Source organism: Pezoporus occidentalis, unplaced genomic scaffold (assembly GCF_034315485.1).
Source record: "Pezoporus occidentalis ecotype Australia unplaced genomic scaffold, CSIRO_AGI_Poc_V1 ctg52, whole genome shotgun sequence".
In the NCBI taxonomy this organism is placed as follows: domain Eukaryota; kingdom Metazoa; phylum Chordata; class Aves; order Psittaciformes; family Psittacidae; genus Pezoporus; species Pezoporus occidentalis.
The window spans coordinates 1-144,179 of NW_026915858.1; the positions used below are offsets into that span (position 1 = coordinate 1).

General features: G+C 41.9%; 4 protein-coding genes across 4 annotated transcripts; 2 read left to right on the forward strand and 2 right to left on the reverse strand.

The window, feature by feature from the left end:
* Positions 1-449: 449 nt before the first annotated feature.
* On the forward strand, positions 450-12,064 carry HNRNPU (heterogeneous nuclear ribonucleoprotein U; the record flags this gene model as incomplete). The annotated part of the gene is made up of 13 exons (XM_062637316.1): positions 450-580; positions 698-771; positions 2,986-3,125; positions 4,684-4,783; positions 5,874-5,986; positions 6,398-6,661; positions 6,875-6,994; positions 7,483-7,611; positions 7,974-8,142; positions 8,676-8,915; positions 9,338-9,540; positions 10,476-10,547; positions 10,942-12,064. Coding segments are annotated over 13 exons (1,809 nt in total), but the record flags the coding sequence as incomplete, so codon positions are not given.
* Positions 12,065-22,168: 10,104 nt separating this feature from the next.
* On the reverse strand, positions 22,169-27,404 carry LOC134173388 (cytochrome c oxidase assembly protein COX20, mitochondrial). The gene is made up of 4 exons (XM_062637317.1): positions 27,173-27,404; positions 24,404-24,518; positions 24,196-24,259; positions 22,169-23,607 (listed from the first exon to the last, which is right to left on the reverse strand). The coding sequence occupies exons 1-4, from the start codon at positions 27,203-27,205 to the stop codon at positions 23,466-23,468; spliced, it is 354 nt and encodes a 117-aa protein (XP_062493301.1). The 5' UTR covers positions 27,206-27,404; the 3' UTR covers positions 22,169-23,465.
* Positions 27,405-45,370: 17,966 nt separating this feature from the next.
* On the reverse strand, positions 45,371-60,273 carry DESI2 (desumoylating isopeptidase 2). Its single transcript, XM_062637318.1, has 5 exons — positions 60,049-60,273; positions 53,129-53,201; positions 51,208-51,301; positions 50,404-50,545; positions 45,371-48,988 (listed from the first exon to the last, which is right to left on the reverse strand). The coding sequence occupies exons 1-5, from the start codon at positions 60,085-60,087 to the stop codon at positions 48,755-48,757; spliced, it is 582 nt and encodes a 193-aa protein (XP_062493302.1). The 5' UTR covers positions 60,088-60,273; the 3' UTR covers positions 45,371-48,754.
* Positions 60,274-85,322: 25,049 nt separating this feature from the next.
* ADSS2 (adenylosuccinate synthase 2) lies at positions 85,323-121,870 on the forward strand. Its single transcript, XM_062637319.1, has 13 exons — positions 85,323-85,701; positions 103,074-103,176; positions 105,575-105,643; positions 106,347-106,397; positions 108,529-108,595; positions 109,752-109,859; positions 110,156-110,237; positions 111,411-111,537; positions 114,205-114,359; positions 114,777-114,901; positions 115,977-116,074; positions 120,165-120,314; positions 121,089-121,870. Exons 1-13 carry the CDS (start codon positions 85,534-85,536, stop codon positions 121,139-121,141), a joined length of 1,356 nt encoding a protein of 451 aa, XP_062493303.1. The 5' UTR covers positions 85,323-85,533; the 3' UTR covers positions 121,142-121,870.
* Positions 121,871-144,179: the final 22,309 nt, after the last annotated feature.

Below are 144,179 nucleotides of genomic sequence, written 5' to 3' on the forward strand. Positions count from 1 at the left end.
CCGAGCGGCCCCGCGTCGGGCCTGCCGAGAGGAGGCGCAGTCGTGCGGGCCGCTCCGTGTCCTTGCGGGCGGCCCGGAATGTCCTGCTCCTGGGGAAGGGGAGGGGGGGCTGGGAGGTGCCGGCCTGGCGTCGCGGGAGGGATTTTTTTTTTGTCTGATTTTTGTTTTATTGTTTGAACTTGGCTGCTTGGGAGCGGTGTGTGTGGATCTTAACATCGAGCACTGCACCGGCGGCGCATGATGTGCTGGCCGCTTGAGATGATTTAGCAGACAAGTTTTTTGGGTCCTCTGAGAAAATTCGAGATGCGGGTTTTTATCTTGGTACAAAGCAGAATCCTCTTTAGGGTAGCATTGGTTTTTTTTTGTGCTATAGTTTCTTCAGTTTCCAAAGTTGGAACTGTCATGTAGCATTTTACTTTAGATTATGAAGAATGACTCTGTGTAATTAAATTGTTAATTTTGTTGCAGGTGATGCTAAAGCAGAACAAAAACCTGGTGAGAAAAAGAGAGGCGTGAAGAGACCACGTGAAGACCATGGCCGTGGATATTTTGAGTACATTGAGGAAAATAAGTACAGCAGGTAAATAAACATGATGCTGGGCAGCATTTTGTGACTGAAGAGAAGAACAGAAATGCTTGTTTTAATAGTGTGAAAATGGGTGTAGCTTAAATATATTTTGATTGGTTTTTTGTTCAGGGCTAAGTCACCTCAACCACCTGTTGAAGAAGAAGATGAACATTTTGATGACACAGTGGTTTGTCTTGATACTTGTGAGTAAACACAGTTTCCTTTATGCTGTAAAGATGCAGTGTTTTTAGTTTGAAAACAGCACTTTTTGAAATGTGAATACATCTGTTAACTTCCATTACCAAGTAACTAAAAAAAAAAAAGAAATGGTGTTTCCACCCATTTTCAATATAGAGGGATATATGGGTCTTTAGCAGGAATAAGATTTGTGTTCCTGTTAAGTCTGTGATACCATGCGTTTTTTTAAAGAACTGTTAACTAAAACGCTAGTATGGAAACCAAGGTGGCCAAATGCAGAGTGAGCATAGAACACCCTAAAAACAGCTTGGGAAACTAACTGTATAGTATATGAGCTTTTAACTTTGGAAAGCTTTGAGAGTCGGTGGTGTAGGTGACTACAACAGTATGGTTTGTGAAGTGAGCTTCCTACATAACTTGCTGAGGCTCTGTTCATGTCTCCTGATAAATTTAACAAAATCAGGTAAGGCCTCCTGAAAAATGACCCATTTGTGCAACCTGGGAATTTGGGGGTGAGAGGGGGTGTGATCTGTGCAAATTGAGTGGCAGAGAATTGGTCAGGAGGGCATCAAAGTGGACAAGCACTTAAAAGCTGTGGCTTTTGAGGCAGATTATAAATGTTATTGTTGGGATGCATCATGACTGGGGCAAAGTTGACATGTTCTCAAGGGTAAGTATAAGGACTTGGTGCAGTATTAGAAAAGTGATGCTTGAACTTGTTTGATTCTTCAAACACCGTGGAAGGATATCTTAAATTTTGGCATTTACTGACATATTTGTTAGTGGCTTCAGGTGGGTTTTTTCTCCTGAGAAATGTTCTGAAATGGAAGGAGGTATTCAGTTCAGCCACATGAATTGCTAGATATACCATCCTTGACATTTTGGTAACTAAATCTCAAGTTTCTAGCTGCTAACCTGGTGGGTAGTCACCTCTGTGAAAGCTTCTGATTTTCCCAGTAACTGAGTAGTTTCTACTTTTTTTTTAGTTTCAACTTTCAACAGGCTACTCAGATAACAGAATCAAACAGCTTTAAGACTGAATTATGTAACAATTTAGTGCTCTCTTTTATGGACCATAGTGATCCAGACATAAGAGGTTTAGTGCTCTTAAGGGCAGTGTCTTATAAGGAAGCTAAACTTCAAGTTCTGTTCTCACTTGTCCTAAAAGCAACCTACACAGGTGGGTTTATTCTGTATGATTTTATCTGGTTTTCCTGCAATAAATAAAGTCAGAATTACTAATGAAAGAACACTGGAATCGCTATTACTGTAGTTGCAACTGGGGACAGCTGTATGCAAACACAAGATTCTCATGCATGAGTTACCAGTAATACAGGGAAGGCTGTATTTCAAGGTGCTAGAGTGGCATGCAGGTTTTATACCAGGGTAGAACAACTCACTGCTTGCTCATTCTTGCTTTCGTGTAACTGTCAAATAGGTTTGAAGTTTCTTTTATGGATTCCTTACTCTGGGAAGTTCAAATGCTATATCCTGCACCTTGTTACCATTTTGCGTTGCCTTTTTGAAGGTAGCTAGAAGATAAATTTCAAAATTCAGTGTGCAGCCTGAAGATGTCTGTAAAAGTTTCCACTTAAGTTCTTAGGGCAATAGGTGAATTTCTAGTGCAAATAGTGTTTCTTAGGTGAAGTATGTTCTCTTGCTTACCCTACCTGCATGCTTACCCTACCTGCACTTGACTTAACTGACTTTGACTTAATCTAATTGGACTTGCTGATTGACTATGTAAACCAAGACAGTACTACTTCAGTACTTAAACGGAAATACTTGTGTTCCTATTTCTCTCTCAGCCACCCTTAGCTTTGGGCATGAGGGGTAAGCAGACTTACAAAAAAGGTATCTAGCAAATGCAGAGCAGGATGCAGGTTCATTTGCTCTGTATTGATGGAAATAGGTAACAGACAAAAAAGGCTCAAACAGATGAGGTGAAAGCCAGGTTTTCAAGCAGATGATAAAAATAGAGGAAATTTGGTGACAGAAGTGAAGATGGCAGCTTGAAAATTATTCTTGTTGGCTAGCTTTTCATAAGATTTTGGCTGACCTTCAGCCTGCAGCTCAGTCTAGGCATGTGTTCAGTTGGTTTCCTGAAAGAAGCTGAGCAGTTGCTGGCAGTTTGTCTTGAAAATCACCTTAAATGCATAAATTTGGACAACTGTACTTAATTCTGTAATGAGAGTAAACAATGATCTTTATGTTAACAGATAACTGTGACCTGCATTTTAAAATCTCAAGAGACCGTTTTAGTGCTTCCTCTCTGACCATGGAAAGCTTCGCTTTCCTTTGGGCTGGAGGGAGAGCCTCCTATGGAGTTTCTAAAGGCAAAGTCTGCTTTGAGATGAAGGTAAGTTAAACTGGTGTTTTATGGGAGATTGCTTCTTGCATGCTTAGGTATGATTTTGTTTATTCTTTCAAGTTTTTTGGACTTCGCTGAAACTAATTCAGGTGAACAGGATTTTTGGAAAGCCTTCTCTTAAGAGCCTATAAAATGGTTCCTGAGAAAAGATGGCTCAGTTTAGAAAACCTCTACTTCTAAGAACTTCATTTAAAAAAAAAAATGTCTCACAAGAATGTGTAACTCACTTTTGAAGCAAGAATTTCCTGCATCAACACTTGCAGAGTTTTGGTACTCACTAGTCAGAAGTTCACTTGTGCTTTCTGAAGATTACAGAACGCTTGGCTTGGCTCTTTCTTTTGTTTTTTCTTCAGGGATATAAATTATCCCAGCAGTCCTTTTATTCTGTTCCTACCAGCCTCTGAGTTTGACCTGCTTTAAGCAGATATGTGGGGCTAGGTGACCTCCAGAGGTCCCTTTCAACCTGAATAATTCTGACTTGTATACACAATGAATGTGAGTATTTGGCAGGTCCTTGTGTTTTCAGTGCAGGAGTTCACCTAAAGGGTAGGAATGGAAAAGAGCAATCAGCCTCGTGAAGAAAGATTTCTCCAAGTTGTTGACAAAAGTAACAGGAGGCACAAAGCTTGTTAAGTAAAAAAAAACCTCAAAAATGCTGTTAAAGGCTGCTTTGCATTTGATGTGCCTGTGTATATAAATACTTACTCTGTTCTCTTTAGTACTTTCAAATTTAACTACTACCAGGAGGAGTGGGTAGTGATCCCATTCTCCATGTCCTTGCATCAAGTGATTCCTGTGTCTCTTGTTACCTGTAACTCAGGACAATGAAATTAAATTGATGCTGGTATTTACTGCCCTGTTCATTTTCAAATCAGTTTCACTTTGGTGTCTCCTGGCTCACACAGTTCTGGAAACTGGTAGGATGCCTATTAGTTACTTTAGTTTGGTGAAGTTTGTAAAGGCAGTTGGAAAACAGCTGGTTGCCTACAGATTCCAGTGCTTTTAGATGGGGTTTTTTTGAATCTGGTTATGTTGTTTGGAAGCTGTCAAATTGCCCAGGAAGTCGCTTTACTGTGGCAAGGGACGCAAGAGTGTAATAGTTTCCCCAGTTTATATGCAGCAATATTTTTAATCCATTACCACATTTTATTGGCAAAGTAATTTATTGTTAATCCCAACTTCATGGTGATTATTTAAAACAAAACAAAAAAAAACCAACCAAAACCCACTATCTTGTTTGTGATTTTAATACTATATCAAAAGGATCAAGGCCTTTGGCCAGTGAGATGGACTGCAATGACTAAATGCTTAGAAGGTATATGGTATCTTGCATCTTCATTGATCAGTCAGGAGATGTAACTACTTAGTCACTGGCTTGTGGTTTCACATATTTCACTGAAGCATGTTTTATTTTTGCAGAAGGTGATTACTCGGACTTAGCAACGATTTAACCAAAGTGTAAAGGTTACAGATGTTACCTTTGTGTTTCCATCTCAGTAGTGTCTAATAAATATTACATACCTTTTAATGAATAATTTAAAAATAGGTTACAGAAAAGATTCCTGTTAAACACCTGTATACAAAAGACATTGACATACATGAAGTGAGAGTTGGCTGGTCACTGAATGCAAGTGGAATGTTGCTTGGTAAGGCTTAAATATTTGACTCTTTTTCTATTGTTTCTTGCCTATGTGGTTGAAGTTTTAAGTCATTTTTTCTTCAACAGATGGGGAAAGCTTAGTGATTATAGTCCGTGTGTTCTGAAAAATGGTCTTAACTTGGATCATTCACTGGACATGGTGTGGGAAAGCTTATTACTGGGACCAGATAAAGTCGTTAAGTATTCAGGTCTGAAAAGGCATTGAAGATCTGAGAGTTAATTCTTTCAGTGGTCAAATATGGGTTGTTGAAAATGTTCCTAAAGACCTGACAATATTAAGGATTTGTCTTTTCCATGTAGTGCCATAAATAGGAAGAGGGGTCTTTCCCACTTAATTTATTTTTCTTTTAAGGGTGGGGCATAGTATAAGATTGAACCAGTGAATTAAAATTCCCAGATAACCACAGTATCGTTCTTTTGACCTGGATGGGAAAATCATTATTTCTGAAAGTAGCTAGGAAGAAAGATCAGATCTGTGGGAACAGATCATAAATGATGTTTATAGATAATATCTGCTGCTGAGAAATGTCTTTTTAAGAAATGTATGTTAATTGGTATGTTCTGACAGCAGCAGCAGCTTTCTTGTTAAGTTCCATCTGAGTCCTTGTGTTTGACACTTCTGTTAGCTTGTTCCTTGCAGCTTCATCCTCAGCTGTCGCATAGGCTGAAGGTCTGCTAAACTCCCTTTAAAATGGGAGGGGTAAGTGCTGCTGGAGACTAAAGTCAGAAAGCCTTTCTGACTAACTACAGTACAGGTATACCGGTGCATAATCAGGTCTTCAGTTTAAAAATACTTGCTCATGAATTTATCTGGCAGTTCCGCTTTGTGTCAACATGAATCTGGAGCTAGCAGGATTCAGGCTTTTAAAACTGGGATGGGGAAACACTGCTGTTCTATCTCAAATGAGAATATTCTTGAATATAAGAACAAGCTGGTTTGGGGGTCATAGCTTGTTGTGGCATTAATCAAAACATTATGAACAGCAGCTTACTTTGAAGTAGCTGTAAAATTATTGTATTTCTAAATGGTTAGGTGAAAATGCCTTTTTTAATAAGTTTAAATTATATTTCTTCAGGTGAAGAAGAATTTTCTTATGGGTATTCTCTAAAAGGAATAAAGACATGTAACTGTGAGACTGAAGACTTTGGTGAGAAGTTTGATGAAAATGATGTGATTGGGTGTTTTGCTGTAAGTTTTCCCTTACATTTTCTTTTAATGAAAAACATCCTTGAATTTCTAGACTACTTTGTGAGAGGCAGTAAACCAAATACAGAAAAATTTTGAGCAAGACAAGTTTAACATAGGGAGGAGGTAGAAATAGCAGGTATTGCCAACAGTGACTGCTGTCAGTGTGTTACGATTGCATATTCACAGACAGATGTGAATGTGGGGTGGTGGTGGTGAACATAACAGCAGATTTTAAACGAGACTATTGTTGATAGCAGTTCATCCTAACAGAAACAAATTAAGTAGTTCCTTTATGATGTATTAGTGTTACAGACATTGAGTTAGAATAGCCAGTACAGTGAAATGAGAAATACGACTTTATAGAGCAAGGTGAGTAATTTTACCCAAACTAATGTTTTGTCTGAAAACCAGAATTTTGATGGTGATGAAGTGGAACTCTCATATTCCAAGAATGGACAAGAGCTTGGTGTTGCATTCAAAATAAGCAAGGAAGTTCTCGATGGGCGGCCACTCTTCCCACATGTTCTCTGCCATAACTGTGCAGTTGAGTTCAACTTTGGCCAGAAAGAGGAACCTTACTTTCCTGTACCAGAAGAGTACACCTTCATCCAGAAGGTCCCCTTGGAGGATAGGGTCCGAGGACCAAAGGGACCTGAGCAAAAGAAAGACTGTGAGGTAGGTTTCTTGTTGATAGTGTCAGAGTTGTGGAGATAGCACAATACTGACCTTTTTGTCTGGGAGCTTTAGTGCTTGGTATCCCCTGACTCTCCTCACCCCTCCAGTATCCCTGTTCCACCACCCCCAGTTTCCATTAGGCTTGTTAGTCTACATTGCATATTAAAGGAAACCTTTGAATTAGTATCTCAAGTATAGAACTTGTCATCATAGGTGGTGATGATGATTGGCTTGCCTGGAGCTGGCAAGACTACATGGGTTACCAAACATGCAGCAGCAAATCCTGGGAAATACAACATTCTTGGGACAAACACTATTATGGACAAAATGATGGTAAGTGATCACATTTTAGTTGTTGGTATGTTAAAAGCTTGCTGTAAATCCAGGGTCTTTGGGGTTCTTTTGTATCAAAAAGCTTTAGGAACTAGCTATTGGTTAGCTAGTGACTGTTAAAGATGTTCTTTTATCTCACTGAGCTGTGAGCTCATATGTGGCACAGCAGGATTCTGAAGCATTCCTGGTGCTATGCAGGTCAATTGTTGCTGACTGTTCAAGTGTTTCTTTTTAAAGCTAAATGTTCTGAGGACAGTGATATGATTTGGTAATGTTATGAGCATTCCTTGGATTTAGGTGTATTGATTGACCCAGAGTTATTTATAAAGCTCTGTGTTTTACAGACTTTGGGAATTCCGGTTACAAGTTTGTAGTTGTGGCTTTGAATTGAACAGTCATTGAATCCGTGCAGAAAGCATTTAGCAAAGAAAAATGTCATCCACGTGTCTCAGGGCTACATTAATTAACTCTGGGAAATCTCTCTGCAGGTGGCAGGTTTTAAGCGGCAGATGGCAGACACTGGAAAACTTAACACACTGCTGCAGAGAGCTCCACAGTGTCTTGGAAAGTTCATTGAGATTGCAGCTCGTAAGAAGCGGAATTTCATTTTGGATCAGGTAGAAGCTTCCGTGAAAAATGGTTAAGGAAATTTTGTTATAGGCTGTAGTGCAGTAATTAAATGGGATTAAAGTTACATTGTTAATAGCTGTTGTTTCACTTACTGACTTACTACTCATTCAGGGGACACAAAGTTGAGATGCTATTTACAAATGCTTGTCTGAATTATGGGATGTGGGAGGAATAGTGTTTTAACACGTGGATATGAGCTCGTAACTTTGCATTATGCAGCATCTTTATGTCCAGTTATTTGTAAACTTCATTGCAAGCTCTTGTAGAGGTGAAGTCTATACACCATAAGTTGACTTCCTTAACTCTTACAATGACAGCTACGTGTAGTAAGTTACTGCATTTTTTTCAGACAAATGTGTCTGCAGCTGCGCAGAGGAGAAAAATGTGCCTGTTTGCAGGCTTCCAGCGCAAAGCAGTTGTTGTTTGCCCAAAAGATGAAGACTACAAGCAAAGAACACAAAAGAAGGCAGAGGTGGAGGGAAAAGATCTTCCAGAGCATGCAGTTCTCAAAATGAAAGGCATGGAACATAATCCTATACTGTGTTTTAGGATGCTGAGTATCTGTTTAAAGGATTAAGTAAACGTGAAGTCTAAAAAAAATCACTTTATCTTAAACAGTTGTACTTAATCAAAACTGGAAGACTATTGTAACTTGTAGGACAACACTATATTGTGTTCCCTCTGCTGCAGTCCTTAACACTACTCAGTTATGCTGATATGCTTCATGCAGATGCACAAAGCTGTCTTGGCATAAAGTGCCCTATATAAGTGACATATTTGGCAGAAACTGGTACTCTGAGTGGAGGCTTATAAAAGAAAAAAAAAGATATAGGCAGAATGTTCTCAAGGTTTGGCACAGTACTGGCAACTCCATGAAGACCTGTTTATTTCTTTTGTCACTGTTACCTTTCTTAAATGCTCAAATTCTGTAATGTCCCTATGCTGAAGGAATGCAGGGGGAGGGAGGAAGAATGGGAGAAAGGTGATTAAATTACAGCTTTGACTGTACCTGAATGTAGATGCTGAATACTCAGTGTTTTTGCAATTATAGGGAACTTCACACTGCCAGAGGTAGCAGAATGTTTTGATGAAATAATCTATGTAGAGTTGCAAAAAGAAGAAGCTCAGAAGCTTTTGGAACAATATAAAGAAGAGAGTAAGAAGTCTCTTCCACCAGAAAAGAAACAGAACACTGGCTCAAAGAAGAACAAGAAAAGCAATAAAAATCAGTTTAATAGGGGTCAGAGAGGACGTGGAGGATTCAACATGCGGGGCAACTTCAGAGGAGGAGGTGAGCTTAGAAACAAGCCTGTAAAAAGCAAACAGGCCGCTCCTGGGGGGTGGTGGAGTACTTCCGTTACAGTTGTTACATGGTGGGAACCTTGGTTTTGACTTCAGTAAGTTCAGTGTCTTAGCGCGAAGTTAATTCTCCAGCTTCAAAAGTGAAGGTTGGCAGGATCATGGATTATGCTGTTCGTGTAGCTTGAAGCCCAGCTTTGAGTTTGTATGTTAGGTTTGGTGTTTGCATCCCAGGCTGTATGGGGGGCTAGTACATGGTTAAATTGCCATTTGTGACTTAAATCTTTGCACTGAAATTTTTGCACTGAATTTGGATGTCTTATTTCTATACCATTGTTATTTTGACCATAAGCTTAATGTTAGAAATATTTCAGACCTAACAGTCACTTGATTGAAGCAACTTTCTCCCTGCAGTCCCTGGCAATCGTGGTGGATACAATAGGAGGGGAGGCAACATGCCTCAGCGAGGTGGTGGAGGTGGTGGTGGTGGCGGTGGCAGCAGCGGTGCAATTGGCTACCCGTATCCTCGTGGCCCTGTCTTTCCAAGCAGAGGTGGCTACTCAAACAGAGGAAACTATAACAGAGGTGGAATGCCCAACAGGGGAAACTACAACCAGGTGATGCTTGGGGGGGATTTCTATGTGCCCAGAGCTCTCAATGTTGCTTAAGGAGCTCTGATGCTGAAATGGGGGGATCCATGTTGAAACTGTACCTCTCTCCTGTTAAAAGATAAAGGCTTTTAGGGCATGTGTGAAGGCTTGCGTTTGATTCTGTGCCCCACAGTCCAATAGTAACTGTTGTATGGCCTTCAGGCCGTGGTGTATCTTTACCAAGCACCTAGGGAACTTCCTGGAAATAGCTCTGGAGAGTGGTTTTCATGTCTATTATCAACCACAACTAGTAAGACATGCTAACTGAGGTCTTAACTGATGTGGTATCAGTGGAATTATTTGAAAACATAATTTGGGTTGCTGCAGAGCCAGCAGATGGAGCCCAAGGTAGTAAACAGGGCTCAGGTTTGTGTAATTGTGACGAACGGGGGAAATGCAGTATTACATCTACTAGTATCAGTGTCCCCTTCTTGTTCCGTGACTTGCATTTGAAGTTTTGTGGGGTAACTTTTCAGTTGTGTGAGCTGTATCCTTTTGTCTGCTCAGATAACACATCCTTGTAGCAACTACAGCATTTCCTAACTAAAAATAGGCAAGCTGTTGTATTTTTAGTTGTCCTGGTGCAGTTTAGCAACTGGAAATAGGGTGAGTCAGAACTGGATTAGCTATAGCTCTCCAGACTACTGGCAGTGAGTTTGAGCTGGCTTATTAATTCTGAGGTTCTTGCCCGATGTTTAAGGAGCAGCTGCTTGGTGGGTGAGGTAGTGTTTTTCAGGGACTTTTTACTTTGCCTTATTTAAACCTAGGCCTGAGACTTCATATTTTAAAGATTGATTCTATATGGTACATAATGTTCTGGTGGTAATAGAACAACTGGTATTTGTACCCTTACAAAATACGAGTTGTAGATGAAGTAGTTAAAAACTGTTGTCCTCTTACAGAACTTCAGAGGAAGGGGAAATAATCGTGGCTACAAAAACCAATCTCAGGGCTACAACCAGTGGCAGCAGGGTGTAAGTAGTTTTAACTTTCTCTTTCCACTGATCGTTAACTTGAATGTTTCAAAGCGCTGTCTGAAATAATTAGATGCAAAATCTTCTAAGGCTAGGTAATATTGCTATAAATAGGTTTCTCTGCAAAACTTGGTCTGGTTCGATGGTCGTGATATATCAAATATCAGCTGTGGCTTATCGGTCTTAATGGCATGTAGTATTTGGCTTCACATCACTACAGTGAAGTGAACTCTTAACTGCCTTCAGTTGTTCATGAACTTGCTGCTATTTGAGAGCACTTTAATCTGCTTGAGTTCCAGGAGAAGTAGATGCTAAACACCTTTTGTTTTTCTTTAAGAAATGTAGCGTTTATGTGATTCCAGGTTAAAATTAACTATTTATCCCTTTATTGCAGCAATTCTGGGGTCAGAAGCCATGGAGTCAGCATTATCACCAAGGATATTATTGAATACCCAAATAAATGAACTGATACATATTTCTCCAAAACCTTCACAAGAAGTCGACTGTTTTCTTTAGTAGGCTAACTTTTTAAACATTCCACAAGAGGAAGTGCCTGCGGGTTCCTTTTTTAGAAGCTTTGTGGGTTGATTTTTTTCTTTTCTTTTTTTTGTACATTTTTAATTGCAGTTTTAAAGTGATTCGTAAGAGAACCTCAGCATTGTGCACGATAAGAGAATGTGTCAGTATTTCAGGGTTCTACATTTTATCTGTAAAATGTGACTTTTTTTTTACCACAACAAAAGTAAAACGTTGCTTTGTACCTGGTGTCTTTTTATTAAAGAATTTTCTCCTTTTTCCCCATCCCCCAATTTCTAAGAAACAGTCGTGAGTCATGTCACAATACAATAGAAATGTTTGCAACCAGATTGGCACGGAGGCTCCTCACTAGCCCTCCGCAACACCGTGAGATAATGTAAAGCTCTGAATTACACTCCACCATCTCTACGAAGCTGCTGGGTAGGGAGGGGTTGGCGCGGGAGATCAAAGTTTCCGGCAATAACTAGGACTTTTTTGTAACACTTAGAGCTCTGAGATGTTGGGGGCAAAGAGGAAGCCCGGGGCAGAGTAGTGAAGGTGGAGTGTATGTAGAAGCTCTTAAAGTTGTAAAACTTGGTTGCATTATTTGTGGAGGCTCAAACTTGTGAAGGTACAACACCATAATTTCTTTTCCATTTGTTCTGCATTTTGATTCTGAAAAGAAGCTGGCTTTGCCCATTTCTTATTAAACAAAACTTGTTGTAAATCCAGTTGTCTAATGGGATCTATATGAAGTTAGCTGTGTGTCTGTATAACTCTTTCCCCACAAAATACTGTATACCTAGTGTGCTTGTAGTAGTTACTCCACCATTTTGTAAGCTAATGAAACTGTGAGTCACCCATTTTCTATCTAATTTTTAATCATGTCAATTCTCAAATGGGTGTATCTCCTTAGCCTGCTGATTCCTTTTCTCTTTAAAGAAAGTGGGTGGAGAAATTTAACTCTAGACGTTTGTTTGCAATAAAATAAATTCATTTTACTCTTGTTTTGGGATTGTCGCCATCAAGGTCTAAAATCCCTTTAAGGCTATAAAGAGGAAGAGAATGTACAAAAGCGATTATGTTGGACAGTTTTGAACTCATTACTGTGTACATGCTGAAATACTTGTGTTTCTTTAAAAGTCTAAATGGTGGTTGCTCTGTTAGAGATCTATCACATGTATAATCTCACAGTTTAACATGGTTATATGTATAGGGCAAAAGTCTTTGAGTTGCACTTGCATCATGTAAATCCATTTAACCTATTTATTGTAAAATAGACTGTAGGGAAGGAGCAGGGGGAGAAGTGGGACAGGGGGGGCAGGACAGGAGATGTGTCCTGGGGAAGGAGTCCTGGAATTGAACAGAGAGCTTCCATTTGGTTTGAACGCTATTTTGTTGAGATTTCCGCTTTTGTAAACTTGCAGTGGCAGTGCTGGCTGCAGCTTTCTTGCATTCTAATGCTGTAAGGTGGGGAGAGGCATATCCGTCCTGAGTTGGATTCTGGGTATATGTGTGAACACGTGTCGCTGCCAGCACCTGGGGTTTGCCTTGCAGAGGCTGACCCAGCAGCAGCCCGGGCCCAGAGCCGGTGTAGCCTGCTCGAAACCTCTCTCAAATGTTAGTCCGTTCCTAGTAGTCTTCAGAAGTAAAGATGCACTTGTGTTGCTCTTCTAGCTTTTATAGCAGATGGCATTTGCATATTGACATTAAACAGTAACAGCACCACCTCCTTGTTAATACTGCTTTAAATCATCCCTTTACTTTGAGTGAGAACAATGTAAAGTGTCTTTAAAGAAACGCTATTTAATGACCTAGAAATGTTGGGAATTGAAACCCAAACCTGTTTTGCTGAAATGGAATTTTCTTTAGCCTTGCAAAAGAAGTTTAGTGTAATTAAAAGTCCATCTCCCTTCTACCCTCACAAGAACTAACACTTTGTATGGAGTGCTGATCCTTTGCTTATTTTGGTACTCTATAAAATTATATAGTCTTTAACTGAAATATAAGAGCATACACTTGCTATGTGGTTGTAAAGCTTGTATTTTAATTCAAAAGTCTGGGATGTTTTGTTTTCAATTCTACATGGTGTGTAAAAGAAAAAAGCCACACATGAGAGGAAGTACGCTTGGGAGAGGAGTATCTGTTTGTACTAAGATACTCCTGAATGAAAGAGGTGGGTTTGATAAGCTCAGCACTATGTGCTAACTTTATGAGTCTAAAAGCCTCCCCATCCCTCATGTGGTGGAGCAGAAGCCAGCCCTTGCATGAGGCTGGATCTTTGCCTGGGAGGGATCTCCCCATCAGTGTGTCTTCGTATCATTCCTAGGGAAGGGATTTATGGTGATGTGTGTGGATGACTTGGACAGAAAAGCCATTACCTAGGAAAAACACTTCTATACATTTGCAGTTTGTGACTAAAGAGGTGATAGCAAGCTTAGTTAATGGCTACAACAAGGTGAGGAGTGCGCAGCTGTACATGACCAACAGGAGAGGGCTGAGCTGTGTGTCGGGTAACTTCCCACAGCTTATGAGGACTTGCTGACATGAGGAAAAGTGCCTGTATTGCCGGCAGGGGTGGGGTGGGCACTCGTGATGTACAACATGGGGTTTGGGTTTGTGTTTAGTGGGGCTTACTCCTCTTTTTTGTGCAGTACAAACGGCTTGCTTTTACTGAAGGTTTAGAGTGAGTCTGCATTACTTGTAGAGATCCTGCCCAATTTCTCTGATGGTGCAATGAATAAAACCCCAACCCCTGCTCTACCCATGCCATGTGCTGTCAGTGCACAGGAAAACTGCTTTGTGGTGCAAGCCACTAGTTTGAGTTTTTAAACCTTTACACTGCTCTTGAGCAATGTTTTTAATAGAAATAGGTGATGAAATCTTAGGATTTGGAGGTTTCCTTGTTCATGGTCATTTGGAAAACTAGGTCAGTGCTTTCTAAAAGTCCAACCACAAGCTAAGCCACAAGAAATCCAGCTGCGTTACAGAGAGATGGGAGGTACTTCAGTGCTTCTGCAGATGTCCAACTGCCGGGGGCTGGACTCTCCACAGTGAAGAAGTGTGCATGTACTGTAGTTACGAGCTAGTAAGGTGGGAGTAAGTACAGCTGGAGCCATCTAGCCAGAAGCGCTGTGGAGGATGGAGAGAGCACCAGGATGTCAGAAAAAGCTGCTGAGAGGAAAGCGGAAATTGAGAGCAGCAGCTTTGTGACTGATGTTAACAAACGGGCCGTGGTGCAGGTAGAGCAGTGCCTCAGCCCCAGCACAGCCGCCCTGCATAGGTTGAGGGGAGCAGAAGGCCTCACCTTGGTGTTACAGCAGGTTCACCATCAGTGTGTGCAGCCTTTCCCCTTGCTTGGAGGCACGAGCTGCCTCCTCCAGTGTTGCAGGGAAGGGGCTGAAATCAGGACTTGGCCACTAACTAACCTGGATGTGGCTCTTGCTTCAGTCTGTCTCTGCCAGAGCACTGAGAGCAGCAGGAGGATTCAGCAATGAGTCAGTTGCTGTGTAAACTTGGCTGTAACTTCAAATGATGCTAAATGCTTAACACATTTGTTGTCAACGTCAAAAGAGAAACAGGAAAATGTAAAAAAACTAGTAATTACACAGGTGACCTGATACACAAGGGTTACTTCAGAGCAAGGTTTTTGTTCACTTTTCTGGTTACTGCAGAGAAATATGGTCATAGAGGTTACTGAAATCAAAACTGGGTAAGACAGCTTGAACAGGTTTTCCCCCTAACCTTTTCATGCTCAAACACTGTTTATGACAGTGGTTGGAAGCAGATGCAGTTCACACTGATGATTCTGGGATCTGCTGCCTGGTTAGCATGCAAGCACTGTAAAGGGTACTCGTTCCTGTCAGCATTAATTCTCCCTTAGCCAGGGCCAAGCGGCTGCTAGGACACCTCTGACAACTGGTGTGGCATAAAAATGCAAGTGCGTGGTTTGCGGTCTGCATGTGGCCTCCGTTCATCTTCCATTCACCTTTGTTAAAGCTGCTGCCGCTCTGTGCTCTGGAGAAATCTGGTTCTATGAGAAACTTGTTTGCTGTAGAGGGGAGATGCGTGCTGGGGAGGAGCACTGGTGGAGCACGAGCTCTGGCACGGTGCTGATGCCTCCAACAGTTGCAAAATAAAAAGGCCCAGAATAGCACTGAAGATCTCTCTGGACGTAAATGCATGCTTAAAATACCAGTGGTTGTTTACACAGCGAGAGACACACAGAAGGCTGGATTCTCCTCTTGAGTCTCCACGTAACAGACTTAGATGCAGGCTGCAGCTGTGTTCAGCTCCTGCTGGACTTTCAGCTTTGTGGAGCTGTTGAGCAAGTTAGGTAAGAGAAGACCCTGTATTATGAAAGGGCCTTTGTTTTTTGTACTAAGCAGGTAGCAAGAGAGGGGGGAGAGGAAATGAGCAAGCCCCAGTGGAGGGATTTACTGCAATATTGCTTTTTTCTGAAAGAAACAACACTTGGGTTTGCTCCCACGGTGCTGAGAAACAGGATTTGGAAATAGGAGAGCTAGCAGAGGCGAGCCCCCATGCAGCACGGTGTGCAGGGAGCAGAGGTACGTCCCCAGAGCCTGGCACCTCCGCATTGTGCTCACTGTGTCTCCTCTGCTTCGTGCTCCCCGCCGCTGTCAGAGCGCCTGGGGTGCTGTGGGGGCTCAGCCCCGCATGGGAGCGCTGCAGCGGGGGTGTGAATTACTGACAGCAAGACGGGGTGTTCTGTGTGCCTGATCCCCACACCGCACTGTGCTGCCTCTGCTGCGGTTTTACAGATGCTCCGTCTCTCAGCAGGGCTCAGAATCACAGCAATGGTGTTTGTGAGGCCCTCTGGAGATGCAGCCCCTCCTGTTCACAGCAGGACTGGTGCTAGCACTCAGGGCATGTGGCTAGCTGAAGCCTGAAAGCCTCAGTGGCCCTCTGGGCACCTATTCCAGTGCTGCCCTGCCCTCGCTGTAACACAGTGTGTCCTGCTCTCTGGCCCCAAGCTCCCAAGATAGTTTGTGGCCGTTGCCCCTGCTGCATCAGCTGGAGCTATCGAGATGTGTTTGCTCCATCTTCATAACTGTCCTGAGGTAACATTAGGCCATTATTAGGTGACCCTGCAGCCTGCTCTCCTCAGATCCAGTCCAGTCCTTCCAGCTGTTTTCCAGTGGGTCGTGTGCTTGAGCTCCCTGAACACCTCAGGAGCCCTCCACTGGAGCCTCTATGGTTTTTCAACATCCCTGTTGACCGAGAGGCTCAAATCAGGACCACAACGTTGGACACGCTCCCTCAGCCGTGCCACATACCAGGGACAAGTGCATCCCTTGATTTGTTGCACCTGTACTTCCTGATGGAGCCCAGGCTGTGGTTTGCCTTGTTTGCAGCAAGAACGTCCCCTGCCCCATGTTCAACTTGGCGTCCACTGTACATCCCATCCTTCAGAGCAGGGTGACTATTCAGCTAGCTGCTTCCCAGCCTCTAGTGGACACTCTCGGATGAAGCAGCTATGCTGTAGTAATAATAATTGATAAGCAATTAACTTGTTAAATAGCATCTCAAAAAGAAACATGAGTTGTAAATTACTTGTGCAAACTAAGTATCTTGCGTATTCTCCCTGTTTGCTTTGAGAGACCTCGGAGAAAGCACTGTGATAGCGCAGTAAGAACTCTTTCAGCACTTACACAGCAGAGAACGTAGCAATTAAATCTCACAGCATGTTTGGTTTCCAGACCTAGGACATTCCTTCAGTCTCACCTTCATTGCTTGCCCCTTCTTTACAAAGAGAACTATCTCTCTATCATCTATCTATCTTATCTCCTGCATGGAGCTGGGGCCACCAAGCACCATAGTGGCTGCCAGTGCTCAAGCCCACTGGTGGGCTCCCGTTCTGGCTGTGGTAGGAGCTGCTGCTCTGAGAGAGGAGGCTGTGTAAGGAGCCGCAGTGCTGCGGTCTGCAGGGCAGCACGCTGCACCCAGCCCAGCACGGTGCTGAGGAGATGCCATGGTCTGCTCAGAGGTGGAGGGGATGGCGGAGGCCAGGAGATGCTTCCAAAAACCCAACATCTCCCTGGAGGTTCTCGGGAGGGGGCCGCTGCTCCCGCAGCAGTGCTGGCACAGCCCCGGGATACCCGTGTGCCTCTGGTGCTTGGCAGCCGGCCAGGCCTTTCTTGTTTCTTCCTTCAAGGAAACACCCGTGCAAGGCACATGAGAGACTCCAGCAGCTTCTTTCAGCAGGTCCGAGCACAGAGAACAAAGAGTTTTCAGGAATGATCTTGCTTTACAGATGCTGCCCTGAAAGGTGTATTATCCAGCAAGCACCAAGTACGAGCATCCTCTAGCTCCAGAGCAACCCAGTGACAATTACACTGCTGGAAGCAAAGGCTGCTGGGGGAAGGGAGGGAGTGCTTGGGCTCCTCCTTGAAGGGTGGCTGTATCTGAGGAGTTCCACTCAGCGTGGATCCCACTGGAGGTCACCAATAGTTGGACAGGGCTGCTGATGGTACCTGTAACTGAACTCTGAGCACTGTCAGGTTTGCCACCTGCCACCATGGGAGGACGTGGTTTGATGCAGGGCTGTGGTTTGGGGGATCTCATAATCTGGTGGTCCTCTGGGAATTCAAGTGTGGGGAGGGTGGCTGCACACGTGTCCATGTAATGTGTGTGTGCACGGGGGCATCCTTTGCTCTGCTTGAACCAAATGTGGTTAGGGTTAGGGTTAACGTTTGTCCCCCCTCAGGCAGGGACACCTTCCACTAGACCACTGTGCTCCAAGCTGCGTCCAACCTGGCCTTGAACATTGCAGGGATGGGGCAGCCGCAGATTCTCAGGGCAACCTGTGCCAGTGTCTCACCATCCTAATGTCTAATGTAACTTTACCCTCTTTCATCTCAAAGCAATTCCCCCTTTCTGTGTCCCTACCTGCCCTTGTCAAAAGTCCCTCTCCAGATTTCTTGTAGCCACTTTAGGCACTGGAAGCTGCTCTAAGGTCTCCCCAGAGCCTTCTCTTCTCCAGGCTGAACAAGCCCAGCTCTCAGCCTGTTTTCATAGGAGGGGTGGTCCAGCCCTCGGAGCATCTTCATGACCCTCCTCTGCACTCACTCCAACAGGTCCACATCCCTCTTGTGTTGAGGGCACGAGAGCTGAACACAAGTACTGCAGGTGGGGTCACATCAGAGCAGAGCAGAGGGGCGGTTATCACCTCCTTCCACCTGCTGGCCACGCTGCTTTTCATGCAGCCCAGGACACATTTGGCTTTCTGGGATGCAAGTACATTGGATGACCTTGAGAGTGTCCATACGGGTACCAGAGACACATGGACTGAGGTGTGGCATCCCCAGTATGAGGACAGGGATACATAAAATGGTGAGTAGAAGTGAGCACTGACTGCCTTTTAGGATGTGAATGAGCATTGTGCCTGTTAGCAGATGAACTAAGCCCTCTGCAGTAGTTATTGGGGGGGACGGGACGACACGACTTTGTGAGCTTCAGGAAGAAAGGGCTGCTCAACCGTCAAGGGCTTTAAGTGTTGCATGAAAGCACTGTAAGCACAGCATGTGATAATCACTGGTAATGCCAGATTTCTTGGGGGAGCCCAAACAGAACATCATCCCCTCTATTTCGAGAAACAGGCTGCTGGGATTTTTTTTTGTTCTGTATTTGCTCTATGAAGGACTCCTGCAACAGCCATTTGTGTTAATGTATCTGCCCAGTAATAAATCACCTATTAGCTCCTCATCCTCAGCAGTGGCGCTACTACCTCAGCCAGAGCCTGAATGTTTCCTGACAGGGAAGGGGATGTTAGCTGCCCTGTAATCGCTTCAGTAACATATCCTAAATGTTCTGCTGGTGGTGGCTGTGGGCACCCTGACTGCGAACTTGCTCAGAAGAAGGAGCCATGGGCAAATTTGGGCTGGGTGGCTTGCAGGCAAAGACGTCGCATATGTAAATGCACACCGTGATCACCGGAGCCGATCACAAGCTGTTTGCCAACAACAGGAGAGGCGAGGAGCTGCAGTGTGGGGAGAGAAGCTGGCTGAGAGCAGATCCGCTGCTGCTCATAACAGCATTCGGCAAAATAAACAAGGAGTTTAAGAAAGTAAGCAAAGCATGTGTGTCCTCTTCAGAGCACGAAGACAGAGAGGAGCAGCTTTGCCTCTATGAAATAGATCACTGGGCTGTGGTGAGTCTAGAGCAGCCCTGCAGTGGTAACTGCCCACTCCCACCGTACATGGTAGGTACTGCTGCCAGTGGGCTCCCGGCATGTTCACTGGAGGGCTCTGACACAGCCGTGCTCATGACAGATGGCAGAAGCAGGGAAGATTAAAATGTTGTTCTCAGAATGAACTGCTCTCCATCCTTAAAACAAGCACACTGAGGAGCACCGTGACCTATTCCTGCGGAACAGGCAGACCTGTTGCTGGGCAGCTCTCAGGCAAACTGTGAGCCCGCACACACTCAAGGGGAGTGCATGAAAATGTCTCAGGGTGCTGCCAGACACAGGTAAAAGCCTGCGTTTTCCTCAAATTATCTCATCCAAGGCTCTACCTTTTCTTCACCAGCCTGTTCCCCTGCCCCCAGCTGAAGGTTTAGCACACATATTTGCTTAGTGTAGTATTTTAAGTGTGTTCCAAGGCCTTGCGTCACATTAACAAGAACTCAGCTCCGCTTCTGACGTATGATTAATTCTTGGTTCTTCAATTAAAAACAAGACAAGAAATCATCAAAGGACTACCTGAACACACCATAAAACTGGTTAGGTATTCTTTTGATCAGTTTTCTAAGGCAGTAACAATGTAGTTATCTCAAACTTTAAACGGAGCAAACCAAACAATCAGTAACCACTGAGCTCAAGCTGGAATGCCTGCATAGGAATGAAGGAAGTACAGGAATTAGTCTCCTAAGCTGGAGAAAATCTTTCACTTGGGAGCTCATTACAACCAAATTCACACAGTGCTTCGTTGTTATGGGGCTGCTTACCCCAGAAATAACAAACGTATACCCCCAAAACCCAAAGCAGATGCAGTGACAGGAGGTGACCTTTCCCTTGCAGCACTGGAGGACCTGGGGTGTGTGGTGACACACAGAGAACAGCCAGGGAGCATGCAAACCGCAGCGAGCACCAACACCTCCCCAGAATCTCTGCCTGGGGAAGGATACAAATCACCAGTTTGGGGTGGCAGCTGTAGTTACCTCTACTGTCAACTTCAAAGGCTCCTGGGGTTTGAGTCAGTCACACTTGTTGATGGCTGAAGCATGACACTGCTGCAGCGCAAGGCAGTGAAGAGCAGAGGCCAGCCGATGACATGCCTCTACTGATGGAGTTGGCAGCCTCTTGCTTTGACAGCGACTTTCCTTCCTGAAGGGCTTGGGGAGTCGCTCTGCTCACTGCAGGGAGCTGTGTGAGCCTGCTGCAGGGGACTAGCAAGCACCTTCTCACAAGAGTATAGTTCCTGCAGGGAGAGTGAGGATAAAACCATCTGTTTGTTTTGGTGGTGTTTTAGGTTGCTTTAAGGGAGGATTTGACTAACTTCAGGGATTAAAACTAAGTCTGCTTGTCAATCACCGCTCAGTGACCAAGTAATGCAACTGCCAGTAAAACAAACAGGATTTTAACAACTTTACAGTAGCTTAAAAGTGCCACACTTCATTCTCTCCTTCAGGCTCAGAGGGCTGAAAACCAAACATCTTCAAAATCACTATGTATCTTTCTAGTAACTGTTTAGTGGGTTTTAATTTGAACCTTGATAAAGCAAGAACTATCACATCTGTCATTAGCAGCAAAACTTAAGGTAACAATACCAAATCTGACAATAAAACAGGGATGTACGTTATGTGTTTCTACCAATGACTCATGGCTCACTAATTAAAAACACAGGGAATTGCTTTCAAATGTTAAAATTACTTCTATTAGGTTACTCTTTATTTTCTTATGAATGCATTCTAATTTATGACAACTCACAGCTTTGGGAGTGGGGGTTTAGTTCTGCCCCTCTCTCCCCCTTCCAGTGGGGGCTGGTAACCCATCAGTCACTTTCAATCCACTTTCCATAGCCAGCACAGCAGCAGCTGGAGCCAGCACTATAAGGAATTGTGCCAGACTTTTCCCTGCGCGCTTATCCATGAGCATTCTTCCCTCTGCTAGTGCAACACCCCCCCCCCTTCCAGGCCAGCAAATCCTGCTCACAGCTTCCCAGTCTTATCCCCACCCCACCCCATTCAGCAAATGCTGACTCTTGGTTAGCTCAGTTCCACCTCAAGTTTTAGTAGATAATGAAGTTCAGATGTGTCAGCCAGAGGGCCTGTGCTTCCTCTTTCCACATTTTCCTGTTAACATCTGGCATACCCTCTTTACACTTTGCCCAGTGAAGCAGAAGTATCAGATGGACTATCTATGCAATGCAAATACACCTAGAATTTCAGTTATTGGCCAGAATTGCTAAGACTGTAGTTAAGCTGTTATTGTGCTAATAGTCTTAAATGCAGTAGCTTAAACCAACACCAATTAGCACCGGAGAGGATTTAATGCTGCAGTTTTCCCAGATTTTTTAATATACATAATACCATGATGCTCCTCCCTTTTTCTCCTCAGTACACAGTAGCTGTGCACTTTGAAGGATGCCATTATGCACATGCTCGCTTCTTTCGTATCACTGCAGAACAGCATTTCCTTCTTTCTCTACAACTGCTCTTTGCCAAAGAGCAAATTTTCTTCTGCATGCTTTTGTTTCCTAACCTACCCCCCGCTGAACTGTGATCTCACAGCCAAAAGACCCCCTGCTTAGGTTGCAGTTCCTTTTCTTAGGTCAGATAGGAAAGAACTCGGCCATGTATTAAAATAGAAGCTTGCTAAGTCCTGGTTCATGGCTCACTCAGTTTCCCACTGCTGCTCCAAGAGCTTTATGAACACCTATCACTCCTAGGGGAAGGAGTTTCCTTCCCTCTCACCCTCCACACCCCCAGCACTGAACCAGGGAGAAACATTTTCCTCTTCTGAATTAGAGCTAGCTGCCAGGCAACTTCTGAGTTCAGATCTTGCAGTGAGAACAGGAAGTGTTTCACTGAGCTGTATCAAGTCTTCTGGAGGCATTTTATATAAAACTATCAAAAGAGTGTCCTCCAGAAAAGTTATCTTTAATATTTTGTCCAAAGAAACAAGAGGAATAGAGGAACAAAAGGAAATACAGTATACAGGTTTGTTTTGTAGGAGGCTAATCCACAGAGGGTAAAAGTTTAATTATCTTAGCGTAAATAGCATGTTTGTTTAGGGCTGTCAAGTATAATTCCAAATTAAGTAAGTAGAGCAATGCTGCTGTTTACACCTGGATTCCCAAACCTTCTCTCATTGACTTAACAGCAGATCACAAACTCTCTCAGACTAAGTACAGGTGGAGGGAAAGGACTAATTTTGCTCACTGAATGCTTTTGGACACCCAAAATTGCTTAACATAATATAGCATAAATAATTTTGTGGAAATAAATACACACATACACATATGATATATATATTGGGAGAGTGGTATAGACAGAAACAAGCAAGGAATGGAATATTATGCCATCACTCTTATTTACCAATATGCAATTAGACTTAACACTGTATTGCCAAATAAGATGGTCTCCTTGAAATTATACAGTGCTACTTCTTTTAGCTGAATATGTACAGTGAAATACACAAGAACATGCCTTTTAAAAATAATCTGCTGACCACTGCTAGGTAGAATGTAAATTATTACTGCACCATTTGTAAGGAAATATCTTAAACAGAAGAGAAAGATTTTTGACTGAGGAAAAAGATCACTTACATAGCTTAGACTGCTTCTGAAGTGTGATTTTATGCTTAGTTTCACACAGACAGAACAAAGCTGGACATCCTTTAACTTCACAGTATATATCAATGATCTGAGGTTATTCTGCAGCTGAAATCTTATAAAGACTACCGATACCACCCATACTGCATAAGCGAAGCATTCACCTACTGTTTAGGCATTCCTGTTTGACAAACAGCACAGTTAACGGTAGCACTGAAGGATACATTTACTCAAGAGAACAGCTGATGAAAATATTTTCCTGTATTTAAATGAGATGTAATTACAACTTTGCTAAAATGAACCATTCCCTTTACAATGGAAGTTAAAGCACTCCCAAATCATTGTCATAAATCCTCTGTGACCCTGTAATAGCACACACCAGTTCCACAGTGTTTAATAGGAGGTCATTCCTAACAGTGTACACAGTCACACACACACACGAAACAAAGAAAGGCTTGTGCACTGACTTTACAGATACACCATAAATTTCTTGCTTGGATTTGCTAAGACAACAACCATGATTTACCTACAAACTCACAGGGAAGACTGCCATTTTTGGACCACCTCCTCCCAAAGCTCTACTAGACCACAGCTCCTCTGTAGCAGACTATGAATCACTTCTTTCATTGCCAGTTTGTTTTCTTGCTGGATCAAGATGACTGCCTTCATACAAGATTTTGTTCCTCACTGCTTCTTTAAGCATTCTTTGCCGGATCCTTTGCTGGGCCAGATTGTACCTGCAGTAAAACCTAGAGGAGGGGATGAAAAGAAAACACGATTCCCTGCTTTATATGAGTGACAGTATCAAGTTATTCAGCCAGCTGAAAAGTTTAAACCACATATAATAATGCTAGTAAAATTCATCATGCAATGATACATCGTGAAAATATTCGAGTAACTGCTATTTCTTTCAGGCAAGCATTATGGAGCCACTGAGGAGCAGCACATACAAATCCACTGGAAAATGCTAATTTCCATAATGTGGATCTTAATTTCACTACCATTCAGTATGTTACCTTTGTAATCAGGACAGAAGGATGGCAGAGGTAAAAGAAAAACCGAAAGACTTAAGACAGACAGAAGTAACTGGGTGGTTTGATCTCTTAGCAGTCAAGAAACAATAGCAAGTTTTTCTAAAAAACACATTAACATAAAAATTCAAAGGCATTGAACCCTTCCTTCACAAAAAAGAAACATTTTGGGGAGAAAGAAGGGGATACTTTGCTAGGCAAGATTTTTATAGTTTCAAAAACAGTGTGGAAGGTCAAACAAGGATCATCACACTGTACAAAGCAGACAACATAGGTCTGTCAAAATTCAGGAACTGTTTTACATACCAGTATCCTAACGTGGTGCAAATAAAGCCACCAACTGCAAAGTCACAAGATCTTCTAACTCTACCTGGAAGAAAAGACAAATATCCTCAAAAATAATTAGAGAAAACCCCTGGGATTACTTCCCATTATTAATAAAACCTAACAGCAAATAGGAATGATTTTTTCTTAGCAAATAAATATATAAAACGCAGAAAGAATAAGTACTTACTAGTTGCTAAAAAATATCCAAGGCCCACAACTAAAGATCCCACAGAGCCATAGAGCACTGATTCTCGTGCACATGGGACACTCTGAACATCAAGAAATCCCAGGAGTTTAAAGGACTGCAAGAAAACAAAACAAAACATAAATTAAAACCATGACTTTTGTGCAAGCCCCTAGTACCAACTCCACTGTAAAATCGACTTGTTTTCTTAGCAATCAAAAACAAGCACTTGAGGATTTTCTATTTCCAGAGCTTTACTTCAGCAAAAATGAACATGCACAGCTGTACCAGGAATGGTTTGGGATGAGTTAACTATTGATTTAGACAACATCATTTTGTACAAACCTGCTGATCCATCCTTTCTATTGAATATTATGAAAGAACTCTTTTAGTCTTCCTTTACATTCCCTCAAAAAAGGAGAAAACACTTAAGAATCCGGGATCTTTGTTCAAAACTAAAACACATCACAACAAACAGATTAAGGTTGCAATTAATTATGCAGTTTAGTTATGCCACATAATATTAATATCTGAAGAGGCAAGTGTGCTTAAAAAAAAAGTGCCATTACTGGAGAAGGCACACGTAGAGAACCTTATACTGAACCCTGAATAAAACCAATTATAAACCAGTAAATTTTAACCTACTCCTATGTACATACAGGAGCTGTGCACAGGAATTTGTCTATATACAACATGTATTCAAATGAACCTACTGGTAAAAATAAAACTACTTCATACTCAGTCTCACATCTATAACCTACCCTAGCTTGTATCTATTAGGTTTCTATTTAATTCTCAAACAGTAACTACACAAACCGAGCCATGAACTGACAAATACGTTTTTCACCTCAGAGATGCCTACACCGGCTTCTGCATACTCCAAGTCTTCTTGAATGTATCTTGAGGTGATCCTGCCCCTCTACTCTGCTCTTGTGAGACCTCACCTGGAGTATTGTGTGCAGTTCTGGTGTCCTCAACATAAAAAGGACATGGAACTGTTGGAACAAGTCCAGGCAAGGGCCACGAGGATGATCAGGGGACTGGAGCACCTCCTGGATGAAGACAGGCTGAGAAAAGTTGGGGCTGTTCATTCTGGAGAAGAGAAGGCTGTGTGGAGACCTCATAGCAGCCTTCCAGTATCTGAAGGGGGCCTATAGGGATGCTGGGGATGGACTCTTCATTAGGGACTGTAGTGACAGGACAAGGGGTAGTGGGTTAAAACTTAACCAGGGGAAGTTTAGATTGGATATAAGGAGGAAATTCTTTCCTGTCAGGGTGGTGAGGCACTGGAATGGGTTGCCCAGGGAGGTTGTGAATGCTGCATCCCTGGCAGTGTTCAAGGCCAGGTTGGACGAAGCCTTGGGTGACATGGTTTAGTGTGAGGTGTCCCTGCCCATGGCAGGAGGGTTGGAACTAGATGATCTTAAGGCCCTTTCCAGCCCTAACTATTCTATGATTCTATGATACTCAAATATAACTTGAATTTAACTCGTATTTCCCACCTGACAGACATCCTTGCAAATGCACATAGGTACCACAAGCCAGAGTGAGAAACTACGTACAAGGCCTCAAAATGGCGTGGATCAGGGCGAAGGTGGCCGCACTGTAGCAACATCTGTGCCTCTGCCTGCTACTAACTTGCTAGGGATAGTGTATTTAAATTGTTAGACCATTAACTACTACATGTGCAACTGTATCAACTAACACCTTGAAAGACTATTTTCAAATGGTTTAATTTTTTTCGTAAAGCTGTTATACTTGGGACAAAGTAGATTTTGAAGATGGAGTACTACAGCCAACTGTTTGTAGAGGGCTGACAGCTCTGTGAGACAAGCCGTTGTGAAACACATCTGACTGTGGTAATGGATGGCAAGCGCCTGATAACAGCTGGATTTGTATGCAAATATGGAAATCCCCGTCAATAATTTTATCCATGTTCCCCATGGACAACCATCAGCTGTTTCCACATAATCCCCGTGTACAAGTGAGACAAAAAGGATTTGGTCTAATCTCCTAATGGGCAATTTCAAGTACTCCCATGTGAAAGAAGTCACCCGATATGTTGCTGTTGTTGGCTAAGAAGGTATCCCTGCTACATCCGTGCAGCATGATGCATCCTTTTAAAATAGTATTTCACCTGTTGCTACACTTGAAATCACTTGTTATGACTCTAACTATTTCTAACTACCGGCATTATAAATGCCTGTCATGACAAGTGTTTTACTCACAAACAGTGGGGACCCCGAGAGGGGTCCGTGGAAAAATAAACACGACACACACATCCCTCCACCAATGTGGCCCTATGGAGCCTCAGAACTGCCATCGCTTTCCAGGAATTGTTCCCTAATTATTTCCTCTGGGGCAAAATCAGCGGGGGTTTATGACTCGCCTGCGATAACTTTCCCTGTCCCCAGGGTTGGGCTCCCCCTCGGCTGCCGGCACAGCTCACCCTCACCCTCACCTTCCTCCCAGGGCCCGGCTGCCCTTACGCGGGGCGGGCGCCAACACCTTAAACCTCCTGAACGGCCCCACGCACCGCCCGTCTCTGTGCGGATCACAGACCCGGCCCCCACCGGGGCCGCCTCTCGGCCGCCGCCCCGGTACTTCCCCGCCGCGCAGTCAAGGCGAGACGGGCACGACTCCCTCAGCCGCCCACGTGAAGCCGGGCCGGGGGCACTGGGGTTGCCGTGTGTGTGTCGTGAGCGCCCCGGTGCTGGGGGAGGGCTGCGGCGCCGTACAGAGCCCCCTCCCTCCCCCGCAGTCCTCCATTACCTTCCTCGGCTCAGAGTCGCCCTCGCCCGCCATGACCTGACAGCGCCTCCCCCCCTCCCGCGCCGCGCACCACCGAGTGCGGACTACGGCCGTCTAGAGCAGGCAGACGGAGGAGGCCGCTCTAGCCGCGCCGCCCCGCCCCATCTCGATGGTGTCCGCGGAGGGGCGGGGGCGGGCGGGAGCGCCGGCGCCATTTTAGGTCCAGCGCCGAGATTCCAGCAAAATCCTTTGTTCGGTGAAATGGGTCACGGCGCGGGGCGCGCGCACGCACGCACGCACGCACGCACGCACGCACATGCGCGGGAGGGGAGGGGAGGGGCGCGGGGAGGAGCGAGGGGCAGGGAGCGGGGCCTCATAGCCGGGACTGAGCGCGGGTGTTAAAAGGGGTGGTAACAGGTCTGGGAGGTGTAAACGCGATCGGCGGGTAGCACCTAGTGGGAGGAGGAGGAGGTGGTGGATCATTGTCTGGGTGTGGGTAGCCGAACGGCGCGGGCTGCGGGGAGGGAGGAGAGGGAAGGGGTTGTTTTCAGTGTCCGTTGCAGGAAGCAACCCGGAGTGCTGGAATGAGATGAGGAAACGATAACGTGGAACTGGGAGGAAAGTACCCTGGTGGCGGGGGAGGAAGAGCTGTTTCAAAAGAAATGCCCTTGATAATGGTCTCCTGTGGGACGTCTACAACTAAACCGGGCAAAATACACGGGGGTTCAGTAGGCCTGAGTGTGCGGGAACAGATGCACATATATGAGATAATCACTTGGTTGTACCTGTAGTAATAGCTGAAGAGGTGGATAATAGAGTAAGAAGTAATATCCTCTAAGTAACAGAGGATAGAGTTCAAACAGGTCTGTGAGATACTGTGAAAATACATTTGGCTGCAAGAAAACAAGTCCCTACGTGCTAAGTAAATTAATTGGGCAGACTCAGTTCAGGACCTTTGTGTCTTAGCAATAAAGTATAACAAAGGTAAGAGATAATCACAGTTTGATTTAAAAATTACGTAACTGAGAGATCTTCAGACCTTGTTAAAGTTGGTTCTTTCATGTGTTTTGTTTTTAATCCTATGCTAAATGGTCCTTTTCACACTGAAATTTAAACTGATCCGAGTTTTGTTACTTGCTTTGGAAGCAGTATACACGTTCAATTTTAATGTATCACTAGTTGAAAAGTGCTACTGTACATTTGCACGAGCTAATTTACAGCTCTGATGGATTTGAAACAGCTCTCAGTCCTTCCCAACAGCCCCTGTCTACCACTGCTTATACCATCTTTGCAGGCAGTCCTCTGAATTCCTGGAACACACGCATTCAGTAAATTTACTATTGTTTTTAAAAGATCAGTAAACAGTGCCTGTAATTGTGAGTAGGTTAGATTGTTTAAGGTTAATATTTATTATGTATATAGTGCTGCAAACAGGACGTTTGCTATAATACATGAAAATCAAAATGATTGTCATAAACTCTCCGTGGAAAAAAATGTAAATGTCTGTTTTTATCTTGGTTGGTTTAAAAAATGGAATTGCATTTTGTTAAGCAATGAGAAACATTGAGGGATATAGTAAGAAATCCCATGAGCGTGCTAATATGTTTGAGATTAAGAAGTCCACAATGGTGAAAAACATACTGCTTTTACTGCCATGTTTTGAATGAGATAATTTTTTCTTTGAAACGGGAGATTAGTTTTAGAATGAAGGTGCTGGGGAAGACAGTACACAATAAAGCATCTTCTGTCTGATAGTCAAGGACAGGCTGAGAGGTGCATGGTTTTCCCTACATGTCATATATCGCTTTTCTGCATACCCAAATCACAGTGAAATATCCACTGGCAATAAGTGTAAAATTTTTTTCTCTTTTCTTTGGTACTCACTGCTGCAGATCACAGTTCTGCTTCACCTCTTTTAGAAGTTGCTCTGAAATAATTACTGTGACCTTTCGTGAAGTTCCAGGTACAGAGAGGGCTGCTTGACAGTGCTTGGGATCAGTGAAGTCACTTGAACTGGAGCTTCCTTAGCATAAAACAGAAGGGCTGCTGACACGACACTGGGATATCCTGAAGTGCACAGCAGGCTTTCTCTTGTGGTGGTCTGTAGGGACCTGAGAAACACGCTGGTCTTTTGAGAGCAGTGCAGATTTAGGTCAAGTTGCTCTGCTGCTGATGTATTTTGGAAGGTAGCAGGACAACAGGTTCCTGGGCTAGTATTTGAGGCATGCCTCAAAGCAAATTTTGGAGATGTCCAGTAGGGCTTTTGATCTGTCTTCATGGTCACACTGAAGACAGAAACAAGCATTTTGTAAGCTGTGAAAGCAAGTGGTACTTAGAACTGCCACAAGTCAGGAACAGGTTATTCCACTTGTGTCCTCAGTTTTCATGAGGGTGTGTGTCCTTCAAGAGGAGGACATTATGTTACTGGATGCAAGTGTGTAGGAGTTAGGTATTTTGATAGTTTTGTGCTGGTAAATGGTTATTATCATGGCTGTAGAAATACTGAGCAGTAGGTTATGGCTGAGTAACCACCTTTGTGAGGATGGAGGAGGCACAAGGACTGTGTGCAGGCTGCTGTTGCCAAGGCAGTCAGCAACCACGCTTGTGCAATTGAATAAAAATAATTATCTTTTTTTCCCCAAGCATTAATGCTAATGCAAATTAAATTTCAACTGCAAGGCAATTTTATTCGGGGTTGGCTTTGCTGATCATTTCTGTAGGTTGACTTATTCCTAACTACCTGTACAAACGATCTTTTCAGCTGCAGCACTTGAGAGATGTTAATTCAGTGTACTCTAAAAGCCAAAGAAACAAGGGCAGGCTTCTGATGGCTTTATTTCTTCTGCCAGATCTTTTAATCTGTTTATCTTATTCAGGCATTTGATTCAAAAAGGAAGCAGAGTTTATATTAAAAGAGAAGGCTTATATAAAATGTAGCAGTTATAATTGCAGCTATACTGTTAGATGTAGAGCTACATTTAGAAATTCCTGACTTATTAGTAGCAGTGTGACTTAGGGATGCTTCTGACTAAAAATAGAACAGAGTTTTTCTTAATTAACCAATTTTTTTATATATATAATGTGAACTACTTCTGTTAGGGCTCTAAAGCATGTCTTAAATGTATTCGTGGCAAAACCTGACACAGTAAGCTTTCTTGCAGATCACTGTAATACACTTCAAGCAGGTGATGGTAGTATTTATTTCTGCCACTTTTTGGTCTGTGTTTTTAAGTTGCAACTTTGTAAGATGTAGAACTAATTTTCTGAAACTGAAGACATTAGAGATATGTGCTATTTCTGAAACAAATCTGAACAGTAATGACCTAGTATCCATAGGGTGATAAAAAAAGGAGTGTGGAAGGGAACATTTCTCTTGCTTCAGAGCTGCTTTACTTGGGCCTGTTTCATTCCTAATATGTTCATCTAACTTTCTTTTAAAACTTCCTCTTCCATTTTGTGTCTTCATTTTTCAAAGTACAGTAGCTGTCCTGAGGTTTCTGTCATGAGCAGTGTGGAGGGGGCTTATTATGAACTCTGAGCCTTATGTTCCACGTCTTTCGTATAAATGTGTCAGGCTTAATCTTTATTAATTCCTGAGGGAAAACTGGAGACTAGAACTAATAAGATATTTGTATGGTAATTGTTTCTTCTGGGATGTGGTTTCTGAGAATTTGTAACTGAAGAGGGTTTTGCCAGTAAGAAATCCGTTTAGAAATAAGCTGTTTAAACAGCACAACAGAACTAGAAAACTCATTGAGGGGGGCTGGAATCTATTGAAGGCTATGAAATGTTCAGACACCCTCTCAGGCATAAGATTTCCCTCAGCAGCAGTACCTGGATGATGCAACTTGGGTATTCTGAGGAAGCGCCATGGTGTGCTTCTCCTGTCCCTACACTTTTCCCTATATATCCAACACTGCCTAAATTAACTTTCTGTATTACTCACTGTGGCTTTTGTGGTTTTGCCAAGATTAAGCTAAAGCCCAGAGAAGAAAAAGCACTATCTTATGGCTTTAATGTACTATGGTCTGGACAACTGGTTCATCTTTAACACAGTGATGTAGTATAATGGTATCACTGAGCTGAAGAGTCAGAAACACTAGTGGTGTGCCAGGAGCCACTTTGACGATGTGTTTTGCATGCAATCTGCCATTAAAGTAGACATATTATTAGCAGCATACAGGGAAAGAGGAGTCACATCCATGGAGAAGAGCATATCAAAGTAGACGCTCAAATCAGACAACTGGAGAGGGTGTTCAGAAATGATGCCGTGTATCAACTAGAGAATAAATGTGGTGCATCAGGTAGATCTCATTATAGCTTGTTATTTTTTTCTTTTTTTTAATTTTTCCCCTCCCTTTTTTGTGGGGGCTAGGGTGAGGGAGTTGTTTTTTTTAATTTTAATTTTGTACTCAAGTACTGCACATTTTAGAGTAGGTTTCACGGACTTGTCCCCACCCCACCTTGTCTGGTGACATGACTCTCTGCTAGTACCTTGCCAGATGCAAGGTGGTTTGTTCCCCTGGCAGAAATGGTGTACTCATGTGACAGCCACTATCTAAAATATATGGAAAGTTTCAGAGAAGCCAGGGTATGTTTTTTTGTCATGCTACAAAGGCTGGTTTCAGTATGCTAGGGCAGGAACCTCTATGCAAAATAGCACACCTTTGGCAAGGGGCAAAGGAAAGCAAGCTTACGGCTTCAGAAGGGTTTCATAAGAAGCAGCCAGTCTGCAGGGCTGAGATTTGAGAGATCAAAGTCAAACACAACATATTATTTCCAGACAGTTGTTCCAGATTTGCAGGCACTTCAGGTGTCCTGCTGTGGTGTCCACATTCTCTGGCAAGAATTCAAGCTTTTTCTCATTCGTGACAGGAATGACTTCATGTCTTGCACACTGAGAGCGTACCTGGTGTGGTTTCTGCTGCTTTCTGAGAAGGATCAGAGATTAAAAATACCTTCATATCTTGTTGCTGGTGTTTTCAGATCCTGTGTTTTTTGCTCTTTCTCTGATGCCACACTGACCTGGCCTGGAGGCTGAGTCAGTCTGTTGGTGATTAGCTACCGAGGGCTACAACCTTCTGTCATATTTTGATTTTGGAGGATCCTAGTTTCCTGTCTAAAGCATCGGGTGCTGGGCTAAGGTCAGTTATGCCTATGAATTAACTCTACAGAGCACCTGATGCAGGACATCCAGCAGAATTTGGTGAGGGGCAGAAGCTGTGCTCTGAGGTTTTGGATAGTAGGACAGCTCTCTGGGTTGCTGGGGGAATTGATCCCAGCTGGACCAGAGGGATTTGTGTGCACCTTCTGCCCTGAACTGTTAGTTGTCATACCCCTCGGTGTACACAGTGGTGCTGATGGGGAAGCCTCCAGGAGTCTCCCTTAGTGTAGGGTCCAGCACTGTGTTGTGGTTTAAGCCCAGCCAGCAACCCAGAACCACGCAGCCGCTTGCTCACTCCCCCGCCTTCCTCCCCCTGCTCCCAGAGGCATGGGGAGGAGAATCAAAAGAATGTAACTCTCACAGGTTGAGATAAGAGCAGCCCAGTAACTAAGGTATAACACAAACCACCACTGCTACCACCAATGATAATAATGATAAGGGAAGGGAAGAGAATACAACACCTCACCACCCACTGACCGATGCCCAACCTGAGCAGTGATCTCACCCTTCTGGGTAACTGCCCCCAGTTTATATAGTGGGCATGATGTGCTGTGGTATGGAATACCTCTTTGGCTAGTTTGGGTCAGGTGTCCTGTCTCTGCTTCCTCCCAGCTTCCCCTCCTCCCTGGCAGAGCATGAGACTCAGAAAGTCCTTGGTCAGAGTAAACATTACTGAGCAACAACTGAAAACATCGGTGTTATCAGTGCTGTTCCCAGGCCGAAAATCAAAACCACAGCACTGCACCAGCTACTAAGAAGGAGAAAAATGACTGCTACTGCTGAACCCAGGACAACTGTTATCCTCACCAGTGAGATAGCTAGCTGCTTCCTAAAATCCAGTTTCAGACCTCATGAGCATGGGCATCTATTCAGTGGCTACTGATCTATGCAGATAGGTTTCTTTATATACACTGGTGGTTGTGTTTTCCCCCATATTTTCCCATGCCGATAGTTCTGTTTTCCCAGCACGTCAGACTTGTGCCTTCTCAGTGCCTCTGCAGGAAAAAGAACAGAAGCTAAACATGTGCTTAATTGCCTCACTTATCAACTGTTTAAAATTCACAAAGAGTTGGATGTAATTAATGCTTAAGATTAGTTTTTCTGGTCTGCTAAAGCTAAAATAGCCTAACACCAGCCAGAGGTAGCTGGTGAGTTATTCTTCCAGTCCTGGGGAAGTCTGTGTTGCAGGAAGCTTAAACAGCAAGCTGCTGCTGCTTCAGAGAGGGGCAATTTCTAATGTGAGTAAAGGGAGAGGAGTGCTTATTTTGAGGAATGGTCCTTCAGAGTGTAACTTGGGTTTACAGTACTGTAGTACAGTTCCCACCTCGTTCTCGCATTTGGGAGCGATACATATGTTCCCATATCTTATGGTTTCCTTTTTACATTTGTTTACCTCTTGTGAGGGTACTTTAAACTCACAGATCAAGATGATCATTGCAGTACAGCAGTTTGTCTTAAATCCCCCATCTTTTTCAAATGCTTGTGATGAATATTAAAAAATTAATGCTGTTCCAAGTTCTGTGGGTTGGGTTTTTTTGTTTTTTCCTTAACTGCAGGTAAGTCTCAGATGTATTTGGAACGTGTTAGAGGTCTCTTTAAAATCTTGCCTATTAACTGACATAATTACCTGCTCAGTTGAGTTGCGGAGGAAGACCAGTCTCTTAAGAACTTCAGGCATTATTACACTGTTATTTTTAAGTCACAGCATGGAATAGTGGCCAAACCCCCACCATTTTGGTTTTTTAGGTCTTTCTTCAAAAAATGCGTAGCTGCTCCATGCTCAGAGGAGTAGAATTTAAGCATTTTGATTTTATTCAAATGTCAGTAACCATCAGTTCCTTAGTTACTAGGGATGGGTCTGCTAAGAACAATCTGTCACCTGTCACTGGGCTTTTAAGTGACTGTGATTTCGGATCCAGAGCTAAGACAGGTAATTAACAAAATTGTTCAGACTTCAGTTGAGAAAAGTGCTAATTTTGTATGTTTTCCACAAGAGTGCTGCTTTTCATTTAATTTTGCATTCTTACACAATTTCTATCTACAGTTATGAAGAATGACATAAGGACTGATCTTAGCTCATTTGTAAAGGTCTGTTGGCTAAAAACTGTCCAAAATCTGCAGATCTGTATAAATGCTGCTCTAACTTATTTTTGTCATTATTAATACAGCTCAGTTTCTGTAAAGTTTCTAGAATCTTTTTTAACACATGCCCTGATACTTCACTAAAACTCTAAGCTCCCCCAGTTGTTAAAGGTTACTGATTACCTTCAGATTTATTGAGGGTATTTGTATGATGGGGGTGGGGGGGGGGGAAGAGGTCAGAGTACAGACATTGAATTTTGGCAAATGCTGGAACATCATGTAGTCAAGTGCAGAATAGTGTTATTAAATGAAACAATAAAACCTACTTTCTTGTCCAGAAAAATAAGAAATTGTTATTGTTATATAGAATCATAGAATGGTCTGGAAGGGACCTTAAAGATCATTCAGTTTCACCCCCCCTGCCATGGGCAGAGACACCTTCCACTAGACCCGGTTGCTCAAAGCCCTATCATCCAACCTGGCCTTGAACACTGCCAGGGATGGGGCAGCCACAGCTTCTCTGAGCAACCTGTGCCAGGGCCTCACCATAGTGAATAATTTTTTCCTAATGTCTAATCTAAATTTGCCCTCTTCCAGCTTAAAACCATTCCCCTTGTCCTATCGCAATAACAGTGTACTCACTGTATTTAATAGCACTATAAACTCAGGAAAAATAGGGCTGGAAGGGATCCTGAGATGTTATTTTGTCCAGAAATGGTGTAGGAAGTATGGACTAGCTTAAAACTGCATACAAATCCTTTCTGCCTCTGGCATGCTTCTTGCATATGTACATCTTCAGGTCATCGTTACAAATTAATGCTTCCACAAAATACCATGTGAAGGGAACATGGAATTTAATGTATTTAATTTTTAGTCCCAATATATCATCCTGTTGGTGCCGCTTGCTTTCATATCCAGCTGACATGCCTAATCAGAGTACAGCAAACATCTGGGAAAGCTGTGATTTGGAGGGATGGGTTCCATACCTTCTGTGTCTTCTGTTGAGAGTTAAGCTGGTTGGGGTTGCCTGCATGTATTTGGAACCTGAGCTGTCTGAGTAGGATAGCTATAGGTTCCCCCAAAAGTGAGGTCTTTTTTTTGGGTTTAGATCCACGAAAGAACAATTGTAGCTGTGTTCCCTTTTCTCCAAGGGAGCTGCTGCTGGCTTCTTTGTTGATCTCCCCTCCAACTTCCAAGCCCAGAATTTGCTATGGCTTTGCTTATTCCTGGAAGATATTTGTATTATGGGAGCTATGTCTGCCTATGCTCTGTCTGCCTATGCTGTGTCTTATCTCTGGCTTTACCACATGCATTGTGGAAGCTGAACACGTATTCAGCTGTCTCCCTGCATAAGGGTGGACCCTGTACAACAAGCAGTGTCAGTCTTCCTGACAGCCTCTGAATTGCTGATGATTGCTGTGTCCTGCATGACCTCAGTGAGGAAACAAGACACTTTCCTAGTTGGCTTGTGACCCACCATCCTGTCCTCACTGGCTGGCTGTGTCCTTTTTGACTTTCCTTGTACCACCACCTGGCTGAGGGCTTTGACAGCCATCTTCAGAGCCCTGAGGAGCCATCGTGCATTTCTCCAGAGCACTGCCCTCTCTGGCCTTGAGCCTGAGAAGGAGGTAGCCATGATGGCTTGTGTAGAAACCAGTGGTGGAAGACTTCTTTTATGCTGCTTTGTGAAGAGCTGACAGGAAAGGGGAAAGAATGGGTATATGGTTTGCTTAAATGCTCCTTTAAAAGGAGTTGGTGGGAATTGCTTCTCAGCAAAGGAATTTCTTTCTCCCCCTCTGTGATCAAAAGCTTTCTCTCTCTTTGCCCTGTTTCAGCTCTCAGGAGAGATCACCTGTCTTTCCACTGACAGCTCCATGACTATACATGCCCCATGCTCCCTTCCCCAATAGGGTACTGATAGGCAGTCCCAGAAGCTTTGCCTCCTGCAAGAAAAAGCACGGAGGCATGCAGGTGTCTTCACCTCTGTCTTCCACAGGAAGGTTCTGGACAGCTACTCATCCAAGGTCAGGAGAGGCCATCAGCAACCCTTGGGCCATGTTCTCTTCCCCTTGCATGTCCCCCCAAGAATACAAATACTAGGAAACTGTACGGCTCTAGGCAAAGGTAAGACAGCAGTTACAGAAGTGGTTCAGAGAAGGTGTCCAAATCCCATGGAGACTTCTTGATACCACCATACCATTCTCACTCCATCCCCACAGTGCTGAGCCCATCCTGCAGATCTTGTCATCAATCTTCCATGGTTAGGAGGTAACACACTTAGTCCAGTTCAGAAACCCTCAATTTCAGTGCCTTTTTTGAAGGTCCCTTGCTGCTTTAGAAACTATTTAAAAACATATTTGAAGTCTCTCAGGCTGCTTGCCAGCAATTACTGGCCAAGGAAGTTCCCACTGGGGGAAAATTCTTCCAGTTGTTGGAAGTGAAATTGTTCTCTCCTATGTGTTGCCCTCAGACAGAGGAAGTGAATGCATGAGTCAGATTAAAAAATAATATAATGAAATGCTTCTATTGTTTTATCATTCATCAGGATGCATGGATTTCATATGTGTCATTTGCTTGGTGCCTGCAGCAATTCTGGGTGTGTATCTGCCAGCCCCCGATTCTTCTCACATTGCTGAGGATACTCAAGGCTTACTGCCATAGGACAGCAGCTTGTGTGGCAGCATCAGTGAGCTGTAAGAACACTTTGGTGTCGCAAGAGAAAGCTACAGAGAAAATGCCCAGTGACATTATCAGAAGGCCCTGTAATTGTGGTTTAGGATAGAGTTCAGTTACAGCTGTGTGATCGAAGTGTATTTATCAGTGTCTCAGACAATTTTCAGTTAGCAATTTGCACAAGATGCTCTTTACAAGGCTGATGGGTGATTTTCATGTGCTTTTTGTGCTGCTGTTGGAAAGGAACACTGGGAACCAGTTTTGAAGCTCACTGTGTCCACTCCCGTAGCGACTGTGGGTCAAGCAAATTCTAGATTGAAAATCAGCTTAAAAATTGGTGTGTTCAGTAAAAGGTAAGAAAGACCAGCCAAACTATCTGGGAGTCAGACATGGGCATTCATATCCTGATGTGAGGGTTTGGCTGTCTCAGGGGCAGCTAGAGGCTGTGAGGACAAAATGGTTTGTAAGGACTCTCATCCTTGAGCAGCCAGTATTGCTGCCCCTGCTGGGATGGGTCAGCCAGCACAGTGAGCTGACCTTATGCCGCTATTCTCCACTTCTCTTCACGTGGCTGTCCAAACCACTTTATTGTTAGACTAGAAAAGCAATTAAAAAATGACAGCAGAACTCTCTAAACTACATTGTAAGACAGAATAAAGGAGATTTTGGAAACTAATCTACCCCTTAACTCAGTGAGTCTCTACAAGGCAGATAGCCTTTCCTCTAGGGTTTCTTTGAGTCCCTCTCATCTTCTGTCCAGGCTCCTACCTTGTCTGCTCAGCATCAGCTTAACTTCTGACTGAGCTTCCTCCCTAAATCCTTGGTTTGGTGCAAAACCTGGCTTTTCTGATTGCTGTCGTGGACTTTCATTTACTATGGGACCCATCTCCCGACTGTTCTTGCCCTAACCTTTTAAACATGTTGAAGCTCATCAGGAGAGTGGCTGAGCTGTTCTGTTAGGGAACACCACCCATGTGGGTGAGAGGGTTTCAGAGGAGGCAGAGTACTTGGAGGCAAATTGCTCATCCAGGATGAAAGGTAGTAGGCTGGAAAGCTGATTCCCTCACATCAGCTTCTGCCTTCCCTGGCAAGGCTTCAAAAACCATCTGGGCTTCTTCTGACGTGAGCTGGGAGGAGGGTTCGGGAGGAAATCTGGGAAAGGCTATATGATGGGAGACTTTGCTCAATCCTGCAAATCCTGTCCATGCCAAACAAGTTCCTTTCAAGTATGTGTGAGGTTTGTTACTCCCATGACAGCGATAAATCAGCTGAAAAAGCACCTTATGTTTGGCTGGATAAACCAAGAGGGACCCAGGGCCAGAGTGCAGGCAACTGGATCATACTCCGACTGTCTGGCAGCTTGAGACTGAAGAACCCAAGCCACAGCTCCCCTCTCTCTACATTTAATCACTTCCTTATATGTCACATAATGCAGTCATCTTTTGCTGTCCTCATCTATGAAATGACTGTCATGTCCTTTTCAGCTATTAATCACTTTATTGATAGGCTAAGCATACGCATAAAATCAAATCATTGGCAATACCGTGTGTCTGTTCACACTGTGTATCTTCAAATGCCTCAGTTAAGACTTCTGAGCTACATGTTTCTTCTGTAAAATACCATATCTGTCTTCTGAGGGGCTTTGTTCCTCCTTTGATGGACTATAGACCATCATGTTCTGCTTCTTAATTTAGCATCTGATTGCTTATTATTGTACTGTGAAGTTCCTTACCACTTCAGTTACATGGCTACAGTAATTAGTGTTTATATTCCCAAGGCCTGTATAGCAGCGCTTTAACACTGCATAAGGACATGAAACACTCCTCAACAGAATACGAATTGCTCCCAGGATTTCTAATTTTACATCCTCAACTTTCGTAGAGCCTTGCTGTGGGAGGCTCTCCAGAAACGGGCTCGTGGGTAATCCATTATAGTCATTTGAGTGGGTTTCACAGCAGAGATGCAGGAAAATGTTCACAGAAGCTACCAAGACCCTACCGCTTTCACTGCACCGAGGAACACGGGGACTTTTCAGTAATGAACCGTGTTTGCCGCTGCTATGATCAGCTGTCGTTTGCAGGACTTGAACAAAAATATTTGATGTCTGATTTGGCTGCCTTCAGCAGTTCTGTATTTGTGCTTACATTTTTGTGAAATGTTGATGCAACTTCTGGAAACATCAAAATTCATTCTAAAAATCAATTCCCCCTGCTAGCATCTGTTCACAGATGTTTTCTCTGATTTGCCTGATCATTACCCATTAGGAAGACTGTCCTTTCACTGACGGGATTACCTGCAGGTGCCAGCACTGCATCAAACTGAACAGGCACAGGGCACAGTCCACACGTGTGCTCTGCTGCCTTCACAGGAGGTGTGAGTCTCCATTGTGGTGGTGGGCACAGCTTCACCCCAGTGTCTTCACACCGCAGGTCTGAGCGTTAGCCACTGGCCTCTGCTACCTAACCTGGCTGTGGCGTTTCTTTTGTTAGGCTAAATGCCTCAGTATCTTCATGGACTCTTTCCAAATGAGACTTAATTGAGTAATTAAATGGAGGGAGAGTTAAGCTTTGTAAGTTTTGCATGTTTTTCTGCCAGTTACTCCATCAAAGACTGGCTTGCTTTGTTGCTACAGAGCTACTCTGTGAGGCATGACTTTGGTTTGTTCAATACTGCATGTATTTCTGAGAGTAACGTAGATGAGAGCTGGCCTATCCAAACTTTGTCTTCATACAAGACTGGTTTTCGGCCCCTCGATGGCCATGTCAAATATAAAAGTAGGCATTGAGTAAAGGTCCAATATTTGGGTAAGAGGGACGGGCAGCCTCGGAGTGGCTGCACTCATCTCTAGGCTGCCATTGCTGCCTTTACTCTCTCCACTCAGGTGCTGCAGGACAGCAGCAGTCCTCGCAGCCTCCTGCAGATCTCACCACACCATTGTACACTGCTGCCTGGTTCTGCTGCCTTGGCTTCTGCGGGCCAACGATAGACTTCAGCCCTCAGAAATGGCAACAGCACTGCCTCTCGTACTGGTGTGAGCTGTACCCACCTGTAAGGGGATCAGGAGTGCCTCCTCCTCTTCCCTGCCTGTGGTTTGTGCCCCAGCTGGCCTGGCTCTTTGCTGCACAGGGCAGGCGGAGAGGTTGTCTTGGGGGGTACCTGCAACTTCTCTGTTACAGTTTCCATGCCACAGGCAGGGCAGTACAGTGGCGAGCCCCTCTCCTCTCATCAGCAAAGCAAATCTGTTGGCTTTAATCTTGGGCATCGTTTTCATAACATCATTTCTGCAGCAGCTGGTTTCCATGGAAACCAAGAACCGACTGGCAGTGCACAGGAACGGGGCCGCTGACCTGCTTGTCCTTCCCCAGCGCTGCGGTGTGAGGGGTTCCATCCCTTCGCCATGCATGTGCAGTGCTCGTTGCCTGAGGCAGGCAGGATCAGTCCTGAGGCCGCAGTGTGTTCCACTGGCAGCAGTGCCGCTCCTGGCCTCCTCATCCCGCCTCTCTGGGCAGTGGTTCTGCAGCTAGGGGAGGAGGGCAGAGGGTTCCTGCCTCTGTCTTCGCGTCCCCTCCCACTGCTGCAGCCTTCCCAGGCCCCAGCAGTGATGGAGGGCTTCGTGGTTAGCTTTGGATGTACAGATGCCCCTTCCTTTTTGGACCCCTAACCCACTTACATGACATGTTCTGTTCACTTATTCCGCTGCTCCTAGCATACTCCTCCACGTTAACTTGTTAAACAAGTGCATTTAGAATACTAGTCCTGTATGTATTGCATTTAATTTCCAATGTTCTTGGAATTCTAACGACTACCAGAAGTATCTGCTCTGGATAAGTCTCATCAGCTTGGCGGCTGGCAGTGCCAGGTTAAGGTTATATTACCTGCTTCTGTTCAAATGCACTAGGTGCAAACACACCATTGTGCCTTTTGAGGCCAATTTTGAAGAGTGAAGCCATATGAGTAGCATGAGCCTCCATCTGTGCCTATGCTGTGCCCTCATGGGACTGTCCTGCCTGGAAAGAGCGCTTTTCCAGCCACAGACCATGAAGGGATCAGCAAGAAGAGGGAGCAGAGCTCTGCTCTCTCACTGGGGGTGATGGCAGAGCAGCCACCCCAGTGTCTCGGCCTGGCTGCCCATGACTACTCCGTTGCTTGGCTACCAGAGCTGAATGTGCCCTTGGCATGCCTGCATTCTCCTGGGCCTCACCCCTGTGCCCACAGAAGGCATGGGTGAGTTGAGTTGAGTTGTCCTTGAGCCCCATGGTGGCTGAGCTCTCCCATACCCACCCAGGAGTTTACCACAGAAAAAGCAGTTTCCACCTTCACTCTTGTTCCAAGGCTCATAAAACCATGGCAAGGTGAGCAGAACGCCAGCTTTCTGTTTAAACAGGAATATTGCTTTATGCAAATGTTATGCATACTTTCCTCACAACGCTGTGTGTTTTCAAACACTGCAGGCGCCAGTGTAGAGTTTGTTCCTTAAAAACACAGTTAAATTTAAAAGCAGCTTTAGCCCTTGGTCTGAGGGGCAATTCCCCCTCATGCTGAAGGGTCGCTTAGTGCTGAACAACTGCGTCAGGGCCTTCTTCTGAAGTGAGAGTCAGGTGATGCTATGGGCAGGGGAGAACCACAAATGGAGCCCGTGAAATCCCTTGCTGGGTCTCCAAGAGGCCTCCCTGCTCTTCTGAGTGGCCACTGCTGCATGGTGCTGGCTCAGGTCCCCTCGCTTGGCGTCTGGTGCAGCACCCCAGTGCCAGAGATTTAACCTTGTGGACAGCATGTCCCTGCGGCTCTTGTTCCCGAAGCAAGGGGCTGTTGGGAAAAGAGCACCAGAGGAGCTTTTCTGGGCTGCTCGGATGGGAGGGCAAAGGTTTCTGTATTCTGAGGACATCATGGAACGGTGATGCAACCTGGAGAGGTGCTAGAGGCTGCCGGTCTGAAGGATGACTGCAGGTTCCTATGCCTTGCTCATCTGTACTCTCCGGAGGCATGGGATGAGTGTGGCATCGCTGGTGTGAGTGGCCTTTCCACTTCAAGAGCGTTTGTGGGGCGAGCCACGGGACAGAGGCAATAGTCTGGGCCATGGAGAATGTCCTTCCTTTAAACCTCTTAACAGGCACAGAAGCCATAAGGCTTTGGAAGGGCAAAGCAGCTTAAAGCAGGCAATTGCAGAGATGAGAGCATCCTCAAAAGCTGGAAACTCCCCAAAGCGTTTCTCTGCCCTCGACTCCAAAGTGCTGGAGCTGGCACAAGCAGCCTCTGCTCAGCTGGTCATCCCGACTATCCTTGATTCTTGTTCAGTGCTTTTACGAAACTTGCCAACTCTGACATAAAAATTAATTGACCTTTACAGCTGCATTTGAGCCAGCTCCATTGCCATCAGCTCTTGCTAGTCCTCACTACTCAAATCCTATTTGCTTAATGGCATGTGAATTAATTTGTTGGAAGCTGACACTTCGCTGCAGGATTAGTTAGTGACTCTAACACGAAATTCAAGATGCAGAGCATCTCTTGGGGGAAAAAAAAGATAGGGAAATTCCAGTGCTCTTGGAAATCTTAATTTTTAGGATGCTATGACTGGAGTACAGGAGAAAAATAAACTCAATTCCAGCTATTTAAAGGCTCAGCAATTTCTTCCAGTCAAAAAACGAGCAGCTATTGTGTGCAGGCACTGGGCGGGCTGGAGGGAGGCAGCATTTCCTACAGGCAAATTAGGAGTGGGAAAACCAGAACAAAACCTGCAAGCCTCAGAAGCCTGAGCAGGGAACAGAAGCCATTTTCTGTTCAACATGATTTGTATTGTCATTAGGTGGGTTTAACGGGCCTTTATTTTTGTTCTGAGAGGAAAGCCCTGGCTTTGCTTGAGCTAACAGTAATGACCGTTCAGACCTAAGAAATGCGAGGGAGCCAGCCGAAACGACATTTGCTGTGTTGCTTGGGTACTCATTGGGAACAGAGGGTCTCCTCCTCACCCCCAGTCCCTTCCTGGCACTAGAGGTTGGCCATGTTTGCTAGAGCCCAAAAAACCCATCTGTGCGCTGCTCAGCAGGGCAGCGTCCCATTCACATCATTTATGTCACTGTAAAGGAAGATCCCTATTGGCCACCTGGAGCAGACCTGAGCCCCACAAGGCGTGCTTGAACCCTCCATGCAGTCCAGTCACTGGGGCAGAAGGCAAGGCTGGCATCACAGCTGCAGGAAAGGCTTTTCTCATCCAGCATAACTTGAACCCCTTCCTAACGCTCCTCCCAAGCAGAGAACCCCAGCAGTAATGCTTCAGCAACAGTTGTGGCTTCTTGAAGTCCAGTATTTGGGTGTTTCAGGCTGTGTAAAGGTGAAAGGGGATAAAGAGGTTAAAAAAAAGCTCCCTGAAAGGAAATCTTGAGAGTTGAGAGCTGCAAGCTTAGTTTGAACAGCCTGTGGGGCAAACACGAATCTCCTCTCTTTCACCTTTGTTGGTGTCATTCAGAAGACAGACACTGATTTGTCCCCTTTTAGACAACTGCATGGGCTGAAAGCAGCATAGCAACCAGCAAGTGCAGCAGGCTTTCTCTTTGAGGGTTCCAACACTGACCCGGGACTGCTGGTCACCGTCTTACACCTACAGAAAAAGCAGTGTGACCAGAGCTCTGCTTGTCCTGGACTGCTGCTTAGAGATGGACAGGAAAAGGATGGAGAGCGGGTCTGGCGTTTGTTAATATCCCTCTCTAAGGAGATACATATTGCCCTCTATCATCCCAAACGCAAGCTGGAACTGTGCCAGTGAAGGAATCATGCATTTCTTTATGGCTAGATCCTGGTTTAGTTTGTGATATGCTAATTTTAGTGATCTCACCAGAACATGTGAGAAATATGGGATTCCTGTTGTAGCCCAGCAGGAAGCAAGTTGCTGGTGGAGTACACCTGCTTCCCCAAAGCAGTGCCATGGCTTCCCTGACAAGCTGTTTCCTTGACAAGTTTGAAGGTTCTTTTGTGATCTGATTCAGGTCTAACCAAAAGGTATCAGAGAAAGCCAGGAACTGTCCAATAGCCATTTTCATCGCATTGTATGAAGCACTGTGAAAGAAAACATCTGTTTTGGGTGAGTGATATGACTAAGTGCCTTTAACCATAAAACATCTTTGCCTATTGAGAAGCTCTTGCAATGACGAATAAACCCTGCATGCCTGAACTGGGTTAGAAAATTAATTTGAAACATTTCTATTTTCTTCAAGAACTGTTCAGTTAAACTCAGCTACTCACCCATTAACAAACTATGCAGTATAAGTATTCTATGTTTTCAACACCTTCCTACAAGCAGATAGGCACTCTTAGCCACTGCATGCCACAAGTGAGTTTATCTTGAACTCCCATGATTAGTTTTAACTAATGAACTCTGTCAAATTTCCTTTCAATAGCTTACAAGTTCCCCCAACTCTCTTGCAGCTCTGCTAGTGACGAGGGACCAGCAGCAGTCAGAAAAGGGAACACTCCTGTATCTTGGTAGCTTCTCCAAAACGTGGTTTCTTGGCCACTCTTCACTAGCAGCACACACAGAGATGCCAGGCTCAGCACTGAGCAAAACATATCCCCTGCCCAGGCTGACTCCAACAGCCACAGGACAGTGCTGCAACCTACCAGTGCCCTGAATGAGCAGGCAGGTAGCAGTGGCTTAGAATCATAGACTAGTTTGGGTTGGAAGGGACACCTTCCACTATAGCGGGTTGCTCAAAGCCCCATCCAGCCTGGCTTTGAACACTGCCAGGGATGGGGCAGCCACAGCTTCTCTGGCCAGTCCGTGCCCTTGCCTCAGCACCCTCATAATGAAGAATTTTCTTCCCAATAGCTAATCTAAACCTGAGGTTGGTGTTGCCATTGGTACTTTACCATAGGTTACGTACTTTCACAGGAACTGGCAAGGCACACACATTACGGACTCCAGTCACCTGCCACATGGCTGCCGAGTCTGGTGCAAATCCAGAGCACAGAATTAGGCTGTTGAGCAAACATGTACGATATGGCACACAGTATCTGCAACACATCCCAAGCACACCCAGGTGTTTGGATACCCCAGCTGCTGTAGTTATCACACCAAATCTGAAAACATTTTTAATGTAGCCTATTGAAAACTAGTGGCTTTTAATAATGCCTCAAACCAAACTGCAGCTCCTGATGCCCATGTCAGAATGTAACCTGTAGTTTAACTATAGGAAACCCCTGAAGACTTTTACAGTCCTTTGAAAGCATCTTTCAAAAGCAAAGATAAGCTTGTGTGGCACTGACAGAAGCAAGAGGTACCAGGGGAACAACATACACAGCCAATGGTCTTTTTTTTATAAAAGTATTTTTAATAAACTGATGGATTTAAGATGCTAGACAACTTGTTGCCATGTACAGGTAACAAAAGTCAAAACTCTTTGAATTTTATACAAATACTATGTAGTACAGTAAACTTGAATACAAGTTTACAAAAAATGCATCAGTGATTATTCAGCTTGTAACCAACTTCCAACAGTGAAAATCATCATGTACCAATAGTGATCAGAATTGCATTGCAAATTTTAGAAGTAATGCAACTATGTTTTTACCAAGCCACTCTGAAGTTACTGGTGCACATGGACAGTACATTGGATTTTTTTGGCTTGCTGAACAGAAGATGGCATTTAAATAAAACGACCTTGAGTTAAACAATACGTATCAAAAGTACTATCTTACAAAAAAAATCAAACAAGAATGAGAAAGTAAACAGAGCAGAACCCTGAAGTGCTGATGTTTTTCTACCCGTTTTGATGGAAAAGATTCCACAGGTGTCCAGCTTTCTCACAGCATTTTGGAGTGTTCTAGTCCTAGCACAGTGTGGTCATTAGTAGACTTAAGTAATCCCTGCTTGGCAGTAATGCTGGTGAAAGGTAACTTGCTCTATTGCTAACAAACAGGAGTAACCACTGGCAGGGTGACTTCTCGGAGGTGTCCAGTGAGGCCAAGTTGACAGCACACGACTGAAGCTACAGTACTGCTTGCTTTGATACAACACCCAACAGCCTTCAGGGTTCAGGGGTCAGTTTCCTCACAGGATTAACAAATGGATGGTTTTGAAACAAGAAGAAAAAAAAACAACCCAAGAACGCAAAACCCGTTATGGAGCATAAGACAGTATTTTCACCTGTACAGCTACCAATAAAATGAAGGTTTTTGTTACAAACTTTCCAGTCTGCTTTATAAAAAATAGTCTTAGTTTTACTTCTAAATAAAAACTGTGCTGTGATCTGTCACGTTCTTGCATTGTACATGCTGTAGTTGCGTGTGTTAATGAAGGTGTAGAGATTTGTGACCTAGCGCTCTGGATGTATCAGAAGCCTAAAAAGCTGATTTTGGTACATAAAAGGTAGCAATGAAAATTAATTCTATTTATTTTTCCTAAAACCTAGGAAAAGCTACAGTACATTGCTAGATCAGTGGCCTCAACCCTGAGCTGAAATGAAGGACCTGCCTTGGCCAAGAGATTTAGTCACATTACTACCACAGCTGTACAGCAGACACAAAATAACCTGTCTGCAGCCTGTTCTCTCAGCTGTAAGTAGTGTGAGATTCAGTTCTGTTAATGCTTGAGAGTTCACTGGAGACCACCATGTTCATTTTCACTACAGGAAAAAAAAAAAAGGAAGGAGAACTCAAAGTTCAAGTGAAAAAAAGCACCCAACAGGGAGAGTTGTCAGTATGTCCAGCTTCTGGAGACCAAGAACACAGCTAGTGGTATACTTGTCAGTTTTCAGCGTTTCCCGCTTGGTAGAATTGATTATTAAAACACATACCAAACTACAATCGGAGAGCCATCTATTATTATCCCACTCTTCCCAGAAGGAGACTCCCTTGATTTCCCCTCACCAGAACTGAGTACCCCTCTGTACCTACACTGCATCACAGAAGAAGAATGAAAACTTAAAGACCGTCTGACATAGGATTCAACCTACCAACTGCTAGCAGAGAAACTTCCACTTGCTTTTAACTTGAGTAAGAGTTGGCAACTGTGAGAATTCTTACTAGGATACAGCCTACTGCACCTTCCTGTAGGGTTAATGGCACCAGCTACCTATGGCTAGGAGCATTCATCACATGAAGCATTCTTGCCTTCTAAAAGGCTAAGAGGACCTTTTTCTCTTTTTTCCTTTTTAAATAGCAGAAACTGTAGAGTCAGTATTTCACTTAATGGAAATACTAAACTCAGCAACATATCAAAAGTAAAGCTTGTAAGCATCATCTATACCTCTAGTAATGCACACTTCTTTGTGAGCTGATCAGTTTGGGTTTTGTTAGTTTAAGGCAGCAAGTCTTACAAAATACACAAGCTCACCTCCCTCCTGTTTGTGCTACTGTATCCTTAGGTGCACAATAGAACCTCACTAATTCACACTAATGACTGGAAGAACCATTAATTCTCTTGGTAAGTGAACAAGAGTAAGGCATTCCATTATATATTCTCATCACTAATTATAATTTAGCTCTTATTATAATCTACCAGCAAACATACTTCTGTCTTTTAGAAAATAGCATCTCTTACCTTCCGATATAATTACGTGTGCAGATTAGTGGGTTCTGCTGTGTAAACACGCAGGTGCATAAGCAATTTTCAGGTTTTTCTTCATTACATCTGACAAGAAATTTAATGCCACAGATAGAGACTGTGGGAAAATAAATTAGGGTTTCTCTATAATTTGTGTGGACACGCACAACTGGGCAGTAATTTATAGCTCAAAAAAAAAGGATGTGAATGTTTACAAACTCAAATGAAGCAAAATCAGCAGCAGAAAGCAACGCCATTCCCCAACCATAAAGGGCTTATTTACACCATTCCAAACCATATGCAACAACAATAACAAACAAAAATAAAATACAAGTACTGCAATATGTAAGTCTGAAATCAAGTAAAGCAAACAGTGAAAAATTGTCTGACGCTTCTAACATGATATTTATGTGTCTAAATCCTGGCTGAAGTGGACTGTAAATATAGAAGATAAGATGCAACTACATGGCCAATTTAAAAAAAGAAAGGGATCAATGTGCATTGTAATGAGAGAGAAATCTCCCTTCGTATGTGCAAAACCCCACACTTTCATTAATGTAGAGGTCATACTTCCAGTAACAGACCTTGGACAAAACCAGTCTCCCTGCATCCTGGAATCTGCCTGTTTACATCAGCCACTTCAAGTGCACAGTACCCTGTTCACATATCTAGTATTCAGCAGTTTCTGGCATTTCTCAGAAATTTAATGTTCACCTGCCTTAAATCTTGAAACAAAGGGGAAAGTTCATTCAGGGCATCATACCACTGCTTCTGAGCTATACTAACAGTTAAATCAAACTCAAATTCTCTCTTCTTCCGTGGTGCCAGGAGTCCTTACAGGACTTGTAAACAGCAGTACACAATACTGTAAACAAATAATTTAAGTTCTGCTTTATACAAGATGTTAAGCTAACCCAGGTCTACCAAACAGGTGAAAATGAAAAGGGTGGCTTCACACAAAATCCTTCCCTTTTCTCCCAGCAATTATTTTCACTACATAGGTAATCCTGAGCTGAAATAGGGTTTGGAGAGCCTTTTTTTGCATATAAAAACAGTGTTCTAGAGTCAGCTCTCATGTTCTGTCAGGAAGTCAATTGCTGGAGAGATTAAACTGAAGTATTTCAAACCATTTGTTACTTTGGAGGAGGACTTATAATTTGGTGTGGCGTCCAGTTCTAGACCCAGATGCTGAGCTTGCCAAGGAAGCTGATGCGGCTGCATCCTCAGCTTCCTCCAGCTCATCTTGTAGCTCCTGGCTAACACTAGACTGGAGGGCTGCAGGAGTTAGCCACTCCTTCGGCAAACAGCTCTGGAGAAATGGTATACAAGAGCTGAAGTAGGCAAGGCGATTCACCCATCGTGGAATCTCTTTTCCACACAGAATCTAGGGGGAAAAGGAAAGGAAAAGATTAGTTTGTCTCCTGGACCTAGCACTAACAGACCTGCAGTACTGTAAATAAAAGCAAAGGCTGCATTAAATACTTGGGTTTTACCATATGTCAGCCATTAAATGGTCGTGTTGTCACTACTCGAGAAGTGATATGGTTTACTTAACTACCTCCATATTCATTTCTGGTATTACTTACTCCAGTGCAAATCTGGAGAAGAATTATAGCTAATGGGAGCACAAGTGCTGCTCAGTTACAGCAGAGTAAACTTGTAATTACATCCCCGGTTTTATAGTCAGTTTGGACAGTAAATAGCATGAGATGTAAAACACAAACAACATGACTGTGTGGTTGAAGAGTATGGCATAAACCTGGCCATACAGGTCAGATTTCATGCCAACTGCAGCTTTGTCTCACCCTACTTACTTCTACCAGCACTGCACTTCATAGAATCACAGAATGGTTTGCTTTGGAAGGAACCTTAAAAGATCATCTAGTTCCAAGCAGGATGACAAACCAAATCATGCCAGTAACATTTTCAGTCTACACAAAACACATGCTATAAATTAATTGTGCTAGTAACTATTTTTTTTTCTTAAAAGAAAAGGAACAACTAAATTTGATGGAAGTTCACCATGGGAAAAAATCGCCATCCCTTTCTTGGAGTGCTTCAATGGACATTAGGACACATTATGACAAGCACAGATTGCCAACTAACATTAAAAATCACAACTGCCATTTCCCTCTTTGTCCTGGATTACTTGTTCCTGAGCCTTTCCCTTGTGTTGCTACACATGTGAGCAATCAAGCATTCAATCACACTGGCGAGTTGATCAAGTTAAAGCTGAGGGGGAAAAGCAAAGCCCTTTCAACTCCACAGTCACATACTTTGTGCAGTCACTCAGGTATCTACATGACCAGGGTGCAGGTGCTGGCAGAGCAGTAACTTGCCAAAAGCTGTTCAAGCAGAAGATTAACACTGCCTGTGAAACCTTGATGCCTTTGTTATTCTTTAACAGTAGGCCATAATTTTAAACATTATTTTCAGCGTGATGGCTCTGTAGGGAAGTACTGATACAAATAACATGTAGTTCTATCTTCAGTAGTTATCTCTCAAGCATCTGGAATGATTTTGAAAGCCTATTAATACTTGATTTACTAGGTCTCTCGATTAGGAATGCAGCCCTGCTTGAACACAAACTATGTATGACAACAATATATATAATTTTTGACAGCAAAATTTTGTGCTTTGGACATAAGCACAAATAAAACCTGAAAAACAGTGACATTTCCCCAAGGTAACAGAGATAGGAAGTTGGAAACTAGGCCAAACATTCCAAAGAACAGGAAGGACATGACACACTGCAGCTACCTGGGAAGCACCTTTCTATAGACCTTCATGTTTGTTTACCTCAGATAAAGCTGAAGAGAAGTGATTGCAGTTTTTGTGCATTAGGTGGTAAGCATTTCCTTTGAATTCTTTTCCAAGCTCTTCTACTATTTTTTCTATGTCATCTTCCATAAAGTCAGTACTGCCTAGAACCACAGCCTCTCTGGAAGAGAAAAAGAGTAGGTGATCAGGCTTCCACGATATGATGGATTACTGTTCATACGTTACTCAAAAATAGCCCCAGTGTGGGTGTTGAGATCTTTCTGCCCTCCCAGAACAATAAAGGTTCTTTCTATTCTCCTTTACAACACCATTTTCATCTTTATCATGACAGATTATTTCCTTGCCAACTGTCCATCTGTAACTCACTTAAGTTCTTTGCAAGTTAACTCTGACAAACACTGGATGCAATTTTCCTCTCCTCTCCAAAAGATATTGTTTCTAAGAGATAGCTGAGGACAGGCAAGAGCTTGTAATGCAGGGAAAGGTCAAGGCAACACTCTTCAAATTTCTCTTTGCATAAAAATTTCACTACCTTGAAAAAGTTACCCTATTCTATATAATACATGAACAACAAATCTAGCCACAAATCCACATAATTTGTACACATTTAAGGAATGCAATGGTATGCTAAACCCAACATTCTTTGCTGTACACACTATGCTGTCTCGTCACCTTTGTCCATCTATCATTTCTAAGTAAACACTAATTTATCAGAAAGAAATCCTCTAGTATCGTTCAACACATCTATATTAAAAAAAAAAAATGCAACAAGTTGTCTTTTTAATACGCCTTCTCAAAAGCAAGAAAATAGCTTTTTCTTACTTAAATTTAAATGTTTCTCCTAGCTCAGAAGCATTTCCTGGTGAAATTTCAAATATTCCAGAAAAAGGGTATGGATGACCACCATAGGCAAATTCTGAAAGAGAAACCTCAGATTTAACAAACATGGCATACAGCAACAGTAAAGAACAGCAGACCTCATTGACTGGAAGATCACTTCACAAGGATCTAAAGCTAGAAACCAGACATCTTACTTACATGGGTAACAAATGCAAAGAGCTGGAAAAGAACAGGTTTGTTAGTTACCAGCCAACCTAAATGAAAACTGACAGGAAATTTCCTACATCAGTGTACAGGTTTAACTTGAATAACTTTATAGTAAGTATATATTGTTTTCCTTGTATAAGTGAGGATTTACAAGTTAAATTGTAAATCCTACCAATGTTCTTTATACATACTTGTTCTTAAAAGTCTGTTTATATGTTTATAGATTCGGGATTCAAAGTATTGCATCCTCAAAGGTCTGACGGTGCTCCTTTTCTACAGCTCTAAGAGTGGCAGCAAGTAGTGGCCTTCCAATTTCTTGATCTGCAAGAGTTCAATTGTGCCAAGTTCTTCACTATAACAAGAAAGTAAACCAGTGCATGCTCCTGAAGTCTGCACGTAGCATCTGCTGGCATAAGCATCTACACTACATGAAAATATGATGGTGTGCTTTAGCTTCCTTCTGTGTCTATACGATAACACAGCACGCCACACCCAGAGTGCAATAAAATGCTTTAAGCATGACTTCATGCTTCCGTTCCTCAAAACTCTTGTAACACATCATCCAAGTCTTAGCATTCAGTTTTGTGGGCAATCTTTTTTACAACAGGTTAATAAATAAAGTTTGATGTACTTTGAAAAATGCAAGTCATTGTTTTAGCAGGGCTATGACCTGCTATATGAGAAAGCTGTTGTAATCTGAACAGGAAGGGAGGCACAGCTCAAGAACTAGATTTCAGGCACAGCACTATTAAGAGTCAGGTTTTTCTGGTTTGGATTAAAAGAAATTAAAAAAGTTTCAACAATAAGTATTGTGTTTTGTCAATTTGTTGCTCTGGTAACACTTGCAAACACAGGCACAATGTGACCATTATAGTAGCTGAAACATCTATAGTTTAAGCTAACTTTGTGCAGTGTGGTCTTTGGACTGCTTGTCACACCTTTTGCTGCCTCCCCTCACCTCCACACACATTCCCAAAAAAGAACTGGAGTAGATTTTTCTTTTTGAAATTGACTACATTCAGCAACTATCACCTCAGAACATCTTCATAGTGCTAGGCTTGAACACCTCAGACCTGGGCCTTCCCCCAAGAAACACCTCGGGGGAGCAGTGGGGATTCAAGGTGGCCTGAATGCATCAGGAAGCTGCATCCCCAAAGTACAATCTATTTAGCAAAATTGCTGTAATTATCACAAGCGTGTCTTTTGTGAACAGCATGCACAAGATGCCTCTTAAAGAAACTGTCTCTTTAAAACAAACCAACCTACCCATAGGAACAGACAGTTTTTCTTCAGCATCATGCACTTTTGTGTGCCTACCTTCAACAAATTATTGTTTCTGTAGTTATAAATTAACTCCTTGCACTAAGTGCTGGCAGAATACCAAGGAAACAACTCAACTATGCTTATATGAAGCATATATTTGTTTTAACAATAGTCTTTCAAAGCCTAAATAAAGATTTCTATGCCTAGCTGAATAAACACACTTTTCCATAGCTGCATAGCTCTACATAAGAATCAAGATGACTACCATATTATTCACATGCAAGGTCTTTCTAGATGCAGAAGAGATGAGAACTTTAAGAGAAAACTGATGAACAGGTTTCAGGAGCCAGACTTCCCTTGCTACCTGAAAAATGTTTTTCTGAATAGCAGCATTACCAGAACAAAGAGTAAGCTATGTTTTGCTTGTACGTACCTCGGCCATACACCTCTATGCCTGAATGGAACACTCCAATTCCGAGGGAAGAAGTATATTCATTCATCCAATACTAAAAAGAAGAAAACAAAAAAGACTTTGGTTTCCAAGACAGAACTGTTTTCTGAGAGCAGTGCGAGATGTATTTGTCCCCCACATCAAAAGCAAAAAACCCTACCACACAAAGTGAAACTGCACAAGCCATTTAATGGGAACAGAACGTGCCATTAAAATCCCCTAACTGCACACAGTGAATTAACTCCATTAGGTTCTACTCCAGTGTTTCAGTTCTGTCAATGCCTGTCAATCAAGGAGAAACCTGGGAGAAATTCAGAAGAACTTTCAATTTGTGAACAAGTTACAGGCTGCGGAGTGTTCCACTCGGAGGAATGCAGTCAGTGTGCAGGGACGCTTTTTTTCAGTTTGTTTAAGTAACACCAGAACATAGGACTGTAACATACACACACCAACTGTCATTCATAGCAGTGATCACACTTCTGCTTACCACCAGATGAGCAGGAGACTCACTCAGAGATATGCAACATGTGCTGAAATTACCTTGGTATGTTTTGTCTAATTCGTTTAACTGGAGGTCATCACTGCAAGAAACCAGGTTCTCTCCAGGCTCCTGATGTATGTCTTCATACATCAGGTGTAAGTCTTTTGCATGGATCTAATATATCAGTTCTATTGTAGCCAAGAGATAATAGCTGCATTTCAAAAGGAAACAATAATTTTTTTTTTTTTTAAAGGGAGAAAAAGAGGAAAGAAAAACTCTTCCCTTAATGCTTTCTCTTTGTTTTTGAAAGCAGCAGCAGCAAGTGCCTATCAAGAGCTAACTATTATGCTCAAGACCTTAAAAATTCACAGAGGTCTCTAAAGGAAAAACCTGTCTTTGCCTACATCACCACTTTCAAAATCTCCGTCTCCACGCAGTAAAAATTTGGAAATGGCACATAATTTCAAAAGGAGCCTCAAACAAACGCTAAAAAAGAAAAGCCTCAGTTGTGTCCTGAAACCTGGAATTGGCAAGAAAAACCTCTCAAAAAGACAATAAATCTTGTCAATTTTCAGTTTGTCAGTTACTTCAGGAGTTGCATTTTTTCTTCCTCCCAGGTCACTTGGTCCCAAAGGACACTGCTGTGAACTTCTACAAAGCAGACTTCAAAAAGTCAGCTGACAGGATAGGAACTGAGGCAGTACCCCAGCAAATGAGTATTTGTTTAGCAAATGGGAAAAAAAGAAGCTAAGAAGCTAGCTTCTTTGCACAACCTGCTGACATAGTGAGTGCTTTCTGATGCGCAGTCACTATTAAAACAGCACAACTCACGATAAAAAAGGAAAGGTCACAGGTGTCATACTTGGTTAAGATGGGCTCACTGGAGTTAGTACATAATTTATAGGACCATTACAAACATTATGGCGTATAATGTGCATTTCTGAAAGCTAGTTTTCCCCCAATAATAATGATACGCTAAACTTTGGACTGAGAAGCTATTAATGAAAATCAAAGTTAAATGGCAAAAAGCGCAAGTCAGGCCAAAAGTAACAAATTTTCAGGCCCAAGACATGGATCTATTTGGCTTTTACGGTCATCCTTACTCTAACTATTTCTGCTGAAAATTCACAATTGTGCTAGCAGGCACAGGACGCAAATGATAATCTGGACAACAAGATGCTGAGGATTTGATGTTCTCTTCCCACAGGTGGCTTGTCTGTAGAAATTGTAAACATGAATTAGCTGAAGACAGATTTTGTTCCTTGTATTTACTTGAAATTAGGGCTCACTGAAATCTGTGGATAAATTTTGCTTAAGACTAAACTTTACCCTTTGCTTTAATTTCTGGCTTTGTGAATGCATCACTATGTTAGCTAGCGGGGTATGGATGACTACACTAAATTATCATCTTAGTCTATTTAAAGGGCTCAGCAGTTCTTTCCCTCCTGCCCCCAGAAAAGGGCAGAGCTAGCCTGCATGATGAAGCTAGATCCAGAAATATACTGGGTTAAGATTTACTCTGTGTAGAAAGACACAGAACAAGGAGAAAACAAGTAGAGAAGGAAGGAGAACAACATTAAGATTACCCAACTGACTTCATGGGTTTGTGAGCATAAAAAAAAAAAACATGGATTCTGCTCTTTGAAGCAGAATCAAAGCCACCAGGAAAACAGAAGAGTTACTTCAGCATAAACCTCTTTCAGTTCCGAAGCCAGTCCTATCCCACATCTCACCAGCTGACCACTTGAAAATAGTTTTAGACTGATATTTATAGTCAAAACCGTAGGCACATTCACCATACAGTTTGTCAGCCCAGGAAGAAAGTATGTTTGCCTAATGAGAACATGTATCCAAATGAGCCTAATCTAGAACTGAGCTAGACAGGGACCTGGTGGTCTAATTTATCCTTTCCTGGACACTGAATTGGCCAGAAAACTCTGGGCCTGGCCTCTGAATTCCAAATAACCTACACATCACATACATGCTGAATCTGTAAATGCCAAGCGAGGTTATCGCTGCTGTCTGGAAAACTGAATGGAAGTTACTTCTACTGCTTATGGGCTATCTTGTGTAATAGAGCCTAGTTTGTTACCACACAGAAAAAAGAGTCAGAAATTATTCACGCTCCTTTTCTCCCACAACACCAACTGCAAGGTATAGGGAGAAGACTGAAAAGTGGGTCACCAGCCCCTCCTCATCAATCCATACAGAAGCAGACCAAAAGGATGGAAAGCTGCTCTAACAAGGTGCTCTGCAAGTCCAGAGCTTTTCAAATGTGCACTCCTCCTTGCTGGAGCCACCTCAATACATGGGGCTTGCTAGCCTGCAACAACTGAGAACTGGAGACAAATTGAACACATTAGCAGCTCTGGAGGAAGTGCCTAAAGCAAGCACTTCACTTAATATTTCCAGTAAGAACAGAATAGGTTAATTGAAGATAAAAGAATTTCAATAAAGCAGAATTACTTTCCCCTTAGGAGTAGTAATTATATTTAATTATTACTTAATCTGAATGAGCTATTGGTAGGTTGGTCACATTTTCTGGTTGAATAAAATGCCTTATCCCACCAAAGAAAGAGATGCAGGACAAATGCACCTTGAAGTATTCTAAATTTGGCTACAGCTGAAAAAAAGATATACGACTTACAAAATAAAGATTGTAACTTAGCTGACATCTGTATAGCTTGCTGGTGCAGTAACACGCTGTTAAGCCCTGGAATCCCAGAAGCTACATCTTTGATTTTATTACACAAACTGGATTCCCTTCATTTAGTCTTGAATATGACTTTTTCCATAGTAGAATGTATAGAAGACACACAATCCCATACCCTCAATATTTTGCAGTAAGTCAGTCTTGCAAAACAGGATTTCATGTTTAAGACAACTATCAGAACAAAAATATTAGAGAAGTATTTTTCTGTGAGCACAATAGTCATGTCACTGAAATGAAACACTGATCCCAGAGCTTCACAAGTATCTTCTTTACTTTCTCCAGAGCTTTCACTTATGTTAATACTTTAGATTGTTATAGCCTTATTTCACAAGGGGAAAAAATAGGATGCTACTTTGGGCACAAGAAAGCTAACCGCTATTTTCAGAAGTCTATAGTCAAAATGAAATCATGAAGTACTCCAGTTCTCAAAACACAATACATTAAAGCCTTCACCCTACCCTTTTAATGACCATATTTTCAAAGACATGATCTGCAGCATGTAAATATGCCCTTAAGCTTCTCTCCCTCTGTAGAGTTACCAGTACTTGAAAGGCCTTCTTGTACAACACATGCACGCCTCCTTGCCCGTTGGTTTTATCAAAGCTTTCTGCTTTTTGAAGCACTAAGGACAATGGAAGGGTATACGCTCCAAACCAACCAACTCAGCGCTACTGTAAGGAGTTTCAACAGTAGCAAGGTCACCTAGTATTCCCCTGCATACCTAAGCAGCTGTCTGGGAAATGAAGCTGGAGTTAGCACTCAGGTTGAAATAAAGATGTTCATAGACCGTTGCAATTGTAGTGAGAGTTGATTCTGTCAACCAGGTGACTACCAGTGGTCTCTTGTTCCAAAAGAAAAACATAAAATCCATACCCTGAAACAAACACACACACACCCCCCCCCCCCAACCTCCCTCAAAGTGACATAAAATGTCAGAAACAAACAGTAAACCTGCTAGTACCTCAATACACAGGTGGTAGGATTTGATGAACAAATGGAACTTCAAAATGGCTATAACAAGACTCTTCCCTTCTCTCTTAGTGCCCCCAAGCAATACTGGTCGATTTGATTAACCAATTTCAGCAGGCTGTCAACATGCTATAATGTAACTGCGGTGCAACACGGAAGTGAGGCTTTAGTTTAAGCTCCTGCTTCAAGCTAGTTTAAAACAGACCTAGAACACCGTTTAGCAAAAGAGTATGAGGCAGCATGTACATCAACAGTGTCTTTCAGACACCGTGGTAACCTCAGTTTTTATCTCCAGTTTAAAGGAAGTCTGTCTCTGTAATGGTCAATGGTACATCATTCTAAAACAACAAACACAACTGAAGTAGGATGTAGAAATATTCTGCTTAGTGGCCTCAGCTTACACTATGTATCATTTGTGGTGATGCACAGCTTCAGCAACTACCAGGACTGCAGACCAATGCACAAGACCCCATCTCTACGTGCAATCAAACATCTGCAAATGAGTGTGCATGCTTGCTTCTTTTGGAAGGCAAGCTGCTTCCACAGATGGTGACTTTAGAGACTATGCTACTTCTTGATGTAGGCAGAGCCCCACTGATCACAACAGGAAAACCAACAGCCCCCAACATGTCCTAAGGGAAAGTATGACACTAGCTTTTATGAGCACAACCTTCCTGTTGCCCTCTTTCAGCCCTCTCCCCTCCTGTCAACTCTCAGCCTTCCTAGGATAGTTGGAGTAAAACTGATCCCAGCAATTCAACCCCAGATGAAAAAGAAAGGAGGATACAGGTTGCAGCAAAGAAATCTTAGGAGCAAGAGATGAAGGAGAACCATGTGAATGAAAGAGTAGGCAATCACAAGAGAAAAAGAAAAGGCATGCTGAAGTCACACCCCACCAGTGCTATCATTATAGTGAAAATAGAGTTTCCCAGAGAGGCCATGGCATCACCTTCCACACAGGCACTTACACAGGGGACAGTCCCCCTTGTTAAGTTCTCACAGCCTGCCTGTGAACTGGCCCAGACACCTTGCACAAGCTAAACAAGTCTTCCCAAGAACACTGGGTCTTCCATCATAGTGAGTCAGAAGTGTGTAAAGCCTTAACTTCAAAGATACTATCTTATGTTACAAGTCCTGAAACTGAAGTCCTACTTCTTTCTCTGTACAAATATTTATAGTTAATATGTAACCCCACCTCTTTTCATGCCAAAGAAGCTTCTCCAACATGTATTTATGAACTGTAGTCCAGAGAAGTCATATATATCCGTGCCACAGAGCACCATTCCCTCCTTAAGTCTAGTATAAGGCACAATGACTTTCTGTCATATCAGCAACATGTATGAGCTCAACCAGGTGAGCAAAGACCCCTTTTTTTTTTCTAGGAAAAAAACAGTCAACAGACTGCTCCCATCTCCAGTCTCCCCTCATTCTCTAGAGTGAAGGAAAAACAAAGTAGAAGTAACAGGTTCTTTTCACTGGAGAAAGAACTTGGGACACGGGAATGTGTCCCAAGTTGAAAAAGAGAAAAGAAATCCTTTGACAGGAACATTGATTTCTATAAATATTGTTGTGAAAGAAAATAATGATAAGAATCAGGCTAGTTCATATAATCTCATCTATAATTTTAATTCCAAGCCAAATAGCTCCCTATTGGTTGCTATTAAATATCCTAGCATTTGAGCCTTAGTAATCCCAAGCAAACAAGCTGCATTTTCTGACAGCAGTCACTGACTCCATTCTGTACCCTTTTAAAACACCAAAAGGTCAACTTAAATGGTGATAGAAGGAAACCTACCCGAACTAAGCTAAATAACACAAACACAGTTACCTGAAACTAGCTGTCAATCTTACTGTCCCCCTATCAGCAGACTCAGAAGGTGGTCAGAAAACTGTGCTACTTGTTCTAATTTCCAGTGACTGAAAGGTATTAACGGATAATATTTTCTTAATATTCCTTACCCACACCTCCTGCTCTCTGCAGGTACTTATACCTCATTTGTTACCATGGCATTTGAGCAGCTTCCAGCTGAACCTAAGACAATACAACAGTTGCTGTAGGTGTCACAGAAGGGAGGGAAGGTGAGCTCATAGGGCTGCAAATCAAGCTGGAACAATTCCTTTATTTCTGCCAAGTTGCAGCAATACCAAAACTGTTAAAAAATTCTGGTCTAGGGGAAAAAAAGCATGTTACTGACACAACACTGTAAACCCTCCTATCCCTACAGAGACAGCAGTTATCCCCAACTACCATCTGAGGGTCAGCCGGCCACTCTGATGGCTTTCAGGAGCAGGAAAGGCAGGGCCTCTCCCCTGAGGTGTCCTGGAAGCAATAACGGAGAAACAGCTCGGGGTCATTCGCGTTTCGCTACCCACCCGTAGCAGGGGAAGAGTTTCCCCCCCGACAGGGACCGGGTCTACCCGGCAGTAAAACACCCGTCCGGGCCCCACAGCAAACTTTTGCTGCAGGTCACAGATCATATACAGAAACCGACAGACTTCCCAAATAACAGCCCTCTTCCCCCCACCTCCCGGTTCGTTGTTTCTCTCGGCCCCGACCGAGCCAACTCAGGCGGGGACAGGCAGGGGAAGGGCAGGAAAAGTTTCCTCCGCCGCCCCGCGGGACGCTCTGCGCCGCGCTCAGCCCCTCAGAAGGGCACGGGGCCCTGCCCGCACTAGCCGCCACAGGTGCGGGGCCGCGCTGCCTGCCGCGGGCCGGGCCGGGCCGGGCAGGACGCTCACCATGTCGTAGACGTTGAGGATCACCAGTTGGTTCGCCATCGCCGGCGGCCCGCGGGCGCCCCCCGCCCGCTCGGTCGCTCCCGCTGCGGCGGCGCTGCTGCTCAGGCCGGCGGCGGGGCGGTGGGGACCCCCGGAGGCCGCTTCCTCCTCGTCCTGCCTGTTGCTGCGAGGCGGGGGGGGGCGGCGGGCACCATGGAGCCGCCGCCGCGGAGGGACGGGGCCTCGCCCCCGGCACACGCGCTCAGCCCGCGGCTGGCGGCGGGGGCCGGGCGAGAGCCCCACCCGGGTGGCGGCGCCGGCGGCGGGAAGGGAGGGGAGGGGAGGGGAGAAGGAAGTAGGGGGTGACGAGGAGGAGCGGACTCGGCGGCCGGGGCGAGGCGCAGGCGGCGGCGGCAGCGCGCGCCCTGCCCGGCCCTGTGGCTGTCGCCGCCGGCAGGCGCGCGGGACGGCCTAGCCCACCCCTCCAATGGGCGCAAAATGGAGCCGCGCGAGCCCGCCCCCGGCCGCCGCGAGGAGCGGGGCGGTGGAGACTACAGCTCCCGGCGTGCGCCGCGCCGCGCCAGGCCAGGCCAGGCCGGCAGCCGTGGGGCGGCCGGAGTGTCCCGGTGAGGGTGCCGCGCCGGCCGGCAGCGGGTAGGGCCGCGCCCTGGCCTCTTTCACGTGTGCTGGGCTGTGGCGGGCAGGCCTCTTTCACGCGCCTACGTCCACGGTGCTCGTTTCCAACGGCAAGAAGGTCCGGTCGGGCCGTGTGGGGAGGGTTTCAGGCACCGCCATTTTATGGTTCTGTTCGGTGAAGCAGGGGAATTAGAACTAGCTTTACACAAGTAGCGTTTGAGTGTTCTGGACCTGCAGGTAGCCCATCTGTGGTTACTGGTGTAGCCATTGGCGGTCCTAAGTCTGCAGACACCATAGAGAGTAAACTAGTTGTATAACCCGGTGGTATGGTAACCTTATATATAACCTTGTGGAGAAACAGCAAAGCAAAAATCCAGTTGGCAAAAGCACCAGCAGCAGTAGAAAAGATGCTTTCCCTCTGCCAGCGGATTGGAGACAACTGCCCCTTCATAGCACTTTGGAAAAGGTGTGGTTCTCAGCAGGCTGTGGATGTGTTCTGGCGACCAAGATGCAGCTGGAAGGAGGATGTACCGCCCCAGGGGATCCTGGCTGCCCCTGTCATTTCTGGCTGTAGGTATTTAACCCCTCTTTCTCAGATAAAGCTCCTCTTGGCTGCTGAGGGTATGAACCTGTGGTTCATCTTGGCCATACGTGGGAGCACTATCTACAACTATCTGAAAGGAGGATGGAGCAGGGAGGTGCCTGGTCTCCCAAGAAACAAGAGGTAACGGCCTCAAGGTGCACGAGGGGAGGTTTAGATTGGATATCAGGAAAATTTATTCACTGAAAGTGTGATCAGGCATTGGAACAGGCTTCCCAGGGAAGTGATGGAATCACTGTTCCTGGAAGTGGTCAGAAACTAGCCCTTAGTGACATGGTTTAGTGTAGACTTGTCAGTCCTGAGGTAACAGTTGATGATCCTAGAGGTCTTTTCCAACCTAGCTGATTCTGTGATTTGATGTTGGCAGTGATGCCTTACTTTGCCAGCAAAACAGTAAACCCGTGGACCGCATGTCCGTAACTCCTTTGGACCATGTTCTTCATCTGCTCCTTTAGCTGGCAGCTAGGAAACAAACTGATAAGCAGTAAACTAAAAGTTTTGTGAGAAGAAGTTGCTTCCATATTAGGGAATACCAAGGAAAATATGAATGCATCTTAAAAACAGCAGGGGTCAAACCTCTTACGTGGAGAGATAAGGACTCCATTTCCAACTAACAGTATTCATTAACTGGAAGAGAGAAATGTGGAGTGCTGACTCACGCACGGACTTCTAGTGAATGGTTTAGTTTTCTTTCTCTCCTGTTTGTTGCCTGTCTACAAATGCACTGTGGAGAAAAATGAGAGGAAAACATAACTTCTAGCCTGTAGCAACAGGAGAGAGAGATAAAATTCACATTATATGAGTAAATCTGAAGAATAAAGACCCAAAGTGTCACTTAGTTGACTTAAAAATTGAATTTCGGCATTAAAATGTTAGACTTACTACACAGAGTAGTAATACAACACTACAGCTCTGACCTCCTCAGTGATGCAGTTTATCTTTTCATTCAGTTATTTGCAAAAGACAGGAAAATCCTTTTGAGCAGAAAGGCTGTTATTGGCTAAGTGTCAGAAGCAATGTTACATGTGTGAATACTGGAGAGAGGTATGCCTTACATAGTATGTTTTACAGCAGTTTGCATTTATTTGAGTAGTTTGGACAGTTAGAAAGTATGGTGTGGAGATACTACATGATACTCGCTATTCTCAGTTTGGCAATTTGGTAAAAGAGAGTGAGCAGTAGTGGGCACCAGTACCACAGAAGAATTATAATGTGTGAACCCAGGGATTTCTGCTTTGTAAAACTGAAAGCCAGATTGCTTCAGCCTTTAATAGTAGTACAGAAAACTTCCTCAAAGAACACAAACCAAAATCATTGTCTACCAATCTATACTACATTTACTGTATGTCATGACATTTTCCTGTCCTTGTATGGGAGAAATACACTTACAGAGCAGCTTGGTTTCTTGTCTGTATGGAAAATGTTTAGTTTTCAAAGATGCAGAAATAGTCAAGATTAGAGGACTGCCATTTTTCAGCCATAAAAGAGAACTGAGAGAAGGCTAAGGCACCTTAGATTCAGAGGGATGCAGAGCACCCCACACAGATGTTGCTACACACCTCCTGTGTGTCTCCTGCATTTGGCATATGCACAGTTAAGATGGAACAGGGATGTGCAAATCCTCCAGAAGGAAATGGAGGGCTCTCACCAATGCTTCAGCCCATGGACCATCCTCTTGTAAAGGAAGACTGACTTAATGTTCAGTAGGAACAGACTGTTTTCACTGGAGCTGAAATTTCAAAGTTGATTTCAGATTTTTTTTTTTCTCTGATTTCTTTCCTGGTATAAACTATACTGAAACTGATGGAATGTAAATCATGCAAAATGAATCAGTAACAAATGATTGAAAATGCTCATGTGTTCTTTGTGTGCCAGATTTCTACAGCTTTTATAATCTTTATGAAAATTTTCATAAACTTGTGAATATCAGATAAAGTGATGATCAGAAGTTCAACCATTATTTACCTATGTAGCTTTATTAAACTTATTTTAGGACAAACAGAACAATTGCCATTAACAGGATAACCTTTACAAGGTCTCTTAACTTGCCAGCCAATAAGAAAATTCTGGTTAGAAGTGCAAAAATGTCTTCAGCTGGAGTGAAAAAAAGAGATTCAAATAAGACTGTTAGGTTATTTTCACAACTGAGAGTGAAACCAAAGGATCTTATGAAATTGGCCAGTGCTCAAAACCACCCATCCTTACATATTTAATGAAAAATGTAAGTTCTTGGTAAGAAGATTAGGATTATTAAATTATTAACATTATTCAAAGACTTCCAAAGTTATAACACTCAAAATGAAGTACATAGTAAATTTTTAATATATTTGTAGTTGAAGTTATTTTTTCTGCAGTAAAGTCAACTTTTGTGAGCATTCAGGCATGTAAATATGTGTTTTTAGGTAAGTACTGCCCTGGAGCAAGCACTTACCAGAAGAGTATCCCAGCAGTTTCAGCAGGGCTTGTTGGAGGTTTACAGAGGAGGCAATGCGTCTCTCCAAAGATCAATATACAAGGGAACATTAACAGCTTTGAAAGAGGTTAGAAGAAATTTGAAAACTCTTTTTTTTTACTGTAGGCTTCGTATAAGCAGGGAACACTGCAGAAACTGCAATGCATTAACCAGTCCTCACTGTTTTCCATCTGACCTCTGTGCTGGTGGTTCAAGTAAGCAGATTTGAAAGACAGGGAGAAGCAAAGCCAGAACTCTGTCCTGTGCCAGCACCTTTTTTTCAGGTTGTGAAACCTAACACTTGTTGGTTTCAAGTGTAAGGTTGGCTAGTAGAAGTAAGCCACCAGGAAATGTGGACATTCATACCATTGGTACATGTATGTAAGCTCTGTTAGTCAGAATATTGTCCTGATAATATAGATAGAGAAGGTACACTAACATATAAGATGTGAAGGGCTGTTTCTGCAGAAGAATGAATTTTAGGGAAAAAAGAAAATGCATGCAAGAATTTCCTTCGCTAAATAAAAACCATCTTGGGTAAGAGTTTTATGTGTGTTCTAAAAACCACGTTATCTTTGTAGAAAACTAGAAAAAATGTCATCTGTGAGGAGCTGACTCTCATCTGCACTAATGATTAATCTTTAACCTAATTGTGTAAGACTAAAAAAATGGCACAAGATGAGCTGTCAGCTCTAGCAGAGCTGTCAGGGAGACCAAAACTGTTTAATCTGAATAGATAGTAAAGAATTGCTGTCTGTAGGAGAGCTTGTAATGAAGATCTTTATGAATAGTGTTCTGAAAGCCTTTCCAACTTGCCCATCTCAGTGGATCTTCTGGATTCCTTTCTCCTGTTTACAAGAATGTTCCTCCATCGTTAGAGCAAGGTTGTATTAACCACACTATCATCCACACCCAAACTGTTCAATGAAAGAAATTTAAGTGGAAAAACATACTGCAAGTTGGTATAATAATAATGGAAGTGTCCTGGTATTCTGGACTGAAAGTAAGAAAGAACTGTTTTACAGTGAGAACAATCAATCAACTGGAACAACCTCTCCAGGGGTGTGGTAGAGTCCCCGTCGCTGGAGGTTTGGAGGTTTTCAAGATGTAACTGGACAGGCCAGTAGATAATCTCATCTAGGCTCCTTTTCCACAAAAGGTTGGACCAGATGATGTTTTGAGGTTCCTTCCAACCTGGGCTGATCTATGATTCCAGGATTCAAAACTATTTTACAAAGATATTTAATTTTATCCAGAGTTATATCTGTGATTAAGATTAGATTCTAGCAACAGGAACAGTACAAATAGATCAGGCTTCTTAAATATGAATTGATGCGTAAAAGCATAATTTTTACTAGGGGTACATGCTGATGGTAGAAGTATTTTAAACAGAGAGATGTAACTGCAGTGACAAAATAGATTTCACCCTAAATTAAATTATAGCTGTGTTTCTAGTATCAAGACCATAGACAGACTACTAAAATGTTTACTGAATTGTAATGACATTATTGCCCCTTTGTGGAAAAATCCAAATTTGGGGTTCTGTGAAACAGTGTTGTTTAGATGGGAAATAAACACTATGAAGTTGACCTAAGTGCCAAGGATATCCAAATACAGTCCCTTCCAAGCTGGCATTGCTAACAAAATTGTCTCTGGCTTTGATGTTGACAGGATTTCAGACAAATTTCTGTCTGAGCACCACAGCGAAGACGAGATTTTGCAGAACTTTCAAACCAGGTACTCCAGCCTTGTGCACAAGAAATAATTCATTCTCTGCCTTTATTTTTTAGGAAAGATGGACACAGTTTTTGTTGCTTATTCTACTTCCACTGCTTGAACCCACTCTTCTTCTGGCAGCTTCCTGGTGTGTGTTTGTATATGAGGATTTTCTTAGTTCTGTGATCCTTCTCTGGCTGCATTCTTCTTTGTGTTCCACTCTTCCGTATTACAAGAGTTTCAATTATTTCAATTATTCCTACTGTTGACCACAAAGACTGCTTTACTGAGTATTAAGTGATAACTTTGCCTTTCTTGCAACATAGTATCTATCAATGCTGATAATGTATTTTCAGCACAAAATCATCCTTTTAAATAATTTTATGGTTAGACCAATCCAGTATTGTCATACGAGCTTTATTCCACCCTGTCAATGTTTCACCATGCCCTCTCCCTCCAAGGACACCATAGAATCACAGAATGGTTTGAGTTGGAGGGGACCTTAAAGATCATCTAGTTTCAACCCCCCTGCCATGAGCAGGGACACCTTCCACTAGACCAGGTTGCTCAAAGCCCCATCATCCAACCTGGCCTTGAACACTGGCAGGGATGGGGCAGCCACAGCTTCTCTGGGCAACCTGTGCCAGGGCCTCATCACCCTCATAGTAAAGAATTTCTTCCTAATATCAAATCTGAATCTATCCTCAGTAGGGTATCAGTTTATCAGAAGGTGTATCAGTAATGCAAGAATTGAAATTAAGATAACAATACATTTTATTCATGCTATCGCCAGCTATTTCTAAATGTACATTTTCATACCTGTGGTCCCCATGTGTAAAGTTTTTACTTTGAGCATAATGGGCTGAGCCTGCTTTTATACAGACAACCTGCCTGTTAAAAACACAAATTTAAAAAAAAACAAACCCAACAGATTAAAAAAAAAGAATTTCAAGTGTGTATTGTTTGAAAGTATGGTACATGAAAAGGTGTCATCATGCTTCAGCAGTGCACAAACATGTAAATGATATTTCATTATTCTATGCTTTAAGAATTAATCATTATTTCAACTACGATTTTTCATCCATTTTGGTATTCTGAACTCTATTCACAAAAAACTCTTCCCCAGTATTCTCAGGATGTTACCAAATCTTCTAAGGCTATGAACTTTTAAAGAAAATACAAAAAATCTGGCATTGTGCATGAGTTTTAGGCTAGTTTCAGAGTAATTCCAAAGGTAAAATAGATCTGTTAGTTTGGCTTTTACTTTCCTGAACTCTTTGATAATGTCAGAAATCTCAGTACAAGAATAAATTTTGAGTTAATAATACTGTATTTCCAATCCTGGATGTAAACAGTTCAGATTGTTATAGGAAAATAAGGCTTAACAAACTGCAGAAGTTCATCTTCTCCATCCCACTGCCCCAAGACAGGATAAAGGATACCTACATTTCGCTGGCAGTCAGTGATTTTTAAATGCTTATTGGTTCCAGAGAAACAAGCTTGACTTTATTAGACCTCCTGGTTACTTTTTAAGTAATACAGCATCTATCCAAGGACAGACTACATTTTTCAGTGTTAGTTTCAGGACCACTTCTCTTGGAATGCTAGAATAAATTTTTCTTTGGGAGGGTGGATTGCTATGAAATGGGTCTTTATAGATAATGGGTCTTTATAGATAAACAAGTCCAATTAAAGTAAGACAGTGAATACAGCTTAGAAAATGTGAAGAGATGAAAGAATTTGTTACTATTTGCAAACAGATCACATTGTTAAATACAGAGAAGTCAAGTTTGGGTGGGAGGCTGATCAATTTTGGGAGATTTTGGCTAGTTATTGAACTCATTAATAAATTCAGTAGAATCTGGAATTAGGAAGATGGAAATAAGCAGAATTACAGACATCGTATCTGAATTCACTTTCTGCAGAACTCTGGTTTGTGTTGAGGTGAGATGAAAGGTATAAGACAACCTGACATAGCACTGAAGCTGAAATCTTATCGGTTCGAGACTGTTGTCTCTGAGCATCTAGTTGTGGCTGCCCTATCCCTAGCACTGCTCAAGGCCAGGTTGGACAGGGCTTTGAGCAACCTGGTCTAGTGGAAGGTGTCCCTGCCTATGGCCGAGGGGTTTGGAACTGTATCTTTAAGGTACTTTCCAACCCAAATCGTTCTATGATTCTATGACTTAACAGCCCTAACACAGAACACTTAACTGGTTGCCCTTATTGTAGTTTTCCATAAAAAAAACAACTTCAGAAAATCATCAGTCCTTGCAAACAGTGCTGAAGATAGCTGTTTGTATTTCCCATCTGTGATCTGAGGTTCTGAAATGGCAAGGTTTATTCACTAGCACTTTCAGCAGTCCTTGAAGGAGAATATTAGAGTTAAATTGGAAGCTTGATTCAAGACTTTTAAAGATCAACCATTCCTGACAAAAGACTAATCAGGCTACTTTGTCCTTTGATGCAGAGCATAGTGATGATATCATCAGATGCACATAGGAGTCTTTATGGCTCTATACTTCAGTGTATTAACGCAAAGACCTTTGTCCTTGAACCCTGGGCTAAAATCATCTGCATGAATTCTGTAACTTGCCAAGAAGCAATCAATTTTGACTGATTTGGATGGAGATAAAAAAAGGGTGGAATGGCATATCCACAGACATTTTGGGGATCCTGCCACCATTACTGGAATGGAAAAAGAAACTGAACAGCATGCTGAGGAGAGGGAGCAGAGAGTAGGGAATCTGAAATAATCAAACATGCTTAAATAAAGGGCTCAAAGATGGATTCATATCACAAAAATGCTTATTTTAGTGGTTGGGCCTCATCTGTGGGCTTTATAAAGGAGTCTTGTTTCTCAGATATTTAGGAAAGGATGAGCTTATAGACAGCAACAAAACTAAAAGTTCTACAAGACAGCAGTTGCTTCACAACATGCTGTGATTATGGTGTGGGCATCTAACTTTGCAGGTTGTTCAAGGATGAGAGAGACACTTTTAACCTGTATGGATCATTAGACAACCAAACGAAACACAGCAGCAGCAGAACGGAAGGGGCCAGGTAAACAAGATGAAATGCTGTCACTTAGTGCGCTCCATATGCCTAAATTTGGGTAGATGATTTCCAGATTTTGTTCATGTTTATTAAGAAGTCTGCCTTTTTAATACTGCACAATTGTGTAGTTTACAAATTTACAATGCTGACGTTAGTTAATATGCTATTTTAATTTATAGTTTTAAGAAAATACACCTAAAGGATAGCTGTATCAGTAGAAAATTAATCTGCATGGACCTATGTCAGCATACACTGCACTGTGAAGTCTTAATAGCAGTGAAAGCATGTGGAAAGAAACCTTTCTCTATTCCTTCTCCATACACATAAGGCCTATCTTCAAATATTGCCCAAATACAGCAGAAAAAGAAAATATATAGCAAAATACAGTGGAAAGAAACATATTTTAAAGAAATTTAAAAAACCCTCCAACTTTGCCTCATTTTTAACACAGAATCTATGAGCAACTTTGTAAGTGCTATTTTTTTCTAGTTGTAGTTGGTCTGGGCTATAGACTTCCAGACATATACTTACAGCTACCTTCTCACCAAAAGCTATCAGAGACCAAACATGTCACTTCATCTCCCATGTCCAGATAGTAGACGTTCAAATCCATGCTGTGTTGAAAATTTACAATGGAGCAAGAATTCTTAGAGTTAAATATAGAGCTAAATATTTAGATTTCCAAAGGATACGTCTGGTGGTGTATTCTGGAACCACCAATTAATAACGTATATACATAAGCAGATGGATTCAAATAAAGGACCATGTTTTTATTCCACTTACCCACACAGGAAGCTTTACTAATTCTCTCAAGCCAGTCCTTGCAGCATTAATAAAATGTTATTTTTATCAATATATTCCCAAAGTAGTCTATAATAAGAAAAGCAGAAAGAATACACATTTGTGTAATTTAAATTTACAAAATATTATGCTGTATTTATTTCAAATTATTTTTTCTTACAGTTGGTATCCTTCTCATGGCATCTACATGTACTTCAGTCACACACATCCCCAAGTTAAAGAGCAATCTCTTGACAAGCTATGCCTAGTGGCTTACAGACTAAACTCTGAAATTCAGAGAGATGGACTCAGACTGGACTTCTGTACAGTTAGCAGGTGACTCAAACAGTCAAAAAGGCATACCATGGTCTGTAGAGGGAATGGCACCTGCTTAGTTAAGTTCTCTTTTAAGAGCCAAGTAAAGACGAGCGAATGCCTTGCAAAGAAATTGCTAGGGTTTCCTGAGGCTGGAATAATGAATAAAAAGACTTTTCTTAATTACAGTTATGTTCTACTGTTTTATTAAATGTTTCATTATATCCACGATAAACCTCAGAAGATGTCCATCCTGCCAAGTATTTAATTTTCTGCTCTGTTGAAAAAAAAAACCTTTCACAACTGATTAGGTAAATAGTAACTTCTCTTACACTTTGTAGTACGGATGCACGTTAAGAAATCAAGATGGTTTGGAATACAGTTTCAGCTAATGTCATTAGGAGAGCTTCACTGACATGCATTTACAAATTTAAGCTGTGATCCTAAAAATGATTTCACATGGCTACATGAGCTCATGCAGTGAGAGCCATGGATAGTGTGCAGACCTTATTTCAACATTTTCTTTAAATAAACTTGTTGTTGTCTGGTCATTTCCCAGCATTACATCAATGAAAAGTGGATCCAAAATAAATTCACCCAGACATTTAATGAAGACCATCCATATCTTAAATGTCAAATGAGAAATATAGATAACCTACCTGCACTGGATAGACTGATGAACATCAGTATCTTGAAAGTATTTCAGTTGTTTCACTTTCAGAAAGCTTTCCACTCCAATTTTTTTAAACAAAATATATTAGCTTCTTGTTTAAGATTACCATTTATTAAAAATATTATTACATTATCTGTTAAAGCCAAATCATTTACATTGTTATTTAGGCCCTGGGTCAAAGCATCTGAGGGAACTTTTATTTCTAAGTTTTGAATCCATCATTTCTATAAAAAGTTCAAAATTTGATAGTAAAAGTGCTGTTGTTGGAAAACATGCAGACCATTTAATGGAGAGGTCACTGTTTTGGGGGGAACAGTGACATTTTATTACCTCTGAACAAGATAACTTGTTCAAGTATCAAGGCCCAAACAGTTCTGTTTCACTACATTGGGATACAGCAGGCTAACAGAAACTTCAAACCTAAAAAATCTCAGCTCAGTATAAAGCAGATCTGGGAGAAGTATAAGCTCTCTAATTTGGCTTCTGGAGAAAACATGATGAAGGACAGAACCTATGCCTGTTGGTACAAGCTGTTTGGCCTTTCCTGAGAAGCTGCTGCTGAATTTCAGAGGAGACGTAAAAAGTGTAAGAACCTCTCACTGACTACTTACCAAATACTGAGCAGAACTGTTGAGTCTGTCCAAGGTTCCAAAAGCAAAAGAAGCTGGTAACTATTAAGATTGGTTTTGTTTCTTTTTCTCTCATTTCACTGGAAAATATGTCTCCTGAGAAACTGAGTTGGACACTTTTCATACCTTGTCTAATAATAATCATCCTGTCCAGTCTGACTAGAATTTGAGTAAGTCTATAGGCTTAGTGCTCTCAAGAGGGATGCTAAAGAGACCCTTGCATATGGTTATTGGATAAAAGTTGTTTCACCCCAAATCTACTATATTAACTTCCAGACTTACCTCAGTAAATTAAATATTTGGAACGGCAAAAATGATGCAAATTCTGTTCTTGTAGATGTGAACATAGGTGTCACTGGCTTCAGTAAAAGGGGTTTCCACAAAATAACCGAGCATATGTGAGGTGATTCAGATGAATCAATAGACTGTTCCCTTATTTGGGAGAAGCAAATTTATTTTCTCTTACTTGACTATTCTGCGCTTTAGTTGCCTACGAAAGCAGCAGTTAATAAGATAGAAAAAAGTAACACCAGAACTCACAGCATTAAGAAACAATTTACTGCCAGAATGCATATGTTCCCATTTCGGGGGTGGGGTGAATTATTTAAGCTTTGCCCTGAAAAATGAGACAGAAAAAGCCCATCTCTGGTTAGAGCAGCTTTAGAGATGGAGTATTGCTATGTTGCCATCTAGTGATAAAATAGAAAGGTGCACAGATAACGATCAAGGGAAAGCATAACCAAACCTATATATAAACAGTACTACCACCCCATTAAAAGTCATATCTTTTCTTGCAGTATAATACATAGGCATTAATTATTTGGATTAGCTTCACTGAAGGCCTATGTAGGATAAAATTTTATAGATCCCAAAACTTGTGACAGATACCTGTGCTACGCATAACTCCTGGTATGTTTACAGTACTATTATTTACTGCTTTGCTCTATTTTATCACAAACTCACAATCAAAATAACTGTGAATTTTTGTCACTGTTGACCTGTTGTGTTTTCAAGGCACACTACAAAATAGGTGAGTACTATATACTAGTAGTAAGGAAAAGAAGTAATTGCCCTGAAATGCAGTAATCAGTAACAGAAGTAGAGCAACTGACAGTATGAGAGTCCTTATATTAGTTCTAATATTTAGTGGTCCAAAACACTGGAAATAACAATACAGGAGGGTTTCATAAGGGGCTCTAGCACAGAAAAAAATAGGAATTGAAGGGGATGGCACTGCCTCAGGAAGATCTTCCAGTTTGTTTGGAGACACTAATTGCCTTTTTGTGACTGTCCAGACTCACCAAAATTTTACCACAATCCCTTTATTTATTAAAAAAAAAAAAATTAAAATAGTTGCTTGTTAAAAGATAGTCATCCTTCGTAATCCTACGGTGTTCCCAAGAAAAATGACCTACAAATGTCACCTGATAGTAGACGTTGGAGTATGAGGAGGCTCTTGGATCCCTTTCCCTTTTCCCTCACCTTTCAACCACTTTGTTTATATCCTATTTCCTATACAGAATATGCAAACTCCCAGTCAAAGCATGACTGTAATATAAGCAATCATTAAAAGAGGAATTAATACTTTGGGTATTATTTTGTCACATGTGTTTAGAACCATATTACTACTGCCATTGCCCTACTACTGCTTATCAAGTATACAGTTAACTGTTGATTCACAGAAAATGCAGAATTCTTCATCAGATGAAAGAAAACATCTATGATGTGGTACTTTGCACAAATACCTGAACGTTCTCCTAAACCAGTTAGCGGAAACACTGGAAGCTGTTTAGTTACTTCTATTTGAAATTGTGCCTGAAATATCAGCACATACATAAAGTAAAAACGTGCAGTACTGCTTTAGAAGTCTAGAGAAGGGTGAAAAAATATCTTTTAAAGATTATTTTTTTTTTTTAATGAGGATGAGGTGTTTGACACAACACCTCACACAGATCCTGAACTACCAGGAATCATGGAATCATAGAATGGTTGGGATTGGAAGGTACCTTAAACATTTCAGTTTCAACCCCCTTGCCATGGGCAGGGACACCTTCCACTAGACCGGGTTGTTTCAAGCCCTGCCCAACCTGGCCTTGAACACTGCCAGGGATGGGGCAGCCACAGCTTCTCTGGGCAACCTGTGCCAGCGCCTCACCACCCTCACAGTAAAGAATTTTTTTCCTAAAGTCTAATCTAAATCTTTCCTCTTTCAGCTCAAAGCCATTCCCCCTTATACTGTCACTACCTGCCCTTGTCAAAAGTCCCTCTCCAGATTTCTTGTAGGCCCCCTTTAGGCACTGGAAGCTGCTCTAAGGTCTCCCTGCGGCCTTCTCTTCTCCAGTCTGAACAAGCCCAGCTCTCTCAGCCTGCCTTCAGGACTCACTCCATCAGGTCCACGTCCCTCTTGTGCTGGAGGCACCAGAGTTGAACACAGTACTCCAGGTAGGATCTCACAAGAGCAGAGTAGAGGGGCAGGACCTCCTCTGACCTGCTGCTCATGCTCCTTTTGATGCAGCCCAGTATAGGATTGCCTTTCTGGGTTGCGAATGCACACTGCTGGCTCGTGTTGTGTTTCTTGTCAGCCAGCATCCCCAAGGCCTTCTCCTCAGAGCTGCGGCTGGTCTCTGTAAGGGACCCACCAATGAATGGATCACTAGAATTCAGTAATAATTCTGCAGAATACACTGAGCTTGGGCAAGTGAAGCATATAAGCATATAGAATTACATAATGTGATTTGTTATTTTCTATAAGATTCTCTAAAGCTGCTTACCAAGCATACTAACGTTTTCTGCTTTTGGTGCTTAGAGTATCTGCATTAGGGATGCATGTGTAACTGTCAACTCTGATCTGATGCCTACAACTTAACAATTAAGACTCAAAGACAGTTCCTTAAAGTAAAAATTTTAGGTGATTTTTGATCTTGATTTCTACTCTATGACCTTCTACGCATATGAAGTAGCAATATTACATGCAGTGAGTTTTTAGGACTGACAGAAAAGCCTACATACGTTTAGGTACTATGGTGAATGAAAAAAAGGGCAGCTAAACATTTAGGTGACAAGTTGTCTTCAAAGAAAAATAAAGCACAAAGTATCTCAAAAAGAGGCCCAGACATGAGCCCATCAACAGCTCTCATCATGGCCCTGCTCATCAACAGCTGTTCATAGAGTTGCAAGTGTAACAATTTTAAATAGCATTCTACAAATAAACAAAAAAAGCCCTAAAATCCCACATCCTAAATTTGGATGCGCCTGAGAATAGTATTTTTCTTTTTTTTCAAGTAGGTTGAACAACAGGTTCCTGTCCCAAACTCCAAAACAGTCTGTGAAGTATCTGAGAACTCTGTTTAAGTAAAATAAATGTTATTATTAAATATATTTTTTTCCAACTGATGTAAGGCTGTTTATTACAACTTTTTTTTTTTTTTTCTAATTCTGAAGTTGGAATAAACTGGTATTATCAAATAAATTTTCAATGACATACCAATACAGTCAGATTCATAGAATAGTTAGGGTTGGAAAGGACCTTAAGATCCCCTAGTTCCAACCCCACTGCCATGGGCAGGGACACTTCACACTAAACCATGTCACCCAAGGCTCTGTCCAGCCTGGCCTTGAACACAGCCAGGGATGGAGGATTCGCAACCTCCCTGGACAACCCATTCCAGTGCCTCACCACCCTCACAATAAAGAACTTCTTCCTTATATCCAATCTAAACTTCCCCTGTTTAAGTTTTAACCCATTACCCCTTGTCCTATCACTACAGTCCCTAGTGAAGAGTCCCTCTACAGCATCCCTTAGGCCCCCTTCAGAAGGGAAGGCTGCTATGAGGTCTCCACACAGTCTTCTCTTCTCCTGGCTGCACAGCCCCAACTTTCTCAGCCTATCTTCATACGGGAGGTGCTCCAGTCCGCTGATCATCCTCGTGGCCCTCCTCTGCACTTGTTCCAACACTTCCATGTCCTTTGCATGTTGAGAACACCAGAACTGCACACAATACTCCAGGTGAGGTCTCATGAGAGCAAAGGGGCAGGATCACCTCCTTCGTCCTGCTGGTCACGCTCCTTTTGATGCAGCCCAGGATACGGTTGGCTTTCTGGGCTGCGAGCACACACTGAAGCCGGCTCATGTTCGTTTTGTCATCAACCAACACCCCAAGTCCTTCTCCGCAGGGCTGCTCTGAATCTCTTCTCTGCCCAACCTGTGGCTGTGCCTGGTGATTGCTCCGACCCAGGTGCAGGGTATTCTATTAAATCAATCTATTCATTTCAGAATACACAACACTCAGTGCCAAGTTCTGTCTTGTTTTCGCTGCATTCTTTCCATAGCATGCATAACTTTCATAGCATCTAATTATCTAACAACAAAAATGTCTTCACAGTACAATGACTATTGGTACCTTTTCCTCCTGTTTAATTTTATTTTGAAGATAGTAAAAAATCTAAAAAAAAAAAAATATAATGATGGCAACTTAAAATACTGATAAAAAATTACAATAAAATACATTGAAATAAATTGTGGTGGCATGCATGCAAACCTCGTGTCAGATACTGTACTAAAGACTAATTACTTTCTGCCATTTGCTTAGGTCAGAAACCCATGTCTAATAAAATTATTATACATATTAATCCCTACAAATAATCCAAGTGGAATAATCTCTTAAATGTATCTTCATTCAGTTTGGAGATCGACCTGTACAGATAAGCTTGTACAATGTGGTGTCACATTTTAGCTCTAAATTAAGCCAGTAAATTGACATCCCTGTTTATCACATACCGTGACTTCTAAATGCTTTCGCTTAAACCTTTTTCCAACAGTCTTCTATGCAGGTGCATGAGGAAATCTGAAAAGAGACTTCTGTTTAACTGTCACACGTTACTGCCAGTTACAATTTCTGAATATAATTTTCACAAAGACTAAAATTTGATTGAATCACTCAAGCTTAATAATTACTCTATGAAATAGACAATAGGCTTCACCTTGCTCATTATACCTGTGCTACTGCTGCAGTATTGACAGGAGAGAAAACCTTGCAAATTTATTTTTCCTAAGACAGGAAAAGGAAATAATTAAAGATGTATGCAGGCAGTATATTCCAATAAGATATTTCCGCTTTCAACTGGTAAATTTTCAGAAGACATCTGCTTTAACTTTTTCCTTAAGTGGCATCATTTCAACATACTTGTGATGGAATAATTGCAGTGTGATTCAGTTTGGAAGCATCTGCACTTTCAGGATCATATATCCACAAAATTAACTTCTAACAAGTAAAAAAGAGACACAAATTGATGATTCTTTTTAACAAACACTAATATTATATCACTGTGATAGCATTTTATCTTGTGACAAAACATAAGATAATGTAATAATATTAATTTAGGCAACGCATATGCTACAAGCTAGTCTTGTACTCTTTGGTGAGAACAGGCAACAACTGAGGGAAGCAGCACGTCCTTGCACAGAAATAAAAGGGAACAGGGTAAGAATTTATGCTGAAGAATTTTTTTTGTCCTCTGATGCCATCATAATTCTTCAGCCTCTCTCCATTCTTCTGGGCTATGGAGCTATATACAGGTGGCTCTGCTGCATCAAAGGAAGAGGAGTTGTTGAAACAAAAAAGGAAATGTTACAAGGCTGTTATTTAAATGTGCATCATGTATGCCTCCACGACTGGCACATGGCTGACATACTGCTTTTTCAGTCAGGAAGAAGGCAAACACCTGGTATTTCCATCTCAAGGTACATGCAAAGGGAATAGTCATTCAGTGAGGCAGACTCACCATTAGCACAAAGTATAATGGTGTAAGGATGTGCACAGAGGCAGTTACCATAAAACAGCTGACTTGCGGCAAGTTTACATCCTGCAGTTTGCATCCTGCAGTTTGCCATTCATCTACTCAAATCAAAATGCCAAGTCTTGCATTCTGTCCTTAGAATAGGGCAAGCTGAGTAATCATACAGCTGCTTGCTCAGAGGTGGCTGAGTAGAAGAACTTGCTCAGGGAGAATACAGGCTTGCTTCCACAGCTGTGAAGTTCAGTCATTTTTAGCAGACTGCAAACTACTTATGAATTCAGTTTGTTAGCAAGGACACTTTCTTTATTATTTAAAGTTTTCATATTTCCCCACATGATCAAAATCTCTTTCACAGTCAAAGAGGGGGTGAGGTAGGAAATAACTGATATTAAATTTGGCAGATGCTGTGAAATAAGGGATTTTATAAACAAGATTCTATCAGCTTACTGTACCAATGGAACATGTAATCAGATTCATTGTATGCCACACACATTTTAAAAATCAGAAACAAGTACACAAATTCATATAAATGAGTAATAGGTTGGTCTGCCAAAGTCTGCCATTAATCAGCCTGAATTTGTCTAAAATTGTTTTCCATAAAAATGAGAAAAAAAATTGGAGGAGAGCTAAATTAAGATATAAGGCCAAGGAACACATGCAAACTTAAATTTAGCTGGCTTTCACTTATGGAGAGTGGATCTATTCTACAAAAACAAATTACGTATTACTTTAAATTGCTGCTGAAAAGCTTGCTATTGAATAAGACTGTTTTATACGATTAAATCAATCTGCTTGCATGAGATATTTATACAGTCTCTAAAATAATGTTTTTAACATACTGCTTTTGGTTGTTCTACTGCATAAATATTTTAACATTTAAAAAGAGATCCATATTTGCTGATGTTTCTCATTAAAAAACATACTCTTAAGCATCCTTCATAGGCTTTTTTATAACCTAGCATCTCTCTTACTAAAAATATGTACGATTTAAAGAAAGCAAGTCTTCTGAAAATTTCATCTTATTTAAAGTTACCAAATTAAAACAGAACAGTTTGCAAGTCTGTTGTATCAGAGCGTAGAATGGAGACCCTATATGAGGAGAAGACTCTCCTCCCTAATAATGGAGACATATCTCTCTCTGTAATGACATGACATTACAGAGCAAAGTGCTGCTTGGGTTAGAATTAGGGCCTTTGAGTCTTCTGCACCCTTGCTGCAGCTGGAATGGGTGCAGGGTCCAAAGAGTGAGGGCAAGGCAGAGGAACTGATGTATCTTGGATGTCAAAACTACAATAGAATTGCATGAAGCCAAGCCCCACTGAACATCCTGGATGAAATGTTAATTCTGATGTAGTCAATGCTAAAACATATGCTGCCTTCAGAAGAGGTCAAGAAATCCTCAATCAGTTTAAGCATAAAAAAGAAGCTGTAAGCAAGGATCAGATTTTATAATACAGAAGCATGTTTTAATCACCACCCAAGTAAAATGTTAAAAATCTACCCATTCTCTTCAAATTTGCTGAAAAATATCTATATGACTACAATTTTCAAGCAAAGATACAAGTAATTCCTAACTATTGTGACTGAAGCAGAAGAAAAAGGTCTGATCCATGGTTGTTGTAGGATGAGAGATTGCTGCTAATAAGGCTGTCTCTGGCTTCTTGTCAATCATGTTTTAAGTTTGATAACTGTACTCAGTGCATTCCTTCCAGCAAAACAAAACAAAAAAGGCAATTAAGTGCTCCATTCTGCAGTAATAGCTGTGAAATGTAGGAAGATGTTCTCAGGCAGTACTAACACTGATCAAAACAGAAAACATGCAAGAAAGTTTACCCTGGGGTTGACAGAAAAAAATTCAAGTAAGGAGCTTACTAGCCTACTATACAAATAAACAGACAGAACAGTTGCATGGCTTTGAGGGAGGTGTACATGGGAAGACAGACCCAATACTATTCACTTCTTTATAACAGTCTTGTCTAATTAACATGATATTGCAAACTTCCTTAATTCCTTTAAAAGATACTATAGTTTTTCTGGCTAGTCATCACAATAAGGACTCAGTGTGAGCTTCTTCAGATCAAATTAAGGTACCAAACAACTAGTTACATTCTTTACTATATATATATATATATATATATGTATAAATCCTAATTACTCAGATCCCAAGGTTTTTTTTTGTGGTAAACATGGTGGAAATCTGTGACAATATCCACATAATCTGTGCTGTTCCAGTGGAACAGGCAGGAAACACTATTATTACAAACCCATTTAAGAACCAAGAGTTCCAATGAACTTAAGAAAATGAATAATGTCTGCACAATGGTTTCTTATCTCTAATTTAGTGTAAGATTAAAATCTGTTCACATTGTCCCATACTTTTGTACAGCTTTGATCACACTACAGAATTTGGTAATTCACATTGAGTGAAAACCACTCAGTGGTCATTATAAAAACTACTGTTAGAAAGCTGAGGGTTTTTACAGCTACATATGATAAGCATCTGCCTTTTGTCCCCAGAGAAGATAAGGGATGCGGATAGGTCTGTAGAGCAAGCAGAGTAACTGGAGGCTATCAGATATCTCAGAATTCATTGATTCATCAAATTATCTCTACGCTAGATAAACTCTGCTCTTGCTTGGAAGTTTTCTTTCGTTTTAGAGATAAAGATGGGTTATTTTGTAAATAGAACATTGAGTTCATATGTAGTTCTGGAGCTCCAGAACGACACACAGACAATGTGAATTCACAACAGACTATGGATGCTGTGAGAGACTTCTGCATCCAAACCATCACCGAGTGTACAATGGTCAGACCACAGTTACTTTTCTCACAATTTATTTTCACAGCTTACCTCAGTCCTGACTTTTGGTTTTAATATGCAAGACCCAGTAAATAGACAAGTTACTGATGGTTTTGGTGAACTAGAATTATTAAAAAAAAACCACTACACATAACACAAATGTTTAACACTAGGTAACATGGGATATCTGCAATTGAGAATCTATTTAGATTAAATCCTCAGAAATTTGGATTTCAGGGTCCTTTTTGTAAGTTTGTGCAAGAGAAAACCCCCACATTTCTATTAAAGAGAGAATACAAGCTAGCAGTTCAGCACTCCAATAGATAATCTACATCTCTAAGACTAAATGATTATAGTTTATGGGGCATTATTTATAAGAGCACTGGCCCAAATTTAAGAAAAGAAAAAGGAGAGGAGAGGAAAGAGGAGAGATAATGTGAGAGAAACATATGCCTAAAAGTATGTAAAATATTTATCAAGCTTTTGGCTCAAGTTTTTCTTACATGTACATGCAACAACAGAGCTACTGTGCAGTATCAGTGACACGTCTTCCAACAGCTATATAAACAAGCCCCTTAAAGATGAACAACTGGCAGGGGACATTTTCCTACCCCTGAGCTCTCTAAGAATGTGGTATGGGTCATTCCAGAAGCCTTCACATCCTCATCACCTGCCTTTAAGGTCACACTTCACCCACTCACCAGTTTAGTCTCATTCTATCTTGTCCCAAAACATCAGATAGGCTTAGTAGCAAAAGAAGTTAAGGAAAAGGGGCCTAAAAGAAACATAGGGAAGGAATTTTTAGCAGGGCCTGTTGCAATAGGATGAGGGGTGATGGTTTTAAACTAAAAGAGGGGAGATTCGGGCTGGATGTGAGGAAGAAATTTTTTTACACTGATGGTGGTAAAACACTGGCACAGGTTGCCCAGAGAGGTGGTGGATGTGCCATCCCTGGAGATATTCAAGACCAGGCAGGATGTGGTTCTGGGCAACCTGATTTACTTGAGGATGTCCCTGCTCATTGCAAGTGACTTTTGAAGGTCCCTTCCCAACCAAACTATTCTATGATTCTGTGATCTATCAGGACTTACATATTACGGGTTACAGACAAAAATCTTTATTCTAACCTATGTTTAACAACCAGATATAACCCTGGTTGATGCAGAAGCTCTCACCCCAGCATTTGTGGCACTTTCAAGAGATGGTGAACTCAGGGTGCTGTTTTCAAGCAGATAAAGCTGATATAAACTGGGGCTACTGTGCTCCCCTCCTTTGAGCTGACACTTTCATAATGATAAGGAAACAATTTTAAACAAAAGCCAGACCTAGGAAAAGGGAAAAGCTTTCAGCAAATTCAAGATCTTTCTTAGTCAAATATTGTGAGATATTTGACATCCTCTTTTCATGAATGAAAACAACAAAAAGGATTCATACATTTATTAGGATTTTTTTTTGTTTCCCTTACATAGTGCTTCATTCTCCCTGAATCAGAGACATATTCTGAGAAATTTATAAATCTATAAAGTCCTGCAAAAAATATTCACCCACTATCTATCACATATACATTCCATTAAACTTTTAATAGCTGATGCTATGAGAGGCCAAGACAGACTGAACACAGTATCTTTGTACACACTTAATATGTTGGAACACTAAGGAACAGGAACCTTACTTACATCTGCCTTGGAGGGTAAGCTGCTGCTTGGATCACAGGAAGCAATGAAATGCTGGGGGGAACGCTGTAATAAAAGCTAACTTGTATCATATATATCCATTTTAATATTTAACATATTATAGGCAAGTATTTAATTTACAATATCATACATAGAGAAAACTTTAATTTCTGCTCTGTAAAAGCAGCAATTAGCTGTTCTTTTAGAGAACGGAATATGCAGATCTGAAGAACTCGCCTTTTTTTATTTGCTTGTTTTATCATATAAAATACTGGTATTGGAAAGTCATAATTTACAGATTGCACTTCCAAGCAAAGGATTTCTTCACTGTGAGGGTGGCGAGGCACTGGCACAGGTTTCCCAGAGAAGCTGTGGTTGCCCCATCCCTGGAAGTGCTCAAGGGCAGGTCAGATGGAGCTTTGAGCAACCTGGTCTAGCGGAAGGTGGGCTGGAACTGGATGATCTTTAAGGTCCCTTCCAACCCAAACCAGTCTGTGATCCTATGATTTTTTGGTTTTTAAAGACTTTTTAAAGACAGCATTTTATTTTCCTGTGTATCTCCAGTCTTATCAGCTGTGACCTCAATTACACTTGCATGTAAAAAAATGCACTTCTGTAAACTGCTAATGAAATTTCAGAAGTATCCCATATTTTCTGAAGTATTCTCCCACTGACTTCAAAATCTTGCCATTGTGGTGACTTTTATGATTTTTAAAGTTCTCACCTTTTATCTTCTGAGGTACATACATCAGGAAATTCCCACTGCATAAATGAAGTTCCTTCATATTCTAGATGTACCTAACCAAAGTGAAAACTCTTGCTTGTGTGTGCAAATATAACAGTCGTGACAGCATACACAAATATTATGATGTTCTTAAACTAATTGTTATCATGATAAAAAGATTAATGAATGTAACAAAAATAATTAAGGGAAATTCTAACTGGAAAAAACTAATTTAAAAACAGTAATAACAAGCAGCAAGCAAGGTTCAATTACATTAGCACACTCTTCAAATCAAATTATGTATGTCCTAACTGTATAATGATTTCTCTTCCTCCTAAGCTAAGCCGACAGTATTCTGGACAGTTTGAAGTGCTACAGATATCAACTGTGTCTGGCACAGTGATTCTTAGACTTTTTGACTACAGCATTATCAACACTCAATATTTTTTGTGAGCAACTGAACATCTTAACATCAGATTTAAACAGGAAAATGCTCTAAAGATGCTGTAAATAATTAGGAAGTGACAAATGTCAACATTTTATTGTATAACATAGTTCTGTAGGACACCTGAGATTAGCTAACCATGGCCGACAGACCACATTTCTGCAACCACTGTTCTAATGTAGATAAGACCTCAGCGTAAAATATCCGCGTATTACACCATTGGCACAGGCAGAACCAATTTTAACAGAAAACTCATACCATGGATCATGTGCCCTGACATTTTCATTGCCAAGGGTTATTTTTTCAATCTATACTTCTCCTGAAGCTCAGAAATTACTTATAGTAGGGAAAACAGTATCAGAAAAGTATTAACATTTTTCAGCAGTTCTTCAACACAATTAAGAAGTATTAAATGGAGAAAGAAATAGCACCCGGTGACCCATCAGCCATGCTGAGCATTAGCTAATAGTCCAACTGGCGTTCTTGCTTGTTACAGCATTTCCCTTGATTTTCCAAACTATTTAAGTTCGTAGCAAAATTCTCCCCTAAGCTACTTTGTGTGTCAGGTATTTTTTTTAAATACATGATCAGAATATGTTTGATACTTCATCAGAGTAACTGGAACCATACAGATGTAACAATTTCATGTTTCTTCAACACACCTGAAAGAAAAGCAGATCTCACACTGCTTCTGTTTAGTGGTTATCTGTTAAAAATTCCCGAGTCTTTTGCAATTTACTGGGAGGCAAGAAATCCAGTCATATGAAAAGCCTAAATGTACCCAAATTAGAGTGAAATTTATGATAAATGTTACTGGCCCAGTAAGTAACACTGAACAGTTCAGAAGACAATACAACCTAAACTTTACCAGTGTATGCTTCTACCATGGGTTCAGTTTTACAAAGTCAATCCCATAGACCAGCTTGCTAATACCAGACACGGTGGTCACATTCCTTCTTTCCTTGAACATAAACTCTTGCCACCTTTTGCCACCTCCAAATGCCCACCTGAGCTCTCACAGAGCAGATTCAGCTTGTGCAGACACAAAAAAAGGAAGTTAATACATATACATTTTAGAGGGAAAAACCCAGTACTCTAACACTGCATGCTGATTTTCTTGCTTATAGTAAAATGAACCAAAGTAAGTGTAATTGGGAGTTACTGCACAGTTTTACTCTAAAGTCATACTATAGAAAATGCCTGTTTTTGACAAGGGGCATTAGACACCAGTTGTGTTTGTACTTCGGTCAAGAGTTACCATGTTTTAAAACTATACTATAAATACAATTAGTGAATCATGTCAGTAAAGGATACTTAGTATCTTTTACAGTATTAGAAGAAAAGCCTCCATCTAGTTTGCAAAGAAACGGGGGTGGAGGAATGATGGCCCCATAATACCACCTATTAAATAAGACTTCTAAATCTTGCAGTATCAGTAAGTATTAAATAGCTTGATCTTCATTAAATACTTACAGGTTCTTGGGAAGTGCAGGGTTCCTAGTTTTCTTCACTGGTTCTATACCTACCAAGAAAAAATTCCCAAACATAAATCTTAAAACTCTTCCACACCAAATAAAAATAGCAGAACAATGGATGTGCCCAAGACTCTTTTGGAAAGTGTCGTTACACTAATATCACACTATGACAGGCTCAAATTTATTTTGAGATTCAGTGGAATATTTGTGTTGGCAATGATGAGGTCTTCATGGGAATCACCTATAATGGAAAATCACATACTGAAACGTTAATCCTGACCATTGTTCAGGGAGTCATGGGATGATCTACGCCCTCAGAAGCGAGTGCACTGAAACAAAGTTTGCCCTTGTGTTGGCAAGCCTGTATGAATTGACTTCATCAGCAACTTGTGGCTTTTACTGACTTCCCAGAAGGTCTCTGCGGTGACACAGAAATCACAGCTATGGGTTGTTTTTTTTAACACAAGCAGGCACAAATATTAGTACTATGGACTATATGGGATGCTTAAGGAACTATTTGCTCTTTGAGGTGTACATACACAATTGTCTCCTGTGATTTGCAGTTGCTCTACATCTTTGTACTGAACTGACTACCGTCACAGCATCTCTGCACCGATATTCAGGATTTAGGTATTTTCAGTTGTTAAAAAAAAAAATGTTCTCTCAACTTTGCATTTAACTGTCTCTTATATATCCCTGTAGCTCTCTAAGATACAGTTAAACTTTGCTCCAGTGGCTTTTATGGATCCTCAGATTCTTGGTTAAAGTAAACCTGCAGGAGCGAATAAGCAACCAAAACCAAACTCTACAACCTGCCAGACAGCTGCAGACTGTGCCTGCTCAGTGACTCAGGTTTCTGAATGGCTGTCTTAGCAATAATTACATCATTTGGATTTATGTCTTTTTAATAGCTGCTTTGCAAAAAAAATTCTTCCCCCAGGGGTGCTGATTCTGTGAAGCAAGAAGGAATGAAAACAGCCACTGAGCCATCAGTTCCACTTCTAAGCCCTCAAGTATGCATGATGAAGGCATTTCCCTGCTATGGGTTTTTTCCATTATTTTTTTCTTCCTCGTGAGTAGGCTTTGAGGCCATCGTTTCGGTGCCTCTGGAGAAAATGGCCTCCTGCATTCAGCCCCTGGTTCTATGAAAAGTAATTTACATTCTTATCATTGTCAGCAAAACTAACTACATATATGCAGAGCTGTGGTGCACTGCAAACACACCTTCGCAGGTTTGACACCCCTCCATCCCGCTCCCAAGGCGCAGTCGCCACCCAGCCACAGCCGCTCCCCACCGCCTTGCCCTGCGCGGTCCTCAACCCACAGGCAGCCGTCCCACTGCAGGTGCGGCCCCGAGGACTACGAGCCCCAGCATGCACCGCGCCCGGCTCCGCGCGGCACCCTGCGCGGGGGATGCCGCGCAGCACGCTGGGTAATGTAGTCCTGGGTGAAGCGCGGGAGGGCGAGGAAGTAAAAAAAGGCGCCGGGAGCGGCTGTGGCTCCTCCGGTTTCCCCGCGGGGGAGGCGGCTGGGCGGGGCTGCGCCTGAAGGCAGGGGTCTGCCCTTGCGAGGTGCGGGGGGGAGGCCGCACTGGCGGGGCCGGTAGGCGGCGGCACCTGGACGCGGCAGCGGCTCCACCGCCCGCCCGGCTGGGAGGAGGAGGAGGAGGGGGGGAAGCGGAGCCGCCGCGCGCTGCCGCATGTGCCTGGAGCGGAGCCGGAGCGGGCAGCGTGAGCCATGGCGGAGCATGGCGCCCCGGCGCCCGCCATCCCCAACGGCGAGTGCGCCGCGCGCCTCCCCGGCAACAAGGTGACCGTCGTGCTGGGGGCCCAGTGGGGCGACGAAGGCAAAGGCAAGGTGGTGGACCTGCTGGCGCAGGACGCCGACATCGTCTGCAGGTGCCAGGTGAGAAGGCAACTGGGGCGCGGGGGAGGCCGCGGATGTCACCTTGAGGCGGGCGGCCCCACCGCCCCGCCGCGCGGTTCTGCGTGGGGCACCCGTTCTCGTCACCGTATACCCCCGGGCTCCCGCCTCGGCGCAGGGCAGGGCGGCCGGTGCCCGGTGAGGCGGCGGGTTGCGGCGGTGGCGGGGCACCGAAGCCTTCCCCAACGGGGCAGGAGCCCCTGCCGGGAGCCCCGCCGCCCTGCTCTGCAGCCCTCCCGCTCCTCCTTTGTCCCCGTCCCGGCGCCGGAGGTGGGGGGGAGGAGGAAGAGGAGGAAGGCGCCCGCCTCGCAGCCGAGAGCTGGCCTCCCGCAGGAGGAGCACGCCTGGGGTCGCGCCCCCTCTCAGACCCGCCGCCGCCGCGCTCTTTGTTTGGGGGCTCCGCGAAGGGGCCGCGTTCGGCGGTTCCCGCAGCATCGCTGGTGGGAGCGGGTGCTGCGGAGCCGGGAGCCCTCCCTGGCGGCGGCGTGGCCTAAGCCGCGCCGCCCGGGAGCGTGCTCGCCGCCCCCCCCCCCCCCCCCCCCGGAGGGGCAGCGCTGGCCCCGCACGAAACCAGCAGTTAGCACCGGATGCACGTGAGGGGGGTGTCCGCAGCGACTTAGTCGTGCTCACATAAAACTCGCTTTTAAAGGCTCGCCTTGTTCCCAGGTCACTGTGGTGCCGGTGGGATCCCGCCTTTCTCTTAAGAGTTCTTAGAATTTCTCTTCTCTGGGGGCCTTACTCCAGCAAAAGAGCAAAAAAAGTGAGCCTAGCCTGCAAGCACAGCACTTTTAAATGCCTGCGTTAAAACAACACAGAGCTGAGGAGATAGTTTATCTTACAGTTTGTAGTGTAGCAAATTCTGTAGAACGTAATGAACCAAACCTGTGTATGTTTTTTTCTTGAAGAGATACAGCAACATAGAATGCCTGCAGCATATGCAGACTTCATGTAGGTGTTGTTATTTTATGCTTTTATTGACTGCACAAATTAAATTTGAGCTTAAATAAATTATTTTGGGAGAGTGCACCATTTCCCTAAGAGTGCAAAGGCTGAAGCTGTGTTTTGACTGAGAACTGCACATGAAACTGATGTTTTCAAAACCAAGTCAGTTGCAGCTGACAAATCAAAAACTTGAACTTCAGAGATTTTTAATCTTGAAGTAAACAAACATATTCTTAAATAGCTGTTTACACAGATGAATTACTTTTCCCCATATATCTTGTAGGTTTTTGTGTTTTTCTTTCTTTTTTATATAGTAAAATCTGATGTGCTGTGGCGTGGTTGCTTGGCTTTGAGGGTTATAGAACAGTGACTCAGTTTGTCCTTTACAACTTTGTTCTTGAGACTTGAAGGCCATCTAGGTGAACACGTTTGTTTAATACTAAGAAGTTTTGGTGGAGAGAGAGGAGAAGCAGGCAGTGAATTTTTGTGCTCACAAGTTTTAATGTCTTTGTTACTCCTTTTGAATTAGATGGGTGAAGGATCATGAAAAGGGAAAACCCATTTTATTATCTCAGGCTTGAATTTCATGGCCAGTTCTGCCATTTCTAACAGCTTGTTGGTTCTGCTGAGGGGAGTTTTTTCATCCTTCTTTCTTCCCTTTCCTGTTGAAAACGAAGGCTGTGCTGGCTGGGTCTCTTCCCATGCACTGACTCTGGCACTTGAACACTTCTGTAAGTTGATTTAACTCACCAAAATGGCAGGAAACTATTTTTTGTTGTATTTAGTTTTTACAGTTTTAGTAAATAAAATGGAATATTCTTGGCTTAGAGGACCTTGATGAAAAGAGAATCTTCGGACAGGGTAAGCACAAAGAACAATTTCTCAGAACGAGAGGGGAAAATAGGAATATTCTCTTGCAGTAGTACTGAGACTGCATCATCTTCCTATGTACGCAAGCATGTTCTTGATGTTTGTGTTACTGCTGGTGATGTAGAGTATGACCCTTGTGCTTTGTGTAGCGCTGCAAATCCAGAAAGAAAGATTGTACCACACTTAGTCTGCCCCTTGCTAATACCAGCTTTCTGTAATTGGAACTTCTCATTCTTTCGTTTGTTGTAAGATGGTTCTCTCTGTTCAGCATGCCACAGAATTGCTAGAGTGCTTCTGGATGAGATCAAACATTTCTGGTATGTTCTTCTGAAAAATTTAGTAGTATAGCCGTTTTTCTGGAGGATTTGGTAACTTGCTGTAGCAGGTCCAAGGTATATTGGAAACTTGAGCTGTATTTGCAGTAAAACACTCTGGTGTGGCTTTTGTATCGCTGTCCCTGGTTCTGTGCAGCGTAAAATTGGTCCTGTCCCAGAAGTGAGAACTATCACTTACTTTTACAGTGCCTTTAAAGGCGCTGCAAGAAGATATAGTCCAAAACCTGTGCCACAGGAAGGTCGTCTCCTAGGTAGCGAGTGTGCTTCAGTCACTTGTTTGACTAGCTGACTGTGGCATCTGGAAGGAGGTGCTTGCTTAGGTACAATTAGCTGAAGCAGTGTGTCAGGAAATAAGTTGTATTTTGGCTCTACTTCTAAGTACCACCCTCTAAAGTGTTTTATCTTAGGTTTAGAGATTGTTGAAAGGAGTCTTGTGTTCAGAGCAAGGGAATGGTATTTTCAGGAGACAGATTTGCTTTTATGACAAGTAGTATTATGGTTTCAAAAACAACTGTTTGAAGAAACTAAGCAAAAATTAAAATACACCTAGGGTCTGCATGTATGTAGCAGCTAATGCAGCTGCACTGGCAACTATGATGGTTTTGTAAGGACACCGTTAGTATAGGGGGTTCAGATGCAGTTAATATAAACACATCTACATGGCAAGCAAAGTATGTACTTGTTCTTCCACTATTAAATTTTAATTGGTCTTCATTTACCTCTAGGAAGTATGTGGTAAAATGGTACAATTGATAAAATAAATGCATTGTGAGACTTAAACCTACATCTGGTCTTCAGTGTCATACAGAGTAAAGTCTGTTTACCTGCTGTCACATAAATCATAGTCCAGACAGTAAAATAGAGAAAGAATGGGTTTGAGATTCAGGAATAGTTGCCACCAAACCCATCATGTTTAGAAGTATGCATTGTATTTTTGTTAATTCCACAGGCAATGGAAAGTTAAACATTTCTAGTTCTGCTTAAAGGACTTCCTGTCATTGCAGAGCACAACTGAATTGGGGAATTTAATTACCAGCGTTTCGTTTCTTAGTGGATATGGGAATGGCAAATTAATGCAAGCAAATTATTCTAGATAGCTTTATGAAAGTGAACACAATACCAAAATATGCCATGTATCTCCTACATTAACACCACTTCCTCCACCCAGTCTACCAGTGTATGCAGTACAGAAAAGAATGTAATGTCTGCACTGCATGATTCTGTTTTCATTTACTCATTTCATCAACACATCCTGTTCTTACTATTGGAGGTAACTGGTTTATTTACAGTATATGTTACATGGGTGAATAAGATTTTTCAAGTCTTCAAATTATTTTTAAGCCTGCTTCCTATGCTAAAGAATCCTGTTTTCCTGCTTCTTCAGTTCTATTGTACATTGTGCTGCTACTTCAAAATACAATTGCAGCTTCTTACCAAATCGTAACTGATTACATTATGGTCTGCCTGTGACTTACCCTTACTGCCCTGCCTGCGGTGGGGTCATGCTACTCCTACTCCTGAACTGCTAATACATGGTAATTGCTATGTGTGGATTCTTTGTACTCCCTTTTCCTCCTCCTCCCCTCAAACAACAGTGTGTATAGTCACATCACTGCTGATTGCTTGATATGTGCCAATTATGGTGTAACAAATAGAGAAGTTTTCAGTGTGCAGATTCTTGGGGTTAAGCAGTTACCGTTGTGAGCTGATACCTATCAGACCAATGCTGCCTAATAACCTCCATATCACCAGTCTGTATATAGCCACTTTTTTTTTTTAACTGGAGTTTTCCTGTATTGCATTCACCAAGCTCACTTTGTTCTTTTGTAAATATTCTCATTTGAAAATGTGTTTTAGTCTAGAGCCTTTGCAGGCCATGCAGAAATAGGAATAATGGAATCAGTAGCTGTAGCTATTGGTACTTTTTTAGCAGCTCAGGCATTTGATACGTGGTGTCTAGCTAGAACTCTCACTCTTTTTAAAGTGCTGGTTGCACTATTGGACCTTGTTGTGGTTGGCAGCATGCCGATAATGTGCTTTGGTGAGGAAAGAGGGGTCAGTAAAATGAGTTCTTTGGCCTGCCCCATCAGTAAGTCACAGACCTGCTTTAGAGCATCATTGGCAGGTGATCTTTTGTAACAGAACAGTTGAAATCTGATTTTCCAGCTCATGAAGTTTGTGCCATTAACAGATCTTAACAGCACTGAAGAGCAAATTACACGTAGATCTACTGGTTTCTTACTGTTCTTTCAATCTCATTACAAAGCCTTGCTATGTTTGGTTGGTTAACATGCAGGACTCTATAGCAATTTATAAAGGTTTCAAATATGATTTTATTCCTACTGTACTATCTCTGACATTTGTAAGATGTTCTCTGTAAATATTCTCAAAGTCCCCCTTTTTTTTTTTTATAATATCCGTTCTTAAATATTCTTGTGAAATGTAGCAAATATCTGTGGGGTTTTGTGGCCTGAAGCAATGCAGTGCTGGACCAGTCGGTGCTTTCAGCATTTTTCTTATTCTTTATCTGCCCATCTCACTGAATCTCTTTTATCTCTTAGGAATAGATTGGTCTGTATTCTGGACCTGGATAATGAATCCTGTTCCCTTCCTACCAATGTGTGTTGCAGCAATGTGAGGTTTAGCAAACTGGGTGAAATTAGGCCAAAAACAGTCTAAAAAGTCTGTTTGAATATTATATTTCCTTAGGAGCTCCTTAGAGGAAGTTCTGTCAGTACAGAGAAGTATGGTGTGGGGTGTTTTTTTTTTTTAGATTAATAGACTTAAGTAAAAGTAATGTGTTCCTTTATTTATTAGGAGAAAACAGGTGAATGTATAAAGCATAATGTGGTTATTCTGTTATGTTCTGCCTCAGGCCACACTTTTGATCTCGTTCTGATGCAACAATTCTTGTACTGCATGTTCAAAAATTTCTGAAGTCTAGCCAAAGTTTTAGAAACTTATTAAGTGTGTTACATGATGGCTTTTTGAGCTAGGTTTAGATCTTAACAAACATGAATGGATTGTCAAGGAAGAAAATTGCCAGCTGCTGGATTTTGTTTATACTGAAATCCAGGAGCAGGTTATACAGTAGAGTTTATTAGCTGCTAATTCATTGCAGGTGGAGGGTGCAGAAAGCAGGAAATCACAAAAGCTGGGATGTGAGAATGAATTAATTATCAAACCATTGTTTTTTTTTTTCACATCTTTAAAGGGGATGGTTTGCAATCTGAAGTTCAAAATAGATTTTTGGCAATATGTATTGAAATGAGAAGCAAATAGCCTAGTCATTGCAAGGCTGTATCTAGTTAGGGTGCATCATAGGGGTTCAAGTATGTCTCTTTGGTAAGCTGATCAACTTGTTAAAGGTGTGTTCAGCATTCCCAGACTCTGACTGAGGCAAGGAGCCTTTCTTATGATTCTTGTAAGTAATTGTAATATCCAGCTTTCTTGATGTATTTTTGACTTTTCATCTAAGAGTTAAATGAAAATGTATACAACCATATGATGCCAAAGCAACATTGACTTGCTTCTTGCCCAGCTTGGCAGTCATTTCTATAGCTAGCTCAGAAGCAACAGTGGTTGCCCTGAGCTAAAAATGAATGCTGCAATGTGGTAGCAGTAAAGGTAAACTGTAGAAAAAATTATGTACACACACATCTGATGGGGGAGTTGAAAGGAGAAGATGCCTTCTTCCTCAGTGTACCATGAGATAACATCTCCTTAAACTAGACAACTAATTTCTAAAGGAAGTAACCTGAAAGACTTACTTGCTCTATCTACCCTAAGGCATCATATTTTTGAAATAGATGTCTTGATCGTATCCTAAGAAAAGGCAGGGATTGTCACTGCAGACTTCTTGGGTAGATAGTTCTCTTAAATGTATATGTCAGTATTTCAGAGCTGCCTTAAATACTTCTGTATTGAGTGCCAATATAGAGAGCCATAGTAATTTCAGTCTGCTTTTTTTAATGAATCTTTTTTTCCCTGTGCACCTCCCCTGTTAGGTCAAGTTGTAGACCTTAGCAGTTATGAGAGTACTGCTGTAGGTGAGGCATCAGGGTTTGAACTGCTGTCCCAGTCTATTCAAAACAGATTTAACTGTTCTGGTTCTTATATTAATGTCTAGTCTGCCTTTGACTAATGAAGATAGGTTCTAAAAATAAAACGTGTAGTTTCAACTTATATAGATTTAAAATGGAGAAAGATATTCTGTTGTTCCTGCATCTTAGTTTCAAATGCCTCATATTTTTTTTATGTGTTTCTGCAGTGATTTCTTGCACGTTCTACTTTTGTATCTGCATATGCGTCCTACTTACATGTATGCTTCTTTGGCTAGCACACATGGCACATACATACTTCTGCTCTTCAATGCTCGTCACAGAGTTTTTAAGAAGCAGGAAATGTATGGGTTGTTTTGGTTTGTTTTCTTATGAGGAAGAGTATTTTTGCTTTCAGTTTATGGATGAGCAACTCTGCTTTCTTGTTGGGTTTTGCTGATTACCCAAGTCAGTACATTAATGTTTCATATTAGACTGTGCCTTTAAAAAAAAAAGGGAAAAACTTGAAGTTTGAATCTAGGTTGAATATAAGATTAAGAATGAGGGTATTCCAGAGAATGATGGATATATTAAGTGTACATTTTTCCTGGAAGGGTCCCATGTGCCAGGAAGATGGAAGAACTGCAGATCCTTCTGCTTAAACTGGAAGGACAAGCAGTCAAGTCCTTTGCATGCTTTTCAGGTAAATCAGTGAGCTTGGCTGCAAATGCAGGAGCATGGAACTTTTCTGAGCAAACTCACCATAGGAAAAAGGTCTGGTTTGGGATTTCTCTATAAGCATTTGAGTATGGCTGTATATAATTTTCAGAGTCTTTTTGGAAGATGGGATTCCGTGCTTCCTTAATTGTTGGCTTCTCTTAGCTTCTCATCAGCTCTGAACTTAGCAAGCAGGGGTATAAAACATACTGGAACTTGTAACTCCTGCTTTGATAATTTTTATGTCCTTGATAAACATTAATATTGTTTAAGTATATTCATGGTAGGCCAAATAAGTTACTCTTAAATAAATGACTTCTTAGGAAACATTCTGGTTGTACTTTCATATTTAGCAAAACCCAAAAAAACCACCCATATAGGGGTTGTTTCAACTTCAGTGTTCTGTTAGCTGAGTTTTGGTAGTGGCTGGTTAAGGACTGTATACCTGAAGTCTTACCCAATAACTTCTTTGTGGTATTTTAATTCAAGAAAATACCTTTTGGTCTAAAAAGAGCATCTCCCTTTAATACTGACGGTAAAAGTCATGATACAAAAAGGTTGGTGAAGTAGTCATCAATTAGACTTTCTGAAGACAGACATAAGTCATTACCATTATATCAAATTAACTTTATGAAATTATCAAGTCTCTGCTGTAACTCCAAAAAAGATGGGTTCTTATTTGTCCAGTGAACCAGCTCAATACATGCATGCTCCTCTGGGGCTTTTGACTAGTAGAACAATGTAATTCCAGAAGAAAAATTGCTGTTAAATGTTATGAATGCTCTTTTTCCATGTTTCATACATGATTTGAAAGCTGTTCTGCAGGGACAGAGCATAAGCCAAAGAGCTCTTGTGCTACAGGAAGGTTCAAAGTGAGAAGACTTGTCTTGCTTTGGGGTTGTTCATACATTGTTTTGAGTTTACCAGTTTGGCTGCAGAGTAAACCTTTCTAGGAGTTACACTTCTAAAAATCGTTTTAGTCTTCAGAGTTACAAGAAAAAAAATCAAAACACTTTAGTCAGGTACTTGCATTATTATTGCTGCTAGTTCTGTTTTGTTCTTTATGCAGAATGCTTTAGCTGGCAGTTAAGATATTTAAAAGCTATAGGATGCAGGAGAAAATAAGCTGTTTTGCTTAGATGGGGGAAGTGCTGAAATGATTACCTTAAAATCAGTATTGATGTGTTATTAGAAATGCTGTTCAGGCAGTATGTTTAAAATGCAGTCCTCTTTGATACTATTGATTAGTCTTCAGTATATTTTCCAGTGATAGTCTCAGGAACATGGATGGTACAGTATTGTGGTAACTGGTGTCTTTGTGTCATATGCATGAGTGTATTTTTTTGTGGTAAATGCCTTCCAGTGCTTTCACAGTGGGTTTTGGCTAGCAGGAATCACTTGTTCGATTCATTGAATTTTCAAACTTGTTTCCACTAAACTGTCAACTAGCAGATAATGACTTTTTTCCTTTGAAATTAGTATTTTCAGGCATTCAAAACTATTGCAAAAGGGTGTTTCCTAAGAATGTTTATCAAATGGCCTCCAGATGAGCAATGCTTGCAGCTGCCTTGGCTATCTTATGTCCCCTCAGTGTACATGTAACTGATTCTGTTCGCATTTGCCAGGATAGGTACGTTTTAGAATAGTATCTTGTTTTGTGCATAGTACTGACCAGCCTATCTGAGTTGAATATATGGATGCAGATTCTTGGGTGTGGTGCTTACGCTGAGAAGGATTTTTAGGCTACCTAATCATTAGCAAGCTGAAGAAAAAAACTTTTTTGTTTTGTTTGCTTTTTAAAAAATAGTATTTTGAGCAGTTTACCTCTCTAAAAGGGATATTTCAAACCTGGTAATTTTATAGGTAATGTTTTTTAGAATAAGGCTTCTAGAAAGCAGGTTTTGTTATCGGGATTGCTGTCATTCTAACAGTACTTGTGTGCTAATTTCCCTATTAGTATGCTTTTTCACACCACTAAAATTGGAATAATGCCCTTTCTAAGAGCTTAGGCATTTAGTCATCTTACAACAGCAGGTTTTGCTTAAAATATTATAGATAAGTAATAATCTTGTGCCTGATCTTATTTCACTATCCCACTTAATTACTTAAAATACTCCAAAATATCAGTATAATCTAATACTGTAAGGATCATGAAAGGGTTAAAAAGGCTACTGTGTCTTAAAAGGATTTAAAATTGTTCATCCATCAAAGCATCAAATTAAGAAGTCCCCAAACTAAATCCATATCTGGAATCATAGAGTGGTTTGGACTGGTACGGCCCTTAAAGATCATCTCGTTCCAACCCCTTGCCATGAGCAGGAACACCTTCCACTAGATGAGGTTGCTCCAAGCCCTGTCCAGCATGGTGTTGAACACTGCCAGGGATGGGGCAGCCACAGCTTCTTTAGGCAACCTATGACAGTGTCTCACCACCCTCACAGTAAAGAATTTTTTCCTAATGTCTAATTGAAATCTTTCCTCTTTCAGTTTAAAACCATTCCCCCTTGTCCTCTCCCTACCTGCCCCTGTAAAAGGTCCCTCTCCAGCCCTCTTGTAGGCCCCCTTTAGGCACTGGAAGCTGCTCTAAAGTCTTCCCTGGAGCCTTCCCCAAGCTGAACAAGCCCAGCTCTCGGCCTGTTCTCATAGGAGAGGAGGTGCTCCAGCTTCTGATTATTTTCGTGGCCCTATGGCCTTGCTCCAGCAGATCCATGTCCTTCCTATGTTGGGACACACAGCATAGGTTCATGGTAATTATTCATTATGACTTTCACACACTGTCTCCAAATAAATGGAAAGAAATGTTTTCACTCCAGTCCAGTTGTCACCGTTTTGTACTCGATATGTAGAGGACTTTAAAAAGAAAACAAACCACAGCAAAACAATAACCAACCCCCCCCCCCCCCCCCCCCAAAAATCCAAACCAACAACTCTTAAAATAAAGAGTACCAGGAAACTTTTATGGTTGAAGGTGTTATGGTTTGGTTTTTGCATCAAGGCTATGATTAATGATTTTTAAGATGCCTGACTTCATGATTCCATGAATTGTTTGAACTGATGTTGTTGAGGGGGAAAAAATAGCTGGTTTTTGTTCTCCTTTCAGTTTGAGCCAGCTCGTGTTTTACCCTGTTATCCACACAAATATTTGGCGTCATCTGATGCCAGTTACTCCTCCAGCATTGCTGGCAGCGGTGTAGACAGCAACTGATAACCTGAAAACTGGAGACTGGGTCCAACCGTGAAACCAACCACCCTAACTTTGGTGTGTTGTCTCGAAGTCTTGAGCAACAACAGTGGGACTAGGTATTGACTACAAAGAAAAATCAAAAGGAAGGACAACAATGTATTTGTATTACTTTGTATTATGAAATTCATGCTCCTTACAGTTGAAAAGTTGGAGAAATTCAATTAGTGAGACAATTTGACATTGTAATTTTATAAAGCTCTGGGCTGCTGAAAGGGCTGATCCTGGTCACCAAAGAATCATTAGGGAGACGAGAGAGAGCTGTTCCAAATACTGGGTTTAAAGATAAGAGGAGAAAAAACAGTGCAAGTAAAGGAGACAGAACAAACTGAATGCTTTTAACTTTTTTTTTTAGTCTACCTCAAAATACAGTGCAAAGAAGACTGATGCTTTCTGAAAATCCAACTTTGGAAACCTAAGAGTATGCTAAAACAGCAATGCTGTTCCTTGAGAGACATGCACAAATAAGTGGTGCTGTATCTAAGCAGGGTATGATTAGGACTTCCAAAGTAGTAAGCCTGTGTTAGCCTCTTGATAGGGATGCTGTTACTGGTTCCTGTTGGACTTAGTTTTGGGTAGCTGCTTTGTTGCTAGATGGAGAGTCTGGTTTATGTCCTATTCTCTAACAAGGCATGTTTAGCATTTTTCCCACACACTCAGTTTTCTGTGATGAAATGAGCTCAAGTCCAGAGGCTGTGTTCTAATATAAAGAAAAACAAACAAACAAAACCCCATAACAAAAATAGTTTTGTCTTTTTGTTTGTGTGGTTGGTTGGTTTTGTTTTTAATAGTGCTCTCTCTTCTGAGTGTGCTTTATTAGAACTTAAGGGAGAAAATCATTTATATTTTTACCTAAATAGCCTTGTAATAACCTAATCTAGAGAGATATCGTAGTGTTAAATTAGCAAAAAATAAGCATTATGCATATTATATTTATTAAATGCTTAGTCTCTGATGTAATATTAATAAGAACTGATTTTTGTTTCCTAATACTTTCTAACAATATGCTTCCAGTTCACAGTATTGGAATGCTATGGGATGCATACAGCCTTTGGTTTTCTGTTGTGTTTGTTGTCCACCTTTGTGTCCTTTGTGTTAAGAAAATTTTCGAGTAACTAACGGATACCTTTTGGCGTGACTTGCAGGATGAGAAGACATGGAATAAAAAAATGTTGTGGTATTCTAGATTGTGTCTGTTGAAATGAGAAGCTCACACAGTGTAAGGATTCTGCTGTGTGTCTTGAAAGATGTGTGGAGGGGTTTTTATGTGTACAGAAAACACTGTCTCCTCTGTGATAAATATACACTTAAGAAAATACCATAGTTCACTATATAAACAACTATATACACAGTTGTTGTTAGGATAAAAATCAGAATTAAGTGATAAATGTTTAGGGTATTATGATTTACTATGAGGGTGATAAGGCCAGGCTGGATGGGGCTTTGAGCAACCTGGTCTAGTGGAAGGTGTCCCTGCCCATGGCAGGGGGATTGGGGCTGGATGAGCTTTTAAGGTTCCTTCCAAACCATATTCTGGTTCAGTGTTGTTGGGGTTTTTAATTATTATAACTATTTTTAAAATTATAATTTTTTTTTTCCTTAATATCTGTTGAAACTGTCAGAGATAGGAGGTCTAGGGTGGAGAATGAAAAAGGTTCTTAAATTACTTTTAAGAGAGACAGTCTCGGGTTCAAAATTCTGATTCTGATGTTCTGGCAGATCTAAAGGTTTACAATACTGTAGCTGATACTGGAGAATGCAGCAGTGAAAAAAAATCACAAAAATGTTTTTAGGAAGCACTCAAAGAAAATAGTGTCAGGGTTTGTTTTCTTTTTTTTTTTGTTTTTGTTTGTTTTTAAAGTCCTCCACCCTCTTGTTACATCCAAATAGTGTATTCCAGACTGAGCAAAAGCATTTTTTGGTCTTGCCATGAACTTGGCCGCTCTCTCTGTGTTGGCCTAAGGTAAGGTGTTTCAGTTTTCACATGACTGGGAGAGAGCCTGCAGGTTGGCTGGAGACCAGTAACGAATGGTGTCCCTCAGGGATCGGTGTTGGGACCTGTCTTGTTCAACGTCTTTGTGCTGACATGGACAGTGGGATTGAGTGTGCCCTCAGCAAGTTTGCCGATGACACCAAGCTGTGTGGTTCGGTTGATACCCTGGAGGGAAGGAATGCCATCCAGAGGGACCTTGACACGCTCGTGAGGTGGGATGATGCCAACCTCATGAAGTTTAACCATGACAAGTGCCAGGTCCTACACCTGGGTCCGAGCAATCCCAGGCACAGCTACAGGTTGGGCAGAGAAGAGATTCAGAGCAGCCCTGTGGAGAAGGACTTGGGGGTGTTGGTCAATGAGAAAATGAACATGAGCCGGCTTCAGTGTGTGCTCGCAGCCCAGAAAGCCAACCGTATGCTGGGCTGCATCAGAAGGAGCATAACCACCAGGTTGAAGGAGGTGATCCTGCCCCTTTACTCTGCTCTTGTGAGACCTCACCTGGAGTATTGTGTGCAGTTCTGGTGTCCTCAACACCCAAAGGACATGGAACTGTTGGAACAAGTCCAGAGGAGGGCCATGAGGATGATCAGGGAGCACCTCCCGTATGAAGATAGGCTGAGAAAGTTGGGGCTGTTCATTCTGGAGAAGAATAGGCTGCGTGGAGACCTCATAGCAGCCTTCCAGTATCTGAAGGGGCCTAAGGGATGCTGTAGAGGGACTCTTCATTAGAGACTGTAGTGATAGGATAAGGGGTAACAGGTTAAAACTTAAACAGGGGAAGTTTAGATTGGATATAAGGAGGAGGTTCTTTATTGTGAGGGTGGTGAGGCACTGGAATGGGTTGCCCAGGGAAGTTGAGAATGCTCCATCCCTGGTGGTGTTAAAGGCCAGGTTGGGCAGAGCCTTGGGTGAGATGGTTTAGTGTGAAGTGTCCCTGCCTATGGCAGGGGGGTTGGAACTAGATGATCTTAAGGTCCTTTCCAGCCCTAAGTGTTCTATGTTTCTATATGGTAGACTATATTTAGTTAACTGGGGAGTATGGCCAGCCTCAAAATTGCTTGTGTATGTTAATTTCCCTCTGGCAAAGCTTTATACATTTGAGCATGAACTTTGTTTAATAGTGAAAATAAATTCCACAGTTCTCCATTAATTAAAGATGATTAAGGGAGTGGAGCATCTCCCTTATGAGGAAAGACTGAGGGAGCTGGGTCTTTATAGTTTAGAGAAGAGGAGACTGAGGGGTGACCTTATAAGTGTCTATAAATATATAAAGGGGGAGTGTCACGAGGATGGAGCCAGGCTCTACTCAGTGGCAAACAATGATAGGACAAGGGGTAATGGGTGCAAACTGGAACACAAGAGGTTCCACTTAAACTTGAGAAGGAACTTCTTCTCAGTGAGGGTGACGGAACACTGGAACAGGCTGCCCAGGGAGGTTGTGGAGTCTCCTTCCCTGGAGACATTCAAAGCCCGCCTGGACACATTCCTGTGTAACGTTATCTAGGTGTTCCTGCTCTGGCAGGGGGATTGGACTAGATGATCTTCTGAGGTCCCTTCCAATCTCCAGCATACTGTGATACTGTGATACTGTGAATAATGTTTAAACAATTGACTCAAAGGAGTGTTACCTTGACCTAACTGATCTCTGTTTTGGTGTAGTGTGATGAGGGAGGAGGAGTGAGAAATCTGGATGGAAGGCACTGAAGTCGTCAGGAGTGAATTCATCAGTTCATACCTTGAATTATGCCCAGAGGCAATAGTTGCCTACAGCACAAAGATGTTGGCGTTATCATCTATTTCTGGAGGAGGAAGAAAAACCTAAACCAAACTCATCCTATAACCTAACAACAACAACAGCCCACCCCTTCACCCTGCCACCACTAGAACTCCAAATAGAGGTTTCTATAATTAGAATTGTTTATCGAACCTGTGTTGTGCAATGTCAGAGCACACAACATGTGTACACTTTACTGCTAGTTCACCCTAAGTGTGCAGTGTGGACCATTCTTTTAATGTATTAGGATTCCCAACTGCGTACTATGCACTTCTGTGGTTATGGTACACTTTACCTATAAATCAGTAGCAGAATTTTGAAAACTGAATTCATGAAATGCTCTTGGTTTAATGCTCTCCTAAAATATGGTTTGAAATTAAAAATATTTCTCAAAGTTACGCGTTTTGACAGAATGACGTCCTAAGCAGGGTGGGTCTGTCTTAATGTTCTACCAGACAGCTGCTATCAACAGTACCTTTTCATGTCATAGGCATCATAATATTATAAACAACTAAGTTCTGAGATTCAAATTTGAGTCTGAAAAGAAGCATTTGGGAAGTTTGAGGTGTAAGTGTGGCCTAAAAGTATGTTCAGCTGACAGTTCGCACGTGATGTCAAGTTTCCTCCTAGGTCTCTAGCAAAATCACTTGGAGTGTAACTGCTCACAGTAAACATGCAGATGTATATATAACTAGCTTGCTTCTAGATGAACTGTGCTGTGCATGTAGTTCAAGGTTTTCAAAGGTGCCATTTTTTATTCTGTTGGACATGGGGTATTTATTAATGAGCATGGAACCAACACACCTTGGCGTCACTCAGCAGCACAACGGAGAAGTCTTGACACCACCAAAACCCAGCAGCTATGTTGTCATGATTAAAGAGTCCGAGTCTGCATACTACGTGCTTTACTTAAGCAGACATGACCACTGAACTTTAGGTAGCTTTACAAACCTTATGAGACTAAGAATTAAGTGTTAATCATGATCTCTAATCTCTGCAATGGACAAGTTTTCATTCTTTTTATTTGACATTTATGATGCTAGAGAACTTTTTTTTTCCCTTTTTTCCAAATGAATTTAGAAGCAAACCAGAAAATTAAATCCAGTTAATAGGGGATTTAAACTGAATAGTCATTGACTAATCTTAGTGTTGCTTATGGGTTACTCCAGTTTATTTATGCTGCAGTGGGGGACTTTGGACTAGTCTTCCCATTTGTAAATTACTACTACTTCAGTGTTGTACTTAGACTTACTTATTGAATTTTCATTTAAAGCATTTCATTGCTCATGTTTAATTTGTCTAGACTTATATTACCATCTAGTAGAAAGAAATAATTTGAAGGAACCTGGTGAGGAAGAAGGTAACTACCACTTTCAGCAGATTTACTTGACTGTAAATACTACCTTAGTACATAGCTGTTTTTCTTCTCCAAGAAAGGTTTTGTTTAGGTTCTCAAACACTGAGTAGAAAACCAGTGTCTTCTCTAACTGGAAAAAAGCTTGTATATTTTATGTATGTGTATAACTTAGTTGTTCTAATCTTTGAATAACTTGCAGTAGCCCTGGAGTATCAGCATTGCATTTCAAAAATAGTTGTAAATGATCTGTGTGCTAATGTAGCTAGTTAACATCCTTTTTAATCAGGTATGACTGTAGAGTTGGTAGACCACTAAATTATCTTCCTTAGTAGCTACTGTTGAGTAGAAAGGATGGGAGGAGGAAGGTTATTCCTGAACATTTATTATTTTCTTTTAAAAATAAACTTGAAAGGCTTGCTATATTTATGCATTCAATAAGTTTCCCATGTTGTGAATTGAAAATTTGGCATTCTCTCATTAAGTTAGATCATTTGCAGTAAAAACCATCTGCATCCGGCGATCCTTACAACTTCTTCAGAGTACTGTTCACTACATGGAAAAGCTCCAAATTATATTACTAATTTATTAAATTACTAAAACTTTTGTTAGATTTAGACATTTGTTTGTTGGGTGAAGGTTTGTTAGTCTTCCCTCTGTTTCAGGAGGATGTGGAACTGGGTGTAAGTCTTCACATAAATGAAGCTGAAGCTACCAGAATTTTCACTGCTAACTTCACTGAGATTAGGCTTTTACCTGTGGTGTGTTTGTTTATATACTGGCACAAGTATTTGATACCTAGGAATATTCTTTATTTGTAACGTCAGATATATAGCTTTATGTATTGCATTCATGCTTTTGTAAGCGCTGCAGAAGTAGTGAGTAGCTGTTGAATCCATTGCTTAAAAACAGATCTCCTGTTACAGTTATTTAGAAATATTTCAGATTTATAATTCCATAGGTTAGTATTTCATGTAGTTTCTTTTTAATTCTTCTCATATAATGCCTTTCTTCAGTTTGCCTTGTGCTGAAAGAAGGCTTAGATGAGAAGGCTTTCCTTTAAGGGTTTTCTTCTGTGAAGCAGTTTGTTTATTTCTGGTGCAAGGTGCCTGTGAAGGATGTTCCTGTAGTTGTCACAGACAGAATCATTTTGTCTGTAGCCTTGTCTTACACAAATGACTTGGTCACAAGAGAGTGTAAAAAGTACAACAACAAAAAAGTACAACAAACAAGAACTGGGGAAATTTGGTAACTGTTTTGTAATCTTTATTTTCGTAAGCCTCTCTTGACTCTCTTTAAGACTTGGTCACAGGTTTCTTCCTGTATTTTGCAGTTTAACACTGTCATAATACTCTCTTTGTGGTAATGAAAAAGACTAGAAATGTTAAGTGTTATTTTGGTGTAAATGGTTTTGTGTGACTTACAAAACCACAGTTGTCTTAGTTGCCTCTAGATTTAATCCTGAACACCATGTTACAGATATAAGTGACTTGTACTACTATAGACCTCTCATTGCTGAGGAGGTATAGAATGGTTATTTGCTGGTTATTAGTCATAGAAAAACACGCAAAAGTCCCAACCCAAAATTCAGAATAACAAGCCTGCATGTTGTCAAACAGCTAGACTTATCTTTCCCAATAGCTGGTGGTTTGGGTGTGTTTTTTTTTTTTTTGTTTTTTTTTTTCTGAGACTTTTAATGTTTACTCTCCATAACTAATAGGAAGCTAGTAAAACTGATGATAGCTTTTAGAAATGTTTGCTTGTTCTAGACTGTTTATGCTTCTGAGAATTTTTAGGAACATTTTAATCTTACTCCAAACTTTTGATGAACCAAAATAATGTCCAAAGTCTGTATGACAGATAATACTGATGTTGAAATTGTTGAGTTTGACAAAACAAGTTGAGCTGATTTTCTGGGAGAAGGAAATCTGTGAAAGATCTTTTGTCAATAACAAAAGTGAAAGCTGCAGAATTGGAGCTGGAACCAGTTTATTCCTTTTCTATACTGAGATGTTTTTTCATTTGTCTTTAATATCAAAAATTAACAACACTGCTTTTTTTCCTTTTTTATCTTTTTTTCCTTAGGGAGGCAATAATGCAGGACATACAGTTGTTGTGGATTCTGTGGAGTATGACTTTCATCTTCTGCCAAGTGGCATCATCAATCCAAAAGTCACTGCATTCATTGGTAAGTGAGGTATCTCTAAAAATAATAGACAGCACTGTAGTTACAGACTTCTTCTTGGAAGAATTACAGGATAAGAATTTTTTTTTCTACCTCAAATTGTCATTGACCTGAACTGCTCTACTATCTTAATACTGTCTTAACTCAATTGTGAAGTTTAGATTACAGAGGTTTCTTTTTACCTGCCCTATCATTGTATACAGATACCTGCCCAGTATTAATCTTTATTCTCCCATTCCCTCTTGTTTTCTCCACCAGTTATTTCTTTTATTCTCAGAATTCCTCCCTTCTGTTTTAATCTTCAGCCCTGCTATGTAACTCGAAGTACTATTTGAAACATAGAACTTTCCTCCCTTTCCCATTAGATTGTGAAATGAATGCTCAAAAAAAGACTGCACTATGTAGTTCTTACCAAGAAGTCCTTTTGGGAGAGTTTATTAGAAGGTTGAAGGCAGTGGTAGTACTCTGTTGTCGGGATCTGTGATATGAAAAGGAGGTTTAGATTGTCCTGGCTACAAGCCTACTTACCTACCTCCCTCTCTTGGTATCCTGTTTCCTATCCTATGTGTTTTTGTGGTTTGGTTTGGTTTTTTTTTTTGGATTATATATGTATGACCAATGTACTTAACAGTGTTGTGTAGCCCTCAAAATTTCCTTCAAAAATGAAGGTAAATATAAACCATGTCTACACAATGTTGTAACAATGCATGTGCTTGTTTGCATATCAGGTGAGTCTCTGGGTCACTGAAGGCTACGACCTATCAGCACTTCATCCTGCTTTTCTGATACCCAGAACTCCTGTCCCTTACATAGTGTACTTCTCCAAATCAGGACTTTATTGCCAAGCTCTTCCTGTTACTTCTTCCTGATTGCTCTGAACCCGTAGTCCTGTCTCTCAGCTTTGTATGTGTACCGGGAGTAATTGGTCATTGACAGTTTGCTAAATAGCATAGCAACTAAAGAGCCTCTGTCACTACTTACTTGATTAATAAACAGTCCTCGCGGAATTCTTGGGTCCACCTTGTAGTGACTGTATACTTACAGTCAGCTTTAACTTCTTACTTGCCTCTTTTCTTGTGACTTGGTAGTGGGATAGTTCTGGATCAACTTGACCTGCCTAATACTTGTACAGAAATTAAACTATTGGGCATGTAAATATATTCCCTTTGATGAAGGGGAGGTTGGCATCTGAATTACTTCTAGCTTTGAGGGCGTGGCAGATGATTGTAGTAGTCTCTTTTGATGTGTTACTGTAGTATGTTTCTTTAATAGGTTATTGCTCTTAATCAGTAAAAAGAGGATGCCCATTTGCCATGTTTTGTTAGTAAACTCAGAGCTGAGTAGGAGAGACCCCATCCTTTAAAAGTACAGTAGGCAGGAGAGAGCTTTTTACAAATACTCTTGTCTGTATTTGCTGTCTCTTGGTCTTGTCTGTTTTGAAGTTTGTTGTTCTAGCTTCCTTTAGGTCTGCCTTGTTTAAAGTCTCTTTTGGAAAAAAAAATTATCTGGCTTAGGATTCCACTTAGGGAAAGGATTTATAGGTTTCCTATTATAGTTCCATTATAATAGATTATTACTATTGAGCAGGACTGTGCCATGAAGCTTATAGTCCATAGAAGAAGTCTTAAATACTGCATATTTTTGCTTTAATTCCACATGCATAAAAGCATTTTACGCAGTATGGCAGCAGTTTCAAATGGCAGGTCCCTTCATTCTTTAGCCAGATGTTGTTACGCTAATAGTTTTGGATCTACTGAGTTTGGTTTGAGTTTAAGATGGTTTAGTTTCACTATATGGAAATGCTCTTTCTTTGGCATCAGTGATGCTAGTTATTTAATTGTAAAAGCTAGTTAATTGTATAACCTATTTTTTTCTAAGCAGTGTGATAGCTGTAGGAAAGCAAGCTTGGTTTTTAGACGGATTTTTCCTATGTTATTTTTGCTAGGCTGTTAACAACCCCAACTCTATATACGGAATAGTCTGTGTCTATTTACAGCAGAATAGTGCCCGAGGGGATGCTAGTGTTTATAATGATGATAGAAATGTGCTAAGCTTTTGAAAAAACAATAGGGTTATTAAAATGAAGTACAAAGAGGGATGTTAATTTTAGATACGAGGAAGAGGAAGTTGCATTCTGGACTGTCCCATAATGCTGTTACTGTTTGTCCTGATCTAAACAGAAAGTTTGTTGAGTTTATTAAAAAGATTCAATGCAGGTAGTTAAAAATACACAGTTTAGGTTAAATCAGTCTTTTACAAATTCCTAAGAGTAAAAATTGCAATGTCTTGAAAGTTTAATAAAATACTCTGCATACAGAACCTGAAGTGTCTTTGAATTGTTTGGAATATCTTCTTTCATGCTCAACATGATTTGATAGATTTTGTTAATGGTTTTCTTCAGGAAATGGTGTCGTAATTCATTTGCCAGGACTCTTTGAAGAAGCTGAAAAAAACTTAAAGAAAGGAAAAGGTGAGAAAATTTTAAGATATTAAGAGTTCATGGGCTCCTCAAAAGATTTAGGTAGAGGATGCCTCTGCAGAGGTTACGTACAGTGTGTTTTTCCAGAACTCCATTCAGCTGCTGTGGAGGGACCCTTATGTGAAGACAGACAGGAGGAGTTGCTGTACAGTTTCAGAAGAGAACATGTTCTAAATATGCATTATCTGCAGACATTTTTCTTTTCTTAAAACAGTGAATTTAAGAAGTGAAACAACAGTGTCACCTGTTCATAGTCGGTTTACCTCTTTACCTTAGTGTACAGTTTGATTCATATTAATGTAAACAAGTGCTGTGGTAATCACTTCTTGATTCAGAGCTTGGTTTTTAGATGCTTTCTGTCATGTCTATGGCTGTGCTTGGCAGCAGCCTACTAGAAGTAAGGTAAATCGGTAGTCTAGATGACTAAAACACTAACAGGCTGTTAGTTGATTACTGAAATCGAGGAACTAGTAGAATAGCTAGAATTCTCTCTCAGAATAAACCTGACTTTCACCTTTATAGGCTAATGCCAAGTTTTAATTACTGAAATGTTTGGTTTTTTTTTTTTCCTCTGGGATGTCATTGCTCAATCTTTAAACAGATTGACTGAAGATTAAACATGAGAAGTATTTATCCTTTACACATCAGAAGACAAAAATGAACTCATTTGAACTATTTAATTTTGTCTTCTAAGGGCTAGAAGGCTGGGAAAAGAGACTAATAATTTCTGACAGAGCTCACATTGGTAAGTTCCTGTTTGTGGTTTGGTTTTTTGTTGATTTGTGTTTTTAGTTAGTCTTTGTTTCCTCTGGCCTTTCCCTGGCAGTAAAAGCATGACAATTTTTAGCCATCTCTTTATATAGGTATGTACTTTCTTTGGATTAAGTCTCCATATGCTGCTTTGGTTTATTGAAGATCCTAGAGAAAAATAATTCACCACTTGGGACCCTCCCGGGTTTATATTCTAATGACTGTTTAATCCTATTCCATAAGCATAACTTAGTCAGGAAAGCAGGTTCACTTTCCAAACTAATGATTAGAGATGCAGAGTAGTCAAGAAGCAGTTCAGAAGTTAGTTGACCTCTCTGGTGCAGCAGCATTGCTTATAGCAACTTTTCTGCTGGGAAGCCATGTGTCTGGGCATGACTTCAAAACTAACCGGCTCCCTGCCAAGTAAATTGCTACATACTTAAGAAAGGAGAGTTTATGGGAAGGACTCTATAGGGATGGAGAGCGTAGCTGCTGCCCTCCTGCAGGGAGCTCATCACTAGTGTTGGTTCCAGCCTGTGTTCCAGAAAACTCTACAGTTAGAGCCTGGAGCCAAACCACCAACACAGAGCTCCAGAGGCTCTTCCTTTATCACTCCTAGGACATCTTTATTACATAAATTCATCCTTTAAATTAGATCTTTAGATATTGTAACTTAATAGTTAGGTAACTGTGTGTATTAGGAAATGGGCTTATTGCTGGTCTGGTAGTCATCTTCTGAAGATGCAAACATTTTAGGTCTTTCTCAGCTAAAAGCTTGTAACACTGGAAAAAAGGATTTGTCATTTAAAAAATAATTGGAACAGCTTAGTGTGTGGACATATTATTTCAGAATAAATATGTTTTCAGTTTTGAGTAACTGCTGGGTTTTAAGTAGCTGAGAGACTGTTCCTAAGTTACTAAAATCCTTCCTGGGAGCAGAATCACTGTAGGTGAATTACTTGGAAATTACTAGATTATTAGAAAGGATGTTCTGCAATGGTTAGATTGCAGTGGCAATACTGTGAAGTTTTCATAGCTAAACAGGTCCTGAGTAAGAAGGGCCAGTAACTGACTGTCACTCATAATTGTTCAACTTCTTAACATAAGTGAATTTTCAGAATGCTTCGATTTAGATGATGGTTTGGACATGTTGCCTCAATAAATATGCCTTCTCTAAAATGGGTGTTAGGTATCCGTGAAAGTCTGTAACACGAAGATCAACCAAAAATAGGGTCAAGCTTCTGGGGTTAATTTGGTATTTTAAATTATGGGGATATGTGGAAATAAACACAAAAATGAATTGGTAAGGCAAAGATGGAATGCCATGCTTGTTCTAAAGAGACTAGAGTACTTATTGAATGAGTCTGTTTCTTGCAAGTTTTCAGTCTTTCCTGTGTAATGTGTAGACTAGTTGTTTAACTTTTGGGAGATAGTACTTAAGGAAAATAAGGTGGCTTCTGCCAACCTGCTTATATTTGACATGAGTCTTGTCATTTGTTTACAGGGTTTGGGTTTTTTTTTTCATTCATGGAAGCCAAAGAACTGGTGCAAGGCATACCTTGCATAATCTTTGTCACTAATAATATGTAATGCTTTAAAATAATTAGGGCTTGTAAAGATGACTTCTGTTTACATAACATGTTATTGGGAGCTTTTGTATTTCCAAGTGTATTTTAATTGATGTTGTCATTAAGAAATCTGTAGAATGAGTGAGAATGTGAACTTAATGATCCCACTTCAAATTCTAGAAGTGTGATGCTTTTTACTATAACCTGCTTTTTTGGGTTTTTTTTTTCAGCTGCATGTTTTCTGTCTGTTGTCCATACATTCTTTGGGGCCACTACAAAACTGAAATGACTTAGTTATTCTGTGGGAAATGTATACACAGTCTGCAAGTATTCTACCAAATAAACACTGTAAAAAAAAACCCAGAACTTCAGAACTCTTTCCTGTGGAAAAAATGTAACCTGAAAAAGAGAAGAAAAAACTTTTTATTTGCGTCTGCAGTGTGTGTATTTTTGTTTTCTACATTGATAAACGGGGCTAATGTTGGTTGAAGAAATCATTGCTGGTACAGTAATTTCCTTCACACGAATTTTCTACTTAAGCTGTTCTTATTTTCTTAGTATTTGATTTCCACCAAGCTGCTGATGGCATCCAAGAACAACAGAGGCAAGAACAAGCAGGAAAAAAGTAGGTAGTTTTATTTTGTCAAACATGGGATGACTTAGTACAAACATATGACTTATTACATTGGGTTTCTGTTATTGTTTGTCATAGAGTTTTAGCAGGGATCATTTATTACGCTTCTGTCCTCCAGCGTGGCTACCAAAAGATTATATCCTGAATGAAAGGGTTGTGTCTTGGGATTTTGCCTTACAAAGAAATTCCTAATTCCTTTGTAAAAATGGTTCCTGCTTCCTGATACGTTGTTTCCTGGAGGTATTTGCTTGTGTAAAAATATATTTCTGGTTATGAAGATTAAAGGGCCCCATTATCGTCTCCAAATAACTGTAAGGTCTGATATGACCAGTTTGGTATCTTGTGATGCTTCATTGTCCAGCCAGATTGGCCAGGGCTTTGAGCAATGTGGTCTAGGGGAAGGAGTCCCTGCCCATGGCAGGGGGATTTGAACTGGGTGATCTTTAAGGTCCCTTCCAACCAAAACCATCCTGTAATCCTGTGATTGTCAGAAGTGCATGTAAATGATCACATTTTCTACTACATGCTGCTACTGACTTTCTGAAGGTTTTGAAACTTCTAGAAACTAGCACCTATGTTTCTAACTTGTGATTTCCATGTAGTACGTTAGTTCTTGGGATGGGGAAAAAGCTGGTAGAATTATCGGCGTGACATGTCTACAGCTGGAAACTCATGTATCACTATAACCTTCTGAGATACCAGTAAACTGAATCTTTGTTGGAAATTTGTCTGTGTGGATGAAAAGCAGTTCAGTCTTCCTCGCTGAGACGTCTAAGAGGTATCATCCATGACAATAATCTTTAAGAGAGTATCTGATTTGGGCATATCTCGTTTCACATAGGTTGCTGTCAAGTGATAACTTGTCAGTTATTTTTCCACTGGGTCATTTTCACACTCGACTGAGTTGTACCAGCTGTCTCATTACCTGTTATTTTAGGAATTAAAGAGTAAACAGAAAGAACATACATATATATATATATATATATATATATATATATATATATATGGAAGAATAGACGGTGTTTTGTTTTGTTTATTGGCCAGTATGTGTAACAGCATTTCATTTTATGCCAAAGATGTATTAGCTTTAAAGAAAAAGCACCTTAGTTTTATATCAAAAATAACTCCTGTTGTTATCTTTCAAAAGTTTGGGAACTACCAAAAAAGGAATTGGTCCAGTATATTCTTCAAAAGCAGCTCGAAGTGGACTCAGAATGTGTGATCTTGTTGCTGATTTTGATGACTTTTCAGAGAGGTAATTTCTGTATTGGAATGCACAATTGTAAACATAGTTTTCATTTTCTGGGTAGTATCCTGGATAAGCAGTTACACCTGACTGCCGTTACTTTTTGATTAAAATTTCTTCTAAAACACGAATATAATCTTATTCATAATTTTGTTAAATTATTTATATTTATTAAAATATTTTATTGTTGAAAATCGTTTTACCACCAAATAGTTGTAGATGTGTAACCAGTAAAGCCTAAGGTTGGTGCGGGCTTGAGGAGGAAAACAAACAAAAAACCTTAGTGAAACATTTTTGCCTTCCAGGTTCAAAGTTTTAGCCAATCAGTATAAAGCGATTTATCCTACCTTAGAGATAGATATTGATGGGGAATTGAAAAAGCTCAAGGTAAGCCTGCTTCTGTCTGTTAAATGATACAATCACTGTGTGCAGTTACTTGATACGTAAACTTCTTGGTGACTGATATTCATGCTTGTGTGAGGAGTTAAAACATATAACATGGGAAACTGGTATGTATCAATTTTAAGGAGTCTGCTAGTTGCTTTAAAGACACTTTTCACCCTGTTTTATGCAGCATGTCAAGACTCGGTTTCAAGACAGATATTACAAACTTTTAAGTAGAAGGTTCATAGAGGGAGAGTTGGTTTTGACTTCCACTTGCTTGGGAGTTCTTAGTACTTAAGTTTGGTTTACTTTAAATAATACCTATTGCACTAGAGTTGTATTTTTTGTCAATACGTAGACCTAAAAACCAGTTAGAGTTTTGGGTGGTTTATAATGGATTATAGTTTACCTAATACACATTAAAGAATATCTGAAGTTTGTTGTTAGGGTGGAAACATAGTATGCATTTGTAGGTTCAGGACTTTGCACTTAGCATTTGTTTTATGCTAATGCATTTGATTAAATTCTGAATGGCAAAGTGTTTTATTTCATGTGGAGTGAATCATTTGAATGAGAACTTCCGTATGTTCTTACAGGGAAAAAGGCTGTGTACCAAGTGTTAACCTGGCTTCTTAGATACAGCTACTCAGTGGCATTCAGGCATTTGACCCTAAATTCCAATAGATAACCTTCTATTTTCACTTACAAACATATCTGTGCATATATATATTTATATATACACATGTATGTGATATATACATCACAAATTAATGCTGCTTTGCGATTGTGTGCTTTAGGTTGCCAGAACTCCTTACATGCTAGTTTTTGGGGAGAAATTTCAAACGCTTGGAAATGAAATATCAAGTACAGTACAGTGTTGTGATTGTACTCAAGCTTGAATATTTCTAAAGCATTTCAAAAGTTTTAATTTTACTTTGTTATTTTTTTCTTTATCCCCCCCCCCCCCCCCCCCCTTTTTTTTTCTTTCTTTCCTCCTAGGAGGAGCATAAATGAGTAAATTCTTCCTCTGTTCACATGTAATGGCATAGTTAGCATTTCTTTATTTTCTTTTCAAAAGGAGTAAGAGCATTGTTATGAGGGAGCAATAGCACTTGTACTCTGGCTGGTTTTATTATAATGAAATTACGCTGTGCAATTGTGTTTTATATTATTCAGGGCTGCATGGAAAAAATAAAACCAATGGTGAAGGATGGTGTTTATTTCATGTATGAGGCTTTACATGGACCACCAAAGAAGATATTAGTAGAAGGTGCAAATGCAGCACTGCTGGACATAGATTTTGGTAGGTATAACCTTTATTGAGAAACTTGTTGCTATATACTTACGTTGTGAAACACTAAAAATTATTTTCTGCATAGCTGTTCTTATGACAGAAGGGGTTTATATTTTTGAAGAACAGTACTCTCTCTATGACTAGCAAATAATTAGAGGGGAATTTTTCATTCTTTCAAAAAGCTTTAGACTCTCCCAATATTAACTATTTGAATGACAGTAAAGATTGGGTGACTTTTCTTAAGTAGTATACTGTTACTTCAGTGTCTGTAAGTTTCATATGAAATAACTCGCAGTTACAGTATACTACGTCTATGGAAAACACGTAAGAAAAATTGAGAGCTTTGAGAGGCAGAGTATATATACAAAATTTTGAAGAATCAGCTTGTGGAGGTTTTTTTTAACCCCTTTATATAACATTTTTTCACTTTTTCACGATGTAAGGAATCTGGATTGCTAATGAGGCAAGAATGAAAAGATTATCCCAATAAATTTGAAATTATAAATGGTGTAGTTTTTCTAAAATACTGTGATTTTAATGATAAATTTAGAAGCCTCTTGATAGAAGCAGGTTTATTTTAATAGGATTGTTACTGTATTCTAAGGACAGATAAATTATTATACCTCTGTGTACTCATAAGCAGCCAGTATGATGGCCTCCTGCATTTTGTCATGTTTTTCTGCAGTTTCACTAGCCTTGTTAGCACATCCTTATTCTGTTGTTGGAAAGATGCTTAAGCCTGAAATTGAAGTCTGTAAGGACTACTGTCAAACAAATACAACATTGGCATGCACTCTGCTGTCAACTGATAGGAGTTCTCGTAATAGGGCATTTTCAAACACAGAGTTTGAATACGTCCTCTTTTAAGGGGAATATATGTTTAAAACTAGTCACTGTGAGTATCAAGTTTTCGAGTATTGGAAGAAATCTCCTTTTTTAGTAAATAAAAATAAGAAGTCTTCCCTGTCACAGGGAAATGCTTGATGCAAAAGTGAGATATTTGCAGAAAACTGTAGGGGAAGATGTTTTTTTGTAAGTGGTGAGAGTTTTAGATTTCATATAAGTATAGAAAACAGTCTGAAACCCATCAGGTATGTCTACAATATGCATAGTGTTGTTTGGGTCACTTATTTTCTCCTGCTTGTGCTGTGAGACCCACACAGAATATTTTGCTCTCTTTAGGCAGATAATTACAAGTGGAGTAGATACATGGGATAATAATAGAAATGTCCTAGCCAAAAAATTTAACAATGGCAAATTTGATTATTGATCATTCTGAATGAGGCTATTTCCTGTGCGTTGGTGCACAGAATCCTTAGCACTGAAGTGACTTTTAGGAATGTGTGCCTGTTGGCAGTGAAGATGGTAAACCTTCACCCAGCCTTGCAGCCCATCCAGCTTCTCTGGAGTGAGTAAGGAAGCTCCATGTGGGTGTGCCTGAGGCTGTAGGTGTGGTGGGTGGGTGTGATCTTTTGTGGTTTTTAACACTTAGGGAGGATAAACACAGAATCACAGGATCATTAGGGTTGGACAGACATGGTATACCAGGCTGAGTGCTGAAAATCGGCAAGAGTTGTCTTACTGACATTCACTAGCTGTATTTACCTGTCAGTAAAGAAAAGCTCAACTACTGTGTCCTAAGAAAGATAAAGACTAATTACTGTTTGCAAACTGCTGTTAGGTATCGCCTCTAACCCTGTGTTTTTCTCTTGAGAGATTTGAGATAAGCTAGAGATACCTGAAGCTAGTCAGCAAAACCTCACTGAAGAGTCTCTGTAGAATTTTTACATTGTAAAGTTGTCTGTATTGCTTTTAGTTCCTTTTGTCTTGGCTGTTCCTTCTTCACCCATCCCTGACTCTTATACCAAGAGAAAACAAAAAAAAAAAGAGTCTGGAACTTAAGGTAGACTTTCTGATTTACATGCAGTTACTTCATGGCTGAAGCAATTCAATGCAACCAAGGACTGGCGTAAAAAAAACCACCCTACTTTTACTTTAAAAATCTTTTTTTTTTTTTTATTGTTTCATTTAAGAAAAAATACTTTTAAAAAAGTGTATACCTGAGTTTTTTGAGGTGTTTAACTCTTTTCTCTTTGCCATGCAGGCTGCTTATTAGGTGAGGGCTGAATATGGAACTAGTGACAAGCTCACTACTAATGAACTAGACTATATTCTAGGAATCATCTATTTATTTATTTATAGAAAAATAAATATATAGGTATATAAAATAAGGGAAAAAAAAAACAAAACCAAAACACTACTTTTTTTACTTGATTGTGTAATCAAAATGGTTCTTTTTAGAATTATACATTTCTTTACAATTTCTTATCCTTATAATATGCTGACCAGTTTATTCAGAATAGTTATGCAGTCGACTTCTGGCCTCTGTATCGGTTGAAATAAGTGGAAGTATTTCTGCCTTTTTCAATAAAGAAGGATCAGACAGTGTAGCTACAGAGCTAAGAGATGGTTAAATATGTTCTTGACTGCAAAATACATTTATTGTGTGTTTTGTTTTTTTAGTGTTCAGGTAAGTGCACTGCAAGTACTGTTCCGTATCAGGTTAGATATACTTAAAAAAAAAACCCAACGAACAAACGAAAGCCAAAACCCCAAAAGAGTTTAAAACCAGTATTTTAGTAAGTTTTTAAAATTTGTTTTGTTTTGTTTTAATAGGCACATACCCTTTTGTGACTTCATCAAACTGTACGGTTGGAGGTGTGTGTACAGGCCTGGGCATGCCACCACAGAATGTTGGGGAAGTGTATGGAGTTGTGAAAGCATATACAACAAGAGTTGGAATTGGTGCCTTTCCTACAGAACAAGATAATGTGAGTATTATCAGCCCTGGCTGTGGCCTATAACTGGGTGAAATAACTTGGTGTGTCTGTCTGTTAAGTCAGTGTTACTGGTTAAATGCAAGTAGATGGTGGTGTACTTGGATGTCTTACTCTTCTGATTCTAGACTGAGTTTACAGGACTGCCAAATCTGATTGCCATTTTCTCAGACCTTCTTGTGGAATAGAAAGCTGGATCAGGGACAGATTTTGAGAGACTGGCTCAAATAGCATATTCTTGAATTAGAAGTAGCATTTTGCATTTCTTGTTTTCATCGGAGTGGACAGCTGTGAAAAAATTGGGGAAGAACTTTAAAAGTAATTTACAGTATTGTAAGATGGTGCACCTGCATCATGTATTGCAAATACTAATTTCAGAAAAGCTCATGTAGTAGTATTACTCTTTGTTAGGAAATTGGAGAGTTGCTGCAAGCAAGAGGTAAAGAGTTTGGTGTGACCACTGGTAGAAAGAGAAGATGTGGCTGGCTGGACCTTGTGTTACTCCGATATGCCTACATGATTAATGGATTTACTGCGTGAGTTATTTTGATACCTTTGCTGGTAACTTGACATAAAATAATGAAATGCTACAGATTATTGTAAATGGTAGATAGCCTAGTTAGTCACATTCAGACTGTTAGTGTTGATTTGTTGATTGTTTTGATATTTTGATAAATTAACTGTCCCTAGTTTTTCCTAGTATTAAATGTTTCTATATTTGACATTTTCATATCTGTAAATTCTTCTTTCCTTTTACTTGTAGTACATCATTATTTCCTACTTAAAGTGATCCAAGAAGCCCCTACAGATCTTAGTACTTAGCTTCAAGTGACCCCAGCCTCTGCCACCCACCAAACCAAATACTTTGCAAGGGCCTTAAAACCTGATGTCCTTTGTGGGGTGGGGTTAGTTTGTTTTCAAAGTAAGACAGATGGGAACCTATCAGTATCTTCAGCTGTATGTGTTTGGAAACAGAATATTTGGATATGAATTTGAGATTTTAATTATAATGAAAAATACATATCTGAAACAAAACCAGTATGAAATTCCTAGTAGATCAGACTGTAAATGCATTCTTTACTTAACTCTGTGTTTTTCTTGTCCTTTGTATTTTTTATTTAAAATAGGATGCAGCCAGGTATTTACAGAGCCAGTGTTTGATTATTTTGCTGCCTTCACTGTAGGATAGGAACATTTGGCAGAGGACAGCAACAGACATCAACAGGCATCATGCTATGAAACCATCTCAAATGACTGGTCATCAAGTATCTTGGCAGCACTCTGTTCAGTTAAAATTCTAACACTTAAATCTATAGACCAATCATTTTAATTGGTGAATAGCTGTTCTTTGAATTGTGCCATTTTCCTAAAGTACTAGATCTAAGGACTAGATTAAAAAAAAAGGCTGCTTAAAGTTTTCTTCTTTTATCTTTTTTTTCCCCCTTTTTTAAGTCACACCAGATAAATTGATTAATGCCAAGCAAGCTGTTTTTCTAGGGAAAGGGAGTTTATTGCAATGTGCAGGAAACAATTTTTCTTTTGGTATTTTTACAGTGCGATGAGAGTTGAAAGCCGTTGAACTTCTTTAACTGGAGTAATGTTTCTTTATAGATTGGCACTTACCAAATTGGATATCTTGGATGTATTTCCAGAAATCAAAATTGGTGTTGCGTACAAACTAGATGGTGAAATCATACCTCATTTTCCTGGTAAGACTGCTTGTTTAACAATTTTAGATTTTGGTGAAATGTAATTTGATACTTAAATGCATTTGTCTTGTAAAAGTTATAGCAGGAATGTGTTGCTTCAGCATCAAGCCATTAATGTTTCCCCAGATGCACCAAAACCACCCTGTACCACACCTGTACTCTCACCCTAAAAGACACCTGTACCAAATCCTGTCATTTGTCTACTAAAAGATGCAAAGTGCTATATAAAGCCTCTTAAACGTAAATGTTGTTATGGTTTTATCTCTTTCTTTTAATACAGCCTGCATTACCTTCAAGCTAATTTGGAAGCTTATTTCACACTCTAAATCCAGTGTCCCCGTGTCTTATTCCCACTACTGTATTCATCCCCTCTTCTAGCAGAACAAATCTTTTAAGCGTGTGGTGAACCACATGAGAGATCTGATCCAGTTGAAAAGCCAGGTTTTTCTCTCCTTGGGTTATTCTTCTGACAGTTCAGTTTCCTTTAATGGTTTACAAAGCAGCCAAAAACACGTTATACCTATGCAATAGAAAAGAGGAAAGAGGGGTGGAGGAGGAAATGAGCACTTAGTTTAGATGAAAGGAAGACTACTTTCTAATGCAGGACTGACATACCTCAGCTTAGCATGACAGAAACTATAACTCCTGAGGAGGACAGTGGTCATTTTACTGATCATTTTTACCTGAAAAATGTACCTGCATGTTAAAGTATTCAAATGTCACCAAACACTGTTTTCATGGATTTTCAGTTTGCTATAGTAGAGGTACTCCAGGAAAAAAAAGAGCATTAACTAACATACCAAGGATTGGGCTTTCTGATTTTTCCAATGTGTGCACGGGTGCTGGTTTCCATTCTAACTGTTACCTCGGGGTTTGAGGTTGGTTGGTCACAGGTTGCAAATTTTCATACGGTATCATCAGCAGAGAGCTTTTTGTGGGTGAGGAGATCAGCTGTAGTAATGGGATGCAACTCACAAGAGGATTTATGTAAAATAAAGATGTAATTACGTGTAAAGGAACAGCAGTGATCTGCCAGCAGTCCTTGTAAATAGCACATATCTGTTAGAGAAATTCATAAGGAATTAACAAAAAAACCTCCATGTGCTTGGGAGAGTTCTGAAATTGATCTGCCCTCCAGTATCTTCAGACAAATGTGTCAGTTACAGTTTGAATGCATATGGCATGACCTTTTACTCAGGAAATTTAGTACTCATCTTGCACTAAACCAAGGAGTGTTTTCCCATTTTAAGACTCTGATATTTCCTGATTGATACCCTTATCAAAATATTAAGAAAATTTGTGTGTGCTTTAGATGGCCTTTGAACATAATGGAGATGATGCATTTCAGTTGAGAATTACTCAGTAAGTGCTTCATCTATAGCCTTGTCATCTAACCTGAGGGCTCTTTGGATTGTCTTGTTCTCAAGCCAGGAGGACCTTCTCTGGCAGTCCATTGTTAAAGATGGTGCAAACAGGTGGCCATATTTTCCAGTATGAAGTGATTTTTCATTGAGTCTCTCTGATGGGATCAGAATCTTGTTACAACTCCATGTTTGTTTTGTTTGTTGTTTTTTTTGTTGGATTTTGGGAGGGTTTTTGTTTGGTTTGTTTTTTGTGGTTTTGTTTATTTGGTTTTGGTTTTGTTTTTTATCTTAGATTTCTATGGGCATTTCATAATCTCCTGTTAAGAACTGAAAATGTCTTGTTAAATTTATGGCTGACTTCAGTTTGTATCATTGAGGCTGCAGTCTTTTGCTAGGGAGCTGGCAGATATCTCCATTTCTGTTCAGTCATAGGAGGTTATGAAAGATAAAAGTCCCTGCTAGCTCTGAGCTGATCAGTTTGGAAGGAATGTAAAAGCCATGGTCTAGTTCTGCTAATGCCTCCTGTCCAAGTTCAGGCATCAGTTGACCTCACCATGGACAGACAAAAAAAAAACACAGATCCTTAGGAAACAGGGTTTGGAAAGCTTTTTTCTCTCTTGTGCTCTTTCTCTGAGCATCCACTGTAGATTAAAGAGCTAGGACACTGTTCTAGGGGCACCTTTGGCCTGACCTATATGACTATTCTTATGTTCAGTTTCTGGAAATTGACGGAGAATCTTTCTCTTGCAGATTGCAAATTTCAGCTATTCTTTTTGAGTTGGACGTAATGACAGCACATCATTCCCTCTAGAAATTATAGTACCAGACTGCAAGATACAATGATATCTGTTCTCTTTGTTATCTAATTCAGCTGTTAATGAGGAATATTCCAGAAATCCTGAAAGATAAATCCCCTAATGGAAGAACTGAGAGAAATCTAGATGGTGAATACATCTGTTATTACACTGAGAGCAGTTTATGGCTTATCTTTACCTCACATCATCTTTTGTCACAGTTGATGGAGCAAAATGAGAGAATCATTTGAAACATCAAGAAATTTGTCCCTTCTTTTTCTACCTCTCTTTTGGGGAGGCAAGGAATTGAACTAATTCAGAGTAATGGAAGATTGTAGACAAGATGAGACCATTCAGGCCTAAGTGCTTTCAGCTATCTCTTAGCAAGCCTCATCAGGAAGGTTGCAAAGTAAAAATGACTGAGATCAGATGTTCAGTCACTTTCGTTCTTAGAAGGAGGGAGGCTAGAGTCTTATTCAAGACCATCTCCATTGCCCAGACATTAGTTTGTGGTTTTGCACTTTGAATATAGCTGTTCTATTTTAGACATCACCTGGATAGCAGACACCACCTTGGTTGTTGATGGTATTAAAGTAAACACTTATCCTTGGCCTCTGCACCCAACATCCTTAATATGCCTGTCTGTTTGTCCTAATTGCAAAAAGTATTGATGCAGGATCATTTGCCTTAACGTGTGAACACTTTAGTCCAAAAATAGTGAATTTTCTCACTGTTACAGGCTTTGAAGTCAGTAGAGCATAGTCCTCTTTCACCTTTACTCCAAATGCCTAGTTCATAGAGGCTCTCCGTACAGCATTGCTACTATTGAACTCTTACTGCTCCAGGACAAAATATTCAATATGCTGAGCATGAGTTTGTTGGCTAGGCACACGCTCCTCAGAGGATTAGCTATGGTTTCTGGTTTCATATTTGCACCTCTACTGTGCCTCTTGCACCTAAACCCCTTGCTCAGGTTGATTAGCTGCCTTTGCAAGAGTGACTTGATCCAAGATGTGGAGCCTACATAACATTAGTTACAGTGCTTTGGGTAGAACCCTGTCTTTTTCAGAAAGGCAAGAATGTCTGACACCTTCCATTTGTTGTTATAAATGTATTTTGACCATTTTCAGGCTTAAGGCTTCTGTTTCACTGCCTAGTGTCATTCCAAGATTAATGTTCAGATAATTACTGGAATGATTCAATTCCAGAACTGTGTGCATCTTTTCCGGTAATTGAAATCATCACAGGATTCAGAGTTACTGGACAGCACTGTAGCAAGTTACTATATGAAAGACAAAATGGAATGTACTCATTGCTTCTATTCTGAGAAGTAACTGGAAGCGATACTGATGTATCATATGGGACTCTACACTGGTTGAAAAGTTTGTTGTGTGGTTTTGGGGCAAAAGGTCTGCAGGCATCAGAAGTCTACTCTGTATAAACTACATCTTATAAATATGTTTGCTTAGTAAAGAGTATACTCCTATGCCATTTTAAAATACGCTTTAAGTGCCTGATACTTAACAAGCCTGTGGCTAAGTTTGCTTTCACATCACCAAGTTCCCTTATGAAGAGGGAATTGGATTTTGGTGTTTGTTTGAGAGCATGAGGGAGTAAATCAACATTTTGGGGAAGTGCTTTTCCTGAAAAGTTGTTTTCTGACCTGAAAAGACTGTGGTTTGAGCAAAATACATGCATGTGAATGTGGGTCCTGGAATTCTGGAAGTCTGAAGTCCAGGCAGTTAACTGGATTATTTTTTTTTTCCCCTCTGCGCACATTAACAGAAAAGGGCACTTCAGTACCTTCAGTTGCGGTATTATCTTATAAGTAAACCTTTTTATATAACAAGAATAAAAAGCTTTACAGTTAGGTGTTTAGAAAACACGTGAACTTTGTGGACATAGTGGTTTTTGTTTCTGTTTGCTTCTCAGCCAACCAGGAAGTCTTAAATAAAGTAGAGGTTCAGTATGAGACACTCCCAGGATGGGATACAGACATATCAAATGCGAGGACGTTTGACGAGCTGCCTGTAAATGCACAGAACTATGTTCGCTTCATAGAAATGGAGCTGGGTGTTCCTGGTGAGTAAAAAAGGTTTTGGTGGTGGTTTGTTTTTTTTTTCCTGCTCCATGAAACCTACTTTTTACTTTGTCCTAATGAACATACAAAATATTGAAAATTAGTTTGTAGCTGTGCTTACGCTGATGTACCTGGTGATACTAACAGTTATTGGCTTACTTCTTTTTATCTATCCCTTTTGCTGTTGAATTGAAAAATTTCAAAAGTTTTAATATGCATTCTTTCTTTGGCTTATACTGTAGTTCTTGTTCAACTGAGATTCTAATAACTTCAGTGTTTTTCACATTGGTTATAATAGGGGTTTAGTTCTGCTGCAGTTAGAAAGTCAGTGGGACCACTGGTATATTAACTGGATTAAATGTATGTAACAGTTAAGAGGTGCTAAACTAACAATTTCTCTTTATGCTTTTTAATAAACATGATCTTGTGGTTACATCCAAAGCTGGGAGTTAGGAGATGATGCATATCTTTACTTTTATGACAGTTTCTATGTGTCTTTTTTTTTTCCTATGATCTGTAAACTGATTTACTTGTTATGGCAGCTTCAAGACATTCAAGTATGTTCTTGCTTTTCTAAGTTACCAATGAATGCATTCTTTCTTTAAGGACAATAGCTATAGTTATAATTTCTTAATGTGCTAATGGTATATGCTGTGTTTATCTTCAGGCTGTGATATTTAAAACCTTAAGCACTTAAGAAGATAAGTTTGTATTTTAAGATGCAATCCGATCTTGCTTTGTATTACTTACTATAAGTTTGCTTTTCTCTCCTGCAGTTAAATGGATTGGAGTAGGGAAGTCCAGGGAATCAATGATCCAGCTATTTTAAAGATTTCAGATGCATGGAAGAAAGCACACTCCTCAAAAGACTGCTCATTCTTAAATGCATTAGTAGCCCGCAAAGCAAAGATGTTGGAAAGATAGATTTTTTGCATGGAAAGAAATGCTAGAGTTGATATCCCCAAATCAGTCGCTACTCCTGAAAGAGACTTTAAGATGAACCTGTATCAGTTCTTGTTCAGCTGCAGTTTCCAGGACACTTGTCATTGTTGTTCAAGGTGCCATCGGATTTTTTTTCTTCACCTAATATCTACTTCATAATGTAATTCCTGTTTGAAAATCTAAGGCGGCATTACTTTCATGACTTTGTCTTTGTTATCCTCTCTCTGCTTTCAGCGGTGTTACTTCCCTGAGATTTTAGACAGTAAAAATAATGCAGTTTTGCACAGATAGTTTTACATCCTCATTATTTGTATTCCTACAGCTGTTGTATTCTTAATGGCTGCTCTTGTGAGTGATTAAAGAGGGGGGTTCTGATTTTATAATGCTATAAGTGCTGTCTAAATTATTGTGTGATCTGTTTTTTTTAAAAAAAGATGTGATGCCAAGTTGTTAAGAATGTCCAGGTTTTTTTAGCTGTGTAACACAGAAAACTTACTCTTTGTAACTCGCAGAGGACTCAAGTGTTTACCAGGAAGTGTGCCCAGAAAGTTGGAAAACCGATATTGTAAAAAGGTTGTTTGCAATTATTAAAGAACCATTCTGATTTTGAGTTAAATGTTTTATAATGTTACTTCTCTTCTTCCCAAGCGCATATCTCAAACCGTTTCCCTAATTAAACGAGGTTATATTTACATTTGGTGAGAAGTCTAACATTTTGATGCCCTTTTAAATTCCTTTCTGTGTAGCCAATAGAAGATCTTTCTCTGGAGAGCTGGCAAAGCACAGACACTTTCATAATTATAAATTGGAGATGCTTCAGAAATAACATTTAAACTATTCAATGTATTTGCTTTGGGGAAAGGGAATATAACAAGCATTCACCTTGACATTTGACATATTTTGGCTTATTAGTGTTGAGAAATATTCTAGGATTAATTTATAACCATTATTATATATTCCAAAGAATCCGATTTCTTTCGGCAACAGCCCAATAATTGCATACTCCTTTTCCACATTTTTTGATAATGTTTATGTTCTCAATTGACATGAAATAAAATGGCTTATCAACAGGGAAGGAACAGGAGGGTCAAAGGATAAAATGTTTTAAAACTCTTTCCAAATATTTAAGGAGCATTTTCAATCTAATTGTTTGCATGTGACAGAGCAGTTAGAAGGGGGTGTAATATGTGAAAAGAGGAGGATATTGCAGAATGCTGGAAAATTGGCAAATACTTTTGAGAGACCTTCGTATCAATATTGCAAGTAAAGATCATTCTCCTCAGCATTAGGAAACAACTTCATGGTCATTTTTTTCTGGAGGGGATGAGGTTCTAGTTTTGTTGTCAGCCTTGCCGTCCAGGAGAGAACCATACCATCTCTCCCTAGCTGAACTGAAGAAACATCTTCCTAATTCCCTGATAAGCAGAAGGAGGGATATAACTGTGAAACATCAATTCCAATGCTCATATTGGAGAAGAAAAAATAATTACTCTTTTCTAGGCGATGGAGGGAATTGACTTTGCAGTATGAACAGTAGGTAATAATTACTAAATATTCTTGTCTTCCTGTAGCTGTAGGAGGAGGCACCAAGGGAATTTCTGCTGTCAGTGAAACTACCACCCAAGGACTGGGGGCTTAGCTGTCTCAGGGAGTGAGTAAATAAATGAGGACATGCTTTTCTTCTACAGTGAGTGAATAAATGTGGGCTTGCTATGTAGTTGCGTGTCACCTCTGCCAGGCAGATGCCTTCAAGTTCAAGGCCTGTTTTAATTCTTCCACTGTTGCAGCTCCATTGTACAAACCGCTTTTGTTTTTAGGTTGAGGAATTCATATTCCCAGATGCAGCAGGATTTCTAAGCAATACAGCTGTAGCTTAAAGTGATATGAACTATTTGTGCAGTTAAGAAACAAGCCAGAATTGTCTTGCATGCAAGCAAGCATGATTTATGTTCTTTTGCCTTCTTTTAAGTTCAGTGAGTTTTTGATTTGCTCCTTCCACTCAGGTGCAGGCCTGGAACATTGATACCGTCCTACCAGTACTTGTCCAGATAATGTGGGGTCGAGGATCTGTTGATGTGTATTCACTCTCATGACCTGGAGTGAAGAACTTTTCACTTTACATTTCAGGTGGTTGAACTTGGTACCTGTAAAGCATGTTGTATTATCTCTGAATGCCAGTTTTGCCTTAGTTTTCCTGGAGTGAATCCTGGTGCACAAACACTTCCTGGTGTCAAAGAATGGTTATAGAATGGTTATATCCTACCAAATTCCCCCCTTCTCAAATGCTACTTTTTCTATCCCTCATTTCATTTGTATGGATAGGGAAATAGGTTGGGGTGTGTTATCACCAACCTGAATGTTGTAGAGAAGACAAATACGAGAAGTTACAGAGGCTGTTTCAAGCACTGTATGCCCTACTCTTGAAACCGTGCTGTGTTCAACTGTGGAAGCAAGGAGGAAGAAGAGAACAACAGCCTCATACTCTTACCACCAGCTGTGTGTTTAGCAGGGACAAAGTGCTTTGAAGGCACTTGTTTTTTCCTCTAGACAAAACTCACTGTTCTTCTCCCCCCACACACCTTTCATTAGTCAGGAGCCCTTTGGCCTCAGAGGAATTGCCGTGCTCATTGGCAAAAGGCTTTTGCTTGTCTGTCACAGACTAGTAGTAAACTGTAGTAGAAGGAAAAACCTTTGTACTTCAATGATAAGCATGTATTTCTCAGGCCTTTCCTGTATATTCCGTTCCTCTCTGAAGGGGACACATGAATACATGTTGGTAGCATATCAGGGGAGAGGATGGCAGCATAGGACATTGAAACTGATTCTTCTCCAAGTGTCCCCTCCTGCTAATGGGATGTTTTCAGGAGGCGCAGACACAAGTTACACCTGACAAGGCTGATGACAGACAAGGTATTTTGATCTCACGCCATTCTTGCTGCCACTGAAATATTTATGAGACTGGTTCTCCTAGGCTTGTGCTGTACTGTGTCATTTAATAGCCCTTGTGTCCCTATGGTTTAGTGAGCCTCCTTTATTAAGTAAGTAGGAGGGGAAGTGAGGGATACTTCTGCTGCTTAGCCTTTCCATTTGTCTTCCACGTGTAATTGGGTTTTGGCATGCAGCTGATGGACAAAACCTTCAGATAAAGTGGCAGGCAGATAATGTTGATGTAATGCATGACAGCTGCTTTCATCTGTCATCATCCTGGAAATCTGCTTTCAAATAGAAGATCATAGTTTCCTTTTGCTGTCACAGCCAGCTCCCTTAATGAAACATAATCAAAGGTTTGGCTGGTTTAGAAAAAGTAAAAGGTGAAGTAGCTGGGAAAGAAGATAAGGGACAGCTCAGTCTGGTGTATTGTCTCCCACCCATGCTGTTTCTCCAAAACAGTGAACCTGAATAAACCTAGTGGTGTAGTTATCAAACACACTTCTTTTGGTGCATGACAGCTTTAGCTACTTATGGCAGGCTGCTGTACATACACAGACAGGTGATGCATTATTTGCAGAGACTTAAAAGTTTGAAGCCATTCTTCACTGGTCTGAGCTTACAGCTTGTTTGATATGCCATCTTCAAAATACTTTGCAATAAATAGACACTCAAATATCTTTCATTCACCTTTAAAGTGATAATGTTGAGTTAAATCCAGTTGTTCTTGAGTGCCACTTTAGAGCTATTAAATGTAATTTCTTACACTAGTTTTTTTCAGTGGTGAAGCAATTTGTGCATACATCTAGGTACTTGTTAGCTCACTGCTGGCATTACCTAGAGCGTGTTTGAGTGTTCTTGGGTAATGATTTGCACAACTACAACTAGTTTACCTGTTCCTATGTCTTGGTTGTTTTCTGCATATTACAGAGGGAACTGGGGTACCCCAGTGTTGATAGTGGAGAGAGGGTATGGCTTTGGGGGGTAGGTGGCAGCTCAATTTTGGAAGAAGAGATGATTGTTTGCTTCTTTTCTCTCTGCAGTTTAGGACTTGTGTTTACAGCAGAACAAACCTCCCTAGTTCATCTTCTGCACCCCTCTCAGCAGGAAAACCAGCATGGGTTACTTGTGTTGAAATACGGCAAGTCAAATGCTGCTTCATAAGAAGTTTGACTGTGACAGTGGCTAGTGGTTGTCTTTGTTATTTTTGGAAAAGGCACAGAATTCCTGAGAGCTGAATTGTCAAAGTCAGGATGAAATGGAGCTTCAGCTTTGTAGTTTACTGGAGCCGGTTGCAGTTTACTGAAAGGTCTAGGGAGAAAGCATAAATCATTCTGTAATCTCATGCTGACATATGGTATGTAAATACCATGATCCACCCAAAGGGTAGCCAGCATTATAAATGTACCTTCTAATCTCCTGCTGAAATGAGCACTCAGTATAATGCAGTGGTAATCTAACAGATATTAACAGCCTGAGAATGTACAGTAAGACCTTAATAATTCAGTATTGTTCGATTGGCTCCATCTGACTTGTAATTAGCACGATAAGAGCTGTGTCTCTTGCAGTCAAGCAACTAACTGCATTAGTTCAATATTGCTAGAATTTTTAGAGCCTTGACTTCCCAGCAAAAATAGCCTATGATGTTTAATTTAGGGTTTTTTTTTAGAAAATAAGTATATTTTGAAGTTGATATGCGATACAACAGACTTCCTTGAGGTGGGGGGGAACCCAGCTTTTTCTTTACAGTTTCCCTTCTAGCTTCTTATATACGCAATACATTCAGGTATTTTGGCCACACCAACACTCCTGGTATGGCCAAAAACTTCTGGATGTAGTTTTGGTTTACTCTGCCTGAATCCTCTGTTATTCCTCTTTTAGGCCAAAATCATCAAAAATCATTAGAAGCCATTGCAGCGTTGCACACAGTAGGTGAAAAAGAGAGAGGCTTAATCCACAGCTTGCCCTGGAACTCCTCCGGATGCATGTATCTCATAGGCCTGTCCCAGCTGCCTGGGATGGAAACTACAGACGTCCTTTCCAGGATGAACAACTGAGCTGATGCAGCAAGCAGATAGAAGGTAGTGAAGGTACAAGCAGGAGACGAGAGAGCAGGAATCCCACTCAAGCTGTGGAAGATCAATTTTTTTCAGTATGGCAGTTATGGAAGAACTATTTTTGTCTCAGGTCAGAGTTTGCAAGTGAATAAGGGAATGACATTGACAAAAGACAAAATCATGCATCTTCTGAAAAAATGTGAGTTTCTGCAGGTGAATGCACCTTTTCTATTATTTCTATTTAAGAAATCAAACCTGGCTACTCTTCTCCACACACCCCTCCATGTACCCTTCTGAAATGCTAAGGGTCTTGAGCACTGACCTGTGTGAATAATGTGTGCTGTGTGGTTCAAGAGCCTTGTCCTAGTGGCAAGATTGGTGCAGAATCTATAAACTCCCTTAGTTTCTTTGTGGAGTATGACATGCCCAATTCATACAAAGAACGATGTAAATGTCTGAGAGATTTTGTTAAGGAGCTGCTAAACTAACAGGCTTGAATGTATTAATCTTCACTTGATCACAAAGTTCTCTGCGGAATAGCATACCTATTGGGAATCCCTCAGGAAGAATAGAACCAACCTATGCACATAAAAGTTCCACAAAAGGTTAAATTTTGCAGAGCTATGGGAGTTTCTAGAATGTGTTGCACAATATTAGTGGCAAATCTTGGAGCAAAAGCAAACACAAGAACCGGATTTAAACAGCATTTTATAATTCAGGATGGCAGCATGCTCTTCTGTGACTCAAAACAATTTCTTTGCAGACTGATTCATTACATCAGTGTTCTGATGGTCTCTTCATTTGTCACAATTAAGTAATAATTTTAGCTCCCAAGGAATGAAATTTGGCTGCAGTATATAAAACACTGACTCACCAGTATTTGGAAAACAAAGTAGATGTTTTCTGTATTTTGTTGCCTATCAGAGTTGATGAATTATGTTTTGGCCACTCCATGGCAGCTGCTTCACTGGAGTATGAATTAATATTGCAGCTTTAGGAGATTGATGTTAAAATGGGTCCTCACCAGAGATCTTACTCAAGCTGTCGATTTGAACATTATCATGACACAGCCACATTAGAAACTCCTTGAACACATCCACAGTTTGGTATTTTTCTTTTCTAAAAGCAAGACCGTTGCATCTTCCACTTAGTTGTAGAGCACAATGTAAAAACTCCATATCCAAGATGTAAAAACTCCATATCCAATTCAGTCTACAAAAGAATGTATTTTCATGCTTTAGATAATTTCAGTCAATCTTGGAAAATGTAGCTATACAACATACAAAAGTGACAACTCCAACACTCACACACAATATGAGCTGTTGAGAATCACTGTTATATTTACCAACATTTCCATATCCCTGTCAGCCAGTTCTGCACAACTGTTGTCCTCATCATAGTCAGCAGCACCAACAGAGATTCCTCTCCTCTCCCCAGCTCTTCCTTGGGGGTGATTCTTCATCTCCCGTTTACCCTTAACGTGGCTTCATTGGGAAGTGTTCCTCATCTGTCATCTTTGGGAAATGAGGGACATTGCATATCCCTTCCTCCAGCAGGAATCATGTATTCGGGTTGCCAACCCAGCTACCTGAGATAGTGCCAATAGCAACTGCGTCTCATAGAATTGACAAGCTTTCTTCCAGACCTTGGGTTCCTTACCTGGTGTACACTTTGGAGGCAGGTCCTCATGTCAGAATTTATCCTTTGTCCTGGATACAGCCAGGAGTATTTTATAGAATTGCTGTTTGAATGCCCAGGTTACATCTTTCTCTTGTAACTTTGCACGTAAAACTTTAGTTCCTCAAGGCTCAGAAACTTCTGACACCTGATGTATTTAAAAAACTCATCATGCTGTGAACTGAAGTGGCTTTCATCTTGACAGACAAGGGATGTAAAGCCCGGTAGGAAGGAGAGAGCCTAAGATGAATGTTAAATAGTTCGTATAGGGGCCTGCAGGGAGGCTGTGGCAAAGAAAAGGCAGTGCATCCAAATGCTACAGCCATACAATTAAAATTGCAGGACCATCTGTAATCTACCTGCTTGTCTTAAATAATAGTAATCCATTGAAAAATACCCTAATCCTGTTCTTGAAGCTAGTCAAACTTAACACACTGAAAAAGGGTTATCTTCAGGGTGAAATCCGTTCTGCTTTTGCAAACTGAGGAAGCCCGTACCACTAAAGCTTATTTAAGTGGTATTTCTGCTTACAGAGTGGGCAAAGACTGAGGCGGCAATGTGAGCTTACCTTTCCTGGTTCATGCAGTGAGGTCACAGACTTAAATAATTCATGGAATGAAGGTCAGGAAAGGCAAAGCCTGCAGGCACAGTTGTGGGGGCTGGCTGCTTGATCCCCGTTTCTCTTGCTAAGCTGGTGTGAGCAAGTTCCTCTACTTCACTATGCCTGGATTTGCAAATGGTTCCCCTTCCCTTGCTGGTATTGGGAGTGCCCCTTGCCTATGTCAGTCCTAAAAGTGGATTTTTGAGTGATGTTATAGCCAATATGCTAGCAATGTTGCAGGTGACTGTACGCAATCAGTGGAGTGGTGATGTACTGAAGATGGGGATCTAAGGAGACTTAAGAACTAGGAAGGGGAAGGGAAAAGCTAATCTGTCAGCAAATCACTTGGAAAATGTGCCCCCGCACACCTGAGCCACCATTCTGCATGCTGCAGCACTTTAGTAAATTAGACTGTAGTGTGCTCATCCTCAGGTTGCATTCTCCTCAGGTTACTTCCAAGATCTTGAGTGCAGGAGCATCTCCTAACAGTGGTGAAGCATGAAGAAAGTCAAAGGGTGAGAAAATACATAAAAAGATGTGACACAGAAGGGAGTCCAGGGTTGGGTCTTCAGGGGTAGACCTTTCTCTGATCTTTTATTGGACTTGCTCTCCAGTACATCTTCCTTGCTGTAGACAGAAGGTAAAGCTTTCTCTAACATTTCTGGAATTAGAAACGTAGGCGTAATTTGAGTGTGGATTTTTTTTATGCACCCTTCTGTCATATGACCTACATCTTGGCACTGAGACAGGGAGGCTTCAGGAAAGATGAGGTGGGGCAGGGAAGAAAGAAGAGCTTTGCTTGCTCCTAAGATACAGACCTCTGGGGCCAGGAGGGACCATGAGGGGCCTTAATTCTGTGGGGCCTGGGGTGGGAGAAGGGTCTCTACCTTTGGTGATCCTGACAGACACTTGCCTAACCTCCTACCTTGAGAATTCACAGCCTGCCCAATGGTCTGCACTAGTGTTTCACCCTTAGAAAGCTTTCCCTACCATCCACTCAGATCCCTCCTGCTGCAGTTTAATCTTGCTATTTGGTCATCTATTTGCTATCGATAGGGAGGACAGATCATTCCCATTTTCTCTGCAGCAATACTGTGGGTATTTGCTACGTGCCAGTTGGTTTTGCCTTCTGGCTGATCAGTTCTCTGAAGCTCTGCTTGTAGGTCATGTTTAGAGTCTCCAAGCATGAGTTTTTTTTCTCTGGTGCTGTGGAGCTGGGACCTGAAAATGGTCACAGTTTGTTCACTGATGTGAGAATTGCTGAGTGGAAGGGATGAATGACATGTACCTGCATCAGAAATCTAGCTATGGATTCTAGTTTGGTAGTTCCCATCTTTCCAATGGCATAGCTTTGCTGATTCATATTTCTGTCCACTTTGTGTTTGCTCTATGTATTTATTTTCTTTTGCTTACATGTTGAACCTTGCCCACAGCCTTCCTGCACTGCAGCCTGTTTTTCTCAGACAATTTCTCCAATTTGTTGAAACAGTTTGGAAATCTCATCCTGTTTTCTGCTGTGCTTTTGGTTCCTCTCAGCTTTGCACCACCTACATGTTTACTAGGTACACTCTATCCCATCACTGACTTCACCAAAGAGGAATTTTAGTTGTATGGGAGCAGGACCTGTTCACTGAACACATCTTCTTGTTTCAATCATGAACCCTTTCCAGGCTATGATTTCCCCCCCTGGCCAATTCTGCACCTACCCCAAAGCAGTTTTTTCTGGACCACATTTCTTCATTTGCTTATGCAAGTCCTCCTGCAAGTCTGGACGTGTCACTGTTTGAGCTGATAGCAACAGCTTGCTAATACTGTCAAGAAAACATCCTGGTCTTCACTTGTGGTTGCTGAGCCTGGTGCCAAACTAGTTTGCCTTGGTAAACAGGCAGAAAACGAACCAGAGAAAAATAGGCAAAGAGGTGCCTGTGGGTTCAGTAAGTTGATGCGCCCAGCAAAGAGTGCGTGAAGCAGCAGAGGTGCCCCTGGGGAAGGGATGACGCCCAGCCACAACCTGTAACCTCACCTGAACCAGCATCAGGTCCCTGCCAAAGCCTGGAGGTGGTGATTGCTGCTTCCCATGGGGAGAAACATTGAGTTTGCCTGTTGGATAAAGAATTAGGAGGCAAACACAATGTTTTCATTGATTTCTAGCTAATCATCACTTAAGCATAACTAATGGTTAAGTCTAAGGTGATTTTAGGTAATCTTTAATCAGATGGTTTTTTGTGCCAGTAATTTGTGTGAGAACAGGCTGAGCATACTTGTTCAGCCAACCACAATTCATTAATTAACATGGATGACAGCTCTGTGTACTGAGTCACTGGAAAGCAGTTCCAAAAAGGACATACATGTATCACATATGTTCTCTCTCGCTCAGCTCTGTACCAAACTGCCTCCACAGCAGGATGGAAAGACGAGCTTTACTCAGGTTGACCACCCTGCTTGCTCTCGGCTCCAGCCACCTCTGTGGGAGCCTAGTTCAGCTCCCATCCAGACACAGGTGATGACGGTAGGGTTCAGTCTGGTGTTTTGCATCCCTTCTCCCTCCCCATCTTCTCTCTCAGACAACTGGGTTGTGTCAACCCGGTAATCTTGGCGCAGGTGGAAACTTGTCCCTGCGAGAGCAGCCTGCAAGCAGTGCGGCTGCACAGGAGGTGAGAGGCAGAAAGATGTGGCAGAGGGCACATGCCCTAGCTGGCCCTGGGCTTTGCTCATTTGCTGGGTTACAAGAGAAAGAGCAGCTCAGATTCAGCAGTCAGTAAGGGAGGACACTGGGCAGAAGTGAATAAAATAAACCTGCAATGTTTGGATGTGGTTCTGGGCAGCCTGATCTAGTTGAAAACATCCCTGCTCATTGCAGGGGGGTTGGACTGGATGGCCTTTGAAGGTCCCTTCCAAACGAAGCCATTCTATGATTCCATTATTCTGTTCTTTTTATAGTCATTCCTGAGGACAGAGCTGGAATTTGAAAGACCCTTTGCTGTCACACTGGTCCTGCTTATGGCCGTGGTCTGTACCCTGTAGCAGATGAGTGGGAGATTTCATTCCTTATTCTAAGAAATCCAACTCATTATCTCTTTTTTTCCTTAAAGAAAGAAAAGAATTGAGAAGGCCTGCTACTTTACTGTCAGTTTAACCCCTTCTCCCACAAAGTTTCCCAGCTTGCACTTGCATTGAAGTTCATGCTAAATATTACACTTCAGACACAGCTCTCTGCAAAGGCTTTTGGACAGAGGCAGCCAGAGAGATGAAGTTTGCCAGCAAGCCAAAAGCAAGCACCTTTACCACCTGAGAGCTGCCATCCCATCACAGCCCAGCACCAGGCAGCTCCCTGTTTGCTGGGAGACAAAGGGAGCCACATCTGAGCTGTGCTGAGGCTGCACTTGCCGGAAGAAACCTAACAATTCTTATTTACCAAATTGACAAAATCCTATCATTGCAATTAAGAGGATATGTAATTAACTGTGTCTTAATTACAGCAGCTGCCACTTCATCTGAATGCAGCAATTTGTGGAGAAACTGGAGGAGATGCTTTAAATCTGTGTGTGTAAACAGAGGAAGCAGAAACAGCGCAGCATGTGTGACTCCTGGGGTGCGATGCCCTGCCCCTGGGGGCATGGGACAAAGGCTTGCTGGCTATCAACCTCATTTGTTGCCTGCTCCTGTGTCCTGCCTGCAGCCAGTACTTGGTGACTGGCTGTGCTGGTTTAGGGCAGACAGCTATGATGTGATGGATGTGGTGTTCCATACCTGGAGAGACAGCATGAGGTGCCCTGTTCTTGTAAGGCAAGAACCATGGGTGCTTAGTAGGTAGGGTGCTGGTCCTCCTTTCAGCTCTTCTCCGTAACACCAGCTCTGCCTGGACATGTTATCCCTCTGTGCCTCATCTTAGCACTGGGATCAGGGAATTTGCTTAACCTTAGCTCACACCATCTGTGTCCCAGGTACAGCTCACAAATAAGGAGCTAAGACCAGAAGGCACTTATTGCAGAATTGCAGCTTGGAAGGAGCCATCACACACACGTACACACACACATACACCTTTAGCCACTGCTAATAAATAGGATTGATGCAACAAAGGCTAAGGACTGCGTTTGTTGAAGTTGATAGAGATCATTTGGGCTCCATAAATTGGCTGCATTGACTTGACCCATATGTTTATTTCATGTATGTTTCACACCTGAAGCAAAGCTTTCAAGCCAGCACAGGAAGGGTATCCTGCTCGGTACCAGCAATGCTTCTCCATTTTGTAATTGAAACCTGAACTATTTCAGTGCCATGAAGTATAAAAAAAAGACTGGCTTATTAATGTGCACATCAGGAACTTGGGAGATGGGATGACACCCCATTGCAATTTAAATGATGGCACAAGCTCTCATGGATGCTGGTGCAACCAGAATTTCACCAACCACTGCTACTCAGCTGTCACAAGCTATCTTCACATCATGCTGAGGGCCTCTGGATTGCAGTCAATGGCACTGTGAGGAGAGGAAAAACACAGTTGAAACTTGTTAACGCTTGTCCATATTAATCTCTTGAAAAGCACTCAGCCCTTGTCAATTTACGTGCTGAATGAGGCTTCATGGAAAACTTGAAGTACGTTTCTTTTTCTGTGTTCTTTGGGATGGAGCACTACCCACATGGTGTTTTTAATACCAGTTACATTTGCATGGATACATGCCCTTTGTTTCACTGACATTTACATTTTGCTGCCCACATTTGAAAGGTAAAATAATAGAATATCCTGACTCAGTTATTTCCACAGGACTTGTCAGTGGTTTTACTGGCTGTGCTTTGGGTATGGTCTTAGCAGGAGGAATTAAACAAAAACATAGATAAAAACAAAGCAGCCTTTCAATTTGTTTAACCGGAGCAGAGCATCTAGGCAGGACTGATGTTATTTTCATAGCCACCAAGCATTTCAGCTTCCACTGATGTAATCTGCAGGCTCCAGTATGGGTGCCAGGCATCCAGCTTTTGGTAACAGGATTTGGAAATGCCACTTAAAGGTTCCCATTGCTGTCCCAGTGTCCTTAGCAGCGAGCACAAAAGAAATGCAGGAAGTTACAGACACCAGAATGTGTCTGTTTGTTCTCCAGCTTCCCTGTTTGATAGGTGCAGGGTTTCATCCCACCCTACTGACACTGCCAGCTTCACAGGACGCAGAAAACGCTGTCGGCACAGTCACGTACTGAAGACCTCCCTCAACCCTGCCACAGGCTAGGTGAGTTATGTTTGCTCCTCCACTCATAAACCCGGAGAGACAAATCTGCTGTTGATCACACTGAGGCAGTTTATATTCGAGCATCTATTACACAGTTAAAACTGGTGGGTTTTTTGACATCAAGGTGTTTGACAGCAGCGAACGACTGATACCCAGGAGGTGGTGTGCTAAGGCTGTCAGTCTGTGAAAGCCTTCTCTACCCTACCATACCCGTGTGTTTCCAGCAGCTGAGATCCCTGGATTAGAGGGGTTTGCTGGTTTGTGCTAATGCACCTCCCCTCTGGCCCACACCATCTCTGCTACCCAAATGCTCACACCATCTCTGCTACCCAAATGCTGGCCCCTCTCTGCAGGAGGCAGGCAGTGGCCCCCCCACTCTGTGGAATACCAGGGTGTGAACAAAGGACCGTGAGGAACTGGAATGAGATCACCAAATCCATTTGATTTATTCAGGATTTGAGCCTAGGTCTTCTGGGTGAAAGTGAGTGCATTAACTCACTGTGGGAGTTAATTCCTTGCCTAGTCATTATTCAGGCATCATTAGAGTATGCATTGTGCTGGAGGTCAAATCAGATTACTCTCAAGAATTTGGAATGGGAAAAATGCTGGGGGGTTTTCATCAGCCAAAGTGTTTGGTTATCTCCGTGTTGAGCTATTTATATTGTGCCTGTCACTGTGGCATGTTACTGTATAAACAAAGGGATGTTCTAAATCTCTTATTATTTTAATGGCATTAACGTTCTTCAGCTGGGGAAAACAGAGAGTCATTCCCCTGGAAGATAACAGAGCAAGTGGCTTGACGCAAACAGCGGCTGTGGGAAAACGGCTGGTAGAGGCTCAGCCAGGCACAGCAGTCCTGCAGCTCCGCAGCGCGGGCGCCAGGAGCTGTCCGCTCATACCTGGAGCTGTTGCTACCCCACCTCTCCTAACACCATGGACAACCCCCCCTGCCGCAGGAGGGGCTGCGCTGCAGTACCAAGAATGCCGAGGAGGATGATCCTGGATCTGTTTTAACACCTCAAGAGAGAAAGCGGAGCAGCACTGCATGACGCTAAGTGCATGATGCACGAGCGTAACTTAGAGTAGAGCTCTCCTCTACAGAGGTAAGCTGGGTGCCTTGTTCAAATCATACGCTCTGGCACCAGCGGAGAGAAGCAACACATGGGTTGGATCAAAGAGTATTCTTTTCTTGGCGATTCACAAAGATAACAACTTGTAATTGCAGATCCAGACATATGCTGCCCTTATCACAGAAAAGAAAAATGCCAGGATAATAGCTCTGTGCTGGAGGGGGATCAGCGAGGCAGAAGCAGGAGCAAACGTGCAAAGGGTGCAAGAAGACAGCTCCCACCCCAAAGAAACCTGTCTGGCCTTCTGGTTGTGGCAGCAAAGGGAAGGGACCCAGAAATGGGAAGCAACTTGAAAACTAGATTGAATTAGTCTGTAACTGTAAAATAAGATGATGGTCCCCCTTGGAGACTCATGATGGCTGGGGAGGAAGTCTGAATACTGAGGCTGTTCTAGTGCTGGGAGATGGTGCTTGGAGAGTCTTGGTGTCTGGTACACTTGTGTGAGCAAGAGGGCGAGAGCACCAACTGGCTGTATTGGGGATGACAGGCAAAATGACCCTCTAAGGCTGAAAGAGGCCTCTAAATTTGAATCTGTGGGGTTTTCTTTAGCCTTGTTCCACGTAGAAATAAGGCCTAGATGATCACCCTGTTAGCTCCCTCCAGATGACTGCCAGACTTTCTGACCAACTTGATGAGGGTGATGGTCTCAAAGACATTCAGTCCTTGCAGGTCAGAAAACACAGACCCAAGGGAGCTCCAGTGCAGTATTAGCCAGGTGCCACACAGGAAAGGGGACTGAGAGCTGCACAAACCCAAAGCAGGAGGAGCTTCTTCCTGCCATCTTCACCATTCTTGATGTGTGAGGGGCTGAAATGGACTGGAAGTCCTCTCGAGGCACTTCCAGCCCCACTGACTATGAATCTTATATAGAGCTCAAATGGCATATATCCAAAATGCCTTTGTTCCTGGCCAGAAATACAGGGAGCAGAGACCTCTAAACACCACACGTGGATCCAAGACACATCATTCATGTTTCAAACCAGCATGCAGGGACCTGACTCTGTGCATTAAAAGAGGGATACAAATTGCTGCCTCTATTTTTAAATATCCTGGTTCAGGCTCTATTGCTGCCCTGAAGCAAGGGATCCTGTAATGATAGTGTAAGATTGGCTTCTCAAGGAAGAAATTACTTGGTACATGGACTCCCAGTGGTGACAAACACTTTGTGCCATGTCAGGGATGGTCCCATTGTTGCATGCACCTGGATTTCACCCTGATCTATACCCTCATCAGGAACAAGAACAATATAGCAGCCATGTGCTATACAGTGAACCATGCAGAACTGCAGGTAGTCACATATGGGGATGCCAGATATTCAGGAACTGGGATGGCCTGGAAAAGTGTTCTTTGAGGCTGCTTTTGCCTTTGTGCCCAGAATCACCTGCACCAGGTCCTCATTGCCTACTGTTTCCTCAACATAGTGGCCTTATACCTCCAGTACAATGCTTTTATAGGATACTGGCAAGCATCTCCTAGTCTAGCAACTTCTTCCCTTTGGTATGTAATGGCATTTGGGGCTGACCTCCCATAGGTGGTGGGACAGGTGGCTTGTGAGCCAACACATCTCTTTGGGGCAGGACCTGTAACATACAAACACCTGCTGATCAGCATGGCTTTGATTTTCCAGTAGCATGGGCTCATTTTGCAAGGTGCATTGGAATGATTGCACTGCTGCAGTGTTGTGCCTGCCTGCTCCAGCCTGGCAGGGTGACAGGGTCCTGCATTTAGCAATAGTGGGAGGGCGGGAATGGGATGTGCTGTCTCATTCTCCCATACTGGTGAGGCTGTCAGAGAGGGACCTAAATGAGCTTGATGCTGGCTGGGTGTGCCAGTGAGTATGTGAAAGCCAGGATCCCGCTGACAGCCTGCCCTGCACTACTGTTGGCCCATTCTTTTTTTCAATATTAAAGAAATATTACAAAGGAATTACACTGGGGATTGCTAATTTAACCTTTGATGGAGCCCATTTAACACCTCAGTTGAAGACTGTGATGCTTACCTCTTGTTCTACAGTGGTAGCAGTATCCAGTGTCATCTTTTGAGACAACTGGGGCAGAAGTGATGCTTATGCTGTGAAATAGGTCAAACGTGATGTGACACCTTATCTGTTTAGCTGTGAACCCCATCATGGCTACTCAGCCTCTGTATTGATTATCTGCTTTAAAATGTTCCTGAAACCTTTGCCCATTGCCTCAAGTAATTGCATTAAGGAGTAAGCATTGGCCCTATATCCTTTCAGCTAGAAGATCTCATTATTGTTTCTCATTTCTGCAGCCCAGGAAAAGAGAGAGGGCCATCTTAACGCACAGATGGCCTGTGCTTTACATTGGGAGCCATGGGGTTAGGGATCATCCCAGCAGAGCAAGCTCACTAGCCTTTCTTTTATTGAACTGCCTGCAAATGATGTGGAGTCAAAATCCCAGCCACCGGTGACTGTTAAACATCCAGCACTGCTTTTTGCAGGACTAACACCCACCTCTTGAGCACATTCAAGGTGAGTAGGGGCAGTGGGTGTAAATACACTCCAGCTTCCTAAATCCCGTTTCCTGACTAAATTGCAAGCAAGAGGCATTTATCTCCTTCCTACCTTGAGTTTTCCTGTAATATTATTAAGCTGTAGGCAATCACATAGTTACTGCATATTGCCCCAGAGCTGGGAGCTTTTCCACTGTGAATTCAGGAGATCCAAATATGTCATTTCAGTCTGTGAAGTGCCTGGGAATGGTGCTTACCGCCTTGAGAAGAGCTCTCGAGTCCTGCAGGCATTTTGATGAGGCTGTAAAATGCCCCCACAAATGCTAAAGACTGAAATACTAGCAAAAGAAAAGAAAAGAAAAAAAAAATGCACTTTTAAGCTTCACTTTAAATAACTGGATTCATTGAAAGATTAAAACATCCATGTGGGAGCTGAACTCTTCGGGAGGATGCTTAGCTCTGACAATAGAGACAGTGCAACCATGTCATAGGTAGGTGCTTTGTGGCGTAGGGTGAGATGCTTGGAGACACCAGCCACACTCGGGCTTGTTTCTCCCCTAATTGCATGACTTTTTTTGAGGAATACACAAAATGAGCACTTAAAATTAGACTCTGAGAGCTCTTACTTAAATGAAGAGACTGTCAATATTTGCAGAGCGATGCTTGGGCTCACCCAGACAGTATGTGAGTACATTGCATTTGAATGGCTGAATACATGGAGCACTCTCTTCTTTTTTTCTGCTTAATGAAGAACAAAATGGGGAAAGCCTGATTTTGCTTTTTGGATTCATTGCGTTCATGTTTCTTGCAGATGCTCCCAAACTTGATCTTGACTTTTCAGCAACTACTTCCAATAGCAGACTCAGCACAATGGCACATACTGGCCTGAGACTATATGAAACACAAAACAAAAGGGAAAAAGGAAGACTTTTTCCCCAATATGTTGTAGGTTTCTGCCTCTCTAATCTCCCTTTCTCTCTGGGTTGTTAGATGAAATACCCAGAGGAGACATTGACTAGTTCCAGAAGCACATCAGGAATGTGTTGGTTGAAGGCTGAATTGAATTGTAAAATGGCACAGTCTTGCCAGGATGTCTAGGTAAATCACCACAGACAAGACCCTTGTTTCTTGCACTTTCCTCACTAAGAATTCATCATTTTGAGCTGATGGGCATTACCCAGGTGGCTCCCATCTCTTTGTGCATTTTTTATTTTGCTTTGCTGGAATAGCAGGACATGTTGAGCCTGGTCCGAGGCAATTTCATGCTTCCCAGGTAGGGCCAAACTCTGTTGGATATGTACTGCTGCAAGCTCAAAGTATCCACAGTGAAGGCTTCTCCCCTCTAATCTTTCTGTGCTCAAAGCATTTTTTACAAACCTCACACCTCTGATCCCCCTGGTAAATCTGGCTTTTGCAGGTAGTTAGCTGCCCTCCTTTGCAAAACCTTCCCTGTGTCTGTCTCCCACATGACAGGGAAGCTGATTTTCCCTCTGCAGGGGATAGAAAGTCTTGCACGCCACATCAAGCATGGCTGCTTCCCTGTTGCATCACATCCCTCACCCTCCACGCACCTTGCTGGGTATCTCCACTGGAAACAGCAAGAGCATGGGTGCAGGTCACAGAGCTTCCCACCACTTCCATCTAGCTCTCTGCTTGATGAAAGTCTCATAAGCCTCTGAGTACTTTATAAAGCAGGCTGAATATTACTATCTTCCCCATGCAGCTGGGGAAACTATAGCTCAGAGGGCTGCTAAAAGTCAGATCACATGAGGATCTTGATTTCCCTTTCCCTGAACCACCCTGGCCATGGCACCATGATGCATTCACCGCTTTCCCCATTTCTTCACACAGCAGGTCCCAGAATGTGAGATGTTCCCCACCCTGGGAATGCTCACTGTCCCACCTCTGAGGCTGGGGATACAATTTCCAACCATGATTTCCTGGAACAAACCACCCATAAAAGCAGAAGTATCTGACAACTTTGGTCTGGCACAGACTGTTCACTGCAAATCTTAATGCAAATAAGAGAAATGTCAGTGCTAAAAGAAAAAGAGTATTTAGGAAAAAAATAAAAAATCTTGTGCTGTTTTGTGGCATTTGTGCATAAAATAATGAGACCAAATATATCACCATTGGATTTGAGCCAGTTAAGTTCATAACGTCTAATCCAGCTGGTGGATCATGACTCCCTTCATTATTTAAAGCAATGCTGTGGGAAAAGACACACAGCAAAGCTAACAAGATGGTGCTTGAGCTGCCATACTCCTGGCAGCTGAACAAATGCAGTGTGCGTTTTCTCACACCAGCAGGGAGAGGGAAGGAAAACGTGGAGCTAACGAGGAGCCCAGCATCCCCTCACGACGCAGACTGAGCCTCACCTGCTGCCATCTCCCCTGCAGTCTGGCTCGGTTTGTCTCAAGCAGCAGAGTTTCCCTGCTCCTCCTGACCAAGGTTTGGAAGGCGGTGTGATCCCTAGCCAGGAGGAGGCTGTGCTTGAGCAGGGTGGTCCATGCGGCTCTCCTGCCTGTGCCCACAAGGGCAGGAGACAGGCAGCAAGTACTTACCTTATGATGCTTCCCCTAAGCAGCTCCTCATAGCTCAAGCGTAGAACCGGAAGTGGTAACTTTGCATGGATCAGCCCTTCAGCAACCTATTTTCTTCTTCCAATTCATGCAGTCTCCCACACGAACTTTTTGGGTCATGGCACTGGTGTTGAGATCATGTCTTGGTTACATCCTCTTGCAATGCCCTCAGCTGTCTCATCTCCTGGTACCCATGTACCAGCTGCACCTCTGTCTCCTCGCTTGTGACTCCTCCATGGCCCAGCTGATGGGGCCTCCCAGGTGTTTCGCTGTTGGTTTGGGGACAGTCTATAGGCCCTGCCACAAGTGTGCTCCTGCACACAATGCCCCTGCCTGCTCCTTGACAGTTCCCTTGCAGGAGTTGATGGACATTGCCCCAGGACTGCCAGCATATACCCATCCCCAAAGAGCCTTCAGCAGCTTTTATCTCCAGAAGGCATCATGCTGCCTTGTGTTTAAAATGATGTCTTTCAGGCTGAGAGCACTGTGGGTGCCATGGCAGGATGGACACGAGGGTTCTGTACAACCTGTAGGGCTGTGGGGCTTGGCTCAGAGGGGCCACGTGTGCATGTCTGCATCTTTCTGTGTAATTGTGGAGACATTGATCAGATTGCAATGGCATTGGCATGCACAACTCTGCTTCTCCTCCTCTGTACTTAGGTTTTTCAGCTCTTCTTTGCCTGTTTTTGGGGAAAAATAAGACACCGTTGCTTCATTTGCTCATGATACGCAGTTGCTAGGAAAAACATTTTTTATTTTTCTAGGTAAAACTAAACAAGAAATCCTGGTCATGACATTTGTTTTCCCTCTGAGGTTCCTTTTCAAGGGATGTTGATTCTCATCTCTGAGAGCACGTCAGGTACCTCAGAGAGCTTGGCTCTTGTCAGCTTGGTCCTTAATTGATGTATCAACAGGGCTGTCGCGTCTCTCAAGCATCTCCCAAATATACAAGATACACAGATATAAAACAAAAGCTCGAGGCACAACCAAATGTACAAAGATATGATTAAGTAACTTCCTTGCAAATCAATTTTCACCTGCTTTTTTCCTCCTCTGTCTCAGTCTGACAAACTCCTCTGTCATCCATCTAGGCTTCCAAGAAAAAACGAGCAGGGCAAGACAAACACTACTTACTACAGCGGGAAAACAAGTTGAGCCCTCTTTGAATTGTAGGTGAAGTTTTTACAGTTTTCCTTCACACACACAAAAATACAGAGTAATCCATGTATTGGTACATCGGCATCTGCATCCTGGAGATCAAACGAGAGGAGACAAAGAGCAGGAAACTGAAGGAGCTTTATTGAAGCGTTGGGTGTTTCAGCAGACAGGTAGAGAATGAGGAAGGACAAGAGAGATAAAAGAGCCCATAAACACCCAGAAATAGGTGTGGTGCTTTCACCCTGTGCTCAGCAGCTGCCTGGGAGGGTTTCCTCGGAGGGCACACACTGCCCGCAAGCTGAGCTCAGGAGACGGTCACTGTGGGCAGTGATTTTGGGTGGAGGTGGCAGAGGCCAGGTCTGGACTGTGGGGAGTGCAGGAGGGGCAGCGGGCGGTGCCTGCTCAGAGCAGCCTTGCAGTGGAGCCCGGTGGCTTTGGAAGCCGAGTGCCTGGCTGGGCAATGGCTCTGGCACTGGCACTGTGGCTGCTGCTGGCTCTGCAGCTCTGCTGGTGGTTTTGCCCAGGCAATTTATGGGGTCTGCCTGGCTGCTGCTTTGCTCAGGCTCCCAGAGCAAAAACGCACAGACTGTGAGGTGCCCCAGGATAACCACCAAACCTCCTTGCTTGCTTGCTCAAGAGGGAAATGCGTCTCAGGTGCTGTCCAGAGGTAAGTGCGTGCCCAAACCACTGCTGCCGACCCGTGTGAAAGGCAGGGGAACCAAGAGCGTGTTTCCTCCAAATAGGTCGTGTTTAAAAGCCCTTTCCCAGGAAAAGGGCGAGCACATCAAATACCTGCTTGCTGAGCCAAGAAGCAGCACCTCTCCACGCGGCACTCTCCCTTGCTGCTGTCTGTGTGTGCTGCTTCCTCCTCTGCTTGCAGCTGGCATGGTAAATTGCCTCTTTCTTTCCCCGCTGCCATGTCCTCCCTTCATCTTCTCATTTCTAGAGCAAACAACCACAATGCCACGTTCTGTTCCTGCAAAGCTGTGTTTTTGGGTGAGGCTGGCCTTGCTGGTGGTCTGGAAGTGGCTGATGACTGGTGGGGGCTCAGTGTGAAGCGGTATGCACACCCCATGCCATGGGCTGAGAGGCCTGGACTTGGGCTGAGCTTTGGGAAAAGATGTGCTTGTGCTTGCATGGTGTAGTGAGATGTGCCAGACAAAGGGAGCGGGACGGTTACTGCAGCATCACCTCTGCAGTCCCTGTGCAGAGTTACACCAACCCAGCCTTTCTGCTCTTTAAGGCCACTTTTGGGTTTTCCTTGAATGAAACCCCTTGAGCTTTTGCTCTCCTGCTGTTTTGCATGCAGCCCTGTGAGCATGGGATGAGGCCGAGGGGAGGATGCGGCAGGGAGCAGGGTCAGAGATGGGGACATAGACAGGGACAGGTTCAGGGATGGGGACAGGGAGGTCCATGGCCACAGGTGGTGTTATCAAACCACAGAGGAAAAGCCAAGAGGCCTCCAGAGCTCCTCCCAGCAGCTGCCCGCTGCAGGTGCCAGTATGGCTTTTGCTTTTGGACACCGGCTAAGTGTTAGAAGTTTTGCACAGTGACAGCAGCGCCCAACCACAGACTCTCCCACTCTTGCGCCAGAGACATGCGTGGTGTGTCACAGCCTTGGGCGTCCACACACCCTCCTTGCCCCGAGAAAGGTGTTGGACACAGAGGCTCATCCCCGTTGTCCTTGGCCCCTCATGACGATTCGCCAAGGTGCTAAAGGCTTGCCTTTGCACGGCGGGCAGGGAGAGCCCAGGGAGCTCCGATCGCTTGTGCAGAGCTGGGTGCCGGAGGCGGCAGCGGGAGCAGAGGAGACGCCCCGGGGGCTCACAATCGCACACGGTCCTTTCCTGTCGAGGGTAAAGGCCCCGACGCTCAGGGCCGTCCCCGCGGCTGCCCCTGGGGACCCCCCCGCAGGGCTCCGGGCCGTGGCCCGGCACCAGCACCCCAGCGGCCCCTGTGTCAGCGGCGGGCGACAGGTGGAGCCCGGCGGCTGCGCGGGGCTGCGCGCGGGCGGACGCTAGGGGTCTCCCGCCGCTCACGGTTGGGCGGTGCCGCGCCGGGCGCTGAGGCGGGCGGGTGCCGGGGGGCGGCTCGACAGAGCCAGAGCCGCCGCCTTCCCCTCCCCGGCCGGGGCAGAGCCACCGCCCCGCCGGGGCCCCCTCGGCGAGCCGAGCCGAGCCGAGCCGGGCCGGGCCGGGCCGGGCCTGGCCGGGCCGAGCCCCGCCGACACAGCCGCTGGCAGCAGAGCGCGGACAGCGGGGACCGGGGCAGGGGAGCGGGGGCTGAGCGGGGTATTCAGAGCAGGCTGACACCCGAGGCGTGAATGTCCCCGGGCTGTTTCCCTTTCTTTTTCACCTCATACGAGGTGATTTTCCAGCCGGCGTCACCGCGACACACGCGAGCGTCCTGCCCCTGGGTGAATGGAGAGGTCCGCTGAACGCTCAGGTCAGCTGGAGCGGCTGCACATCGCTCCCGGTTCCTGCCCCTCCGCTTTGTTCCTTTGTTAGCGGCACGCAGTGCACACGCAGTGCCAGCGCCCGCACCTTAGCAGGGGAAAGGGAAATCAGAGCAATGACCGGTTTGAAAGGGAATTTACCGGCCGATTTTCGGGCCGTGATGAGTCGGGACTGTAAAACCTGAGTGAGAGCTGAACGACAATCGGGAGTACAGGAGGTGGATTTTTCTTTCTTTCATTTTTTTTTTTTTTTTCCCCCCAGAGACTCTGGGTTTTGTTTCAGAAACTTCATAGGCGTAGGAGCTGGCTGCAAAGGTTGAACTAGATCTATTCCAAGTTTTATCTGCCTCACAAAAGTCATTTTGGCAGCCAGGGAACCGACAAGACCTGAATCCAAAACCCAGCAGAAGTTCCCTGTTAGAAACTTCAGAGCAGGAAAATGTCTAGCACTTCAAAACAATGTAGGCTTTCATGTGAAGCTCTTTGCAAACTTACATCGTGGTAAAAAGTTCTTGGATCAAACCCTGTTTACTCACAGCGCGGACTGACACCAGGTCCAGGTTTCTGTACCTGAGGAGAAGGGCCTGCAAGAGTGTGCAAAAATTGGCTCTGAGTACGTATTTGTGTATGGCACCAAC

Excerpts from the sequence above, each read along its gene's own strand:
- LOC134173388 (XM_062637317.1), bottom strand. The coding sequence starts at position 27,205 with ATGGCGGGCGAGGGCGACTCTGAGCCGAGGAAG. Across the intron at positions 24,260-24,403 it reads TGGATATTTTTTAGCAACTA|GTAGAGTTAGAAGATCTTGT; the intron begins GTAAGTACTTAT and ends CTTTTCTTCCAG. Across the intron at positions 23,608-24,195 it reads TGCACCACGTTAGGATACTG|GTTTTACTGCAGGTACAATC; the intron begins GTATGTAAAACA and ends CCCCTCCTCTAG.
- DESI2 (XM_062637318.1), bottom strand. The coding sequence starts at position 60,087 with ATGGCGAACCAACTGGTGATCCTCAACGTCTACGACATG. Across the intron at positions 50,546-51,207 it reads GGAGAAACATTTAAATTTAA|AGAGGCTGTGGTTCTAGGCA; the intron begins GTAAGAAAAAGC and ends TTTCTCTTCCAG. Across the intron at positions 48,989-50,403 it reads TCTCTTCAGCTTTATCTGAG|ATTCTGTGTGGAAAAGAGAT; the intron begins GTAAACAAACAT and ends TTTTCCCCCTAG.
- ADSS2 (XM_062637319.1), top strand. The coding sequence starts at position 85,534 with ATGGCGGAGCATGGCGCCCCGGCGCCCGCCATCCCCAACGGCGAGTGC. Across the intron at positions 103,177-105,574 it reads AAAAGTCACTGCATTCATTG|GAAATGGTGTCGTAATTCAT; the intron begins GTAAGTGAGGTA and ends GGTTTTCTTCAG. Across the intron at positions 110,238-111,410 it reads GGGAATTGAAAAAGCTCAAG|GGCTGCATGGAAAAAATAAA; the intron begins GTAAGCCTGCTT and ends TATATTATTCAG.